The sequence below is a fragment of the Chlorocebus sabaeus genome, chromosome 16 (assembly GCF_047675955.1).
Source record: "Chlorocebus sabaeus isolate Y175 chromosome 16, mChlSab1.0.hap1, whole genome shotgun sequence".
Lineage (NCBI taxonomy): Eukaryota > Metazoa > Chordata > Mammalia > Primates > Cercopithecidae > Chlorocebus > Chlorocebus sabaeus.
In genome coordinates, this window is record NC_132919.1 from 71,505,733 (window position 1) to 71,645,505 (window position 139,773).

The window sequence follows — 139,773 nt, forward strand, 5'->3', positions numbered from 1 at the left end:
GCCTTGCAACCTCCGCCTCCTGAGTTCAAGCTAGTCTCCTGCCTCAGCCTCCCGAGTAGCTGGGATTACAGGAGCGCACCACCACGCCTGGCTAATTTTTGTATTTTTAGTAGAGACAGCGTTTCACCATGTTGGCCAGGCTGGTCTCGAACTTCTGACCTCAGGTGATCTGCCCGCCTCGGCCTCCCAAAGTGCTGGGATTACAAGCAAGCATGAGCCACTGTACCCAGCCACCCACATTTTCAAAGTCTCTCCAAAACAGCCCTGCTCCTGGCAGCACTGGGGGGTCATCCCCTCTCCCCTCCCTCAGCCCTTCCGCAGCCTCAAAGAAAACAGAATGGAGAACAGCAGACAGGTTGATTCATAGACTTTATCGGCTTCTTTTCCATCCAGCAGTTTCTGCAATGACAACCGCGCCTATACAATACACATGGTGCACTCTGTTAAAGCTGCAGGGCAAGGGGAGGGGGTTGGGGGGGTCCCTGGGCAGGCATCAAGGTTAGGGGTGAGCAGCAGCAAAGACTGGGCCAGTGTGTCCCAGTATTCGACCCAGAGGGTGGTGGCAGCTGGAGTTCCAAGGCTGCTGGAAGGGGTCAGGAGGAAGGCTGGGAAGCTGGGGGCTTCAGGGAGAGGAGAGTGCATCAGCAGTAGCAGGGAGGGGGCAGGGAACAGGAGGGGGCCCATGGGACACTGTCAGGGCAAGAGGGCATGGGGCACAGCGCCTGCCTATGTTCATAGAGGATTTTTGCCGCAGGAACAAGACAGATCACTGTATAAAAGGGTCTGTACAACATTACCTATGATACAATGTTCACATATGATACAAGGCTCTTTCCCTCTTTGAGTTTTAAAAAATAAATGTACAATTCCAGAACTTTGGGTAAAAAATATATACACCCTCATAGCAGGAACAGCAGCTGCTTTTGCTACTGCTATTGCTGCCTCTTCAAAAGGGAAAGAGGTGGTGCCAGAAAGAAGGGTGAGGCTGTGCCAGGAAACCTCACCCAGTAGCTGCCAGGAGCCCCTGCACCCGTCAGGCCTTGAGGCTGGTGATGGGAGGGAGGGGAGCAGAGGTAATAAAGGCCTTGCCAGAGTCCGGTGGCGCCTTTACAGTCTCCGCCATGCCCCTCCCCCACTTTGGGGCTGCCTGCCCCAGGTATAGGGATCCACCCCACCCCAGCTCTATGGGGAGGACAAAGGAGGAGTCAAGACAGGGAGAGGGACAGAGACCATGTTGTTGGTGTCAGACACATGAGTCAGAAGGGGGATGCCAACTCCCTCCTTAGCAGTTAGATACCCCAAAACGCAGGAATGTGGGCAGCAGACACCCCTAGCTCCTGATACTGCTCTACCCCAGCCCACTGCAAGGCAGGGGGAGGGTCCTCTAGGCAGCTGAGGCCTGTGTTTCCCTGAGCATCTTTTACCCTCTCATCAGAGTCCATTCCCGGACCTTCCAGAGGCCTGAGTGGGGGACTTGCAAGGGCTGATGGGTAACCCCTCCTACCTGCTGCCACTCCCTGCCCTGAAAAGCAGCTTGGCTCACCAGCCTGGGCATGCAGGGCAGCATGAGGAGCTGAGCAGGGAGTGTGGGGGTGGAGAAAGCACCCCGTACCATCCAGGGGCAGAGTAGACAAGGGTAGCACCAAACAGAAGGACCCCTCCCCAGTACACCCAACATCCGCCCTCAATTACCAGATGCACTCCTGCTCCCTAAAAGGAGACATACACACACACACACACACACACACACACACACACAGCAACATAATATTCCTTGGGGTCCCAGCCCTGACCAGGAAGAAGCTGGACAGGTGGTGGAGAAGGCTGCCAATCCCTCCCACAATCCCACTCTGCAAGACACAAGGGTGGGCGGCATTCTCTCCTGCTGGGAAGAGGAAGTTGGAAGCTCCATCCCCAGAACAGATCTTGATGGGAGGGATAGAGGAAGGAGCTTTCTGCCCCCTTTCTCAGAGGGGACAGGAACCAGCCAAGTGTAGTTTTGGCTTGAAGGAGCAATGGGGAGAGGACTTCAGCAGGATGAACAGACTTATGGGTCCAGGGGTAAATCCATCCAACTCTTTCCCGTGGAGCAGTAAGTTGCTCCACGGGAAAGATGTCAGATGTTGGTTGAGACATCGTGCAAAGTGCTTGAGTGCCAGGTGCCCAAGGATCTGGGGGGTCTGACTGGAGCCTCCACTCTCACTGACTATTCGCCTCCAGCTTATAGGAGAGCTCAAAGAGGAGGTTCTGGTTGTCGATGACCTGAAACTGGCGCACGTAGGCCTTGGTCTGCAGGTGATGGGGGGATGCCTCCATGTCCAAGCCTAGTGGGTAAAGAGGGAGAAGCAGTCAGGTTCCCAGCCTCCCTCTTTCCTCTACATACACACCGGGCAGAGGATCAGGCTGTGGACTGAGACAGATGTTGGGCAAGAAGGCCTCTGCAGAGGCAAGGAGAGAATGGGGAACCAGCAAGTGTATGGAAATACACATTTGGACAGGGAGTTCTGCCCTGAACCCTCCCATTCAGTCAAAGCTCTACCTGTACTGCTTTCAGTACCCTGGGTACTCACAAAGGGGCCGGCTCCGGTATTTGCGGATTGTTCTCACTTTTTCGGCCACTGAATGCTGGGAGATGACAAGGAATGAGCCCTGAAAGGGGCACAGAAAGAGGCTCCCCCTCTTACGCTCCCCCTCCGCCATTCTCCAACCCTGCTTTACTCCCTCCAGTCTCCAATTCTGGAGGGTCTCTGAAGGACCAAAGGAGTGGGTGTAACAGAGTGCCAGGTGAGGGGGAGGTGGAGTTGCCCCCAAGCTGCCTGTCAGCTCTGCCACCCGTGGGTGGGTTGCCACAGTGATGCCACCAGGGAGACAGTCAAGAGTCTGTTAGGCAAGCTGGGCACTTGGAGGAAGGCTGCTATTTTTGGGAGGTGATGAGAGAGGGAGAGGATGCAAGCCCCTCACTTGTGGGACTAGAGGTTTGCAGTGCCACTCACTCACCAGCTTCTCAATGTTCACCAAACCATCTACAAGGGTCTTACTCCCTTCGTGCAGAAAAGTCAGATCTAGGGGATGTGGAGAGAATCCAATGTGAGGAAAGGATAAGAGAGGAGGTCCAAAGGGGCCCCTGCACCTGAGGACCCCACTCTTCCCCAGAACCCACTCTGTCTGGAGTGGGGGGCTCTTCTCCAGGCGGATACTCAGGGCTGAGTCGAGAGGGGGCTGGAAGTCTGAAGCGGGATATAGGAGAAGGGAAGCATGGGTGGAAGCAGCACAGCTTGGGAGTTACTCTCTCACCTTTGAGGATCAGAGGCACGAAGGGAATCACAGGGGGCTTCATTTTGGAGATCACTTCTCGGTAGCTTTTGTGGTTCCTGCAGGGGTCCTAGTATTCCACAGGCGAGAGATCAAGGGATAGACTGGCCAATGCGTCCCAAAGATGTCCCCAGCTTCCTCCCTCACCCCCTGCCCTGTATACATTCCTCATCAGATAGGGGTACTGGGGACTTTCTACTGGTGTGGTGGGGAGGGGACTGACTACTCCCCCTTTACTTCAAGAAACACAGGGGCGCAATCCTTCCGCCCTCCCCCTCCAGCATGGTAAGGAGGGTGGGGGTCGCACACACGCCCTAAGCACCTTGAAAGGAAAGCTTGAGGAAGGGGGTTTATGGGAACAGAGGGTTTCTGGGCTCTAAGTCCAAGAGCAGAAGAAAGAGCCAAACCCACTCACCGTCAGGTTCTCAAATTTGCGGAACAAGTTCTTGAATTTCCCTGGCAGCTTCTGCAGAGTTTGAAGGGAGGAGAAGGGATATCAGAGTGGAGCTCCTTGGGTTACACGGGAGCCTCGGATTCATTCTCCCTGTTGGAGCGCAAAAGGGCCTGCATGGCTTGTAGGGGGCTGGGAAGCTGGTGGGTGGGGAAATAAGTCAGGCCTTGGCTAAGTCTAGAAGCTTGAAACAGCCCAGAGGAATTCATTATTCTGGGGAAGGGCAGGTCTCTCTTACGCAGGTGCTTTGTACGAAGATGGCCCCACTGACTATGGCTGAAAATCAGCCCAACTCCCACAGCCAAGTCGGCGACCTGACCTGGCCAAGGGCTGCCTGCTGCGACTCAGGCGGGATCCTGGCTTTTCACTCATTTGCACAAAGACAGGGTCCATTAGCCAAGCTGTGCGCCCTGGGGTTGCATATGCCAGAAGAGGGCGCCTCTCTCCAACTGGCACAAAGACTCCCACCAGGCCAGCGGCCGTCCCGAGAGGATGCAATTCGGGGAGCCCGGGATGCCCAGATCCCCAGGTAGGAACGGGAGGGGTCTCATCACCTCCCAGGTGAGTCGAAGGCGACTGACAGCAGCGTTGTCCAGCCCCATGACCAAGGCGTAGAAAGACAGCAGATCCTGGTTCTGCTTGCAGCTGCGGGGGTGGGAGGCGGGGTCAGGGGCGGGCGGCGGCGCGGGCCTTGGGCCTGGGCTCCCCCTCCCGCCGACGGCCGCACTCACAGGGCCGCGATCTTGATGAACTTCTTGAGCAGCTGCGCGCGCTTGCCCGGGGCCTCGCAGAGCAGCACTTCGGTGGCCACCCAGTGCGTGACCTCGCTGCAGCGCTGCAGCAGCAGCTCCAGGTTGGCCGTCTCCCGGCGGCCACGCTCCCCGTGGAACACGTAGTCCACGAACTCCAGCTGCACCCACGGCAGCGGAGAGGCGGCCAGGGCGCCCGGCAGTGAGGGGAGTGGGTGGGAAGATGGCAGTGCAAGGCGATGAGGAGCGAAAGGCAGGAGGGCGGGGGCGGAAGGGGTGGAAAATAGAAAAATAGAAGGGACAGGAGGCGGCAAAGATGCAGAAAAAGAAAACAACCAGCATTAATAATATTTCACCAGCTACTGAGCACTTACTAGGTGCCAGGCAAGCGCTCACGGCTGACATCCTCAAGACAACCATCTGCTAGGCATTATTGTCTCTGCCTTATTTTATTTCTTTAATAGTGAATATTTTAAAAACACAAATCCTGGGTCAGGTTCTGTGTAAGCAGCACTTGGGCCCTGAGCCACTCTGCTCTGAGGTCTCTCTCTTTGCGATTTTTTTTCAGATGGGGGAACAAAGAGAGGTTACGGCCATGCGTTGCCCAAGGGCTTGCTGCAAGTGAGCCTTGAACCAGGACGTTGTGCTGCGAACACCGTCTCCCAATGGCACATTTCTCCCTCCAGCCCCCCAGCACAGCGCCAGCCTCGGTCCCCACCTCGTGCACACATCGGAACAGCTCCCAGTGGAAAGCAGTTAGGTGGTTGGCAACGTCCTCAGGCTCCACTCGGTGGATCTCCGTGTCTCCAGGGGAGACCTGGATCTCCTCGGGGAGGGGCACCTGGTGGCAGGCAGGGGTATAGGAACTGGGTTCCTGGTGGCAGGGTGAGGGATTGCTCACAGCCCGCCTCAGCCCTCCATTCCAGCCAAGGCCTTGGGAAGTTCTTACCAGAGCCTCATAGCTGTCCCGAGTACAGGCAAACAGGTGGCTATTGATGCCCAGTGTGGTGAAAACACAGTCCTCAGTGGGCTGGAGAAGGACCTTCTCTGCAGGAGAAAGAGCTGCTCATCCTCAGCCCCTGCTGCCTGGACCCTCACACACACCCCACACTTGGCTCTGTCCTATCCAAAAACTCCTCACCCCACACCGACACATTGTAGACTATTGGAACTCATACTATCACCAGTTTATGCCATATTTATCTGGAATTGGTCAAATGATGATTTCTTTTACATTTATAACTTTTTCTACTCCCTTTCTTTCACAGCTTTTCTCTTACTCTGTTGTCCTTGTGACACTGGGAAGGCTGAAATTTTTTTTACCGTAGAGGAAAACAAAGCTTCAGCGACATTGCTGGCTTTCTGCCTTCCCACTCATCCTGTGTCTTTAGCCTGAGAAATGTGGCATCCTTACATACACCGGGAGGTTAAAGGACCAGAACACAATCCATAGGTGAGTGAGGGGCAGCATCCAGGTCAGAACCTGAGTCCTAGACCAGGGCATCCCCAACTTTTTTTTTTTCTTTTTTTGAGACAGGGTTTTGCTCTTGTTGCCCAGACTGGAGCACAGTGTCACGATCTCGGCTCAATGCAACCTCCGCCTCTGCGGTTCAAGTAATTCTCCTGCCTCAGCCTCCCAAGTAGCTGGGATTACAGCTGCACGCTACCATGCCCAGCTAGTGCCTCCCAAACTTTAGTAGGCATAGGAGTCTCCTAGGGGTCTTGTTCAAATGCTGATTTGAATAAGACCAGCAGGTCTGGGGTGGGGTCTCATATGCTGCATCTCTTTTAGAGACAGAGTCTTGTTATGTTGCCCAGGATGGAGCACAGTGCCTATTCACAGGTGCAATCATAATGTACTACCTTGGATTCCTGGGCTCAAGCAATCCTCCTGAGTAGCTGGGACTGCAGGTTTGCACCACTGCACCTAGCAAGATGTTGCATCCTAACAAGCTCCCAGGCAATGCACATGAGGCTTGTCCCAGGACCATACTTTGAGTAGCAAAGGCCTAGAATTCAGTCTCTTCCCCTCCCACAGGGCACTGAGCTTGTGAGTTTCTCCTCTCGGAGCATCAGCCCAGTTCTTCCTGACCCTCACCTCCTGAGGAGGCCACAGCTACCAGGATGAGAGAATCCTCACGCCCCGCGGGCTCCTCTGAATATTGAAGTTTCTCCGTCACCGAGCCCAGAATGTCCTGCACAGATGCTGAAAGGCGGCTGCGTATGGTCACATAAGAGTGGTCAGGCATGTATACGCGGCAGAAGACTGGACGGAAACAGGAAAATGGCTTTCAACAGAGGGCAGAGTGCAGAGTGGCAGCAGCTGGTACAGTTTCCTCCAGGGTGTTCCCCACCTCTGAAGAAGGTCCTGTGAAAGGGGCTGGTTCTACCACCCAGGGAGATACCACTGAGGGTGCCCAAGACCCAGAGACATGTCCCCCTGAACCACTCAGGACACCCCGCCCCTCCTAATGCCCACACTCACTCTCATCAGAGCCCCGGAAGGCCACGCGGGTCTGCAGACAGGAGTCTATCCGGCGGAAGTGGCGGAAGAGTGGCTTCACTTGCTTGCTGGGTGGCTGACTCTCCTCTGGAATCCTGGCATGGACACAGCTGGGCATCAGCACGCCCTGCCAGGCATATGGACAACCAACACCAAGCAGGCAACATCAAGCAAGAATATCAGAATTGGGTCAAGGATGTACCAGCAACAGTTTCAGAAGGTGGTTAAGGGGGTCAGAAGAGAGGACAATGAGCAGGATGGGATAATTGTCCAAGTAACCCTAATCAAATGCCACCTTTTCCATGAATTCTTCTCTGGTCCACCCCACCCACCAGGAAGGTCACTTTCTTGTCTCAACTACTATAGAACATTGGGATAATGTTTATGTTCACCTCTTATCTCTTCTATGAGATTGAGAGCTTTTGAGGACTGGGATTTGGTTCCTACTGAATATTTTTTCATCCTCCAGGGCCTAGCACACTGCTTGGCACATGGTAGGTAGCAGGTCATCAGCCATTTGCTGAATTTTGCTGAAAATAACTTCACAGTCTGGGAAGGAGATAGACAGGCATCCAGCTACTTCTAAAGCCAGGCAGGAGGCGTTGATGATGTAACAAAGGTACCAGGAGAGTTCTGCTGGTGTGGGGGAAGGAGAAAGCTATTCCTAAAAGGAAGATCTAGGAAGTTTTCATCAAGAAGATAGCATTTGACCTGGGCCTTGGAGGAGAGCAGGAAGAGAAGGAGGTGGAGGCCAGGTGCAGTGGCTCACGCCTATAATCCCAGCACTTTGGGAGGGATTGGGAGGCCGAGGTGGGCAGATCACTTGAGGCCAGGAGTTCAAGACCAGCCTGGCCAACATGGTGAAACCCTGTCTCTACTAAAAATATATAAATTAGCCAGGGCTTGGTGGTGTGCACCTGTAATCCCAGCTACTTGGGAGGCTGAGGCAGAAGAATCGCTTGAACTCGGGAGGCGGAGGTTGCAGTGAGCCGAGATCACACCATTGCACTCCAGCCTGGTGACAGAGCAAGACTCCATCTCAAAAAAAGAAAAAAAAAATGTCTGGGTGCAGAGGCTCACACCTGTAATCCCAGCACTTTGGGAGGCCAAGGCGGGTGGATCATGAGGTCAGGAGATCTAGACCATCCTGGCTAACACGGTGAAACCCCATCTCTACTAAAAAAAAAAATACAAAAAATTAGCCGGGCATGGGGGCCGGCGCCGTAGTCCCAGCTACTCAGGTGGTTGAGGCAGAAGAATGGTGTGAACCCAGGAGGCGGAGCTTGCAGTGAGCCGAGATTGCGCCACTGCACTCCAGGCTGGCCGACAGAGTAAGACTCCATCTCAGGAAAAAAAAAAAAAAAGAAAGAGAAGGGGGTGGGAGGAGGGCATTCTGGCATTCTGGAATGGACAATATAACGGACCGTGGGAAGTTGGAGAGTGCAGGAGTTGAGGTGTTATGGATGGATGGGATGCAGATGAGATGGGAAGGAACAGCAGAAGGCAGAAAGGGAAGGGTATCCAATGCTGGGATGTTTCACTTTCTCTTGGAAGCATGGGGAGCAGGGATGCCTTTGGAACAGGAGCATGAAAGATCTCTCTAGTGTCAAGCACAGAGAAGGGAGAGAAGGATGCTAGACCACAAGCTGAGGCCTCCCTAATTGTGCTGGGGACAGAGAAGAGAGAAACTAAAAGGGCAGAATGGATTGATGGATGGATGGATGGATGGATGGATGGATGGATGGATGGATGCAGTGGTGTCCTGAAGCTGGTTCACACTGGCTCACAAGAACATATTGTTAAGTTCTGGGGAATTTTGCCAACTGTTTTTTAAGGAGCCATTAAAATATAAATAAATAAATATATCTCCATATATAAATATATATGTTTTAAACTTATAGTCAGGCCAGGTATAGTGGCTCACACTTAGAATCCCAACACTTTGGAAGGCCGAGGTGGGAGGATTGCTGGAGCCCAGCCTGGACAACATAATGAAACCCTGTCTCTATTGAAAAATAATAATACAAATTAATAAATCATACATAAAATTTGTAATCAAATAAGTTATTATAAAAAAAGTAGTTTCCTTCCTGTTTCACTTTTTTTTTTTTTTTTTGAGATGGAGTCTCGCTCTGTCATCAGGCTGGCGTGCAGTGCCACAATCTCGGCTCACTCCTGGGTTCAAGCGATTCTCCTGCCTCAGCCTCCCAAGTAGCTGGGACTACAGGCGCATGCCACCATACCCAGCTAATTTTTGTATTTTTAGTAGAGACGGGGTTTCACCATGTTGGCCAGAATGGTCTTGATCTCTTGACTTCGTAATCTGCTCACCTCGGCCTCCCAAAGTGCTGGGATTACAGGGGTGAACCACCACACCCAGCCCACCCTTTTTTTTTTTTTTTTCTTGAGACGGAGTCCACTCTGTCACCCAGGTTGGAGTGCAGTGACGCAATCTCAGCTCACTGCAACCTCTGCCTCCCGGGTTCAAGACATTCTCCTGCCTCAGCCTCCTGAGTAGCTGGGACTACAGGCACATGCCACAGTGCCCGGCGAATTTTTCTATTTTTAGTAGAGACGGGGTTTCACCATGTTGGTCAGGCTGGTCTCAAACTCCTGACCTCATGATTCGCCCACCTCGGCCTCCCAAAGTGCTGGGATTACAGGCGTGAGCCACCGTACCTGGCATTTTTTTTTTTTTTTTTTTTAGAGATGGAGTCTTGCTCTGTCACCCAGGCTTGAGTGCAGTAAGGTGATCTCAGCTCACTGCAACCTCCGCCTCCTGGGTTCAAGCAATTCTTCTGCCTCAGCCTCCCGAGTAGCTGGGACTACAGGCGCGTGCTACCATGCCTGGCTAATTTTTGTATTTTCAGTAGAGACGGGGTTTCACCATATTGGCCGGGCTGCTCTGAAACTCCTGACCTCGTGTTCTGCCCGCCTCGGCGCCCGGCCCTATTTTTTTTTTTTTTTTTTTTTTGTAGTGAAGACAGGGTTTCACCATGTTAGCCAGGCTGGTCTTGAACCTTAAGTGATCCACCCGCCTTGGCCTCCCAAAGTGCTGGGAGGCGTGAGCCACCTTGCCCAGCCGTTTCACTACCTTTTACTGCATCTACTATATGGTGGAGATACTACATAATGGCCTGTGCTGCACGTCTCTTCCCAGCTCCTCCTTCAGTGCTGTCACGTTGGTAGCTTGAAATCAGCCATGGTGACAGAGTTTACACTGTAGGAATCAGCAAAAGCTACAAATCAGGGTTCTTTCTCCTGCAGCACTGATTGTTAAATATTTACCATTACACCACTAGATTATCAGACAAATGAATGGGAGAATGGACAAAAAAGTGACTGGAGACAGTGCTTTGTGCCACCCTCCTGTGAGAGAAAAGAGCTGAAATAAAACCATACTGGAAGCGGGGCACAGTGGCTCATACCGGTAATCCCAGCACTTTGGGAGGCTGAGGCGGGCAGATCACTTGAGGCCAAGAGTTCGAGACCAGCCTGGCCAACATGATGAAACTCATTCTACAAAAAGTACAAAAATTAGCCAGGCAGGGTGCACCCCTGTAATCCCAGCTACTCAGGAGGCTGAGGCATGAGAATCACTGGAACCCAGGAGGTAGAGGTTGCAGTGAGCCTAGATTGTGCCACTGCTCTTCAGTCTGGGCAACAGAGTGAGACTCTGTCTCAAAACAAACAAACAAGCAAATCCATATTGGAGCCAATAGGCCAGAGGCAGCCCCTGTAGTAGAGGAACGCAGGGAACCTCTTTCCTGTTCCCACCCCTGCCCCACTCCCCCTCACTTTAGTTCCACCGTCTCCACCAGCTGGTGCAGCCTCAGAGTGTCCTCTCGGAGGCCCTGGTAAAGGGACTCGTCCTTCATAATTAGCAGGTATAGATCCTGGAGAGAGGAGGACAAAGAAGGTGAAGGAAGGGGTCTCATCCCAAGGGCTACTCTCTGCAGGGGCCGGGCAAGGTCTCCATGCCTTTGAGCACAGCAGAGCCATATAAGCTAAAGCCCCCTGACATCTCTTCCTTCCAGGAACCCAGCATAAGCAGTACGGCTCCTTCACAGGGGCCCCCTTCCAGAGCTAATAGCCTGTTTACCCACCTTCTCTTCCCCCAGGCCCACCTTGATGATGTGGCCGGCCCCCTCTTCCTCTTGAAGCAGCCCCTGGTAGGTGTCCAAGAAATGGAGAAGCATGGCTAGACAGGCCTGCTTCCGGCCCAGCCCCTCAGGGCCCTCCATGCCTCCTGCCCGAACAAAGCTGACCCTTAAGTTAAGAAAAATCCCTAGGCAAACAGACCTGAGGAACTGAGAAGCAAGATGGGAGGCTAGGCTGGGTGCAGTGGCTCACGCCTATAATCCCAGCAGTTTGGGAGGCCGAGGCAGGCAGATCACCTGAGGTCAGGAGTTCGAGACTGGTCTGGCCAACATGGTGAAACCATGACTCTACTAAAAATACAAAAATTTGCCTGGCATGGTGGTGGGTGCCTGTAATCCCAGCTACTCCAGAGGCTGAGGCACAAGAATCGCTTGAACCCGGGAGGCAGAGGTTGCAGTGAGTCGAGATAGGGCCATTGCACTCCAGCCTGGGTGACAGAGGGAGACTCTGTGTCAAAAAAAAAAAAAAAAAAAAGGAAAAAAGCCCAGGCGCGGTGGCTCACACCTGCAATCCCAGCACTTTGCAAGGCTGAGGCAGGTGGATCACTTAAGGTCAGGAGTTTGAGACCATCCTGATCAACATGGTGAAACCTTGTCTCTACTAAAAATACAAAAATTAGCCGGGCATGGTGGCAGGCACCTGTAATCCCAGCTACTTGGAAGGCTGAGGCAGGAGAATCTCTTGAACCCAGAAGGCGGAGGTTGCAGTGAGCCAAGGTCACGCTATTGCATTCCAGCCTGGGCAATAAGAACAAAACTCCATCTCAAAAGAAAGAAAGAAAGGTGGGAGGCTAAATTGCCCCCAAATATTCTCTAGATTTGGGGCCAGAAAGAAAGGAGTTTCAGGGGTCCTGGAGCCAAGACCTCCTAATGCCCCAGCCTAGGCTTTTGCTTAGGGTAGATAGTGATGACCACTTGACCACATCCAGCTCCTGCAGGTTAGACAGGTTAGATTTTTCACTTGAGGATAACCTGCCCAGACCCTTCCAACCTCTGGCCAGCCCAGGGCCTGGAGCTCACAGTGTACCTAATAAAGGCCAGTGGTGTTTACCACAAACCTGACTATACCTCACTGGAAGGCCTGGTGTTTCTAAGACAGCTTGTTACTTTATTTGTTTGTTTAAGAGGGAGTCTCGTTCTGTTGCCCAGGCTGGAGTACAATGGCACGATCTCAGCTCACTGCAACCTCTGCCTCCTGGGTTCAAGCGATTTCTCCTGCCTCAGGCTCCCGAGTTGCTGAGACTACTAGGTGCCCACCACCAAGCCCGGCTAGTTCTTTGTATTTTAGTAGAGATGGAGTTTCACCTTGTTGGCCAGGCTGATCTCAAACTCCTGCCCTCAAGTGATCTACCCGCCTCAGCCTCTCAAAGTGCTGGGATCCAAAAGCATGAGCCACCGCACCTGGCCAAGAGCCTGTAACACTGTACTCAATGGTCTGACATTTACAATTAGGTCTTAAAATAACTCTGTGAGAGGCCCATGCTTACATGAGACCCTATGAATAGCCCATCCAGCGGCTCCTCTCTAGCAGACCCTACTGAAGCACAACCGTGGCCTGATGTTCACATCAGACCCCAGCATAACTCACTGGGCAACCAGATGTTTTAGAGCAATAATTCAGTGGGGATAGAGGCGCCCTTAGTAGAATAACAACACCTTGGCTGGGTGCAGTGGCTCACGCCTGTAAACCCAGCACTCTGAGAGGCCAAGGCAGACAAACCACTTAAGGTCAGGAGTTCGAGACCATCCTGGGCAACATGGTGAAACTCCGTCTCCACCAAAAAATACAAAAAGTAGCCAGGTGTGGTGGTGTGCGCCTGTAGTCCTCAGCTACAGGGGAGGCTGAGACAGGAGAATCACTTGAACCCAGGGGCAGAGGTTGCAGTGAGCCGAGATCACACCACTGTACTCCAGCTTGGATGACAGAGCAAGACTCCATCTCAAAATAAATAAATAAATAAATAAATAAATAAATAAATAAATAAATAACACCTTTCATTTGTACAGGGCTCTGCAGCCTCCAAAGCACTCCCACATCTGCTATCAGAGTGATCTTCATAGCAGCTCATAAATAGGCAGGGCAGGTGCTATTTACCTCCATTTTACAGAAGAGGTAACTGAGTCCCCACAAGGTTAGGTAATCTGTCCAAGTCACACAGCTGATGAGTAGAAAAGCTGGGACTGAAACCCAGGTATGTTTTCTTTTCTTTTCTTTCTTTTTTTTTGAGATGGAGTCTCACTCTGTTGCCCAGTCTGGAGTGCAGTCACGTGATCTCGGCTCACTGCAACCTCCGCCTCCTGGGTTTGAGTGATTCTCCTGCCTCAGCCTCCCAAGTAGCTGGGGTTACAGGTGTGTGGCACCATGCCTGGCTAATTTTTTGTATTTTTAATAGAGATGGGGTTTCACCATGTTGGCCCGGCTGGTCTCGATCTCCTGACCTCAGGTGATCCACCCACCTTGGCCTTCCAAAGTGCTGGGATTACAGGCGTGAGCCACCACACCCAGCCCCAGGTATGTTTCCTAGGGGAGAGTTTAGGCTCTGAGATTGCATGTGGGATGGAGGGAGTGGCTCCCTTCTGACCTCTCCTTTTACAAACTCCACAAAAGGATATTACTGGTGTAGCTCCTGCAGAAATTTCTCCGTCGGGAGGAAGAGAGAATGGGTAAGGACAATGTCATCCAGCAGGATATCTGTAAAGATCAGTGGGCACCACGGATGTCAGGAGGGCATTTCCAGAATGAAACTGGAAATGCAGTGCCTCCTTCTCTTGCCCCTGAGGGCAAGTTCTCTTTAGCCAGGCTGGAGCCCCAGCCACCTGCCCCGTCATGCTCTGCACACACGCACACACACATGTGTAAAGGTTCTGGGCAGCCGCTGCGGGGGTGGGTTTGGCAGCTGCCAAGGCAGCTGAAGGGAAGGGGGGGGCGTGCCTTTGATGGCCATGTGCACTTCTCTTCAGAGTATGTGGGAAGTTGGTCAGATAACACACCAAGCTTGAGTTCTGCCTGAAAAAAGAAGTAGCCCACAGAAGATTCTCTAGACAAAGAGTATTTCCAAACACAGAGGTTAGCATCAGTGGGGAGTGTGTGTGTGTGTGTGTGTGTGTGTGTGTGCACGCACGCGTATCCCTCTTCTCCTCCCCATTCCCTACGTAACAGCTTTGAGTTCTAACTAGGCAGGTGAGAACCAGCCTGACTGGAAGAGACTGCCATTGCTTTGATCCCAGAACCTTTAAATAGAAATCCTGTGTCCTTTAGGTGCCCAGAGACAGAAGGGTTAATGATGGAATGGTGAAGGGGAGCGGTTCCTCTCACCACCCCTTTCCCCTCCACACCCCCGTCTGGGCCTGGCTCAGCCAGTCAGCCGGGTACAAGGTCGCCCTGACTTGCAGCCAGCCCTGGGGTGGGGCAGGGCCGCCTGGCACACACAGACAGGCAAGGTGCAGGGAGGGAGCCAGGTGTCCTCACCAGGACAGGTTAGGGCCAGGTCCCCAGGCACGGTCCCAGGACAAAACCAAGGCTTCTGACCGCCTTTGGTTCACTATCCCCTGTGGTCAGTTCTAGCAACGATTTCATTTCGCAAATGTGAAACTGAGGCCCAGAGCTGGGAGGGACTTGCCTGGAGCTGGAATAAGAACCCTGAACCCGAGACAAGCAGAGTGTTAGGGTAAAACCTAGTGGTCAGAGGGGGCTGCTTGGACGTTGGAGAGGCTTTGGTAGGTTAAGAGTAACTTCTGTAAATTCTCTCCTCCCACACACCCTGGGAGGAGACCAGGATGACTTGAGAACATTGGTTTTATTGGAGAACATCAGAGTGGCAGGTTAAGCTGATTCTCATTCAGCCTGAGACTGGTTTGGAATTTCCCAAACTAGTTACTCTGGGAATCAAGGCTGCCAGATAACATGGGTGACATTTCAGGAGTCTTACCCCAAGAGAAATGAGCATAGCATGTGGCACCAGGCCCCTGTAAATGGGGAAAGACAGTTTCTCCCTTTTCCTCCCTGCCCAGCTACCCTGCTGTGTTCTTACAATGAGTCAGAGAGCCCCCAGCTCTGACCCCCAGCTTCAGGGATGGGGGTGAGGAAACAAGAGGCCTGACATCCTTCATAGACTTTATCTCACAGGATTCCTAAGCTGGAGCAAAGGAAGAGTAAGATGGGGCAGAGTGGAGGAGATGCTGATATGGGGGCCACAGCTGGGCATCTGCCTTTTCCAAGGCAGGCTCTGGGCCAATGTACAGCCTCCCTAGGGAATGTGTCATAGAGACACAGCGTGTGTGGTGTAGGCGGGAAGTTATGGTTAGGAGAGCTGTGTGTGTCTGATATTTTTCTAATTAAATCCAAAAGGTGTCAGCTCCCCAGGGCAACTACAGTCTGTGCCAAAGGAGAGGACCCAGGTCTTGAGAAGGATCTAGGAGAGTGGAGCCCCCTTCCACACATCTAGGTTGGGGTTCCTTGCCGAGGGCTGAGAGCAAGTGTGAAAGCCCTCAGCATTAGGGTCTCAGCCAGGGTTCCCAAACCTCAGACCCTCCTGGGCTTAGTGCAATGCCTAGAGCTAGACCTAGAGACCCCTAGGTCTTCTACCTCAGCCACTAACCAGCCATTTGGGGCCTTGGTTTCCTCAAAGGCCCCTTAGTAGGGGTGCTGAAAGGGAATGGTGAAATAGTATCATCATTTAGGGAATAAGCTTCTCAGGGTGTGGTGATTATGTTTTAAAGAGGCCGTGTGCCAGGTCCAGTGGCTCATGCCTGTAATCCCAGCATTTTGGGAGGCCGAGGTGGTAGGGGGGTGGGGGTGAATCACGAGGTCAGGAGTTCAAGACCAGCTTGGCCAAGTTGGTGAAACCCCATCTCTACTAAAACTACAAAAATTAGCCAGGCTGGTGGCTCATGCCTGTAATCCCAGCACTTTGGGAGGCTGAGGCAGGCAGATCACGAGGTTAGGAGATCGAGACCATCCTGGCTAACACAGTGAAACGCTGTCTCTACTAAAAATACAAAAATTAGCCAGACGTGGTGGCACGCGCCTGTAGTTCCAGCTACTCGGGAGACTGAGGCAGGAGAATCGCTTGAACCTGGGCGGTGGATGTTGCAGTGAGCTGAGATCGCACCACTGCACTCCAGCACTCCAGCCTGGGTGAGAGTGAGACTATGTCTCAAAAAAAAAAAAAAAAAAGCCGTGTGCTGAGGCCTGCCACCAAAAGGGAAGAGTGGAAGCTGGAGGCGCTTGGACACCCTGGATGCTCCAGGGCCCTGATGCCGACCCAGCCACCTCTCCCCTTCCAGACACCTTCTGAGTCTACCCCAAGAAGAACACTATCCCCCCACCAAACTGCTAAGGACAACGCATCCCTTTGCTGATGCCTAAAAGGCAGCTTGGGGCCTGTGCCTGTCTGGCACTTCCTCCTGGGGTGGGCCAGCCTGCGCTGTGCAGGCCTCTGAACAGTCAGGGACCCCAGGGTTTTCAGGGCTCAAGCACCTCTTGGGGGTGGCATGGCTGCGCTGGGCAGCTTCCATCTTAATGTGTCAGGCCCTAATTTGGAGCCACAGGAGGAGGTATTCAACATCAGGGACCCATGGGAGTCAGTGGCTACAATGCCCAGGGGAAAGGAAGGGTGACTGAAGGAGAGTAAGAGGCAAGAGGCTCAGGTGCTTCTCCAGATGGGGGTGAGGCTGCTGTAGGGAGGAAGGTGGGTACTGCCCTCCTCTTTTGCGGGAGGGTCTGTGCCTCCGCTAGGCCCCTAGCCGGCTTTCGCGGACCACTCAACCCCATAACCAGGCCCCAGCACGGCGCTACCCCCACGCTCCAAGGGCAAGGAAGAGGAGCCGGGACCAGCCCCTGCTCCGGGTGTTCGAGCCCACCGGCTCCTTACCTGAGGCGCCGCTGTCCCTGGTGGCCCCTCCAGCAAGCCGCTCCAGAACCCGGTTCAGAAGATGCTCTGGCCGCTCGGGGGCGCCCAGGGGGGCCCAGGGCGGCGAAGTCAAGGGCTCGCCCGGGGACAGCTCGTCAGATGAGTAGGAGGAAGGGGAGCGCAGGGGCCCCCCTCCCCCGAGTGGCCCGGGCCCTGGCACCTCCTCCAGCTGCAGCCAGCAGGGCCCCCCGCTGCCTGGCTCCTCAGCGACCCCCGCTGGCTCTCCCCCTTCCTCCTCAGGGGGCGGCTCCAGCCCCAGCTCGGCGGGGGGCTCCCGGAGGAAAGCGGGGAGCAGCAGGCGAGACACGCTCTGACGCCGCTGCAACGACCGCGGTCCCCCGGCTGGACAGCCGCCCCCGCCGGGTCCCCCACCCCCTCCAGGCCCACCGTAGCTCCCCGGACCCCCGCCGGGACCTCCCGCCACCGTTCGGCCCGCCAGCTGCGACGTCTGCTTCTTCAGAAATTTCTCCAGCGGCTTCATGCCCCCCCCGCCCCTCTCCTAGGGGCCGCCGGGGGACCCAGGTGTCCCAGGCGCGGGCGGGGGGGCGGGCGGGGACACGATGCTCAGAGCTGGAGGAGCAGAGGGCCGTGCCAGGAGCCGGACTAGGGGCCAGAGGTGCCGAGCCTCGCTGGCCAGAGTCCAGTGGCCAGTAGCCGGGGGAGGTGCCAGAAGGAAGGAGTGCCCGCTCTCAGCAACCCCCCATGCCGGCTGCAGCCGGCACGCGGCCCGAAGAGTGGGCAGGCTGTGGGGCCGGTGCCCCCGGCTCTGCGCTGCGGCGGCAGAGGCAGCGGGCGGAGCGCAAGGCTGAGAGGACGCGGCGGCGGCTGCGCTCCTGGCCGTGAGGAGGGGGAAGGTGGCAGAGCTGAGACCGCGCCCCCTCCTCCAGTCCCCGCCCAGTCCCCGCCCCTGCCCTTCCTGGGCCCGCCCCCGCGCCGCACGAGGCTTGAACTCGCGCGCTGGGGTTGACCACGAGGGAAACAGTAAGGGACTTGGGTTCTGAGCAGAAGAAATTAAGGGCAAAGGTAAGGCAGAGATTTACCAATGGGGAAGGATTCTTGGCTCAAGGGATAACCGGGTCTCAGCATCATTTCAAAGTCAGGACAGGTCTGTGACCTGGACACCTTGACTCAACTACCTGTGTACCCAAGTCAGGCCTATAGATTGCTGAACCCATGAGTGTGCACCTTTCCCATACTCACAGGAATATGTGGACTTTATCTTCCTTCTGTGAGAAGGGCTGGGAAGGCCTCTTGGGTGAATTAGCATTGCCACTGGAGGCGGTGCCCATCTGTCCTCTCTGGTAGGGCACCATAGGTGGTGTGGGCCTGGTCTGTGGGCAGGTACTGGCAGGCAGGTAGGAGCCAGGCAGGGAGCAGCAGGTTGTGGCAGGTCTAGCTGGGGTGAGGAGGGGATAATAGGCAGTGGGGAGGAGACCAGGAGTACAAGGGCACCTGGGCCCAGCTGGTAGCAGAAGGAAGCAGGGCCATGGAGATAGGTGACAAGCCCCAGAACTGCCAACTATCATTAAGCACAGAGCCCAAGTGTACATAGCCATGGAGTGGGAAAAGTGGTGCCAAATTAGCACTCCAAGTAATCCTTACTCCTGATGCCCACGCCAGGAGCATTCTGTCCTTAAGGATATGCTGCCCCAGAAGGGGGGGAGGGCAGCGTAAAGCCATGTTAAGTGTGAGAACATCCAGGTTAGACTTACTAGGCGCGGAGAGTGGCAGCAGGTTCCAGGTGGGTTGAGGCTCTCTAGACAATGCCCCACCCCTGTTTACCAAGCACCAACCAGGCAGGGACAGGAATGCTAATGGCTGGGAGTGGTAGTAAAACTGAACAGGGTGTGTACGACATACGTATCAATGTATGTGCATATCTGTTCCCATGTGTGCTAGAGCATGTGTTCACAGAAATAAAGCTTTGCACACCCATCTGTTTGTGGATTTGGAAACAGTAAAAAGACGACAGTGCACAATTTTGACTAACAAGCTGTATCAGAGGTCTGAGTATCAGCTTCCTGTGCTCCCCTTATTGGACACCCCAATATCCCCGGGCTTGAAAGGGGAAAGTGGCTGGAATGGGTTGGAGCTCCCCAGGTAGCATTTTATGAACTGAATAGGAAGAGGGAAGGGCTTCTCTCCCAGCACATGCCACAGTTACCAGATTAAGCCGGTTGCCTTGGTAACCTTCTCTCTGGGCAGGATTTGGGAATTGTTGGTTAGGAAGGGTGAATTGGGGAGTGTGAAGGGTGTGGGGGGTTGAAAAGAAAAGGGACTGAAAGACTTCTGGAAGCTAGAAGCTTGGGACACAGGACCCCAGCACTCCCCCAAATGCTCAAGGATATCAGGCAGAGACTAAGTTCAACATTTTGAATCAGTGAGAAGAGCCAGCATCAAGTCATGGTCCTCCTGGAGTGGCGGTGGTTTTCACCCTGACTACACACTGGAATCACAGGGAAGCTTCTCAGAAATATGGATGCCGACTGGGCGTGGTGGCTCACGCCTGTAATCTCAACACTTTGGGAAACTAAGGTGGGCAGATCACTTGAGGTCATGAGTTCAAGACCAGCCTGACCAACATGGTGAAACCCCATCTCTACTAAAAATACAAAAAGAAATTAGCCGGGCATGGTGGCACACACCTTTAATCCCAGCTACTCTAGAGGCTGAGGCAGAAGGATCGCTTGAACCTGGGAGGTGAAGGTTGCAGTGAGCTGTTATCATGCTACTGCACTCTAGTCTGGGTGAGAGACTCCATATTTAAAAAAAAATACTAGCCAGGCGCAGCGGCTCCCACCTATAATCCCAGCACTTTGGGAGGCTGAGAAGGTGCATCATGAGGTCAGGAGTTTGAGACCAGTCTGGCCAACATAGTGAAACCCTGTCTGTACTAAAACTACAAAAATTTGCTGGGCATGGTGGCGGGTGCCTGTAATCCCAGCTACTCAGGAGGCTGAGGCAGGAGAATCACTTGAACCCAGGAGGCAGAGGCTGCAATGAGCGGAGATCGTGCCACTGCACTCCAGCTTTGGCAATAAGAGCAAGACTGTCTCCAAAAAAAAAAAAAAAAAAAGGCACTGATGCCTAGGCCGTATCTCAGACCAATTAAATCAGATTTCTGAACCAGGGCCAAGGCTTATGGTATTTAAAAAGCTCCTCACATGACACAAATGGCCAGGATTGAAAATCACTGCCCTAGAGGGATAGTTCAACCCAAGTGGACTGCAGATACTGGGAGTTGACTTTGGAATTCCAAGTCTTTGGTGCTCCGAGTTGCCCACAAGTTTGCAGGCCTATGTGCTGACCCTGAAGGGGAAGAGGGTTGGCAGGGCATTTGCAGTCGCTTATGGAAGAAATAAAGAGGAAGGCAGGGTGGTATGAATAATAACTGAGATAGGGGCGAAAAAGCCTTGAGGGCCCAGCCCATGGGCTTCTACAAGGGGACTGGGCAGGGCCACCTAAGGCTATCTGTCTGCTGCTTACACACCCTCTTCTTTCTGACCACCCAGAGGCAGGATGGGAGGACAGAGAGAACCTGGGGGCTTTGCTGAGGGAGTTTCTTCTTGCAGAGCTGGTTACCAGGGCAACAGAGAGAGCACTAGGGTCTAACCGAAGGACTGGGGAAGCAAGAGGCAAGGGTAAAGGGGAAGCATCCAACACTCAAACCTCCTGCCAGTAACCCACCCCAAGGCTGGTTGGCATTTTTTGCATGACCCCGGGAGATCAGGCCTACAGTCACTCATCACACTGTGGGGAAGAGAAGCAAACTGACATGATTTAAAGAGGAGTTAGGGGCCCAGAGCGGTGGGTCACGCCTATAATCCCAGCACTTTGGGAGGCTGAGCTGAGCCAATCACCTGAGGCCAGGAATTTGAGACCAACCTGGCCAACATGGTGAAATCCCATCTCTACTAAAAATACAGAAAAAAAGTAGCCAGGCGTGGTGGCGGGCGCCTGTAATCCCAGCTACTTGGGAGGCTGAGACAAAATAATCACTTGAACCCGGGAGGCGGAGGCTGCAGTGAGCCAAGATCGTGACACTGCACTCCAGCCTGGGTGACAGAGCAAGACTCAGTATTAAAAAAAAAAAAAAAAGGAATTAGGGATGTGGGTCAGGAAAGTCACAGTACTCTGGCTGTGGCACCAGCACCAAGGGATGGGGAAGTCCCATCTGTCTTTATAAGATGTACAATAGTTGGGCACAGCAGCTCAAGCCTGTAATCCCAGCACTTTGGGAAGCCCAGACAGGAGGATCACTTGAGCCCAGGAATTCAATGACCCTGTCTCTACAAAAATAAAAATAAAAAAATTAGCTAGGTGTGGTGGTGCATGCTTGTGGTTCCAGCTACTTGAGAGGCTGAGGTGGATGGATTGCTTGAGCCCAGGTGGTCAAAGCTGCAGTGAGCCATGACTGTGCCATTGCACTCCAGTCTGGGCAATAGAGCAAGACCAAAAAAAAAAAAAAAGATGCAGTATGACATCCATGCCTCCAGTGTATGGATTTGTGAAACCCAACAAATGCTGCCAGCTCCATATGAAAATTGCTCTCCCATACCAGGGATAGCCTCTGTAGTAAACTTCCATCCCACCCAGAGGAAAAAGTCACTTCAAAGGTAGGAACTGCCCTCTAAGCATCAAAGGCCAAGTGGACTAGGTAAACTGAAACATGACCCACAGTTGATTTGTTTTTTGAAACCATGTGTCCAGGCAGGTCATATTATCTGTTAATTTCACTTTGGGATTAGTGTTGCAAAACATTTGTTATTAAGAAAGGAACATTGGGGCTGGGTGTGGTGGTTTGCACATGTAATCCCAGCACTCTAGGAGGCTAAGGCAGGAGGATCACTTGAACCTAGGCGTTCCAGACCAGCCTGGGTAACACAGGGAGACCTCGACTCTACTAAAAACAAACAAAAAAAATTAGCTGGGCGTGGTGGTGTGGGCCTGTAGTCACAGCTGTTTGGGAAGCTGTGGCAGGAGGATTGCTCAAACCTAGGAGCTCCAGGCTGCAGCTACCTGTGATCGTGCCACTGTATTCCAGCCTGGGTGACAGAGCAAGACTGTCTCAGGAAAAAAAAAAAAAAAAGAAAGTGACACTGGATCTGGTACGGTGGAGAGTCACTGGCAAGGACATTAAGAACACAGACTCAAACTTGGCCTTGGGAGGCCAAGGCAGGTGCATCACCTGAGGTCAGGAGTTCAACACCAGCCTGGCCAACATGGTAAAACCCCATTTCTACTAAAAATACAAAAAAAAAAAAAAAAAAAAAAAAAAAAATTCCCTTCCCCTTACCTCACCTGATCGTCTCGCTAAGACTGGTCCTTTATACTTTAGTGTCGGCATCTTTACTTTTCAAGAAAGCTAGCTACCTGTACTTCCCCCAGCCCAGGACTTGGTATAGTTATATTGACATCTGATGGCATATTACCTTGGGAAACTTACTTGCCAAACACAAAGGAAGCCATAAAGAATACTAGATGCTCATGTGAATAAGCAGCATCTCTCTACTTCTCTGTCCCTGACACTTCCAATCTAAGGGATGGCATGATATCCTGGTAATATATGTGGTTTAAAAAGATAACTGATGGGGAGTGCGACACATTTATGGCCTCAAAGGGGCTCCTCATCTCTCTGGGCTTCTGTTTCACAAGTCTGGGCTGACCTGAGTTGTGACCGTGACCCTGTTGGGGAATTAGGGAGTCTTCTTCCCTCCCTCCCAAATCAAGACTCATGCAAAACATTGGCAAGAGAGCCAAGTTTATAGTCTAAATTTTATTATCTCCAAGTCACAATGCTGATCACAAATGGGCACCCTTTAAAACAGTAACAAAAAACACCACCACACATGGAAAAATCCTTGCAACTAAACACAGTGGACCAACAGAGACAACTCTCACAGTGTCTTAAGGTCTGGGAATCTGGGCATGCTGCCCACAGGCTTGAGGAGACATCTTCAGGTTTAAGGCAAAGGGAACAGCCTACAAAAGGCACAACCACCAGCTACCCCTGGAAGAATCTCTTAGTTATTTCCTCCTTGGGGGTTACAGATTAAGTGCCCCTCCCCTCTCTCCATGCCACACCTGTGACTCGAGTGGTTAGGCCAGCTGCTAGAGGGAAGGAATAAAAACAGACAGTGACATTACCGGGGAGAGACACAGCCACCATCTTCGCCCTCAGGTTCTGTAGAAGGACAGGGACAGTGGCCAAGTTACCCCTGGCGGACAGAAGTACTGCAGTAATAGGAATCTCTTCCGCAGAGGCAGCAGAGAAGTGGTTTAGTGCCATGGATAGGGAGGAAAGATAGGAGCCCTTGCCCAGAAGGTGACTGGCTTCCTTAGGCCTTAAGCCCAGGTGTAGTATCTTCTGTTTGCAAGGACAAAAGTAGAATTCGGGGAAAATAAGGTAGTAACATCTAAAACACTTGTAGCAGGAAAGACGTGGAGAACAGCAATTGCAAAGGATGGGGCAGACTGCTTGCTGGATGATATTTGCCTTTAAAGAGATGCATTGGTCCACAGCAACTGGAAAGGGAGTGTAGCAAGAAGAATGGAAAGAAGAGAAGCAAGGCCCTCTAATTCCACTTACCTCAAAAGACTGCGCCCTGAGGACTATGTGAATACACACCCCTAAGGGCAAAGACTCTCACTCCACCATCCCTTTCTCACAAAAGCATCTGATTTGCCATCTCTCCCCACAGTAGGGTATTTGCCCTCAGCAGAGAACAGAAGTCCACCATAGTACAGGTACTGATGGATGCTCAGACTCCTAAAAACCTAAGTCAAAGAGAAGGACTCCTACCCACCTATTCTGAGCTTTTCTGCACAATAGGACCCTCTGTGCAGACAGCCATGCTTCCACAGGGTTAGAGTTAAGGGAATACAAGTATACAAGAGGATAACAAACGCCAACTAAAAGTGAAAGGCCAGGTCTTTTTAGCCTTGGTGAGGAAGGCTGGCTGATACATTCTCCATTATCTGGGACGCAGGGAAGAGTCAAAAGGGAATCCAGAGGGGCTAGCAAACCAGAAGAATGGACTTGTTTCATTTAAAGGCAGGGAGAGCAAGAAACAGAGACAAAGAGAAAAAACTAAAATAATATTAAGGATAAGAAGCCAGGCTTTAAAAATGAACATCTTAGAAAACAAAACAAACAGGAAGGAGCTTCCTTGAGAACAGAAGACACTTCAATTTCCCAGAAGTGAAGAACAGCAGAAGACATGGGCTTCTGGATCTAGACTCAGAAGCTTGGGGCTGTCTGGCTCTGCTCCCCCGAACACAGCCAACTCAAGTGAAGAGTGAAGATGGGACGAGGTCCACTTGTTTCTCCCTCTCTCCAGAGCCTGTCCTTAGAGGAAGGCAGGGGTCCTCCTCTTTCAGCTGTTTGCTGGTAGAAGCCATAACCTATATCTTTGAAGCCCTTCTGGTAGTAGATAGCCAGCTGTATTTCTCTTCTCTCCTGAGTTCTCACCTCTGCCGTTCTGACAGGGGTTAGAAAAAGGGAAGAACCACCAAAGTGTTAGTGGGCCTTCTGGGCATTTACAAGCTGTTTTCAAAAAGCCACATTTCTAAATAATGTGTATTAAGTAATGTCCTTAAAACAAAAGCAACAAAACTCCCAGTCTTTCTCCTCTATGATCTTTAGAACTGGTTTTTTCTGCTATAACATCTCAAATTTAGATTTCCCTTTTCCTTTACTGCCTTCCTGTATTTTTTCCTTGTAGGTTCTAAATTGAAAATTGTCACATAACAGTCGTTTCTACTTCAACCCTGCCCCATACACTTGCCACACAAACAAACTGGCAAATTTCAGGACTCCTTTAAGCCTCCTGAGATATCCCATGATTATTATAACTTAAAGCATTAATTAGAGGCCAGGCGGGGTGGCTCACGCCTGTAAGTCCAGCACTTTGGGAGGCCAAGGCAGGAGGATCACCTGAGGTCAGGAGTTCAAGATCAGCCTGGCCAATATGGTGAAACCCCATTTCTACTAAAAATACAAAAACTAGTCAGGTGTGGTCGTGCGTGCCTATAATCCTAGCTACTAAGGAGGCTGAGGCAAGAGCAATGCTTGAACTCAGGAGATGGAGGTTGCAGTGAGCTGAGATTGTGTCACTGCACTCCAGCCTGGGTAACGGACTGAGACTCCATCTCAAAAAAAAAAAAAAGCATTAATTAGTGATTTTTGTTTGTTAAGCAAGTGTAAGCATTAGTTTTAAGAATATTCACAGTAAGTTGTGCACTTACTTTTATATGATGTTAAGATTTAAAATATTCAGAAACTCATATTAACTGGAACCCCTGCTTACAACCTGAAATAATAAAGTTGGAATTTGTTATCAGGTCATACCAAAAAGACTGTTTTCCAGAGAAACACACCCAGAAAAATGAGGGAAATCCTCTGGGGAGAAGGAAAGCCCACTGATGGATCATGTGTATTAAGTATGGGAAGGAGCTCTCATACCTCAGGTGGAGGGGGCTTGATGGTGACTGGCTGGGGAGTCCTCCGTGGTGGGGAGGGCTTTGGTTGCACCTGCTGCTGGGCGGGGTTATAGTAGGTCACTCCTCCATATACCTGTGATGGGGCCTGGACCCCACAAGCCAGGAGAAGAAAAAGTTAGGAATGAATTCATCCAACCTATGATGAACAGGAAATATTATTCATCCACAAGAGTGCTGGGGAATTTATAATTTAAAAAATATCTGATCTGCCCACCCTTCAAAATAAAGTGACTATTCATTTTTGCCTTAATTCGTCATTATTTTGCTCTGGTTTTTATTTCTTCAAAGTACTGCCCAGCTTTCTCTAATTCCTAACATCAGCTGACAAATGGAAAAGGCTGAGTTCAGTAGCGACACTACAGATACTTGATTATGTCAATGTGGTGGAAGTTAAGCAGGACAGAGGTGGGGTGATAAGGAGTAGAATACAGCTTCTTTATGCGATAGAGTGAAAAGCAGGTATTGCCACCTATGATGTACCACAACACAGGAAAGAAACACCATTAAAGAAACTGAACGCTGGGTGCAGTGGCTCATGCCTGTAATCCCAGCACTTTCGGAGGCTGAGGCAGGTGGATCGGTTGAGGTCAGGAGTTTGAGACCAGCTTGGCCAACATGGTGAAACCCCATCTCTACTAGAAATACAAAAATTAGCCGGGCGTGGTGGCAGGCGCTGTAATCCCAGCTACTCGGGAGGCTGAGGCAGGAGAATCGCTTGAACCCAAGAGGTGGAGGTTGCAGTAAACTGAGATCATGCCACTGCACTACAGGCCTGGGCGACAGAGAAAAAAACTGAAAAGAATAAAGATGATGGGCATTACATAAGCTGCATTTCCAGCCCCTGACCACTAAGAGGCGTCTTAGCGTCACGTACAAATCAGTGGCACTGAAATGTTCTCTCAAATTCCTTTAGCCTTCTCCTCATACCACATTCCTGTCTGAATTAAAGAATATGTATCTAGAAAAACATGATCATTAGCCATCTCACCTGTGTATTAGGATACAGATGAGGTGGCGGTGGGGGAGGCAGTGCCCCTGGAGCATAAGGGTAACTGGGATTACCAAAGTTCATGACGCCTGGAGCAGAAAAGTAAGTAGGAGCAAGCAACTGCTGAGGTGGTGGCTGTCCTGGAGACATGGACACTGGTGGGGGATAGAGGCCTGGATTGGGCAGAGGAGCTGGTGTCTGGTGGGGATGTAAACCTGGATAAGGAGAAGAAAAAAACTGAAAAATAAAGTAACATCATTTTCATAGGATGGCCTGGCTGGACTGCTCAGTATAATCAGGCTCAGGATGGAAGTCCTCAGGATGGACACAAGAGGAATTTGTTGCCAATGCAGCCAGGACGGCCAGACTCCCAGGCTAGCAGCACAGAACTCAGGAGGATAGGGTTTGTGGTGCTCCCAACATATATCCTCAGGTACTGGAAGCATACAAGCAGAGACACTAAACTTACCTGGGTGGGGAAGGTGCATTTCTGGCTGCACAAGCATGCCCTGTGGAGGCAGTGGGGCAGGGCTGTCACCATGGGTATAGATTGGTCCCTGGAACTGCACTGTAAGATATCACATTGGGACTCTCATAAACCCTTACTCTTCACATCACATGGACAAGTCTCCTTGTTCCCCAAGCCCTTTAAAAGATGTTCTCAATATTCCATGCGAAGAAAACAGCAACCAGACAATGTTTGATAACCACTATGAGAGGTCAGAAGAGAAATTCAGGAGCCAGGAGCCTAGTGTCTTACTTCACTTCACACTGCCAAGAAAAGTACCCCAACAATAAGAAAAAACTCACGTGGATCATAGTAATGTCCCTCCATGATACTGATATGCACTGGAGGGGCGGGGGGCTCTGGCACAGGTCTTTGCCGCTGGGATGAATAGCGTTTGGCTCGACCACCCTGGACACCCTGAGACAAAGAAAGAGGCCTAAACGATAAGAATTCTAGAGGGCTCTCATGTCAAGTTCTACCTTCCTTTAGGTGTTGAAAAATAACTTGGTACATGGCAGGTGTTTAATGGGTATTTGCAAAGTGAGCTGAAAAATAATGAAAGATAACAAGATTTGAACCTAGGGCCAGGCGCGGTGGCTCACGCCTGTAATCCCAGCACTTTGGGAGGCCGAGTCAGGCAGATAATGAGGTCAGGAGATCAAGACCATCCTGGCTAACATGGTGAAACCCCGTCTCTACTAAAAATACAAAGAAATTAGCCGGGCGTGGTGGCGGGTGCCTGTAGTACCAGTTACTCAGCAGGCTGAGGCAGGGGAACGGCGAGAACCTGGGAGGCGGAGCTTGCAGTGAGCCGAGATCACGCCACTGCACTCCAGCCTGGGCCACAGAGCAAGACTCTGTCTCAGGAAAAAAAAAAAAAAAAAAAAAAAAAAGATTTGAACCTAAACCTTCTACATTTCTGAGATCCAAATTAAAATAAACATGGATAATCAATGGAAAAACTGACTTTATCTTAGCTGGGCGTGGTAGATCACGAGGTCAGGAGTTCCAGACCAGCCTGGTCAACATGGTGAAACCCTGTCTCTACTAAAAATACAAAAATTATCTGGGCATGATGGCACGTTCCTGTAATGCCAGCTACTTGGGAGGCTGAGGCAGGAGAATTGCTTGAACTGGGACCCGGGAGGCAGAGCTTGCAGTGAGCTGCGATCCCATCACTGCACTCTAGCCTAGGCAACGAACGACGTGAGACTCCATCTCCCAAAAAAAAAAAAAAAAGGCCGGGCGCGGTGGCTCAAGCCTGTAATCCCAGCACTTTGGGAGGCTGAGACGGGTGGATCACGAGGTCATGAGATCGAGACCATCCTGGCTAACTTGGTGAAACCCCGTCTCTACTAAAAAATACAAAAAACTAGCCGGGCGAGGTGGTGGGCGCCTGTAGTCCCAGCTACTCAGGAGGCTGAGGCAGGAGAATGGCATAAACCCGGGAGGCGGGAGCTTGCAGTGAGCTGAGATCCGGCCACTGCACTCCAGCCTGGGCGACAGAGCGAGACTCCGTCTCAAAAGAAAAAGAAAAACAAAACAAAACAAAACAAAACAAAACAAAACAAAACACCTTATCTTGTTTTAAACAATGAACAAGCTGTGTAACAGGCAGCTCCCTCCCCCATCTACCCTTTTCCCCTTCTGTACCATTTCTTCCATCCGGTTAAACTGAGGTGGAGGTCCTGCTCCCATGTGAATATGGTTGGGCATACCTGTAATACACCAAAAAAGTTACTTCTGCAGATCAGACATATGTGAGTGGGACTCAAAGATACTATCAAGAAACAGGTTTAAGTGTCAACATGAGGAGTGCCTTTTTTCTTTTAATTAATAAAATTCTCTATAAACTATCTCTGCTTTCTGTCTACACCAGCATTTAGAAATTTGTCCCCACTGTCTGCCATCTTAATATAGCAATAAAGCCCTTGAACATGAAAAATAAAATGACTTCAATAAAGAAAATCAAGTTCAAATTTTTCCTATCAAATTGTTCCCTACATAGAATCACTGGGAGATTATAATTAGCACATTACATTATCTGACATACTGAAAAATCTCAGCCCAAGAGTTTCTGAGCAACAGCCGGACAAGGGAGGGATGCTTTGTAAATCTACTTGATTACATCCCATTCACAGGGATCTAGGTTGGAAGTTTGAGAGGAGATTCTCCTCTGGCTAAAATGACTCAAGACAAAAAGGAATGTTCTAGAGATTGTCCTCCAATAGTAAGAAGGGCGCTATAACTCCAAATGAGGAGTTCCAATATTTAAGTTAGATTTCAGACTAAGGAAAGATCCTTCGATCTATCTGGGTGGAGAAAGACAAACCCGAACAGGCAAAATGGGTAATATGTAGGTCTTACTCTCTAAAACTATGCTGCCCAGTATGATATCCACTAGCCAAATGTGGACACTTAGGTTTCAATTAATTTTTTTTTTTTTTGAGACAGAGTCTCGCTCTGTCGCCCAGGCTGGAGTGCAGTGGCTCAATCTCGGCTCACTGCAAGCTCCGCCTCCCAGGTTTACACCATTCTCCTGCCTCAGCCTCCTGAGTAGCCGGGACTACAGGTGCCCGCCACCGCGCCCGGCTAGTTTTTTGTATTTTTTAGTAGAGACGGGGTTTCACCAAGTTAGCCAGGATGGTCTCGATCTCATGACCTCGTGATCCACCCATCTCGGCCTTCCAAAGTGCAGGGATTACAGGCTTGAGCCACCGCGCCCGGCCTCAATTAATTAAAAGTTCAATTCCAGCTGGGTGCAGTGGCACATGCTTATAATCCCAGCACTCTGGGATGGCAGAGGTAGGAGGACTGCTTGAGCCCAGGGGTTCAAGACCAGCCTGGAAAACACAATGAGAAAGAACCCCGTCTTTCCAAAAAATAAAAAAATCAGCCAGGTGTAATAATGTGTGCTCATGATCCTAGCTACTGAGGAGGCTGAGATGGGAGGATTGCTTGAGCCCTGGAGGCGGAGGTTGCAGTGAGCCAAGGTTACACTACTGTACTCCAGACTCCAGCCTGGGTGACAAAGTGGGACCCCATCTAAAACAAACAAACAAAAAAAACTATATCTATATAAACAATAACAACAACAACAAAAACACAAAAGTACAATAATTACAGAAAGTTCTATTGGGCAATCTGTCTCTAGAAGATTAAGGAAATAAGGGAAGCGTGCCTTTCAAAGATATTAGAGAAGATCTTGATCAAAATTCAACTGAATAAATTTTTGCCTTCAAATATTTAAACATTAGCTCAAATAATAACGTTGTCTTCTTCTACTTTTTGTGGAAAAGGATCCTGTACTCAGGAGGCTCAATGATGACCGGGCAGGTGCAGTGTCTTCCATCTGTAATCCCAGCGCTTTAGGAGGATCACTTGAGCCCAGGAGTTCAAGATCAGCCTGGGCAACACAGCGAGACCCCGTCACTACAAAAAAATTTTTAAAAATTAGCTGGGGCCAGGTGCAGTGGCTCACACCTGTAATCCCAGCACTTTGGGAGGCCGAGGTGGGTGGATCACTTAAGGTCAGGAGTTTGAGACCAGCCTGGCCAACATAATGAAACTCCATCTCTACGAAAAATACAAAAATTAGCCAGGTGTGGCAGTGTGAGCCTGTAATCCCAGTTACTCAAGAAGCTGAGGCAGGAGAATTGTTTGAGCCCCAGAGGCAGAGGTTGGAGTGAGCTGAGATCATACCACTGCACTCCAGTCTGGGCAACAGAGCAAGACTCTGTCACCAAAAAAAAAAAAAAGGGCCAGGCAGGGTGGCTGTGGCTCACCCCTGTAATCCCAGCACTTTGGGAAGCCAAGGTGGGTGGATCACGAGGTCAAGAGATCGAGACCATCCTGGCCAACATGGTGAAACCCTGTCTCTACTAAAAATACAAAAATTAGCCCAGTGTGGTGGTGCACGCCTGTACTCCCAGCTACTTGGGAGGCTGAGGCAGGAGAATCACTTGAACCCAGAGGTGGAGGTTACAGTGAGCCGAGATCGTGCCACTGCATCTAGCTTGGGCAACAGAGCGAGACTCCATCTCAAAACAAACAACAAAAATACAGAAACAAATAAATCTCAAAACAAATAAATAAATAATACAAAAAAAGGCCTGGCACAGTGGCTCACGCCTGTAATCCCAGCACTTTCAGAGGCTGAGGCGGGCGGATCACAAGGTCAAGAGATCGAGACCATCCTGGCTAACACGGCGAAGCTGGGAGGCGGAGGTTGCAGTGAGCCAAAATTGCGCCACTGAATTTAGCTTGGGCGAAAGAGTGAAACTCCGTCTCAAAAAAAAAAAAAAAGAGAAAAAGTAGACATTTGTCAGAAACATTCCCAAGACAGAAGTCCCATGCCCCAAACCTGATGATGCAAAGGGGAAAAAGCTAGCCACCAGTTCTATGACACCTACCTCGAAGTTCCCGTGGTTGCAGGAAAGAAGGCTGCCCCGGACTCCAATTCTGTTCTGCTATATTTAGTTGTGCCACATCTTGCTCAAGTCCACCTGTAGTAGAATCCACTGGAGCGTCCCAGTTCCCAGTCTTAGTAGGTGGAGTTGGGGTGGTTTCTGGGACTGGAGGTGCTGGGATCAGTCCTTCAGGAGGAGGGGGCACCTCCTCTGCAAGCTTGACTGCATCTCCAACTTTGGTTCGGGTTCTTCTTGCCCGGGAATAGGATTTCTTCTCAATGGGCCTGTCAGGGGCTGGTGGTGCAGTATCAGGAGCAGCAGCTGGTGTCTCTGAGGTTGCCTCTTCCTTCTCAGGACTGCCAAGCACTGGAACATCTGCTGCTTCTGGAGATGGATCCCTCACAGGAGTCTGCTCTAGGCGCCGTGACCGGTAACTAGTCTCATGCTTAACAGTCTCGCCAGACCGGCCACCATGCTGCCCCCCAGCTTCCATAGGCCTAAAACCAGCACGACCTTCCTTGAAGCCCCCAGATCGAGAATAATTCCTGGGTGCAGACATGCGGCCAGTACCTGCAGCATTTCTGTTAATAAATGTCCTTGGTGGTAGGGTACCCCCAAGACCCTGGTGGCGATGAGACTTGTTTAGCCGCTCACCATTCCAATTTGGATCTCTTTGTGGAGGACTCCCATATCTACAAAAAATGGAATGAAGAAACTGTAAAGAAATTAACAAAAGGAGGCTGGGCACGGTGGCTCAGGCCTGTAATCCCAGCACTTTGGGAGATCAAGAAAGACGAGCAGATCACTTGAGGCCAGGAGTTTGAGATCAGTCTGGCTAATACAGTGAAACCCCATTTCTACTAAAAATACAAAAATTAGCTGATCATGATGGTACATGCCTGTAATCCCAGCTACTGAGGAGGCTGAAGCAGGAGAATCACTCGAACCCGGGAGGTGGAGGTTGCAGTGAACCGAGAACATGCCACTGCACTCTTTATTTTGTCTCAAAATAAAGAAAGAAAGAAAGAAGGAAGGAGAGAAGAGGAAGAGAGAGAGAGAGAGAGAGACAGAAAGAAAGAAAGACAGAGAAAGAAAAGCAAAGCAAGAGAGTTCTTTCTTTTTTTTTTTTTTTTTTGAGACGGAGTCTTGCTCTGTTGCCCGGGCTGGAGTGCAGTGGCCGGATCTCAGCTCACTGCAAGCTCCGCCTCCCGGGTTTACGCCATTCTCCTGCCTCAGCCTCCCGAGTAGCGGGGACTACAGGCGCCCGCCACCTCGCCCGGCTAGTTTTTTGTGTTTTTAGTAGAGACGGGGTTTCACTGTGTTAGCCAGGATGGTCTCGATCTCCTGACCTCGTGATCCGCCCGTCTCGGCCTCCCAAAGTGCTGGGATTACAGGCTTGAGCCACCGCGCCCGGCCGCAAGAGAGTTCTTTCTAAAATATATCTATAGTCTATGGTCTATTTTTTTTTTTCTCCTTTTTTTTTAGAGACAGGGTCTCACTATGTTCCCCAGGCTAGTCCTGAACTCCTGGCCTCAAGCAATCCTCCTGCCTCAGCTTCCCAAAGTGCTGGGATTCCACGTGTAAGCCACCGTAAGCCACCATGCCTAGCCCAGTCTATGTTCTAAAATGCCTCACCGGGGTTTCCGGATTCTTCGGGGTTTGATGTCATCAGGATTGTGAGCTGAGCGAATGTCATAACCATAAAGAGCAATGAGCTCCTGTCGGGACTTTGGGGCCTGCTCATCTTCCCGGAACTTGTCATGCTCCCAGCGACCCTCATCCTTCCATAGCTTTCGCTGACGCCCCTTGGGTCTGGATAAAATGAAGGAAAAGTGTCTTGGGTCAGCAGAATTCTCCAAGTAGAGATGTTCATGAACAAAACGGGTCAGGCAGGGGGACAATAGGAACTTCACGTAGTCTCCTCATCATCCCAAAGAGATTATAAAAAACAGGCCTCCCCTAAGCAAGTGTGAATCACAGAACCTCAGAGCCTGCTGGGCTCAAATACAACAGACATAGAAATGAGAAAAGGACTTCATTTCATGCCATTCAGTACCTTTGAAAAACATCTCCTTTCTCCTAAAAGGCAGCCTATGCAAGTACTTCACTTCTCAGAGGCCTTACGCCTCAGATTAAGAAAAGAAAAAGCAGAATAATTAAGAGAAGATGAGTTCTGGAAACAGACTGCCCTAGGTCTGCATCTCAGCTGCCTCACCAAGAATTACCAAATATTCTAAGCCCACTTTCCTCATTTGTACAAGAAGGATAATCATAATACTTATCTTAAAATGCTGTAATAAATGAAATACAGGCAAAGCATTTAGCAAAGTACCTGGCCTACATGTCTAAAATACATGTTAGACAGCGGCAGCAGCAAGTGGCTTTTACCTGACTTCCTCCTCCTGAGTTTGCCCTCGAAGATCATGCTCAAAGAAGAGCCCTTTCCGAGGTATGTATGCTGGATTCTTCCGATCTTCATCATCATCCAAATGCTTAGGGCCCTTTTTACCCACTTTGTTCTCCACAGGCTCTGTGCTCTCCTAGAGGACAGATAAAGGGATCCTTACTCTTCCAGACTCAATAATCCCTATTCCAGCCTCTAAAATGGAGGACTGTGGAATGTACTGACCTGTCCGTCCCCACTTTGCCTCTCTCCAGTCACAGTGCCTTTGGTGTCAGGCTTTTCTTCTCCCTTCTCTTCTTTTGTTGAAGAATTAACAGCATCATTAGCTTCTGATTTCAGCTCCACTTTGGAGTTTTCCTCTTCACTGTATTCTCCTTCTTCACCCTGAAAAAAGTTTCCCTGTCAGCGATGCAGATAAGATCTGAACAGCATTTTAATTCCCACCTCGCCCCCCGTCCCAAGATGGAGTCTCTGTCACTCAGGCTGGAATGCAGTGGTGCAATCTCGGCTCACTGCAACCTCTGCCTCCCAGGGTCAAGCAATTCTCCTGCCTCAGCCTCCCAAGTAGCTGGGATTACAGGCACCCACCACCACGCCTGGCTAGTTTTTGTATGTTTAGTGGAGACTGGGTTTCACCATGTTGGCCAGGCTGGTCTCAAACTCCTGACTTCACGATCCGCCTGCCTTGGCCTCCTAAAGTGCTGGGTTTACAAGAGTGAGCCACCGTGCCCGGCTACATTTCAATTTTCTGCTCTTTAGGAATACATTTATTGATTAAATTTTTAGTACAACACAGAACTGAAAAGCAAACAAATCAATATTCTTACCCATATTTCCAGAAGATAAAGATCCTATTTTGGCTGGGCACGGTGGCTGATGCCTGTAATCCCAACACTTTGGGAGGCCGAGGCAGGCAGATCACCTGAGATCAGGAGTGCGAGACCAACCTGGTCAGCATGGCAAAACCCCACCTCTACTAGAAATACAAAAATAAGCCACACATGGTGGCAGGCACCTGTAATCCCAGCTACTTGGGAGGCTAAGGCAGGAAAATCATTTGAACCAGGGAGGCAGAGGTTGCAGTGAGCAGAGAATGCGCCACCGCACTTAAGCCTGGGCAACAGAGTAAGGCTCTGTTGCAAAAAATAATAATAATTTAAAAAACGCTATTTTTAAAAATCACATTAAAAAAATACACACATACACACATATATATCCACATAGGTTTTCCTGGAACACATGCAAGAATTATTAAAAGTGGCAGGCTGGGCACAGTGGCTTACACCTATAATCCCAGCACTTTGGGAGGCTGAGGCGGGAGGATCACTTGAGGTCAGGAGTTCGAGACCAGCCTGGTCAACATGGCAAAACCCTGTCTCTACTAAAAATACAAAAATTACCCGGGAGGCGGGAGGCTGCAGTGAGCCAAGATTGTGCCACTGCATTCCAGCCTGGGTGACAAGAGCAAAACTCCGTCTCAAAAAAACAAAACAGGCCGGGCATGGTGGCTCACACCTGTAACCCCAGCACTTTGGGAGGCCGAGGTGGGCAGATCACAAGGTCAGGAGATCGAGACCATGGTGAAACCCCATCTCGACTAAAAATACAAAAAATTAGCCGGGCGCAGAGGCGGGTGCCTGTAGTCCCAGCTACTCAGGAGGCTGAGGCAGGAGAATGGCGAGAACCCGGGAGGCGGAGCTTGTAGTGAGCCGAGATTGTGCCACTGCACTCCAGCCTGGGCAACAGAGCAAGACTCTGTCTCCAAAAAAAACAAACAAACAAACAAAAACCAGCTGCAGCCTCTAACGGGCCCAGAGGATAAGAATGGAAGGGAGACTTACTATACAATATCTAACATATAAGAGGAGCTTAATCTTTTTGATAATTTCTTTCTCCATGAATTATCTTTTTTGAGACAAGGTCTTGCTCTGTTGCCCAGGAGTGCAGTGGCACAATTATGGCTTACTGCAATCTCAATCTCCTGGGCTCAAGTGATGTTCCCACCTCAGCCTCCGAAGTAGCTGCGACTACAGGCACATGCCACTACACCCGGCTGATTTTTTTTATTTTTATTTTTAGTAGAGACGAGGTCTCACTACGTTGCCTAGGCAGTTCTTGAACTCCTGAGCTCAAGCAATCCTCCTCCCTTGGCCTCCCAAAGTGCTGTTGATTACAGGCATGAACACTGTACCTGACCTATGAATTGTCTCTTAAATATGCAGTGCGTTAATAACTATACTTTGTCTTAAGTTGTGAACTCTCCCATCTCAAAATGGCTTACAGCAGAAATTCCCAACCTTTTTGATTATGTGGACCCCTTTTTAAGATCTAAAAGTTTTCATGGATCCCCATGAGATATTTCACTGAGAAAACATGCAATGACAAACAACTACCAGGCTGGATGTAGTGGTTCACGCCTGTAATCCCAACACTCTGGGAGGCCGAGGCAGGTGGATCACTCGAGATCAGGAGTTTGAGACCAGCCTGGTCAACATGGTGAAACCTTGTCTCTACTAAAAATACAAAAATTAGCCAGACATGGTGGCATGAACCTGTAATCCCAGCTATTTGGGAGGCTAAGGCAAGAGTATTGCTTAAACCCAGGAGGTGGAGGTTGCAGTGAGCCAAGATAGCACCACTGCATACCAGCCTGGGCGAAAGAGTGAGACCCTGTCAAAAAAAAAATTCGCCAGGAGTGGTGGCGTGCGTCTGTAGTCCCAGTAACTTGGGAGGCTGAGGTGTGAGATCATTTCAGCCCAGGAGGTAGAGGTTGCAGTGAGCCATAATTGTGCCACTGCACTCCAGCCTGAGCAACAGGGCGAGACCCTGTCTCCAAGAAAAGAAAACCAACCAAACAAAAAAACCAAAGCACAACAAATTGATGTGTGCCTGTAGTCCCAGCTACTCGGAAGGCTGAGGGAGGAGAATCACTTTAACCTGGGAGGCAGAGGTTGCAGCGAACCAAGATCGCCCCACTGCACTCCAGCCTGTACAACAGAGACTGTCTCAAAAACAAACAAAAAACAACAAACTGTTATACATTCAGTAACACTTTAAGTTTACATTTTATTAACTTACATATATTCAAAAATAGTAATATATAAGGGGGGAGATGTATATTTTAGTCTATAGATAACGAGAACTGAATGAGTAGATGTGCAAACTCTTTTTTGAGACAGGGTCTCACTCTGTCGCCCAGGCTGGAGTGCAGTGGCGTGATCTCAACTGACTATAGCCTTGACCTCCTGGGCTCAAGTAATCCTCCCACCTCAGCCCCCACAAGTAGCTGGGACTACAGATGTACACCACCATGCCCAACTAATTTTTGTATTTTTTTGTAGAGACAAAGAGTTTCACCACATTACCCAGGCTGGTCTCAAACTTCTGAGCTCAAGCGAACCTCCTGCCTCAGCCTCCCAAAGTGCTAGGATTACAGGCATGAGCCACTGTGCCCAACCAGATGTGCAAACTCTTGATAATGACTCCATGATTTCCCAATGCACTGTTATCCTCAAGTTGGAAAATAGTAGCTTACATTTTTTGATGCCTATGAGTACTAGTTTTCTGCAGCAGGAAATTCCTGCAGTCAGAAACTATCCAGAATCACATAATTACAAAAATTTGACCTAAAAAACCTTAGAGGACAACTTGTACAACCATCGCATTTCACAAACAAAAAAAATTAGTCCAAGTGCTCTCTATTTCCTTTTTACTGTCTTCTTCCCTCTTTTACCACATCAAGATTGGGTAACACTGTTCATGACAGAGAAAGTGCTGGGTCTACACACAAAGGATCATTAGGCCATTAGAAAGGGCCAGGAAATGGATGTGTGGCTAGTTCTAGGTAGGAAAAGGCAGCAGCTAAGGCTCATGACAAGGGAACTGGCTTTAGAGTAGGGTTACTCTTCTCTCCTTGTCCTCCCCAGACTTGGACCTAAGGAGGCAGAGCTATGGCTAGAGAGGCCTACGAGAACACAGAGAAACGGTTTCAAGGAAAGGTGGTGGTGTCCTCATTGATGGGTTACATCTGAAACCTGGTAGATGTATGTATACTGGTCTCTCACTCTCCTACTGGGTCTGATACTTGACCTGAACCAGACTGCCCTGTCACTCAAGACTCAGGTTGGCCCCAATAATCTGGTCAAAGAGGCTCAATGTGGGATTCCTGAATTCCTGATTGAGAAGCTCTCAAACTCTATGTTTCTGCCATCTTTTCAAATACAGCTGAGTCAGCCTGATTGGCCCAGACAAGCCAATTAATCCCTCTTCCTCGTTTTTCCCTGCTCAGCATCTGGGTATAGTTGACCCTGGAACAAGGGGTTTGAACCACTCAGGTCCACTTCTATGCAAATTTTTTTCAATAAAAGTTACAGCAAGTAATGCCTGCCTCTCCTTCCACTGCCTCTGTCACCCAAGGCAGCAAGATCAACCCCTCCTCTTCTGAAGTCTACTCAACACAAAGATGAAGACCTTTATGATGATCCACTTCCACTGAATATGTTTCCTTAATAGTGAATATGATTTCTTAATAACATTTTCTTTTCTCTAGCTTACTTATTGTAAGAGTACAGTACACAACAGACATACAAAATACGTATTCACTGACTGTTTATGTTATTGGTAAGGCTTCCAGTTGACTTAGTAGTTGGGGGGAGTCGAAAATTATACTTGGAATTCTTACTGCACAGGGATATGTGTCCTTTATATTTTATTTATTATTTATTTATTTTGGAGACAGAGTCTTGCTCTGTCGCCCAGGCTGGAGTGCAATGGCACGATCTCAGCTCACTGCAACCTCCACCTCCCGGGTTCAAGCAATTCTTATGCCTCAGCCTCCTGAGTAGCGGGGACTACAGGTGTGTGCCACCACTCCTGGCCAATTTTTGTAGTTTAGTAGAGACAGGGTTTCACCATGTTGCCCAGGCTGGTCTCAAAGTCCCAAGCTCAGGCAAGCCACCCACCTTGGCCTCCTGAGGTGCTGGGATTACAGACGTGAGCCACCACACCCAGCCCCCTTTTATTTTTTTTTAACAGATGGGGTCTCACTGTATCACTCAGGGTAGAGTGTAGTGGTGTGATCAAGGCTTGCAGCAGCCGCAAACACCTGGGCTTGAGTGATCCTTCTGCCTCAGCCTTCTGAGTAGCTGGGACTACAGGCATGTGCCATCATGCCCAGCTAATTTTTGTCCTTTTTTTTTTTTGTAGAGACAGGGTCTTGCTTTCTTTTCCAGGCTAGTCTCAAACTCTTGGACTCAAGTGATCCTCCTGCCTTGGCCCCCTAAAGTGCTTGGATTAGAAGCATGAGCAACTGTACCCAGACAGGATAGGCACTCTTAACTCCCATGTTGTTCAACTATTTTTGCCTTGAGTATTTTGGGTTAGGATTCCCAGAAGGGTAACCGAATAGAGGGAGACTGTTTGACTATATCCACACTATCAGAATCAAGCCTTTACCTATAGCTTTTTAACAACCAAGCACCACTGATTCTTCCCATTTTCCTTAATTACATGAAGACCCTCCTCAAGACTGGGATGGGTAGGTGGCAATCATTCAGTTCTTTCCTTGATTCTATGTTCCCTGAAGATTTTCAAGCAGAAATTACAGTAACTTGGTGCATGTGATTTTAATTCTCCACCTCCCTACACACACATACTGACTTAATTCAAATACCTTTAAATAGCATTATCACATGATTAATAAGGAAACCTTGTTTTATGCTCCACCCTCTGATCTGTGGTAGGATGTCAAATGAGGCAACTTTATTTTGAGTGAAAAACTAATTTTGTTTCCAGGGCAGAACAGATACAAATAGCATAGTGCTGAGGAGGCTCCAAATTAGTCAAAGCTTAGTCTAACTGAAGCCAAGGTGCTACCACACGGTCACACTGCTTTGGCAAAGGGATGTCATCAAAACTCTTTTCCAGAGAAGACAAACTCCCCTACATCACCCACCACTTCAGTGTACTCTTTCCAATTCTTACTAGCTCTACCCTGAAGGAACTGCTTCCTTTGAAACATTCTAATACAGAAGTTTTAGCTTATTCTTCCACTTCCCACATATTTCAGACTAAGAGATGGGGTTGGTATCCTTATTCTAAATGTCTCTTCCAGATCTAACTCTTGTAGCCTCATTTTAACAAACCCTGGCTCCTCCGAGGCCACAGGCCTACCTGTCGCTGACTAGAAGACTTTAGCACTGAGGTCAGTCTTCACCTACACATCAGCCATCCATTTCCATGGCTGTACTCCAAACCAGTTTTACCTAGAACTGCTATGCTTTATTATACGTAAAACTGCTCCACTTTCAAAACCTTAAATATAATTAGCTGAGCATGGTGGCTCATGCCTGTAATCCCAGCTCCCTGGGAGGCTGAGGCAGGAAAATCGCTTGAACCCGGGAGACGGAGGTTGCAGTGAGCCAAGAAAGCACCACTGCACTCCAGCCTGGGTGACAGAATAAAACTCCACCTCAAAAAAACAAAACAAAACAAAACCTTACGTATAAATACCCCAGTCCTTGACCAAAATCGTCACATGCAAAAGAATGAAGTTAGACCCTTACTTTACCCCACATATAAAAACTAATTCAAAATGAATCAAATACCTAAATTTAAGAGTTGAAACTATAAAACTCTTAGAAGAAAACATAGGAGTAAATACTCATGACTCTCAATGATTCTTAGATACCTAACACCAAAAGCATCTGCAACAAAAGGAAAAACATAAAACAGGCTTCATTAAAAATCTTTGTGCTTGAAAGAACACTATAAAGAAAGTGAACAATCCAGAGAAAGGGAACACATATTTTCAAATCATATCTGATAAGGGACTTACATCTAGAATACAGAATATATAGAGAACTCTTAAATCTCAATTAAAAAAAAAAAAAAGGGCCAGGCATGGTGGCTCACGCCTGTAATCCCAGCACTTTGGAAGGCCGAGGCGGGCAGATCACCTGAAGCTGGGAGTTCAAGACCAGCCTGACCAACATGGAGAAACCCTATCTCTACTAAAAATACAAAAAAAATCATCCTCATGCCTGTAATCCCAGCACTTTGGGAGGCCGAAGTGGGTGGATCACAAGGTCAGGAGATCGAGACCACGGTGAAACCCTGCCTCTACTAAAAATACAAAAAATTAGCTGGGCACGGTGGCAGGCGCCTGTAGTCCCAGCTACTCAGGAGGCTAAGGCAGGAGAATGGCGTGAACCCAGGAGGCGGAGCTTGCAGTGAGCGGAGATCACGCCAGATCGCGCCTGGGGGACAGAGCGAGACTCCATCTCAAAAGAAAAAAAAAAAAAAAAATTATCCAAGTCTGGTGGCGCCTACTTGCGAGGCAGAGGTTGCGGTGAGCCGAGATCACGCCATTGCACTCCAGCCTGGGCAACAAGAGTGAAACGTGAACACTCCAGCCTGGGCAACAAGAGTGAAACGTGAAACTCCGTCTCAAAAAAAAAAAAAAAAAAAAAAGGCCAGGCGCGGTGGCTCACACCTGTAATCTAGCACTTTGGGAGGCCGAGGTGGGCAGATCACCTGAGGTCAGGAGTTCAAGACGAGCCTGGCCAACATGGCAAAACCTCGTGTCTACTAAAAATACAAAAATTAGCTGGGCGTGGTGGTGCACACCTGTAATCTCAGCTACTTGGGGCAACGGTTGAGTGTGGTGGCTGACGCCTATAGTCCCAACTACTGAGGAGGCTGAGGTGGGAAGACTGCGTGAGCCCAGGAGTTTGAGACCACTCTGGATAATACAGCAAGACCTTGTCTCTAAAAATATAAAAATAATTAAAAATAAATTTTAAAAAAATGGCCTAGGTATCTGAATAGTCATTTCTCTCAGGAAGACACAAAAATGGCCAATAAGCACTAGAAAAAAACACTCAGCATCATTAGTCATCAGGGAAATGCAAATCAAAATAAGAGAATATCTCATACCTAATAGGATACCTAGAATCAAATCGGCTCACTCCAACCCCTACCTCCCAGGTTCAAGTGATTCTTATGCCTCAGCCTCCTGAGTAGCAGGGATTACAGGTGCATGCCACAATGCCTGGCTAATTTTTGCATTTTTAGCAGAGATGGGGTTTCGCCATGTTGGCAAGGCTGGTCTCGAACTCCTGATCTCAAATGATCCATCTGACTCTGCCTCTCAAAGTGCTGGGATTATAGGCATGAGCCACCGTGCCCCACAAAAAAAAGTTTTAGACAGATCTCTCTATGTTGCCCAAGCTTGTCTCGAACTCCTGGGCCCAAGAAATCCTCCTGCCACAGCCTCCTGAGTAGCTGAGAGTACAGGCATGCACCTGGGTAAATAACACAAGTGCTGTTAAGGATATGGAGAAACTGGAACCCTCATATACTGCTGTTAGTCATGTAAAATGGTGCAGCACCTTGGAAACAGTAGGGTGGTTCTAGTTCCTCAAATGATTAGAGTTACCACATGACTCAGCAATTCCATTCCTAGGTACACAGTCAAAGAGAAGTGAAAACATATGTCCCCACAAAAATGTGTACACTAATGTTTGTAGACGAATTATTCATAATCAAAAGATGGAAATAAGATATGGAAATAACTCGTGGCTGTTGATGGGTGAATGGATAAAGAAAATGTGGAACACATAAATAATGGCATATAATTCTGTCCTAAAAAAGGAAATTTTGCCATTTGTGACAACAAATGGATGAACCTAGAGAGAACTATGCTAAGTAAAATAAACTAGACACAGAAAGATAACCATCACATGCTCTCAAGTCAAACTCATAGAAACAGAGTAGGAAGGGGGTGTCTGGGGCTTAAGGGTAGGGAAAATAAGAAGATCATGGTAAAAGGATATAAAATTTCAGTTTTAAGTTCTGGAGACCTAATGTACAGTATGGTAACCACAGTTAATAATAACGTACTGGCCAGGCATGGTGGCTCACACCTGTAATCCCAGCACTTTGGGAGGCCAAGGTAGGCAGATCATGAGGTCAGGAGTTCGAGACCAGCCTGGCCAACATGGTGAAACCCTGTCTCTCCAAAAATACAAAAATTGGCTGGGCGTGGTGGCGGGCGCCTGTAATCCCAGCTACTCAGGAGGCTGATGCAGGAGAATTGCTTGAACCTGGGAGGCAGGGGTTACAGTAAGCCAAGACTGCACCACCGCACTCAAAGCAAGACTCCGTCTAAAATAATAATAATAATAATAATAATGTACCGTATACTTGGCCAGGCATGGTGACTCATGCCTGTAATCCTAATACTTTGGGAAGCTGAGGCTAGAAGATTGCTTGAAGCTGAGTTCAGGACCAGCCTGGGCAATACAGCGATTCTTTGCCTCTACAAAAAATTTCAAAATTAGCTGGGTGAGGCCGGGCACGGTGGCTCACACCTGTAATCCCAGCACTTTAGGAGGCCGAGGCGGGCGGATCACAAAGTCAGGAGATAGAGACCATCCTGGCTAACACAGTGTAACCCCGTCTCTACTAAAAATCCAAAAAATTAGCCAGGCGTGGTGGCGGGCGCCTGTAGTCCCAGTTACTCGGGAGGCGTGAACCCAGGAGGCAGAGCTTGCAGTGAGCTGAGATCGCAACACTGCACTCCAGCCTGGGCGACAGAGCAAGACTCCATCTCAAAAAAAAAAAAAAAAAAAAAAAAAATTAGCTGGGCATGGTAGTGCACGCCTGTAGTCCCAGCTATTGAGGAGGCTGAGATGGGAGGATCGCTTAAGCCCAGGAGTTTCAGGTTGCAGTGAGCTGTAACTGCATCACTGAATTCCAGCTTGGGTGACAAAGGTTCTGTCTCTTTTTAAACTATGTAAAATAAAAATAAATAACATATTGTAAACTTGAAATGTGCTGAAAGAGTAGCTCTCCAGCGTTCTCATCACACACATACAAAAAGGTTAATTATGTGAAGTGACAGACACGTTAATTAGCTTAACTGTGGTACTCCAAAAGGTACACATGTATCAAGACACCACACTGTATGTGTTAAATGTATACAATTTTTATTTGTGAGTTATACCTCAATAAAGCTGGGGTGGGGAGGAAGAAAGAAGGAATGAAGTACTGACACATGCTACAAGTCAGATGAAAACACCAGACTGAAAGAGGACAGACACATAAATCTACATATTACATAATTCCATTCATATGAAAGGCCAGAACAGGAAAATCAACAGAGACAGAAAGTAGATTTGCGGTTGCTTAAGGCTACAGGAAGAATGGGATAACTGGGTTTCTTCCTTTTTTTTTTTTTTTTGAGATGAGGGTCTTACTCTGTTACTCAAGCTGGAGTGCAGTGGTGTGATCACAGCTCCCTGCAGCCTTGACCTCCTGGGCGCAAACAATTCTCCTGCCTCAGCTTGCCAGGTAGCTGGGACCACAGGTGCATGCCACCACACCTGGCTAAATTTTTTATTTTTTTATAGAGATAAGGTCTTACGGGCCAGGCGTGGTGACTTATGCCTGTAATCCCAGAACTTTGGGAAGCTGAGGGCAAGCAGATCACTTGAGGCTAGGAGTTTGAGACCAGACCGGCGAAAATGACGAAATTCCATCTCTACTAAAAATACTAAAAATTAGCCTGGCATATGGCATATGCCTGTAGCCCCAGCTACCTGGGAAGCTGACCAACGAGAATCACTTGAAGCCCAGAGGCTCAAGTTGCAGTGAGCCAAGATTCTGCCACTGCACTCCAGACTGGGTGACAGAGCAAGACTCTGTCTCAAAAATAAACAAACAAACAAATAAATAAAAAGAGGTTGGCCGGGCGCGGTGGCTCAAGCCTGTAATCCCAGCACTTTGGGAGGCCGAGACGGGCGGATCACGAGGTCAGGAGATCGAGACCATCCTGGCTAACACGGCGAAACCCCGTCTCTACCAAAAAAAAATACAAAAAACTAGCTGGGCGAGGTGGCGGGCGCCTGTCGTCCCAGCTACGCGGGAGGCTGAGGCAGGAGAATGGCGTGAACCCAGGCGGAGCTTGCAGTGAGCTGAGATTCGGCCACTGCACTCCAGTCTGGGCAACAGAGCGAGACTCCGTCTCAAAAAAAAAAAAAAAAAAAAAAAAAAGAGGTAAGGTCTCACTACATTGCCCAGGCCGGTCTCGAACTCCTGGGCCAACCATTCCTCCTGCCTCAGCCTAAGTAGCTGAGTACAGGCACGCACCTGGCTAAATTATGCACTTTATAAATAAATGAACTGTACATTATGTGAATTGTATCTCAATAAAGCAATATTTTTTTTTTTTTTTTTTTTTTTTTGGAGAAGGAGTCTCGCCCTGTCGCCCAGGCTGGAGTGTAGTGGCGCCATCTTGGTTCACTGTAAGCTCCGCCTCCCGGGTTCACACCATACTCCTACCTCAGCCTCCCAAGTAGCTGGGACTACACGCGCCCGCCACCACGCCCTGCTAATTTTTTTGTATTTTTAGTAGAGATGGGGTTTCACCATGTTAACCAGGATAATCTCGATCTCCTGACCTCGTGACTCACCCACCTTAGCCTCCCAAAGTGCTGGGATTACAGGCATGAGCCACAGCACCTAGTCACAATAAATCAGTTTTTTAAAAAATGCCTCTTATTCCTAGTTGTTTCCTAACTCTCTCGTCTCTAATTTCTTAATATGTCCATTACCTTGATCCTTCCAACTTCTGCCTATCTATCAGTCCTTTCTCACATTCACTTTCTTCTCTCTCTAGACTCCATAGTTCATTCATTTCAATCACTACTAGTAATATCCCAATTCTCCTGCCACTCTCATATGCCTGGAACTGGATCAATTCAAATGTCTGCTTTCTCCAGGCCTACAACAGACTACTCCATTGCCAAAGGGGGTTAAACACACACGCACGCACGCACGCACACGCATGCACACACACACTCTTTTTGAAGATGTCATTCGTTTTTTTCGAGAGTCTCACATTGTTACCCAGGCTGGAGTGCAGTGGTGCAATCATAGCTTGCTGTGGCCTCAACCTCCCAGGCTCAAGGGATCCTCCCACTCCAAGCTCCCCAGTAGCTGGGATATAGGCACACATCGCTGCACCAGGCTAATTTTTGGTAGAGAGAGGGTCTCACTTTATTGCCCAGATTGGTCTCAAACTCCTGGGCTCAAGCAATCCTCCTGCCTTGGCCTCCCAAAGTGCTTGGATTACAGGTGTGGGTCACAGTGCCTGGCTTGCTCTATCCTTCTGTTTCACAAAAACAAAGCACAGAAGGGAATGCTAACTTCCTTTGCACATACCTTTCCTTCCCACTTTTAATTACAATGGAAGATACTTCTCTTGTCTGGTTCCTACATCTTCTCACGTACTCAGTGAAGAATACCAGTGCTTACTTAATATTGTTATCTATTCCCTCTTTTGTTACCCCCCTCCTTTTTTTTTTTTTTTGAGATGGAGTCTCACACTGTCACCCAGGCTCGAGTGCCCGCCACCACGCCTGGCTAATTTTTTTGTATTTTTAGTAGAGACGGGGTTTCACCATGTTAGCCAAGATGGTCTCAATCTCCTGACCTCATGCCTCGGCCTCCCAAAGTACTGGGATTACAGGTGTGAGCCACCGCACCCGGCTTTTCCCTCCTTTCTAATCTTCCTTTGCACATACCTTTCCTTCCCACTTCTCTGTAATTACAATGGAAGATGCTTGTCTTGTCTGGTTCCTACTTCTTCTCATATATTCAGTCAAAAATACCAGTACTCAATATTATTATCTATTCCCTCTCTTTTTTCCCCCCTTTATCTTTTCTTCAATCTTTGACCATATTTGAGACTCTCCTAACTTTTTAAAAAGCAACTAAATCACCTCTTGATCTCAAAGCAACCTTTCCAACTACCATCTCTTTAGCCTTCCCTCAGTCAACTTTCTTTAACAAGTTTTTTTTGGCCAGGCACAGTGGCATGAACCTATTGTCTCAGCTATTCAGGAGGCTGATGGCTGATGTCAGAGGATTGTAAGTTCAAGTTCAAGCCCAGCTTGAGCAAAATAAGGAGACCCATTTCCAAAAAAAAAAAAAAAGAATTCTTGGAAGACTCTCAGAAAATGGCAGTGGCACAGTTTTATCTGTCTTCAAATCTCCACATGGAATGAGAGCTCTGGACAGCAAAACCAAGATCCAAACCAAACCTTGGTCAGGCACAGTGGCTCACGCCCGTAATCTCAACACTTTGGGAAGCCGAGGTGGGTGGATCACCTGAAGTCAGGAGTTCGAAACCAGCCTGGCCAACATGATAAAACCACGTCTCTACTAAAAATACAAAAATTAGTCAGGCATAGTGGCACGCACCTGTAATCCCAGCTACGTAGGAGGCTGAGATATGAGAATAGCTTGAACCTGGGAGGCAAAGACTGCAGTGAGCCATTGCATTCCAGCCTGGGCGACAGCAAGACTCTGTCTCAAAAAATAAAAAAGAAACCAAAACCTTCAGACAACACTGCAACAAGCTAAGTTACCAGGTATCCCCCAAGACCCAAAATGTAAGTGCATAACAAAGCACCAACAGCTATAGGACCTGTACAGTATTGGTGTCCACGCGGGAGAAAGCAGAGAAAGCAAATGGACCTGAGAACAGGAGAACACTGAAATAATCAACAGGTAATCAAGGGAAAGTACAACTGTGAAAACTGAGAACTGTACTTAAAACTAGTAAGGGGGCCAGGCGTGGTGTCTCATGCCTGTAATCCCATCACTTTGGGAGGCTGAGGTGGGTAAATCATGAGGTCAAAGTTCGAGACCATTCTGGCCAACATGGTGAAACCCCATCTCTACTAAAACGAAACAAAAATTAGCTGGGTGTGGTGGCATGTGCCTACAATCCCAGCTACTTGGGAGGCTGAGGCAGGAGAATCACTTGAACCCGGGAGGTGGAGGTTGCAGTCAGCAGAGATCACGCCACTGAACTCCAGTCTCATGACAGAACTCCAGTCTGGCGTCTAAAAAAACAAAACAAAACAAAACAAAAAAAACTAGCAAGGGTTCTACCAAGGGACTGTAAGAGCCCTGTGGTCAAAAGGTCTGGCTGGGCCGGGCACGGTGGCTCAAGCCTGTAATCCCAGCACTTTGGGAGGCCGAGACGGGCGGATCACAAGGTCAGGAGATCGAGACCATCCTGGCTAACCTGGTGAAACCTCGTCTCTACTAAAAAATACAAAAAACTAGCCAGGCAAGGTGGCGGGCGCCTGTAGTCCCAGCTACTCAGGAGGCTGAGGCAGGAGAATAGCATAAACCCGGGAGGCGGAGGTTGCAGTGAGCTGAGATCTGGCCACTGCACTCCAGTCTGGGCGACAGAGCGAGACTCCGTCTCAAAAATAAATAAATAAATAAATAAAAAATAAATAAATAAAAAAAGGTCTGGCTGGACACGGTGGTTCACACCTGTAATCCCAGCACTTTGGGAGGCTGAGGTGGGTGGATCATCTGAGTCAGGAGTTTGAGACCAGCCAGGAAAACATGGTGAAACCTCATCTCTACTAAAAATACAAAAATTAACCGGGCATGGTGGCACACGAGGACCCAGCTACTGGGGAGGCTAAGGCAGGAAAATCGCTTAAACCTAGGAGACAAAGGTTGCGGTGAGCTGAGATTGCGCCACTGCACTCCAGCCTGGGCAACACAGTGAGACTCCATCTCAAAAAAAAAAAAAAAAAAGGTCTGAAGGGATGAAGCTGACCTGGCTGCCAGGGCTCCTTTCTGGGACAGAGCCCTACACTGTCCTAGAAGGGAGTTCCTAGAAGAGAAACTGTTGAGAGCAGAACCAAATTCAGTAGGACAGGGATGGTCCAGAACAAGCTGGGAAAGGGAACAAAAGCAACAAACCTCAGAAAGCAAGTCACCATATTTCTCACCACCACAGAAAAACAACAGAAGAAGGAGCTCTGTGAAGTTAGCAGAAGTTACTCTAAATCATGCTTCCTTCTAAAAGACCAGGAAAATTAACGTTACATAAAAATGAACAGAAAATATAGAAGTTAAATCTCATATAAAGTTATAGTAAGAAAAAACAGCATTCCTACAGACAATGAAAGCATGCCAGAAAGATATCCACGTATTATATCAAAATCGCAACTTCTATTTCAAAATGAGCTAAAAAGACATTAAGAAAATCATATAAGGCATGAAAGAATATCAATCAGAATTGGAAAAACTCAAAAATGAAATGAAAACTCAGAAAGGTATGAGCAATTAAGAATCAAAAGCTATTTACCAGATATCACCACCTGAAAGTCCCACACCTTCTCAATCTCAAAACATCCAAAACCTAACCCACCACTGTCCTTCCAGAATTCTTCTCCTGCTGTCCCTTCCTTAACAGTTCATCAACCTGCACATTCCTTTGACTCCTTTTTCTTTTTCTGAGTCAGGGTCTCACTTTGTTGTCCAGGCTGGAGTGCTGTGGAGTGATCACAGTTCTACAGCTCTGACCTCCCTGGGCTTAGATGATCCTCCTGCCTGAACCTCCTCAGTAGCTGGGACTACAGGCCTGCGCCAGCAAGACTGGATAATTTTTTTTCCTACTTTTCTTTTGTAGAGATGGGATTTTTCCACGTTGCTCAGGTGGGTCTCAGGCTCCTAGGCTCAAGCAATCTACCTGCCTCAGCCTCCCAACGTGCTGTGATTATAGGCATGAGCCATGGTGCCTGGCCTCCTTTGACTCCTTAATTCAGGTTCCACATTCAATCAACGAAGGGGTTGTTAGTAACACTAGAATCTCTCTCTCATCTGTCCACATCTTGCCATTCCCACAAGTATGAACCTTCTTTGGGACACCATCGTCATGCTCCTTGGACTATCCTAACAACCTCTAAACAACTCTTCTGCCTCTAGTCTTCCTCTGTGCCTCACCCGCAATTCATCCTTCACATTTAAGCCTTCAATGGTACTTCTTTCCTTGCCATTAGGATAACATCCGAACTCCTTTACATATAGAATGGTAAGCTGTTATAAATTCACAATCCCCAAAACTCAATGAACACTCCATACTACCTGTCAGTTTTTCCAGCATTTCCAATCTCTAGTGACTACAGACAGTCCTGATGTATGATGGTTCAACTTATAATTCTGACTTTATGGTGATGTGAAAGCCATAAACATTCAGTAGAAACTGTACTTCTCAGCTGGGTGCAGTGGCTCACCACACATGTAATTCCAGAACTTTGGGAGGCTAAGGTGGGAGGATCCCTTGAGCCCAGGAGTTCAAGACCAGCCTGGACAACATAGAGAGACCCCATCTCTATTTAAAATATTTTTTAAAAAATAAAAAAGATGGCCAGATGCAGTGGCTCATGCCTGTCATCCCAGCACTTTGGGAGGCTAAGGAGGGCAGATTATGAGGTCAGGCAATCGAGACCATCCTTGCAAACACGGTGAAACCCTGTCTCTACTAAAAATACAAAAAAATCAGCCAGACGTGGTGCAGGCGCTTGTAGTCCCAGCTACTCGGGAGGCTGAGGCAGAAGAATGGCTTGAACTCAGGGGGCGGAGCTTGCAGTGAGCGGAGATTGCGCCATTTCACTTCAGCCTGGGCAACAGAGCAAGACTCCGTCTCAAAAAAAAAAAAAAAAGGAAAAGGCCAGGCGTGGTGGCTCACGCCTGTAATCCCAGCACTGTGGGAGGCCGAGGCAGGTGGATCATGAGGTCAGCAGATCGAGACCATCCTGGCTAACACGGTGAAACCCCATCTCTACTAAAAATACAAAAAAATTAGCCGGATATGGTGGCGGATACCTGTAGTCCCAGCTACTCGGGAGGCTGTTGCACAAGAATCGCTTGAACCCGGGCGGCGGAGGTTGCAGTAAGCTGAGATCACGCCACTGCAGACAGAGTAAGACAGAGTGAGACTCTGTCTCAAAGAAAAAGAAAAAAAAAAGGAAATCATACTCCTTGAGATGCTAGATAGCAACAGAGAGCTGCTGCTCCAAGTTAGCCAAGAAGTTGTCTTGAACTTCTGAACTTACGATGGGTTTACCAGGATGGGATATAACTATACCATGAATCAAAAAGCAGCTGTACTGCAAATATTCCCCATCCCAAAACCACTTGTAACTCTGAATTCTGTCCACTTCTATTTTCAATATCACAACTCTACTCCATGCCACACTAAGTACTTAAGTAGACACCTACAACGGCTTTCTTAACTAGCTTTTCTGTCTCTGATCTTGTTCCTCTTCATTGCAGACAAAATAACTGCTGTAAAAGAATCCTCAAATTTTACAGTACAGAGCACCAACCTGGGATATTCTTTAATACATAAATATCTGAGTCCCCAATGCCCCTCCCAAGAGTCTGTTTCAGTAGAGAATGGCCAATTGGATTTTGTGATGCAAGTGTTCTCTGGATCTGAAAAATACTTCTTTAAAATTTAAATCAGACAAAGCATAGTGGCTCATGCTTGTAATCCCAGCACTCTGAAAGACCAAGACAGGTGTATCACTTGAGGTCAGGAGTTCGAGACCAGCCTGGCCAACACGGTGAAACCTCATCTCTACTAAAAATTAGAAAAAAAATTAGCTGGGTGTGGTGGCGTACATCTGTAGTCCCAGCTACCTGGCTACCTGGGAGGCTGAGGCAGGAGAATCGCTTGTACCTGGGAGGTGGAGGCTGCAGCGAGCCGAGATCGTACCACTGCACTCCAGCCTGGGCATGTGACAGGGTGAGACTCCATCTCAGGGAAAAAAAAAAAAAAAAGGAAATAAAAATTTAAAAAAATAAAGAAATCCAATCACATCACCTTTTTTTTTTTTTTTGAGACAGGGTCTTAGTCTGTTGCCCAGGCTGGAGTGCAGGGGTACAGTCTTGATTCACTGCAACCTCCACCTCCCAGGCTCAAGCAATCGTCCCACCTCACCAATTGGTGTCCCCTGCTCACCAATTTGTCTTTATTTCTAATACCTATCCTGTACCAACAATGCTCCAGTCACACCTAACTACTCCCAAGTTCCCAAACGTTATTTTCTCTATCTGGGCTTTCTCTCTTTTTAAAAAAAATTTTGGGCCAGGTGCAGTAGCTCATGTCTGTAATCCCAGCACTTTGGGAGGCCCAGGTGGATGGATCACAAGGTCAAGAGATGGAGACCATCCTAGCCAACATGGTGGAACCCTATCTCTGCTAAAAATACAAAAATTAGCTGAGTGTGGTGGCGCACACCTGTAGTCCCAGCTACTCGGGACGCTGAGGCAGGAGAATCACTTGAACCCAGGAGGCGGAGGCTCTAGTGAGCCGAGATTGTACCACTGCACTCCAGCCTGGCTACAGAGCGAGACTCCATCTAAAAAAAAAAAGAAAAAAAAATTGGGGGGCATGGTGACTCATGCCTGTAATCCCAGCACCTTGGGAGGCCAAGGCGGGTGGGTCACCTGAGGTCAGGAGTTCAAGACCAGCCTGACCAACATGGTGAAACCCCGTCTCTCCTAAAAACACAAAAATCAGGCGGGCGTGGTGGCATGCACCTATAATCCCAGCTACTTGGGAGACTGAGGCAGGAGAATGGCTTGAACCTGGGAGGCAGAGGTTGCAGTGAGCTGAGATCAAGCCATTGCACTCCAATCTGGGCAAGAGAGTGACACTCTGTCTCAAAAAAGAAAAAAAATTTAATTTTTATATAGGCATGCCGGCTCATGCTTGTAATCTCAGCACTTTGGGAGGTCAAGGTAGGAGGACTGTTTGAACCCAGCAATTGGGGGCTGTAATGAGCTGTGATCCCACAACTGCACTCCAGCCTGGGTGACTGGGCAACAGAGTGATACCCTGCTTTTTTTTTTTAAAAAAAAAAAAAAAAAGAGGGCTGGGCACAGTGGCTCATACCTATAATCCTGGTACTTTGGGAAGCTGATGCAGGCAGATCACCCGAGGTCGAGTTCATGACCAGCCTGGCCAACATGGTAAAACCCCGTCTCTACTACAAATACAAAAGTTAGCCGGGTGTGGTGGCGTGCACCTGTAATCCCAGCTACTCAGGAGGCTGAGACAGGAAAATTGCTTGAACCTGGGAGGCGGAGGTTGCAGTGAGCCAAGATCACGCCACTGCACTCCTGTCTGGGTTACAGAGCAAGACTCCATCTCAAACAAAAAAAGAAAAGAAAGTTTTTAATTTTTGTGAGTACATAGAAGGTATATATATTTATGCAGTACATGAGATTTTTTTTTTTGAGACAGAGTTTCGCTCTTGTTGCCCAGGCTGGAGCGCAATGGCACGATCTTAGCTCACTGCAACCTCCACCTCTTGGGTTCAAGTAATTCTCCTGCCTCAGCCTCCTGGGTCACTGGGATTACAGGCGCCCACCACCACGCCTAGCTAATTTTTCTTATTTTCAGTAGAGATAGGGTTTTGCCATGTTGGCCAGGCTGGTCTTGAACTCCTGACCGCAGGTGATCCACCCACCTCGGCCTCCCAAAGTGCTGGGATTACAGGTGTGAGCCACTGCGCCCGGCCCATGAGATATTTTTATATAGGTATACAATGTGTAATAATCATGTTAAGGGTAAACGGGGTACGGATCACCTCAAGCAGTTATCCTTTGTTACAAACAATTCAGTTACATTCTTTTATTGACACTTATTTTTTTTTGAGATGGAGTCTTGCCCTGTCACCAGCCTGGAGCACAGTGGCGTGATCTCGGCTCACTGCAACCTCTGCCTCCCAGATTCAAGCGATTCTCCTGCCTCAGCCTCCTGAGTAGCTGGGACCATAGGCGTGGGCCACCACACCCTGGCTAATTTTTGTATTTTTGGTAGAGATAGGATTTCACCATGTTGGCCAGGGTGGTCTCGATCTCTTGACTTCGTGATCCACCCACCTCGGCCTCCCAAAGTGCTGGGATTAGAGGCTTGAGCCACCACGCCCAGCCAATAGTTATTTTTAAATATACAGTAAGTTACTGTTGACTGTAGTCACCATGTTGCAAATATGAAATTCTAGATCTAGATCATTCTTATTTTTTAAATTTTTTTGAGACAGAGTCTTGCTCTGTTGCCCGGGCTGGATTACAGTGGTGTTGATTATGGCTCCCTGCCACCTCCACTTCCCAGGCTCAAGGGATTCTCCTGCCTCAGCCACTTGAGTAGTTGGAATTACGGGCATGCGTGACCACGACCTGCTAATTTTTGTATTTTTAGTAGAGATGGAGTTTTGCCAAGTTGGCCAGGCTGGTCTTGACCTCCTGGCCTCAAGTGACTGGCCCACCTTGGCCTCCCACAGTGCTGGGATTACAGGTGTGAGCCATTGCGCTGGGTTTAGATCTTATTCATCCCAAGTATTATTACTTTTTTGTACCCCTATGGGTTTTTTTTTTTTTCCAGACGGAGTCTCGCTCTGTCACCCAGGCTGGAGTACAGTGGTGCGATCTCAGCTCATTGCAAGCTCCGCCTTCCGGGTTCACGCCTCTCTTGCCTCAGCCTCCAGAGTAGGTGGGACTACCAGGCGCCTGCCACCATGCTTGGCTAATTTTTTGTATTTTTAGTAGAGACAGGGTTTCACCGTGTTAGCCAGGATGGTCTCGATCTCCTCACCTTGTGATACGCCCGCCTTGGCCTCCCAAAGTGCTGGGATCACAGGCGTGAGCCACAGTGCCCGGCCTTTTTTTTTTTATGTATTTACTTTTTAAGACAGTCTCACTCCATCACCCACGTAGGAGTGCAGTGGCATGATTTCAGCTCACTGCCACCCCCATCTCCTGGGATCAAACAATTTTCGTGTCTCAGCCTCCCAAGTAGCTGGAATTACAGGCATACATCACCATACCCAGCTAATTTTTGTTATTTTTTAGTAGAGATGGGTTTTCACCATGTTGGCCAGGCTGGTCTCAAACTCCTGGTCTCAAGTGATCCGCCTGCCTCAGTCTTCCAAAGTGCTGGGATTACAGGCATGAGCCACTGCTCCTGGCCCCTATGGGCTTTCTTGACTGTTGTTCCCTCTGCCTAGAACACATTCTACCCAGTCAACTCTTAATCTTTCCTGACTGACTAAGATGGATTCAGTGCCCAGCTGTAACACCCTACTTAGCCCTATCCCAGCGCTATCCTCTATCAGCAAGTGGTACAATTGCTTGAATGTTTGTCTGACTTCCTTATTAAGTTGTAAGATCTCTAAAGATAGGAATTTTGTTATAGTGTTCACTGTTCCATCTTCAAGGGCTTAATAGATTCTAAGATGTAGTAACGGTTCTAAAAATTTATAGACAAAATCTTTGATTCACTATCCAATTCCCCCTGTATATAATCCCATTAGCAGAACTCAGGACTCCACTCAACAACCCAGAAAACAAACATTTATTCTGATGGACTCTCTAGTAGTTTATCCAAAAGACAGGAAACTCTCCTAGAAACAAAGAAATCCCCACCTATAAAATGATGGATGCTCTTGGCACAAAACATTCAGAATCCTACCCTTTCAAAGTCTTCAGATAGATTTGGAAAAAAAACATCCACGAAAAAAATATCCAACTGGCTGGCTTCTCAACCTACACTGCATAAAACAAACTGTCAAACATCTTTCAGAGGACTTCAAGATGTACTCATTCTCTTATTTAGAACCTCATATTCTTCAGACAGGAAGTCAACTAACAGTATAACACCTGTGGCTTGAGACGGCATGCCCCAAGTTTTCCCTAGGTCTAAAGAGAACAAGACATTCTGTAACACTTTCTCAGAAGCATAAATGAAGAATACACAAGAGGATAAATACACAGGAGGATAAACACGGAGGTCATGGGACGTTTGCAACGAAGGTGTGTACACGTTTCTAAAAGCATTTCTGATCTGTACCATAGGAAAAAACCTGTCATACTCACTTCTGAGTCTTCTGCACTTTCATAATCCGAGAGAACAGCTGAAATAAAACAGAAATATGTGGAAAAACAGAAACCCAGAAACATTTTTTGGCTGCTTATTATAGGTCAGACTAAGAGTCTCATTTAATTCTGACATCAACCTACAACGTGGATAAAATTATAGTCTCCACTTACAGAAGGAGAAACAGACTCAGAGAGTAACTTGCACACGACTACACTGATAAAACCTATGCTCTTAAGCACTATGCTACAAAAAGCCACTCTGTGGCCCTAAATCCGTGTGTGAGAATGTCGACAGTTGGAAATAGATTTTCTGAGTTTATGTTAAAAAAAAAACTCTTGTCCTAATGGGTAAAAGATGCTACTCACCATCACCTTCAATGCCATCTTCACTCTCCTGAAGGAAAGTAGAAGACATGGGTTAGTTCTGTGATTTCCAGAGGTGGGGAGCCCAATAAAGAAATGTGGGTGAAGAGCTGAAGACTGAGCACAAAATGGTCGGAGAGGGAGACAAGTAGTAGCCAAGGCAGGTCCGGTCTTTAATAAGCAGTAGCCAAGGCAGGTCTGGTCTCCTTCCCTCCAAACCCGATTTCTGAATAAACATCCGCTTTCCATCCCCAGTGGCTCTGCCATCCTCCCAGAAACCCCCAATCCTTCTTCCCTTAGAACTCCGGATGCAAACTCGCATTGGGATAACTCCCCTTTTCTCGTAAAAACAAACAAAAAAAAGTCCCAGTATCTACTATCAACTCCCAGACACCCAGCATCACCTACACCCCGCCCCCGGCCGGCTCGCCGCCCGGTCCCCACCCCACCCCGCCCCGCCTGCGCGCACTCACACACTCCGACTCCTCAGCGCTCTTGGCGCCCCCGCTCTCCACCCGCCGCAAATGAAGGGCCCCGCTTCGGCCTCCGCGCTGTGAAGGCAGAGAGCCGCTGCCGCCGCCTCCGGCGCTACCGCTGCAGCTCCCGCCGCCCCGCAACGGGGAGCCGCCGCTGTCTGAGCCCGAAGCACCAGATTCCTCGTCCTCGGTGTCTTGCGAAGCGCGCTGCCGCCGCCGGTCCGCCATCTTACGGAGAACGGCCACCGCCGGCGAGCTACTTACGCACCTCGCCCGTCCCAGAGGCTGCTGGGAGGCTCGATAGCTACTCCCGGCGTGCTGCGCGTGCGGCGCTCGGCCATCCCGCTTGGGGTGGGCGGGACACGGGGCGGGGCCTTGGCCTGCGGCACGTTTGCGGCCGAACCGGATTACGTCTATCGGTGATGTAAGGGGGCGTGGCGCGGCTTCTGACTTCTCTTAGGCAGGCCTAGGGCGAGGGGAATTGAGACTTCAGCTGCCTCCCGGGTTCCTGGCCCGGCCATCTTGGGCTTCCCGAGTGGAAGGCATCGACCTGTCACAGCTTCACTGCAACACTGGGGCTGTTTCATGGTTTTCTGTTTCCGTTTCTCAGTTCTACCTACGTTTGAAGCAGGTCAATTTACTGCATTCCTTTGCTTGGTAATATCACGAATCAAGGTAAATCTTAAAAGCCGTAGTGCTGCGTCAGATTTGCTACACCAGCCCGGTTTTTAAGATAACGGGCGAAAGAGAAACCAATTGTCTGCAGTGAAGCCAGAGGACTTCTTGTTGCAGCGTTTTCTCTGTGTTCTCATTTCCTCTTCACGTTTCTTCCCACCCCAGCCATCACCTGTCCCAAAGTGCAGGCTGGTATGATGCCAGTGTTAATCGGTTTGGTTTGGTTTGGTTTTGAGGCAGGGTCTCTTGCGCAGGCTGGAGTGCAGTGGCACGATCACGGCTCACTGCAGCTTTGACCTCCCGGGCACAGGTGACCTCCCTGCTTCAGCGTTCTTCGTAGTTGGGACAACCGTCACACACTACCACACCCGGCTAATTTTTCTATTTTTTGTAGAGATTGGGGGTCTCGCTATTGCTCAGGCTTGTCTCCTGGCTGGGCTCAAGCGATCCTCTCGTCTCAGCCTCCCGAAGTGCTGGGATTACAGGCATGAGCTACTGCCCTTGTGAGGATTTTAAAACCTATTTAAAAATAAATGGTCAGTAGAAACGGATGTTGATTCAAAATCCTGACATTATTTCCTTCTTAAGGTTTATGGAAATCCTTTGATTTTGGCAAGGCATTTGTCACCAATGAAAAGAATCAGTGTATTTTCTTTGTACCATTATAAGGATATACAAAGTGCATGAGCTAAGTTTTTAGTGTATCTACAGGAGTGCACGCTAATAATGTATGTATCAAACAAAGGCCACTATGGCATAGGATTCTTTCCTGAGTAAAAAAAAAAAATTTTTTTTTTTTTTTTTGAGACGGAGTCTCACTCTGCCGCCCAGGCTGGAGTGCAGTGGCGCGATCTCGCCTCTCTGCAAGCTCCGCCTCCCGGGTTCACGCCATTCTGCCTCAGCCTCCCGAGTAGCTGGGACTACAGGCGCCCGCCACCACGCCCGGCTAATTTTTTGTATTTTTAGTAGAGACGGAGTTTCACCGTGTTAGCCAGGATGGCGTCGATCTCCTGACCTCATGATCCGCCCGCCTCGGCCTCCCAAAGTGCTGGGATTACAGGAGTGAGCCACCACGTGCAGCCTTTCCTGAGTAGAATTTTTATAAATAACATGGTTAAGGATCCTGATGTTTATCAAATTTATAGACAACATGAAACTGGAAGTAATTATGAATGCCTTCAGAGATTAAATGAAAATTCAAGGCCGGTTGCGGTGGCTCATGCCTGTAATCCCAGCACTTTGGGAGGCCAAGGCGGGCGGATCATGAGGTCAGGAGATCGAGACCATCCTGGCTAACACGGTGAAACCCCGTCTCTACTAAAAAATACAAAAAACTAGTGGCCGGGCGCGGTGGCTCAAGCCTGTAATCCCAGCACTTTGGGAGGCCGAGACGGGCGGATCACGAGGTCAGGAGATTGAGACCATCCTGGCTGACATGGTGAAACGCCGTCTCTACTAAAAATACAAAAAACTAGCCGGGCGAGGTGGCAGGCGCCTGTGGTCCCAGCTACTCGGGAGGCTGAGGCAGGAGAATGGCGTGAACCTGGGAGGCAGAGCTTGCAGTGAGCTGAGATCCGGCCACTGCACTCCAGCCTGGGCGACAGAGCGAGACTCCGTCTCAAAAAAAAAAAAAAAAAAAAAAAAAATACAAAAAACTAGCCGGGCGAGGTGGCGGGCGCCTGTAGTCCCAGGTACTTGGGAGGCTGAGGCAGAGTGGCGTGAACCCGGGAGGCGGAGCTTGCAGTGAGCCGAGATGGAGCCACTGCACTCCAGCCTGGGCGACAGCGAGACTCCGTCTCAAAAAAAAAATTCAAACAATCTCAGCTAATTAGACAAGTGGCCAAACGTAAGGACTTGTAAGTCCAGCTCCAAAAGCCAACTGCCTGAGTTCAAAATGGAGGATATATGATTTAATAAGTGTTAAAAGACCTGGAGGATCTTATCGATCATAAGCTAAACTGGTGCAAATAAGGCTGCCAAGTTTAGTGTCTAAATAAGGAAAGTGATAGTCTGCCACTTTGTCCTTCAGTTGTTTGGTCTGGGTCCAATTTATTTATTTATTTATATATATATATATATATATATTTTTTTTTTTTTTTTTTTTTTTTTTTGAGACAGTCTCGCTCTGTCGCCCAAGTTGGAGTGCAGTGACCGGATCTCAGCTCACTGCAAGCTCCGCCTCCCGGGTTTACGCCATTCTCCTGCCTCGGCCTCCCAAGTAGCTGGGACTACAGGCACCCGCCACCTCGCCCGGCTAGTTTTTTGTATTTTTTAGTAGAGACGGGGTTTCACCGTGTTAGCCAGGATGATCTCGATCTCCTGACCTCGTGATCCGCCCGTCTCGGCCTCCCAAAGTGCTGGGATTAGAGGCTTGAGCCACCATGCCCGGCCGGTTTTTTGTTTTTTGTTTTTTTTTTGAGATAGTCTCGCTCTGTCACCCATGCTTGGAGTGCTTTGGCGCGATCTCCGCTCACTGCAAGCTCCACCCCCCGGGTTTCATGCCATTCTGCTGCCTCAGCCTTCCGAGTAGCTGGGACTACCAGCGCCCACCCACCACGCCCGGCTAATTTTTTTGTATTTTTAGTGGAGACGGGGTTTCACCGTGTTAGCCAGGATGGTCTGGATCTCCTGACCTCGTGATCCGCCCACCTCGGCCTCCCAAAGTGCTGGGATTACAGGTGTGAGCCACCTTGCCCGGCCTCGAGCCACAGCAATCTTTAACTAGGGACTATGAAGAAAAGGAGGGATTGATCTTTTTTTCATTATCCTAGAAGGCAAAGCAAAAACCAATGGGTTTAAGTTACAAGAAGTTAGATTTTTGTCAACAAGCAAGAATTTTCAAACACTTAGGGAGAAAAATGTAATGTAAAAAACAAAGTGTTGAAGCAGAAGCTGGAATTTGCTCATCTGGAATGTTATCAAGGGTAAATCATGTATCAGGGGTCACACTAGATGACCTCTAAGGTGTTTCCAACTATAAGATTTTGTTAACTTAGACACCAGGGACCAAGTATCCTATAATCTCGTTTCTGAAGTTGCTAATTATACTTTTCTTTTTTTGAGTTGGAGTCTCCCTCTGTCACCCAGGCTGGAGTGCAATGGCATGATCTCGTTTCACCGCAACCTCTGCCCCTCCTGGGTTCAAGCGATTCTCATGCCTCAGCCTCCCAAGTTCCTGGGATTACAGGTGCCTGCCACCACACCTGGCTAATTTATTGTATTTTTAGTAGAGACAGGGTTTCACCATGTTGGCCAGGCTGGTTTCGAACTTCTGACCTCAGGTGATCTACCCGCCTCAGCCTCCCAAAGTGCTGGGGTTACAAATGTGAGCCACCATGCCCAGCCCCCCCCTTTTTTTTTTTGACCAGCCCTTTTTTTTTTTTTTTTTTTTTTTTTTTTTGAGATGGAGTCTTGCTGTCGCCCAGGCTGGAGTGCAGTAGGTTGATCTTGGCTTACTGCAACTTCCACTTCCCAGGTTCAAGAGATTTTCCTGCCTCAGCCTCCCAAGTAACTAGGATAACAGGTGCATGCCACCACACCTGGATAATTTTTGTATTTTTAGTAGATGAGGTTTTACCATGTTTTACTGTGTTGGCCAGGCTGGTCTTGAACCTCTGACCACAAGTGATCTGCCCACCTCAGCCTCCAAAGTGCTGGGATTACAGGCGTGAGCCACTGCGCCCAGCCAAGTTGCTGATTATACTTAAGGAAGCACACTGGACAATTGAGAAGGATGATACATACATTCTACTTATATACAAATGAAAGTGAGTATCTTATATAAAGGGGAAAATAATGTGTTATTCTTTTTTATTGTGGAAATGGATTTCTTTTTCCAATGTTTTAAATATACAAGCAGAATTGTTTAATGTTTGCCAATACATATAATAAATTGAAGCAGAAGTTCAAAAATTAACAGCCACAATAGTTTATTTACAATTGAACTCTTTATAAGATATTTACAAGACAACCAATTTTACACATCAGAAATGGTATCAAAAGTTATGAATTACAACACAGACAACAATATGAAATGGGCATAAAACAAAGCTGAAGTAGACAGACAAGCAATTTTTTTTTTAATTTATTAACACTAGCTTAAACTTTGTTAAAGAAAAACAAACAACTGTGTTTTAGGAGAACTGCAGGGCCTTCAGTTGAAGATTGAATTCACAGTGTTGTATCCCATGTAGGGAAAAATAAGACTAATTTTCCCCCCACACTCTAACACACTGTAATTTTGCACTTGGAACTTTGCTAATCTATTCTCCAACCTCCTTCTCAACAAAGTCAAATCAAAGGAGAATTAACCTAGAAGAGGGGACAATAAAATAAGAGGTCCTCAAGGAGAGGGAGAACCAAGGAAATAGAATCTACTTAAGTCTGGCCAAATAGCACCTCGTGGATTCTTCTCAGTCTACTTCAAGTCAGAAACTGGGGAGTCCCCTGGGTAGGGCACAAACATAATGGTTAAATTTGCTAACTTATATCCAAAATTAGGAATCTGACACATGCTGAAATCAAGAAGAAACTGAGAGGGATCAAAGAACAAAGTTAAGAGACACTGATTGCGTCTTCTTTTTGGACACGTTATGAAGAAATATAACATAGGTAAGAGTAAGAAAAACTGAACATCCTGCCACATTAAAATGATGGAGAACAAAGAAAATCTGGCCCAGTTTTTCTAGAAATCTCCTCCTTAAGGTGTGAGATGAGAGCCCCTAGTGGAATTAAGTCCTATTTCTCTCTACATCCTTGCTGCAATGAAGTTTACAGCAGGTTCCCTTATAGAGAGCCCACTCTCCTAAGCAGATGGAGTTACAAATGAAAACCCATAGCCACACACACACACACACAAGGAGAAATAAGAGCAGCAAGATCATCCAAGAATACTACATGTGCTGCCAGAATAATTCCTTTAAAAGTCAAATCCAGGAAGCACAGATCAACATCTCACAAAAAGCTTTAGCAGTGGGAGGCCCCTGAGGAACTTTTCTTCTCTTCCCACAATGGTATCCCATTCTCTCTCGTGCTCCACTGATGGGCCAGCCACACACCCTACATACCTTGGCTTCTCCTCTAAAAGTGCTAATAATCTGGGGACATATTCTCTTTAAGGATAAAAGCCCCTACCTTCTAGGAGATTAGACCCCTACTTGTTTTCACACAATAGTCCTGAAGACTAAAGAAAGGCAATTCCTATATATTTGAGACCAGAGGTCTTGGCTCTATTTTCCTTTCAGATAGTTAATAGGGATCTTACACTGAGACCAAAGTGGCCTGGGAGTGCTATCCTGATATTTTAACAAAACGGGGGAGGGGAGAGGACCAAGATGTTACACATACAAATCTTATTTTTACAAAGTGAATGGAGAAGCTCATTAGGTACATCTGTTTGTTTCAAGATGTAGACATTTGCCAGCCAAAGGAAGCACCTATTTCCACACTCTCCCTCTACCCTCCCTAAGTCTCTATCCCACCACCAAGAGCCCAGCTAAAAGGATGAAGCCCAATGAAGGAATACTTGAGAAGTGATGTGATACAAGGACATCTATACAGGTTTTGGCATGCCATCCCAAATGCTAACTGCTTTTGTTTACAGCTGTAACTTGTTCTGAAACTAACCATCCCCACTTTCTTTTCCAAATATTTTGTTTTTTGAGGGGTAAAGAAATTCAGTTACCCATTAACTGAGAAAACAATCACAGCCAAACATCCCTTTCCACATGACTGTATCACAGAATAGTTTTAAGAGAACAACTATCTTCACAGTTATCTACCAACTCTCCAATGTCTTTTATACTCTGTGAAGATGGCTTGCTTCATCGCTTCACTTGTCATTCCTCATCTGGTCCTGAAGCTCATGGTGAGGTTGTTTGTTTTGTTTTAGGGTTAAAAATCACTATACCCACTATAAGGAGGGTGTACCAGGGTGAGAAGAGTGCCATGCAGGCACAGTTCTAAAGGAAGGGGTTGCTTCATCTTCCACATGTCTAATGAAGAGAGCCCTTTTACCCCTTTAACATAGGCAAATGTATAGAAACAGACCCCTGAAACTTCTGAATCTGCCAGTCTATAGCTTTAGCTTGAGAGCCCATTTCCCAAAAAAGGGAAAAGAAATCCCAATCACCCTCCATAACTCACAAATAGCCGAATGGAAGAGTTTTTGTGAAATCAGAGTGATGACAAAGTCAAGGGAGTATGAAAGGGTATTATCAGCGAGTGATAACATATGTGAGGACAAAGGTCACATATACAGGTCTCTGCCACTCTCTGGAATGGCATGCTACAACTATCTGAAGACAAGGTTCTTGCCAGCACAGCTATTTCCTACACGTCCGGTGAGGTGTTTGCTTCTTCTGGATCTCCAACCTGCATCGGCTACGCTCATCCAACCAGGGTAGCTCAAAATTCCTGGCAAAAGAGGATGAAGAAATCAACTTGCAAGACTAGAAGGGATTCAGTGTGGACATGATAGCAACTACAAAAATGTCACTATGTCCCTTACCACTCCTATCTCTGACTAGTTTGGAGTGTCTTTCCTGCCTCAAAGCCAGAACAACTGTGTACCATTAAAGTGATGGAATCATCTACTTCTATCTCAAAAAGCAATCCTTCTAATTATTGGCTTGGGAATCTTACTACAAAAGCTCGTTGCCCAGGTAGCCTCATTTCTGTCAAAGACCCATGGCTATCCCTAAGCCACCTGGTTCCACGTCATATCTAGGCTTCCATGAAGTCTGAGAGGGATGTGTAGGTTACCTGGAAGGGGAGGAAAAAAACGTATACTTACTGTGGAGTTAATTTTGGTAATGGTCGTCCAAATGCTACAACAGGCAAGAAGGGGGTAATCATCAAACTTTCAACTATGGGAGAAAGTCAAACAGGAGCTTATTAGTAATATAGATGGGAAATGTCTAGAAGTTATATCTGCTCCAAAATACACTTCATTCATTCAGAGCAAGTTGTACTCTGGAGCCTTGCACCCTCCTCCTTCTTTGAAAAACCTATTCTTTTAGATGGACACAACTTACCATCATCTGGCTCAGGGAAAAATGAGGTAACCTCAGGCTCAGATTCCTGAATTCCTTTCTTTTTATACATTCTGAGCTGCAGTCGCTGTAAAATTCTTTGTTCCCTGATCCTCTGAATATCCCATCTGGGAAAAACAAACCAAACAAAACAAACAAACCCAACATTACTGTTTACCCAAAACCTGCTCTATAAAAACAACTCACACAATCCAGATGGTAGGAAGACTCCTGCTGACTCCTCTAGACAGGGTAAAGAGAAATGCCTGCCTGGTTAAAGGAGTGCTGTTTTAAGCCTACTGTCTAGATCATGTGTTGGTGTTCCACAGAAAGTAGAACTGAGGAAGGTCATACACAAAAAGAGGCCAAACATGTTTTCCTACAACAACTACCATTTCCAACTAAGATATTCAACCAACTGGGAAGCCAGTAATGTAAGAGTGTTAAGTGCTCCAAGATTCTCCACAGCATGAAAGAGGGAGGTCAGGTTCCCTGATCCTCTGTCCTAGGTCCTAGGGCTCAGTTGTTTCCGAGATGGGCATCTCTGGCCTCACCTTTTCCTTCTCTTCTCATCCAGCTCCAGTTTTGCATGCCGCTTCGAAAACACACTGTCATCCAGGTTCTGTGTAAAGAAAAGCAGCTGATAAGCTATTTATCACCATGTATTACTTACACACATATACTAATTTCCAGCTTCCAGGAATGTAAAATCTTTCACCTTCCGGTTCTACCTGAGTCTGTGGGTTCCATGGATAGTATGGGAACCTCCTGGTAACAGAATCAACAAAACACATACTCCTTTCCCCATCCACACCCTTTTAGAATCTCCAAATTTCAAAATCATTTCCTAACTTTCCAAGGTAAACACCACATCAAACTAAAACCCCCAGACTGCCATAAACTCTCCTCACCTCTATACTTTGTAGGAATCTGACCTTAAAATAATCAAAACTTTAAGAGTCAAATGAGCTTAGAATATACAATTTTATGGCTGAGGGGTACATGCTTTTTTTTTTTTTTTTTTGGTGATGGAGTCTCACTCTGTCACCCACGCTGGAGTGCAGTGGTGCGACCTTGGCTCACTGCAACCTCCACCTCCCAGGTTCAAGCAATTCTCCCTGTCTCAGCTTCCCAAGTAGCTGGGATTACAGGCGTGCACCACAAAGCCTGGCTAATTTTTGTATTTTTAGTAGAGACAGGGTTTCGCCACATTGGCCAGGCTGATCTCTAACTCCTGACCTCAGGTGATCCACCTGCCTCAGCCTCCCAAAGTGCTGGGATTATAGGCATGAGCCACCGCGCCCAGCCCTGACTTTTCTACTCAGCATAAAATCTATTTTGGGCTGGGTGCGGTGGCTCAAGCCTGTAATCCCAGCACTTTGGGAGGCCGAGACGGGCAGATCACAAGGTCAGGAGATCGAGACCATCCTGGTTAACCCTGTGAAACCCCGTCTCTACTAAAAAATACAAAAAACTAGCTGGGCGAGGTGGCGGGCGCCTATAGTCCCAGCTACGCGAGAGGCTGAGGCAGGAGAATGGTGTGAACCCGAAAGGCAGAACTTGCAGTGAGCTGAGATCCGGCCACTGTACTCCAGTTTGGGCGACAGAGCGAGACTCCGTCTCAAAAAAAAAAAAAAAAAATCTATTTTGAACACTACCTAGCTATTTATTTTTTAATCAATCACTTAACTACTCTGGACCTGTTTTTTCATCTATAAAATGAAGGAGCTGGACCAGATAATTTCTCAAGTTTCTGTCTGGCCTTAAAATTCTATTTAATTCATCCATAGTACTATGACATTTTCAAGTTATACCCTCATGTTCTATTTAATCTCTTACTCTCTTCAATTGACTGCTCTTGGTTACCTACCTCCAAAAGGTCTGAAGGATTTGGGTCCCTTAGAGGCTCTACTGAGTGGTCCCTCCAAGAAGGAACTGAAAAAAAAAAAAGAGAGAAAAAGAAAGGGAGGAGGGGTGGAACCACCCTTAAATCTAAAGTCGCACAACTATTCACTAGGATAAGAGGTCTCTCCCCAGATGAGACAAAGTTACCAAGTGATAGGAATCCATTCTATGGCCTCCCTGAAGCCATATTCAGTGTCCTTGCTATGGTATAAAAAAACCTAAAATGCCATTGCAGTCTGCCAAACTCAGAATCACAAAAACCCTAAATCAATACCTGACAATTCATATAATGGATGCTATAGCAGTTCCTGAAAAACAACTGAAATTTGTTGTCATTTTGAAGTCTATAGTAGTGTAATCAATCATACACCAAGAAATCTCACTCTCCCACATCCAGTGGATGGGGAATGCAGCTCCCAACCATCCACCATCCCACCAACCCCCACCCCAGGCCCAGCCAGCACAATTCCTATTCTACTCACCAGCCAAGACTGAAGTTTCTCCTGCAACACTTGATGGCATCAGACACCCTAAATAATGCAGGAAAGAAGAATAATCTCAGTGTAAAAAGAAAAAAAGCCCATACCCCAAATGGAGGAAAGGATCATCACTGAAGTTCTCACTAGGAAGCCATTTTGTTTTTTGAGTTGTTCTTTTGAGAATTTCTCTCTGGGGGAGGGGAAGAGGGAACAACAGACAAAAGAAAAGAAAATAAGCCCACCACTTTTTTTTTTTACACTGAGACGACTTCTTTTCTTCATTATTTAGGGTGGTTTCCCTGCAACAGTTGATGGCCAAGGATATCAAACCTTAAACTCAGAACATGGCAGGTGAGTAAAAGTTGACCCTATTTTTCAAATAAAAGATCAGTGTTCTCAAAACTTACATATGTAGTCTTCTTAAACAGCTCCCTCCTCCCTCCAAACAAACTACCTTGCTGGTCCAGCCTGAACAACATGCACAAAAACTTTGGCTCCCCTAGAACAAGCCATTGAGCCTTCCTCTTGAGATAGGGGCATCAAGAATAAGGATTCACATGTTTATTCACAACTCAGGTTCCTCAAGGGGCTGGGATCTCCCCAATCAGATTCCTTTGTTTCACTATGCCCACAATCTCAGAGGTGTTTGAAATTGTCTGTACTAGGGAAGACAGGATTTTCAAAAATAGCCAGTCACACAGAACAGCTCTGGACCAAGCCATTACCCAATCCCGGATGGGAAGTTGCTTCACGTTTCTCTTAAGTTGTTACGCAGCATTGCCATGGCAGCAAAAAAGGTTAACCATTAAGGAAGAACCTGTTCAACTGACTGAACCAACAAAAATCTGAACCTAGATCAGGATCCTGATCTAATGTACTCAAGTGTGAGGCCTAATAGAGGTTAGATCATTAAGATGACTAATCTAGCTTTCCCACTTAATTTTGTCACCAAAACAGCCAAACAAAGCCTGGAGAACGCTCTTGTCTCACTGGAATGGATTTCTATCCCCATCCTGCTAGGCAAGACACAGTGGTAGAAACTTGGGACTGCGGCTCTATCCTAGAAGGCCTCCCCAACCATTACCCCAGAGTAACCGCAGTGACTGACATAGACTAATATTACATGATTGAAGGCACATTCCAGTTACTGGTTGATGTAGAAGATAGGGGAGCATCTCTGTGTGGAAGCCATAAAGGAAAAAAAAGGGAATGAAGACCAAGGTCCCACACCCCACACCCTCCCCAAGCAGCTCAGATATCCCAAGATAGTCCTTATTGTTTGAAAAATAGTTTGTAGACCATTTTATTTAAATATATGAACAACCAATGGGCTACTGCAATCCAAGTAAACTCTTCACATTTTAGAACCTTTGTGAAGTATAGTAAGATAAAGTAAGACTGTTGGTCTTTGGCAGATTCCTCCTGCCCCCCAGACAGGGACATAGATATACAGATAAATGTTTATATAGTTAAAGAGCGGAGGCCCAGGTGAAAATTCCCCACCCCAAGCTGGCTCCCCAACCCAAAAATTACCATTGGCCCCTGAGAACACCCAAAGACCACCCTCCCAGATTTCACACAATATCAATTGCAGGAACAGTCGTGCATGGCAAAGTATAGTTCTATGCATTTCACAGCACAGAAAACCCTTCTTTCAGAGGGCATGCAAGTTGCCGGAGATTACACCCCCAAGTCTGGTGCTCTTGTGATGAGCAACTTACTGGCAAACACATCTCCCAGTGTTGTAAGCAGGCAAATACATTGAGCACATTTTGCTGTAATTCCATCTATTTGCAATGCCTGCACAGTGTCTGTCTCTGGCTGTTAACTTACTCATTCTTGACAGAACTCTGCTTTATTGATTGCACTTTTTTAAAAATGCCAAAGGCATTTTCACACTTGTTAGCTTGACCGCCACCACTAGGGTATAAGAGCAAGTGTTCTCTATGCCTTACTTGCTACAGTCTCCTCCTTCTTTGGAGAGGATTCCCGTAATGGTAACGGTGATGGGGGAGGCTGGTGCCAACGACACAAATACATTTCTGTGGTGGAAAGGTACGGCAAATCTTCTATCTCACTTGAGAAGGCTTTCTCCTTGGGATGGGTGCTGGGTCCCTTTTGGGGAGTGGAGAGTCTTGGTGGGGTGTCCACTGAAGACCGGGGCTTTTCTGGGGTTTCTTGGCTCCTCAATTCACGTTTACAAACAGTTTCAGATAAGGAACCACAGGGTTCCTCTTTAATAGGAGAGTGCTTAGGAGTTTTTGTTTTGACTTTTGAAAATTCAGGAGCCAGCTTTTTAACAGGAGTCTTTCTTTCTGTACTTCCAAATGGGGATTTCCTATTAGATAGGGAAGAAAACATTATAAAATATATTGACACTTGAATAAAATCTAATTTGAATACATTCTGGAGCAAAAGAATAAACTGGTTATTTTGCCCCAAAATGACAAGTATTCAGGTACCTAAATGTCTGGTGTTCATTTGGCAGTCATGAGCAGGAACAGCCCAGGCTTAGCAGTATATAAAATAGGCCATTAGTAAATTTTGTTTTGTTTTGTTTTTTGAGACGGAGTCTTGCTCTGTCACCCAGGCTGGAGTGCAGTGGCATGATCTCGGCTCACTGCAATCTCTGCCTCCCAGGTTCAAGCAATTCTCCTATCTCAGCCTTCCGAGTGGCTGGGATTACAGGCATACACCACCATGCCTGGTTAATTTTTTTTGTATTTTTAGTAAAGGTAGGGTTTCACCATATTGGTCAGGCTGGTCTCAAACACCTGGCCTCAGGTGATCCACCCACCTAGGCCTCCCAAAGTGCCAGGATTACCGGCATGAGCCACCGCACCTGGCCAGTAAACGTTTGTTGAATAAGGAGTTTTCATGCTTAAGAATATTCAAGGTCCACCAGGTGCAGTGGCTCACGCCTGTAATCCCAGCACTTTGGAAGGCCGATGTGGGCGGACCACTTGAGGTCAGCAGTTCAAGACCAGCCTGGTCAACATGGTGAAACCCTGTCTCTACTAAAAAAAATACAAAAATTAGTTGGGCGTGGTGGCACATGCCTGTAATCCTAGCTACTTGGGAGGCTGAGGCAGGAGAATTGCTTAACTCTGGGAGGCAGGGGTTGCAGTGAGCTGAGATCACGCCACTGCACTCCAGCCTGGGCGACAGAGTGAGACTCCGTCTCAAGGAAAAAAAAAAAAGAATAATATTCAAGGTCCTTTAGCCAACATCATTAGGTACCACTATAACCCACTACATTAGGTGCACCTATTTCCTGTAACCCAGAGATCAGTCTCTTTCCTTTTCCCCCCAACCCTGTACCACATTAATTATAACTTTTATTTCCTTTTTCTCGCTGTCTGCTGGCATTCTCTAGCCTCTTTCTTCCTCCCTTCTTCCCCTACCACATCTCAAGGAAGTCATCTCCTTTCCTCTTTACCAACCTAAATTTTATACTCCTTTTTTTTTGTTTTTTTTTTGAGACGGAGTCTCGCTCTGTCACCCAGGCTGCAGTGCAGTGACCGGATGGCCACTCACTGCAAGCTCCGCCTCCTGGGTTTACACCATTCTCCTGCCTCAGCCTCCTAAGTAGCTGGGACTACAGGCGCCCGCTACCTTGCCCGGCTAGTTTTTTGTATTTTTCAGTAGAGACGGGGTTTCACCGTGTTAGCCAGGATGGTCTCGATCTCCTGACCTCGTGATCCACCCGTCTCGGCCTCCCAAAGTGCTGGGATTACAGGCTTGAGCCACCGCGCCCGGCCCCCTTTTTTTTTTTTGAGACGGAGTCTCACCCTGCTGCCCAGGCTGGAGTGCAGTGGCGCGATCTCGGCTCGGTGCAACCTCCATCTCCTGGGTTCAAATGATTCTCCTGCCTCAGCCTCCCGAGTAGCTGGGACTACAGGTATGTGCCACCACACCCAGCTAATTTTTTTATTTTTCGTAGAGACAGGGTTTCACCATGTTAGCCAGGATGGTCTCAATCTCCTGACCTCGTGATCCACCTGCCTTGGCCCTCCCAAAGTGCTGGGATTACAGGTGTGAGCCACCGTGCCCGGCTATACTTCTTTTTCAAGACTGATTTCCTACTTAAAGTTTCACAATTCTAACCCAGAATAATTTTTAATATCCCTGCATCTTACAAAACTTAGTTTAATGTCTGTAATCCCAGCTCTCTGGGAGGCCGAGGTGGGAGGATCACTTGAGCCCAGGAGTTCGAGATCAGCCTGGGAAACAAAGTGAGAGCCTGTCTCTATAAAAAAATTTAAAAAGTTAGCCAAGCATGGTGGTGAGTGCCTATGGTCCTAGCTACATGGGAGGCTGAAGTAGGAGGACCACTTGAGCTCAAGAGGTGGAAGATGAAGTGAGCCATGTTGGCAACACTTGCACCCCAGCCTGGGTGACAGAACAAACAAACAAACAAAAAACCTTAGTTTATATCAGGTGTTGTACATCTACATATTTTACTGCATTTGAATTCTGAGTTTTCAAAATGTATGCCCATCCTTACAGTTGGGCTAATTTCTCTGAGTCCAAGGACAGTTCCATTTTACCTTTTTTTAAAAACTGAAACAGGGTATCACTCTGTCACCCAGGCTGGAGTGCAGTGTGCAGTGGTGCAATAACAGCTCACTGTAGCCTCAACCTCCCAGGCTCACGGCCTCAACCTCCTGAGTAGCTGGGACTACAGGTGCATACCTCCAGGCCCGGCTAATTTTTGGATTTTTTGTAAAAATGAGGTCTCACTATGTTGCCCAGGCTGGTCTCAAACTCCTAGGCGCAAGTGATCCCTCCCTCCCCACCTTGCCCTCTCAAAGGGATTACAGGCATGGGCCACCACTCCTGGCCTCTATTTTACTTTTCTATGTCTACCAGTGCACAACACAATGAAGGAATTTAACACTTCCTAACTTGAAGTGAATTGCTATAGTTTTAAGAAACTCAGCTGTCACACTTGTTGCCCATTCTTTTTATGATGTAAGCTGCATTCAATAATTATTACTGTGACCAAAATACTCCTAAGCAGACTTTTACAGTCCGCATAAGAATGTTTCAAGATAGTTTCTCAGCCCAGAATACTTAAAAAAATTTTTTTTTGATGGAGTCTCGTTCTGTTGCCAGGCTGGAGTGCAGTGGCGCAATCTCGGCTCACTGTAAGGTCCGCCTCCCGGGTTCAAGTGATTCTCCTGCCTCAGCCTCCCGAGTAGCTAGGACTACAGGCACCCGCCACCACGCCTGGCTAATTTTTTGTATTTTCAGTAGAGATGGGGTTTCACCATGGTGGCCAGGATGGTCTCAATCTCCTGACCTCATGATCCATCCACCTCGGCCTCCCAAAGTGCTGGGATTACAGGTGTGAACCACCACACCCGGCCCTCAGCAAAGAAGACTTCTAAAGCAAGTTATGATTGCTATAAAACCAATTCATAAATCCCAATAATCCCCTACTCTCAATCACTAGTAACAAGTGTCCTCATCAAACAAAGTTATCAGCACACCTTTTATGTCCCTTTCCACTCCGCCCACATGAGAAAGGCTTGGGAGGCAGAGTCTGGGATGTCTCAGAAAGCTCCGGCTGGCACTCCAGTTTAATTTTCTCAGATAGCTCTGTTTCCTCTCTCTCTTCAGTTTCATAGCCCTGAAACAGCTTGTGCCTTTCTTTCTCGTTATCCTTCTTTACCAGCTGCATCCGCCTTTCCATACGTTCAATCCGAGCAAGGAGCTAAAAGAGAGAGTAGCAAAATGCAGACTTAACACATAAAAAATTAAACACACAGATACTTAGCCCCATTTAGGAATCATATAGTCTTCTGCCTCTATGGACCACATCAACTCAACTTTTTAAATAGGCAGACATTAATTTGAACAGTTTCCCTTAAACAAAAAAGAGAAGACAAGGTATACTGTTTAATTTTAAAGGCCAAACTAGATGGGAAGAGGCATGGGGGAATTTGTAGTTCATTCTTCTGTAAGGAGATCCTCTCCACCGGGAGGGACCATAACATGCCTTTTAATGGCATGGTCTCTGCTACTGCTATCCTTGTGGTTCCAAGTTGGTTTGGGAGTTTCCAGAATTAATTGTATACATATTCTTTTTTTTTTTTTTTGAGATGGAGTTTTGCTCTTGTCACCCAGGCTGAAGTGCAATGGCTCACTGCAACCTCCACCCCCGTGTTCAAGCAATTCCCCTGCCTCAGCCTCCCGAGTAGCTGGTATTTCAGGCGCCCACCACCACACCGGGTAATTTTTGTATTTTTAGTAGAGACAGGGTTTCACCATGTTCGTCAGGATGGTCTGTATCTCTTGACCTCGTGATCCACCCGCCTAGGCCTCCCAAAGTGCTGGGATTACAGGCTTGAGCCACCATGCCCAGCCTACATGTTCTTTTAAGAGGCCCTAAGATTGTCCAAATTCTATCCTCTCTACTTCTACCCCAAAACTCTATGCACAACAGAAAAGTGCAAACAGTACATTGAGAAGGAATTAAGAGCTCATACAGTGCTACCAGGAATGGCAGTGTTACCTGAAAGGGGTATGTGTGGGAGGGGGTACTTTTAAAACAACGAACATTTCATTTGGAAAACAGAAATCAGTACCCATAAATTCCAACCATCATGACATATACACATTGCTTTGTATTTGAGGTAACACAAAAAATTATGCCTATTCATCTAAATATTTATTAAAATCAAAGTTCCTTTAGTTTTAATTAAAAGGACTAAAAATCTAAACAGAAAATGGAAGTCTATTATCATTGAAAACTTCGTGTTAGTTTAGTTTTGAGAAAAGGTGTTGTGCTACTTATACTCTACTACAAGAATTTTATCTGGGTTAGACAGTGATATTAATGCTGCCTTCATTACATTCATTGCATAGATTTCAGACAAGGCCAAACAACAACTGGAATAAGTGAAACAAGCTTAAGCAACATTAAAATTGCAATACACAACAGAAGCAGTGAGTACCAAGTTCTGACACTCTATCCTTAACTCACCCCACTTTTCCTGACTAGGAAAGCCTGCAAAGGGGCCATTACCTCAGGAACTGAGCAGAAACCTCCACAATCAGCAGAGAACCCCCCATCAGCCATACTCTCATTTCATCTCCTTGTATATGTTTTGATTCACAGCCCTTAACCACCGTTTGTGGGTGACATTTCCCTGATTTTTTCTCCTTCACTGGTCCTTGTCTTCCCACTCCCCCCCATAGAAGGATATGATGTGTTGTAATTACGGTACCATCACACCCCTAGACTGCAGTACAGTCTGAGCAGTGCCACCTCCATGTTGAGTAACTTCCACAAATCAACACCATGAGATATTTTAATGAGACCTGCCCCAGCTCCCAATCCACCTTGCAGAATGCATTCTCCAATAAAACAGCCACCCGATGCAATTCATTTGGAAAGCAAACAAAATGAATAGCCAGCCGCCTGCTCCCTTGCTCAGCTCTTAGCGCACACGACGCCAGAAAGAGGAGAGAGGGAGAGATGAGGACGGCGGGGAGGGAGGGAGAGAGAGAGAGAGACAGAGAGAGAGAGAAAGAGGGAGAGAGAGAGAGAGGGAGGGAGAGAGGGAAAGAGATTGCTGCAGCCTGAACACAACAATTGTAGAAACCATGTTTATTTTTAGGCAGCTGTAAGGTATGCTAGCACAGTAATACCCCCCACCCCAGATTCCCTCATATCTGAAGGAATATGTTTTAACGCGGAGGTGCCCTTAACTACTGCTGCAGTAAAAACAAGCCTGTGTCGTCCAAGCTACTCAGAAGTAAAGAAATAATAAACGACTTTCCTACTCCCTAAGATTCTAAAATAAGGATGGGGAGGTCTATTTAATACATTTAATAAGCTTACTTTCCCCTGATGCCCTAAAATCTTCCAGCTTCAAACACCATGCTTATACAAGGGACCTGGTCAGTGGGTCATGTATTAGAACTCAGGTTCCTATTAAAAGCTGTCTGAAATCAAAGGCAGTGCTTCTCTTAATATCATTTAAGAAAACTAAAATAGGATTCCATATAAATCACCTCTACCCCTGTGCCCACTAAAAGGCCTACTGCCCTCCTATCTAAAGATGCTGCAGCAGTGGTGAGAGCAACAGCTGCTTGCTACAACCCTCTCCTCCACCGTGCATTTCTAACGCAATAGCTCTTTAATTTAACCCTTCCATAAGGCCACAACACCTATACCCCACCCTTTCATTTTTAACCCCTCACAGATCAGGTCTTTTCCCACTAAACATCTTTCCCACACGTCTGGGGCTGTCATTTTAAATTAACCCTTTAGCACCTGAAACCCCTCCCCTTCCCCCTGGGAGGTTGCCCTTTAACCCTTCCCTCCAACCCAACGTGTCTGTGAGCCTGACTCTCAGAGACCCAGAGCTTAAGATACTCCTTTGCCGGTGGCCAACCTCCTTTACCCTTAACCCGGGGGTGCCTTAACCTCCTACAGCACCCCTTCCCCCGAGCATGCGCACAACTCGCTCCTCGGCCCGAATGTAGATTAACCCCTCCCGTACCGTGTCTCTCTCTGACTTCAGCTCCTCGATCTCCTTTTCCTTGGCCTGCAGCTGCTGCTGCTGCTGTTCGATGAGGTCCAATTGCAGCAGAAGGATCTGTTTGAGGCAGGCGGCCTGACTGGAAGCTCCCGAGCCGCCACCACCCCCGAGAGGGCTCTTCCTCATACTCTTCCATCTGCCCTCGCTGGCCGCCAGGGTCCCGGCGGTGGCGGTGGGCGCGAGGGGTGGCGGCCCGGGCAGAGGTAGTGGTGGGGGTCCCGCCGGGTCCGAGGCGGTGGCAGCGGGGGAGGCCGCCCCACCCTTGTCCCCAGCCCAGGGCGTAGGCTCTTTGGCCGCCGCCACGAGAGAGCCCGTCTGAATGGGCAGCACCGCCTGATACTTGGGCCGGGGGCTGCAGCCGGCTGCGGCGGGCTCCCCCCCAATGCCGGCTTGCTTGGTGGCCGGGGGCGGACAGGGCAAGGGCACCGAACCGCCCCAGCTCTCTTCCTGCTGCCCGGGGGCCGCCCCGGCCGGGAGTAACAAGCCCCGGCCCTTGCCGCCGCAGCCGGCCGGGGAAGGCGCGGGGCTCCCGCCCTGGGAGGAGGCCAGCGGGGGCCCCGGCTCCTTGAGCTTACGGTGCCGGGGGAGGAAGTGGGCTTCAGCCGCCCCGGGCTCGTCCTCGGGCCCGCCCAGCGCCGCAGCCCGCTCGTAGTCCAGTCGCTGCTCAGGGTTGCCGCCGGCAGGGGCCGCGGCCGCCTTGAACACCGCGGATCTCATGGTCATAGTGGTCCGGAGCAGCGCCGGGCACCGAGGCGGAGGAGGGGGTGGGGAAGGGGCGAGGTGCGGGGGGTCGAGGACTAAGAGGGGGAGGGGAGTTTGGCGGGCTCGCCTCAGCAGCGCGGCAGCAGGCCTTCGCTAGCGCGGCTCCTCCGGGGCCCGGGCGCCATCCCGCCGGCGTGCGGAGACGTGGAGGCCGCGGCTGAGGCCCGCCGCCGGCCCATGGGGGCCTCGCCGCCGCCTCTGCTGCCGCCGCCGCCGCCGCCTTCGCCTCAGAGGCAGGAGCTCGCACCCAGCCGCCCCCGAGCTCATCCCCGGAGCTCGCTTCGGCCCCCCCTGGCCCGGCCGGGCCCGCCTCGTCTCCCCACCCCGCACCCCCCCTTCCCCGCCCCGGCCCCCCGCCCCGGAGCTCGCCTCAGCCGCCCCGAGCCTCCATTTCCACCCCCCTCCTCCTCAGGAGGGGGTGGAGGGCTGGGTCCGCCCAAAGCCCTCCTACTCCGGGAGAGGGGGTCTGTCGCCTCCCCCGGGGGTCTCCGCGGCTCAGGGTCCCCCTCCCCCACAGTCACCCCCGGCGCCTCAGCGTTTCCCTTTAAAAAAACGGAGCCGCTCGTAGCCGCCACCGCCGCAGCCGCCGCCGACCGGAGAACGCATGCGCGGGGAGGGGAGCGGGCGGGAGTGCACCGGGAGCCGAGAGGAGGGAGGCGGGCCGCGCTATTGTGAAAGGGGCCGCCGCCGCCTCGAGGGGGGCAGGGAGGGAACCGCGGGGGCCGGGGGCCGGCGAGGGGAGGCCGGGGCTGAGGGGCGAGGACCGAGGAGCGCGCGGAGGAGCGGGGTGAAGGTGGGCTGCCGAGGGAGGGGTGAGCTGAGGGAGGGTCAGGAGACGGAAGAAGGGCGAGGGCGGCGGCGGGGAGAAGGGGAAAGCGGAGGCTCCCCGGGAAAAAGAAGCGCGAGAGAATGGAGTTGAGAGGAAGGAGGGTGCAGGCGGCCTATGTGTAGCCTACATGGGAGCACCCGGAGCGCTTCACGTCCCCGGCCTGCTCCGGGCGGCCCCTTCCCCGGGCACCTTGGCAAGGCGCCTGGCCCACACCGGAGGGGCCCCGCGGCCTCGCACGCCTCCTGGACCAGTCAGGATCCAGGCTCCTCTTGGAGCCCGCGGGTGTTTCATGGGGGTAGAAGTCTAACCCCTCCACCCCGTCTCCTCCCCAGCAGTCCCACGCGGGTATGGGAGATAATGAAGTTCTTTGTCTCTAAGGGATTCAAACCAGAAACGCAGGGACCTCTGGTTCCCAGAGGGAGGAAAATCCATGATGTCTGCTGCCCAGGGAGCTATTGCCACCGCCTCCTTGGGATGAAGTATTGCCAGCTACCAACAGTTCCTTCCCAACGGCCATCTTCCAGCCTTCTTAAACGACTCCTAGCATCTTCGGGAGGCTCCTGAAGGACTGAAGCAAAGGAAATTTCTGAAGGGATTTAGTCCTTGAAAGGGATAGGGATACTTAAGGTGTTCTATGTTGAGCGCTTCTTCCTCTCTCTCCAGCTTCATGTATGTGCGTCTTTATGTGCAAGCAATTGAGCTAACAAGTCCTCAGAATTCCTCGTGAAAAAAACTTTGTTTTTTTTGTTTTGAAACGGAGTCTCACCCTGTCGCCCAGGCTGGAGTGCAATGGTGCAGTCTCGGCTCACCGAAACCTCCGCCTCCCTGCTTCAAGCGATTCTCCTGCCTCAGCCTCCCGTGACTGTGAGATTACAGTCACGCGCTACCACGCCCAGCTGATTTAGTATTTTTAGTAGAGACAGGCTTTCTCCTTGGTCAGGCTGGTCTTGAACTCCCGACTTCAGGTGATCTGCCCGCCTGGGACTCCCAAAGTGGTGGGATTACAGGCGTGAGACACCGTGCCCAGCCCTGAAATAATAGTCTTAATTGCTTGTTTTTCTTTTCTGTCTGAGGTGTGCTTTTTAGAATCTCTATGGAGGTGGAGAAGACTGACATTCTCTGGCCTGATGTGAAAACCTCTCATTAAAACTGTGTCTGTGGCCGGGCGCGGTGGCTCGCGCCTGTAATCCCAGCACTTTGGGAGGCCGAGGCGGGCGGATCACGAGGTCAGGACATCGAGACCATCCTATCTAACATGGTGAAACCCCGTCTTTACTAAAAATACAAAAAAATTAGCCGGGCGTGGTGGCGGGCGCCTGTAGTCCCAGCTACTGGGGAGGCTGAGGCAGGAGAATGGTGTGAACCCGGGAGGCGGAGCTTGCAGTGAGCCGAGATCGCACCACCGCACTCCAGCCTAGGCAACAGAGTGAGACTCTGTCTCAAAACAAAAAAAAAATTGTCTGTGCTTTGTGGGCCCGAAGCATGAAACACTGGAAATTTTAAACAAATGGGTGTGAATGTGTTACGAAGCCAAGAGAGCCCAGCCCTCTTTCAACAGACTGTATGGCCTCCGATCAGCAAGGGAAGTATTGAGCTTAGGGACACCAACTAATGGAGTGGACAGGGATGACATGGCACAAAGAATGTGGTGATTTCTTTCCATGTCAAGGCTTTCCTTTTTTTTTTTTTTTTTTTTTTTTGAGACAGAATCTCGCTCTGTTGCCCAGGCTGGAGTGCAGTGGCCAGATCTCGGCCCACTGCAACCTCCGCCTCCTGGGTTCACGCCATTCTCTTGCCTCAGCCTCCCAAGTAGCTGGGACTACAGGCGCCCGCCACCTCGCCCAGCTAGTTTTTTGTATTTTTTAGTAGAGACGGGGGTTTCACCAGGTTAGCCAGGATGGTCTCGATCTCCTGACCTCGTGATCCACCCGTCTCGGCCTCCCAAAGTGCTGGGATTATAGGATTGAGCCACTGCGCCCGGCCAATCAAGGCTTTCTTGTGTGTTAGTGGCACTGGGTCTCGCTGTGTCCCCAAGGCTAGAGTACAGTGGCACAATTACGGTTCACTGCAGCCTCAACCTCCTGGGACAAAGTGATCCTCCCACCTCAGTCTCCTGAGTAGCTGGGACAACATGCTTGGGCTGCCACACCTGGCTAACTTTTTATTTTTTTTTATTTTTTTTATTTTTTGGAGACGGAGTCTCGCTCTGTCGCCCAGGTTGGAGTGCAGTGGCGTGATCTCGGCTCACTGCAAGCTCCGCCCCCCGGGTTCACGCCATTCTCCTGCCTCAGCCTCCCGAGTAGCTGGGACTACAGGCGCCGCCACCTCACCACCTCGCCCGGCTAGTTTTTTGTATTTTTTAGTAGAGACGGGGTTTCACCGTGTTAGTTAGCCAGGATGGTCTCGATCTCCTGACCTCGTGATCCACCCGTCTCGGCCTCCCAAAGTGCTGGGATTACAGGCTTGCGCCACCGCGCCCGGCCTAACTTTTTATTTTTTGTAGAGATGGAGTCTCCTTTGTTGCCCAGGCTGGTATTGAACTCGCTCAAGCGATCCTCCCAGCTGGGCTTCCCAAAGTGCTGGGATTATAGGAGTGAGCCACTGTGCCCAGCCCTCAGTGTCAAGACTTTCTGTACTATCTCTATGCTGACAGCTCCCTAATGAATGTTTCTTTCTGGACTCATCTCTTAACTCCAGAATCATATATCCAACTGTCTAGTATACATACCCAGTTGGATGTCTAATAGGTATTTCCTTTTTTTTGAGACAGAGTCTTGCTCTGTCACTCAGGCTGGAGTGCTGGAGTGCAGTGGCACAATCTCTGCTCACTGCAAGCTCTGCATCCCGGGTTCATGCCATTCTCCTGCCTCAGCCTCCCGAGTAGCTGGGACTACAGGCACCCGCCACTACACCCAGCTAATTTTTTGTATTTTTTAGTAGAGACGGAGTTTCAATGTGTTAGCCAGGATGGTCTCGATCCCCTGACCTTGTGATCCGCCTGCCTCGGCCTCCCAAAGTGCTGGGATTACAGGCGTGAACCACCGCGCCCAGCCTAGGTATTTGAAACTTACATCTAAAAATCAAGCTACCGAATTCCCACCACCCAAATAACACTTCTACAGTCTTCCTCTTTTTTTTTTTTTTTGAGACGGAATCTTGCTCTGTTGTCCAGGCTGGAGTGCAGTGGCTCAATCTTGGCCCATTGCAACCTCTCCACCTCCTGGGTTCAAGCGATTCTCCTGCCTCAGCCCCCTGAGTAGCTGGGATTACAGGTGTGCACCACCATGCCTGGCTAATTTTTGTACTTTTAGTTGAGACGAGGATTTCACCATGTTGGTCAGGCTGGTCTCAGACTCCTGACCTAGTGATCCGCTCACCTCGGCCTCCCAAAGTTGGGATTACACGCGTGAGCCACCGAACCCAGCCCAGTCTTCCTCTCTTTGTCACCGCATATCTAATTAGTCAGCCAATCCTATTGCCTTTCAAAATTTATGTCCAAGTCTGGACGTGATGGCTCACGCCTGTAATCCCAGCACTTTGGGAGACCGAGGTGGGCGGATCACGAGGTCAAGAGATCTAGACCCTCCTGGCTAACACAGTGAAACCCCATCGCTACTAAAAAAAAAAAAATACAGCTGGGCTCGGTGGCTCACGCCTGTAATCCCAGCACTTTGGGAGGCCGAGGCGGGCGGATCACGAGGTCAGGAGATTGAGACCATCCTGGCTAACATGGTGAAACCCTGTCTCTACCGAAAACACAAAAAATTAGCCAGGTGTGGTGGCAGGCGCCTGTGGTCCCAGCTACTCGGGAGACTGAGGCAGGAGAATGGCATGAACCCGGGAGCGAGACTCCGTCCCAAAAAAAAAAAAAAACAAACAAATTAGCTGGGCATAGTGATGGGTGCCTGTAGTCCCAGTTACTTGGGAGGCTGAGGCAGAAGAATGTGGTGAACCCGGGAGGCAGAGCTTGCAGTGAGCCGAGATCACGCCACTGCACTCCAGCCTGGGTGACAGAGGGAGACTCCATCTCAAAAAAAAAAAAAAAAAAAAGTGTGTGTGTGTGTGTGTGTGTGTATATATATATATATATATATGTATGTATGTTAGTCCAAAATCCCACACTTTCTCAACACCACCACAACTTCCACCTTGGCCTTTGCCACACAATCCTATCTGACTTGTTTTAATTACAGTAACCTTGTTAATTGGTCTCTCAGTTTCAACCTTTGCCTTCCATCACTTAAGTCTACTCAGCAGCCACAGTGGTCCTGGTAAAATAGGAGTGAGATCACGATCTTTCTCCACTCAGAACCCTCTCATGGCTTACCATCTCACTTGGAGTAAAAGTAAAATAATAAGGCTTGTAGGATCTGGCTCCCTGGTACTGCTCTCTGACTTTAGCTCCTACTGTTATTCACTCTTTCCTGTTGGCCTTCAGGCCCTTGAAGTTGCTGCTCCCTCTACCTAGATCCCTCCTCCTTCACATGTCCGTATGACTTCCTCCCTCACCTCCTTCAGCTCTTTAATGTCAACTGAGACCTTTGGCCCCCCTATGTATACACAGTCTTCTCCAAACTGCCTCTTCCCTTTTTTTGCTTAATTTTTCTCCTTAGCATGTATTACCTCTAATTTACCTTATTACCTTATCCTCCCCCACTGCAATGTGAACTTCATGGTTTTGGGGGGTTTGTTTGTATTTTGAGACAGAGTCTCACTCTTACCCAGGCTGGAATGCAGTGGTGCAATCTCGGCTCACCCCAACTTCTGCCTCCCAGGTTCAAGCAACTCTCCTGCCTCGGCTGCCTGAGTAACAGGTGTGCACCACCACGCCTGGCTAATTTTTGTGTTTTTAGTTGAGACGGGGTTTCGCCATGTTGACCAGGCTGGTGTCAAACTCTTGACCTCAAGAGATCCACCTGCCTCAGCCTCCCAAACTGCTGGGATTATAAGTGTGAGCCACAGCGCCCGGCTGCTTCATGTTTTGTTACTGCCGTATCCTCAGCACCTAGAACCATACCTGCCACAAAGTAGGCATTTATTAAATACTGGTTAAATGAGTAAATGAGCTGTTTAGATATATTAAGAGAAATCATCTATCTACCTTTGACCTTTAGCTTGACTGAGGGTGGTAGTTTTATTAAAAAATAGGGCTGGGTGTGGTGGCTCATGCCTGTAATCTCAACACTTGGGGAGTCCAAGGCAGGAGGATCACTTGAAGCCAGGAGTTTGGGACCAGCCTGGACAACATAGTGAGACCCTGTCTCTACAAGAAATTTAAAAATTATGTCTGGGCGTGGTGACTCACACCTGTAATCCTAGCACTTTGGGAGGCCGAGGCAGGCAGATCACTTGAGGTCAGGAGTTTGAGTCCAGCCTGGCCAACATGGTGAAACCCCTGGTCTCTCCTAAAAATCCAAAAATTAGAGTAGGAGACCGTGTGGCCTAATAGATAAGGGATCTGACTTTGGATCAGAAGATTGAGGGTTTGAGTCCCTTTGTGGTCATAAAAAGGGTGACCTTTTTTGGCCGGGTGCGGTGGCTCATGCCTGTAATCCCAGCACTTTAGGAGGCTGAGGCGGGCGGATCACCTGAAGTCAGGAGTTTGAGACCAGCCTGGCCAACGTGACGAAACCCCTTCTCTGCTAAAAATGCAAAAATTAGCCTGGCATGGTGGTGGATGCCTGTAATCCAGCTATTCGGGAGGCTGAGGCAGGAGAATCGCTTGAACCTGGGAGACAGAGGTTGCAGTGAGTCGAGATAGTGCCATTGCGCTCCCACCTGGGCGACAGAGGAAGACTCCCATCTCAAAAAAAAAAAAAAAAAAAAGCCAGATGTGGTGGCCTACACCTGTAATCTCGGCTACTCGGGATGCTGAGACAGGAGAATCACTTGAACCCGGGAAGTGGAGGTTGCAGTGAGCCAAGATCAAGCCACTGCACTCCAGCCTGGGTAACAGAGTGAGGCTCTGTCTCAAAAAAAAAAAAAAAAATTAGCCGAGCGTCGTGGTGCATGCCTGTAGGCCTAGCTACTTGGGAGGCTAAGGCGGGAGGACTGTTTGAGCCCAAGAGGCTGAGGTTATAGTGACCTATGATCACACTACTGAAGTCCAGCCTGGTTGATAGAGCAAGACTGTCTCTAAAAAAATAGTGAAACCTAGAGAAGAATAAATTTGTCTAGGAACAAATTTGAACATACCATCTGGAAGGAATTAAGGAGGAAGTGACAACTGAGGTGGGCCTTGAAGGTTGAGATCACAGGACATTTCAGGCAGAGGTAAGAACATTGCAGCTGGGCACCGTGGCTCACATCTGTAATCCCAGCACTTTAGGAGGCCAAGGCGGGCAGATCATGAGGTCAGGAGATTGAAACCATCCTAGCTAACACAGTGAAATCCTATCTCTACTAAAAACACAAAAAATTACCTGGGTTTGGTGGCGGGCGCCTGTAGTCCCAGCTACTTGGGAGGCTGAGGCAGGAGAATCACTTGAACCCAGGAGTCAGGGGTTGTGGTGAGCCTAGATCGTGCCATTGCACTCTAGCCTGGGCAACAAGAGCGAAACTTCGTCTCAATAAAAAATAAAATAAAAATTAGCTGGGCGCGGCGGCGTGTGCCTGTCTCCTACTAAGGAGGCTGAGGCAGGACAGGAGAATCGCTTGAACCCAGAAGACGGAGGTTGCAGTGCCGAGATCAAACCGCTGCACTCTAGCCTGGGTGACAAGAGCGCAACTCTGTTTCCAAAAAAAAAAAAAGGGGTGTAATTGTAGAAAATGGGAGAAGTTCGTTCGTTGGAGTGTAGTTCTGGATAGTGGGGGATGAAGGGGATAAAACAGATTGAGGCCAGATTATGAAGGTCTGAAGGCCCAATTAAGGAATGTATAATTTATCAGCTTTGGTGAAACATCAGAGGATTTCCACCAAAGCATAGAATGATTAGATTTGTGTATCTGAAAGCTAACTTCAATATTTGTGTCTCTGTACCAAAAACTGGAGGCCAACTTGAAGGCTGTTAGTGCAGGTGTGAGATGATGAGTAGTTAAGATACTGATGGTATGGGGATATAGAGGGAATGACAACTTTACTCAGCTGTTAAGAGCAAAGTTTCTGGTGTGAAACTGCAAACAGCAATCACAGTTCTTCCGTTTAGTGGTTGTGTATTATTTAACCTCTACCTCAGGTTGCTTATCTGTAAAATGACTATACTAATACCTTACTTCACAGGGTTATTGTGAGGATTAAATGAGATAATCCATGTAAAATGTTTATCATAGCATGTGGCACCTAGTAATGCTTGATAATGTAGTTATCACATTATTACTAATTTGCAGCATTTGTTGATCAATTGAAAGGGGGGTGAGGGAGAAGGAGGGCTTCACTATCAAATTTCTAAGACTAACTAGATGGCAATTCCATGAATAAATTACCTGTTTTCTTCCTCGCTAGCCCAACTGTGGTTCCATGCCAGCACCTTCAGTATCACCTGGAAACTTGTTAGATATGCAAATTCTTGGCTTCCCACCCTAGACCTAATGAATAAGAAACTGTGGGGTGAGATGCAGCAAGTGATGTTTTAACAAGCCCTCCAGGTGATTCTGATGTACTTCAAGTTTCAGAACCACTACTTGGGACTCTACAACTGGGGTTGGCTGACTTTTTTTTTTTAAACGGGGTCTGGCTGTGTTGCCCAGGCTGGAGTCCAGTAGCTCTTCACAGTCATTATCATACTGAACTGTAGCCTCGAACTCCCAGGCTCAAGTGATACTCCTGCCCCAGCCTCCTGAGTCACTGGGACTACAGGTATGCACCACCATGCCTGGCTAATTTTTACATTTTGTAGACATGGGGCTTCACCATGTTGCCCAGGCTGGTCTCAAACTCCTGGGCTCAAGTGATCCATCCACCTTGGCCTCCCAAAGTGCTGGGACTACAGGCATGAGCCACTGTGCCTGGTCCCAACTTTTTTTTTTTCTCCTGGAAACTTTACAGCTCTGAAATCCAAAGTCTAGGATTTCACTGCTCTAGACCAAGTAAACATGCTTTTCCCCACCAAAACCAAGGCTGGAATTTTTGGATTGGAGGTCTGATCTTGATCTCAATACATAGGATGACCTGGCTAAACCACCAGAAAACTGAAACCTGAGAAGAGAAGGTCTTCTACGAAGGAAAAGGAATTCTTGCTTCCAAACCATTAGGTTTTAAACTGTGGTAATCCTTGAACTAAGAAATATAAAGAAGGGAACTCTCAACAGCCAAGATGGGCAAAGTGGAGTTGCCAGCTGTGAGGGAGCCTAGGAAAACTGTGTTTAGGACCATAAATCAAGTCCTTAAGTCTTTTTTTTTTTTTTCCTTTCTTGGTTTTTTTTTTTTTTTTTTTTTTTTTTTTGAGACGAAACCGTGTTCTGTCACCCAGGTTGGAGTGCAGTGGTGCAATCTCGGCTTACTGCAACCTCCACCTCCCGGGTTCAAGCAATTCTTTTCTGCCTCAGCCTCCCGAGTAGCTGGGATTACAGGCGTCCGCCACCATGCCCAGCTAGTTTTTGTATTTTTAGTAGAGACGGGGTTTCACCATGTTGGCCAGGCTGGTCTTAAACTCCTGACCTCAGGTGATCCACCCACCTCAGCCTCCCAAAGTGCTGGGATTACAGTCACCATGTCCGATTGAGCCACTGTGTCAGGCCTCCCTAAACAATTCTGTCCCTAATGAGATAATGACCATTCTTTTTGCCTTCTGGCTAAGGGTATGGAAAGAGTTAAAGCCAATACTTTCACCATCCCTCTAAGGATTACAGAATGGCAGAATTCCATTTCTAGGACCTACATTCTTTGAAGGGAATGCCTATGTTGTGGAAAGAGGATGCAGGAAGCCTTTTCACTTGACTGGGCTTGGTTTTCCCAGACCAAAAAATAAAATGGAAATAAATCATCTTTAAGGTCCCTTGCAACTTTATGACTGTATAAAGCTACGTTTTTCAGCTAACAGCAGGGCAGAACTAGGTAGTAAAAAGAGGAGACTTGTTTTGGCCACTCCCCAGGGAAAGAGGACTCATCTGGGCAGTTTCCTGAAGCTCTCAGAAAGGTGGAGACTGGAGTTGCGTGGCTGGTATTAGCCCAGTCCTGTGGCACCGGAAGCACACCACGGTTAGAGAGACCACCTCTGCCTTCTCTGGGAGGACAGGGGATGGGAAACAAGCGTGGAGCCATAGAGGCTTCCCGCTCTGCAGCCCGGCCAGGCTCAGCTCTTTCTGGCAGAAACCATGCCCTGCGTTACAGGCTTCCTCGAGCAGGATGCTAGTGTGCTGCTCTCCTGCTCCCCTCTGCGGGGGCCTCTCAGAGGGTAGGACACACCCTCCTTCCCGCCCCCACCCCCGCATTAAAAATCACAACTCAAATTTGGGTATTTTTCTCCCTCTGCTAGCCCCGCCAAAACTTTCAGCGTGTTCCGCCCACTCCACGTGGACCTCCCTTCCCTGTCCCAGCAGCCCCTGCGAGAACCCTCACCCCCAACATGTGACCAATTGTTATGTTTCCTTCCTGGAACTCTCTTTCAGCTGGCACCAGCTAACGACTGAACAAAAGTGCCCCCTTCAGGGTGAATGTGGGGCAGCAGCTTGAGGGGAGGAAAGCTGATGAGGGCTCAAGTACAATAGGGGAATGCAGCTGCCTCTGCTTAAAATGATTTCGTATCTACATAGCTCCCTGGCTAATAACTAAGGATTACACAATCAAACGATGAGACAAATGCAAGAGAAGGATGTCATCAAATAAAACTACTTCGGGGTGGAGTTGGATAAAGTTTTAATTTCCAGCTGCAAAGTTGGTTACCTCTACTCCAACTCCATTTCCCCTAGAGTTCTTCATGATGTTGGCAGAGCACTCAGATCCTCCCATTCCAGACAAGAGCCAAGAATGCCCTAATTATGGGCTGGGTGATGGGAACGGGGCCTCCTCTGGGTGGGTGAGCTGCTTTTTGCTCACTACCACCACCCCCTTTCCCAGCAACACTCTAGTTGTCTCTTTATGAACTCTGACTTCTCAAGCTGACAGTTTCCAAAATGGAATTTCTCCCTCTCAGCACTGGGGAACATTTTCCCTGGATGGGAAGAGCCCTAGGAGATCATGTTGGAGGAAGGAGGAGAAGGGTGGGGCAGCAAAAATCAGTCCAGTGGGAAGCCTTGGTACATGGAACAAGGGGGCTAACCAGGGAAAGTTAGAAAATAGGTCAAAGGAAGTCACGCAGAGGGAACTAGTTTCCTTGGAAAAAAAATTCTAAGCTTTGTCCATTTCTCACCTCACTCCTATCCCTTACAGGAGATGTGGGATTGGGGGATTGGGTAGGGAACTGGGGGTGAGGGAACGTTCAAAGTTGGAGGCTGACTTGGGGAGGAGTTGTGGGCAAGGCTCAGAGAAGGAAGAGTAGGACTAAGTAGTGCAGGTAGGGAGGGGTAAATTTAAAATCGGAATTACTGTGGGGCCATTTCTCCCTCCAGGGTCACAGGGGTCATGAATAGTCGATGGTCCAGAAGCTACAAGCCTGGGAGCCCTAGGAAGGGGATCTCATTGTAGCCAGGAAGCACACTACCCAGGGGCATGTTAAACAGTAATTTGTGGAAGACAATGGAAGGAGTCCTGGGGCACCTATTTCTCTCTCTCTCTCTCTCTCTCTCTCTCTCTCTCTCTCTCTCTCTGTGTGTGTGTGTGTGTGTGTGTGTTAATTTCAACTTTTATTTTAGATTCAGGAGGTACATATGCAGGTTGGTTACAAGGGTATATTGTGTAATGGTGAAGTTTGGGTTATGATTGAACCTGTCACCCAGGTAGTGAGCATAGTACCCAATAGGTAGTTTTTCAGTCCTTGGTGGGGCACCTGTTTTCAAGGGAAACAGCCCAAAAGTGATCAAACTAGAATGTTGAGGACTCTAGCCAGGACATTTGCTCTCCTATAACTCAGCATCTGTCAGCGCTCCCATTACCAGGTGCTATTTCCAGAGTCCTGGGCTTAGGGAGAGGGAAAGGGATGGGCGGAGGTGGAGAGGCAGAGGGAGACCTGATGGGCTCCTCCCCCAGCACAACTGCAATTCCAGCTTTTAGCCACTCAGGGGCTCCCAAGCTCAACCACAGCCCCAGAGTAAGGAGGGAGATTGAGTTAACAAGCCTCCAGAGGACACCTTGGGCCATCAGGGATGACCCTGAGTAGAGGGGTGACCCAGGAGTCATTTGCTTTGAAGTTGCAAGCCTGTCACAAGCCAATGAGAAGGCCTCCAGCCTCAACCTTTCTCTCTAAAAGGCACTGAGAACTCACTCCCCACCTCCTACCCTTACCCACTTCTCTGTGGTCATTTCCTCCCCCGTGTGTTTCCTTCCCCTCCCCCATCCTCATGGTGGGAACCATCCCCCAGCCTGTCAGAGTCCTGAGGAATGTTTTTGCCTTGGCTGGGCGCCACGCTGTGAACTTCCTGGGCTTTGGGATGGGGCTTGGCCAAGGGGAAGCCCTTTGGACCCAAGAGCCACTCAGTTCTGCACGGCCTGCCGGCTTTCTCTGCCTCTCTGCTAAGCAAAAGGCTCATCCATCACTTTGTGTCACCACTGCCTCATTTCCTCCCCCCACAATAGGATTTCCTTGCCAGGGCAAATCACACAATCTGGAAGCAGTGGTCATCCTAAACACTGCTGGCTTATAGTGGGAGAGAGGGAAAGCACCTATTTCAGAAGCTGCCTTCTCTGTTCCAGAGGGCCAGTAGCTGGAAGGAGGGATTCAGTTGCCAGGGTCCTGAGGTAAGGACTTTGTAAATGGTAATTAATATTGGGGGTTCCTTCTGGATCCTTCTCAGAATCCTTGAGTCTAAAGAGGTACAGGGTCTCTATATAGTTAAGCCTGGGAGTAAGTGGATTTCTCCATATCTGACCTTTACACAGCCTTCGTTTCCTGAAATAAATCAGCTGAAATCTGAACTCACTCTTCCACATCATCTTTCCAGTTCCCTGCAGCAGACAGTGTAGGTTCAGCAAGAACACGGAGCGGGCAGAAACCACTCCCAAATCTCATTAATAGAGACTGGGCCTGTCAGGGACCACCGGCTCCTCTCCCGGGGGTCACTGCTCAGGTGTTTTTGCATTTCGGAGATGGGAGTCTTCTGAGCTCTAGTCCACAAAAAGCCCTAAAATGACAAAGTGAGAACATAGTCCTGGGGCATCCCCTGCCTCAGGGCCCAGTCCCTCAATGCCACTTTTGCAGCCTGTCTGCCTGATGTCATCATCTGTAGACCTGTGCCAGATTCCCAGGTTCCTATCTTGAAACCTCAGCCCCCGCACCCAGGGCCTAGGGGAGAGCCAATGTAGGTCACTGCAGCTGAGCCTGCAGGGCTGTCTGCTCCTTGAGCCCAGAGCCTTTCAGGCACAGAGAGAAAGCCTTGCAGAGAAGCAAAAGAAAGGGCTCTGTGAGAATCAGAGAAAAGCTTATTCCTCAAAAAATGAAGCAGGGAGAGGCCAGGAGTCAGCTGCTCAGACTGAAACAGTAACAGGAGTTCTGTTCCTGAGAACTGCCTGTGATGGAGAGAAGGCTTGAAGAGAGGGGCTGGGCATCGCTCCCATCCCCCCCATCTCCTAACCCCCATTTGCCTGTGTAAGGGAACCCTCTGGATCTGGTGTCCGTCCCTCATTCTCTTACTCTCTTTCCAGGCTCAGGTTTCATTCTCAGGAGCTTTTGTGATTTGCCTTAGGGATCCTTTGTTTCCTCTGGCCACAGTTTCTGGGTCTCAGGAAGGTGGAGTAGGCCAGGGATGACCCCGCCCTCCCCTATTGAAAGACTTTTCCTGCTTGTTATCTGCTAAACTCATTTTACCCAGGGAACTTCCAACCTTCTGGGACTTCATTCCTTGCCTTGGTCTCCCTACCCTGGCATCCAGGATCTCAAGGAGTGAGTGTTTGTGTGTGCCTGTGTGCGTGGTCCTCATATTCTTTTAGTTACTCATGGAAGTCAAGAGCCTATGGTTGTAACTAACTTGGGGTCCCCATGGCCAGCAAAATAGATAAAGGCTTAACTTCTACCTCCAGCCTCAAAACAATTTAAGCCACAATCATTTGTTCTAATAGGAGCCTTGGGACAGGAAGTAGATAAGATGGACAAAGGATAAACAAATAAAATTCTAACCTTTTATTTCTTTCATTCTTCCCTCACCCAGTACCTTCCACTCCTCTTTGAGATCTCAGCTATTCATTAGCCTACTACTGTTGTATCATTTGCCTGCATTTCCAGAATCTGCACACAGGAGGCACTCAATAAATGCTTTTCACGCTGAATCAGACGAAATCTGAATATGCCCTATGGCTGGACTTTGAAATGAAGCAGCACAAAGGGGGAAGGTAGACATGCCCCCCCAATTTTTTTTTTTTTTTTTTTTTTTTTTTTTTTGAGACAGGATCTCACTGTCGCCCACGCTGGAGTGCAGTGTGCGATCTTGGCTCACGGTAACCTCCACCTCCCAGTTCAAGGAATTCTCCTGCCTCAGCCTCCTGAGTAGCTGGGATTACAGGCACACACCACACCCGGCTAATTTTTGTATTTTTTTGTGGACACGGGGTTTCACCATGTTGATCAGGCTGGTCTCCAACGCCTGGCCTCAAGTGATCCACCCACCTCAGCCTCCCAAAGTGCTGGGATTACAGGGATGAGCCACCACGCCCAGCTGACATGTCCCCAGATCTTGGGCTAGATTCTCCTAGAGGACTGATTGCTAGGGACCAAAGACCTAGAGCAGTGGGTCTCAGGCTTCCCAGAATCCCGAGGGCCTTATTAAACTCAGAATGCTGGGCTTTGCTCCCAGAGCTCCTGATTCAATCAACCTGGAATGCGGCCTGGGAATTTGCATTTCTAACATGTTCCCCAGGTGACCCCGATCCCTCTGCTTATCTTGAGAACCACTCTCTCAGAGAACCCCAGCCCTTCACCCCAATGTTTACCATGAGGACCTGACTGGTTCCTTTTTTTTTTTTTTTTTGAGACAGGGCCTCGCTCTGTCGCCCAGGCTAGAGTGCAGTGGCGTGATCTCAGCTCACTACAACCTCTGCCTCCCGGGTTCAAGCGATTCTCATGCCTCAGCCTCCCAGGTAGCTGGGATTATAGGCACTCGCCGCCACGCCTGGCTAATTTTTTTGTATTTTTAGTAGAGACAGGGTTTCACCATGTTGGCCAGGCTGGTCTCGAACTCCTGATCTCAAATGATTCGCCCACCTTGGCCTCCCAAAGTGCTGGGATTACATGGTTCCAATTTTATATAGGAGGAAAGAATTGGTACCACCCTAACCAGTACAGACATCTTAGAAAGGGTAAGGGCAAGCATAAGTCGGTCTCTGATTATCTCTTCTGTCTCTTTTTAAATAGTCCACTGATTCCATCCTTATTGAAAGTCACTTCCCCAAAACATGTTTTGCAGCAGCAACAGGAGCACTAGGAATTTCCTGTGACGAGGCAGCGCCAGCGCTGGGGAGGGGTGGAGGCAGTGCTGAGCGAGCGCCTTCCCTTGGCTCGGGCAGGGCCACGTGCCCCACCCCCTCGCTTGCACATGTCTCCACCGCCACCGCCGCAGCAGCCGGGCTGTTTATGAGCGAGTTGTTGTGGTAGAAATGGAGCAGGCTGCACATGCCCGGGCCATGTGACCCCGGCAGCCCGCGTGAGCCTCGAGCCGGCACAAACACACTGGGCCCCTTCCTCCATGGGCCAAAGAAACCGGAGGCAAGATGAGGAAGGAGGGAAAGCGCGCGGGGCTCCCTTCTTGTCTCCTTGCGCTTTATCTTGCTTCGGTCTCCTTTTGTCTCTCCTGAGCCACCAGGGGAGCAAACACCCAGAAAAGAAACATGGTCTCCCCAAGCATATTTTCCTCCCAGGCAGCCCCTTGGTGTTTTCACAACCCAGAACCCTAAGCCTCAAAAGAACAAAGGACCTTCCCAAGCCAAGAACACAGAACAGCCCACCCCAGCCCTCATGGTGATGTGCTGATGTCAGCCCAGAGCCAAGAGTTGGCTTCCCTGTAGCCCGGGCTCCCCAAATGAGGCTACCCTGTCCCCTCTTTCTAGGAAGGAGGATGCCACACACACACGCAAGTGCCCACTCCAGGATTAGAACAAGGACAGTTCAGGGATTTGTGTGTTTGGGGACATGAAGCAAAGGTTCTGCAACAGTGTTCTGTGAGGTTAGTGGGCCGGAAAGGGAAAGTCCCTCTGCTGCTTGGGGATGGGGAAGAGCAGAGGGCTGGAGGAAGTCTAGAAGGGCTTTCCCACTAACCCCTGTGCAGCTGGAGAACAAATGGGAGTGCAAAAGGCAAATTCAGCCTCCATCCCTCACTGAAGTGTCCCCTTCCATCTGCCTGGCCCTCTAAACCCCACTGGGCCTTCTCTGGGCACTCTAACCACAGACCCCCGCTTCTGGCCCTCTGCTCCTGCCCCCTACTCGTGACCCCATTTCTAAGCCGCAGTGCCTCTTGCTGGGATATGAGACTATGCTAGAGTCAGGGGGACAGTAGGTTAGCAGGAACAAGCAAATGAAATGAGCACGACCCACATTTCCTCATCGCACCAAAACTTCGCAGATCCTGCATTGCAGAGCTAGCGCTTTTTTTTTTTTTTTTTTTTTTTTTTTTTTAATCTCTGCTGGGCCCCTACACACGTCTGCATTTTTGCAACCAGCACAGATTTTTTTTTTCAGGGTGCAAACTGCGCATTCTAATGAGCCAAAGCTCCTTCCTGCGGCATTGAAAATCTCTTTGGCAAATTGCTTCTTCCCCACTCGCCCTCCCCCCAATTTAGAAGAGGAGGAGGGATCCCAAATTTGTGAAGACGCATCCTCTCTCTCTCCTTCTCCTGCCCCCCCTCCCCCAAGATACCGCAGTCTTTCCAGCCCAACTAACAGCTGCAGACCAGGGGAGAGGAGTGGGAGGAGGGAAAGTAAGCCTTGTTCCTTCTTTCCACTCAGGCTGAGCTGGCGGGGCGGGGGTTGCTTTTTTCCCTGGGCAGCCCATTGCAACCCCCCTTTCCTCCCCATCCCAGCCAGTGTTTATGTAAGCCTCCCAGAAACTACACAAGGCCCCTAATGCCTGCCCAGGCCGCAGCTCCTCCGAGGTCCATCCTGCTCACGAGGACTGTCATGAGCCTCTGGCCTCCCCAGGCAGCTGCATGGCGATTTGCAGAGACCCAAAGAATGGAGAGACACCGGATAAGCAAAGGGTTTGAGATGGAGCTTGGGATAAAGCGTGGAGATGGAAGCTGATGCAGAGCACCCCCTCTCCCTTGCCCCCGCCTCCCCCACATTCTCCTTGCATCTGAGTTCTACAGAGGCTCAAGGGCAGCCAATGGGCAGGTGCAGGGGCCTGGAAGATGACACCACAGTGGCTCCAGCAGCATGGCAAAGATTGGACAGGAGGCCTTAGCATAGCATGTACTGGATGCCAGAAAAAGGGTCATCTGGGGCTTAGTCTCCACTGCCAAGGACAATCCATGCCTCCTCCAGGATCCTGTGATGTGGGTGAGATCCTGGGCTCAGAGAGGGGGCACCCTCCTTCAGGTTCTTCAAAGCATCTGCTGAAGAAGCATTGGTGTAGGACAGTGGTTTTTGGAAGGGCTGGTTTTAGAGGTACATGTTCCTCAAAGCAGGTAAATGGGGAAGTGGGATGCTGTTTCCTTAAGGCTTTGGGCACAACTTTTGTCGGTCCTTGGTGGCCTTCCACACACTCCCTCAACCAATCTTCTTAATACAGCCCCTGGAAGGAAGCACCATGGGACTTTAGAGGGCCCTGACCTAACTTGCCCCACTCTCTTCACCACCAGCAGCAGACCCCAAATCCCGAGGGTTTGGGTCGAGAACAGAGTTCAGATGCCTGCTTCTGTTAGTCTCCTCTGTAGCAGTCTGTGGTTTGTGCACCCTATTCCTGCCCCTTCTACTTTTAGAACCAGATGAGGGAAATGTAGGACGGGGAGTGGGAAGAGTTTAGGGGAAGAGGAAATGTGCCTGGGGTTAAAAGAGAGATTTTGGAAAGCCAAGGTACTCCCCGGGACAGGAACAAGGGGGTGCTTCATGCTTCTGTTCTTGGTGATATATCCCACTTCCAAACATCACCATTGCTTGGGAAACACCAGGATGAATTTGCTGCTCAGACATTCCCCTAGGGTGGCAGTAATCTCTCTCTCTAGGAGGGGCAGTCTTGCTAGTAGAAAGAGTTTTATCTTCAGGACTGGGATTGAATCCCCAGCATTGCCATTTTCATTGTGACACTGACAGTGGTAGTTCCAAGAGATAGCTGGAGGGGGCTTTAGCCCCCCCCCAATAATTTCCATCAGCGCTATCATTCTTTGATGTGACATCTTTTCAGTCTTAAGTGCTATGCAAATTACAACTTCCAGACTAATCACTTAGACCTTCTGGCACCCTGGGCAAGTTCATAAACTTCTCTAAGTCTCAGTTTCCCCATCTCTAAAATAAGAATGAGATCTACAGCATAGGGTTGTTGTGAATATTAAATGAGATAATGTGTATAAAGCACTTTGCACAGTGCCTGGCATACGGTTGGTACTTAATACATATTTATGGTTTCCTTTCCTTGGAAAAAGCAGTAGTGAGGTAAAGATAGAATCTGAGGCAAAACACATCCATGGAACCCAGCCCTGGCTCGTGCCTCGCCCTTTCTTTCTCCATCCCCCTCCCCCCACCACACAGAGAAGCAAGTTAGCTCAGACTCTGTCCTTCCTATGGCATGTTCTTAAAGTTCTCCCCAAAACATCCAGGCTTTGGGTGGGGTAGAGAAAGACAGCTGACCTTTTAGAGACAAGGAAAAGGATTTAGGAGGGCAGGGAGTGAGCCTTTCCCAGGCACATGGTTGGTTCCCTGATTCAGGGGCATCCCCAGCATTTCTATACCAGGTTTGCATCACCTGGGCAGACAGGTTTCTACTCTGGGCAATGGTTCCTTGGTGAGAAAGGAGGGGGATGGGAAGGCACCTACAGAAGCCTGACCTGTTTCCAGCAAGGATCCACCCTCAGTCAGTCAGTCAGTCAGTCAAGCAGTTGGCCCAAGATTTAGGCCACCCAGAATTTGCACTGGGTGTTGCCCTGTTACCCAGAACAACCTTCTGACAGGGAGAAGAGATCTCAGATCAAACATGCACACCCATACACACTCACAGCATTCATACTTACACACATGCAGTCTCACTCACAGTCATACAATCACACACACACGCACAAATACATAACTGACCAGAGCTTAGTGTTCTCAATACCTTTCCTTCTTCTCCTCTGTGTCTGCTGTCCTCTGAAGTCCAAAGAAATCAAGGAAAATTAAAGACATATTTGGAAACACACAGGCAGGATCCAACACAGCCCTTAATGGGAAGGTTCGTCCCCAGAATCCCAGACTCGGGAATCCAAGTGGAAGTGTATGCAGAACCAGGGCAGTGCCTTGCTGTACCAGATTGTGAATATGCTATTCTACCTGGATCCAATCTGAGTACTGTTTATGAAGAGTTCAGTCCTTTCTTGAGTTGAACTGGGCTATGGGAGAAATGGTGTGTGTGTGTGTGTGTGTGTGTGTGTGTGTGTGTGTGTAAGTGAACAGCAGGCCGGGCGTGGTGGCTTACGCCTGTAATCCCAGCACTTTGGGAGGCTGAGGCAGGTGGATCACCTGAGGTCAGGAGTTCGAGACTAGCCTGACTAATATGGTGAAACCCCATCTCTACTAAAAATATTTTAAAAATAGCCAGGCGTTGTGGCATGTGCCTGTAGTCCCAGCAACTTGGGACACTGAGACAGGAGAATGGCTTGAACCCAGAAGGTGGAGGTTGCAGTGAGCCACTGCACTCCAGCCTCGGTGATAGAGTGGGACTGTCTCAAAAAAAAAAAAAAAAAAAAAAAAAAAGAAGTGAACAGCAACGTCCAGCTGGAGGGGCAGGGGAGAAGGTTGTGTTGAGATGCACCTGTTGTCTTAAGGTCTTACGGTCAAGGTTGAGGTCAAAGAGAAGCCAAGATTCTACTCCGGATCCCCCAGAACCAGACAACCCAGCCTTTCCCCCCTCCCTTTGGTGGCTTTGGGTCACATAGTTTCTGCCCTTCTCCCAGCAGCTGCTGACAGAGAAAGAAGCAGGCACAGACTGACTAGAAGCTTCTGGAGCCAAGGGAGAACACTGCCTTTTCATTCTGTATTCCTCTCACCAGCTGTAGAAGACACCTGAATTACTTGTCAGGGAAAAAAGGAGGGGCCCTTTAAGAAATGCAAAGGAAGGAGCAGGGGGTAACCCCTCTCCTGTGCCCCCTCCCTCCCAGCCTCTGCCTTCACACCACACACAGACTGCAGAACCACCCAGGTTTTGCCAAGAGGAGTGTCAGGCTGACTGAATTTCAGCTCTCTCTATCTCTGCTCCCTCCTCCTTCTCACTGGTTGCAGCGGGGAAGGAGTCTTGACCCACCCCGGCTCCCCCTCCTAGAGGAACAAACACCCAGCAAGTATACAGGGGGTAGGCAGGACCACCACAGCAGCAATAGAGCTGTGGGCCTTGGGGAGGACCCAGGGCAAGTAAAGGGAGGGTGCTAGTGGTGGTGCTGGGCTGTGGGGAGCTAGATGCACGCCAGGGGTCCTGATTTTGAGTCCAGTCCTGACAGACACCTGGGCTCTGGCCCTGGCGCTGACTTGGAGTCAAGGTGACAGACAGCAGGCAGGAGCAGGACATGGCAACTTACCTCCTAGCTTTTCCTCCAGAGCCCAGAGGGCAGAGGGAGAGGGGGTGGAGGCTGAGCTCAGAACCAAGTTTTCCTGAAAAGCCTCTTTCCTTGTTTGTTTTAGCCCCTCCCAGTCTCTCCCACGCTCTGCTGCAGCTTCCCAACTCTGGGCCAAAGGGCCAGAGAGGAGCCCACTGCCCTCTCTCCCCACTTTTCTTGGGAGCAGGGGAACAAAGCTAAAGCCTAGCCCATTCTAGGAAGCTCATCTTCTACAAGGAGTCACAGGGTGAGTGGTCAAGCTCCTGCGGTCAAACTCACTGTCCTCACTACCCTGTTTACTCCTGTATCCATATTCTTCATCTTTTTTTTTTTTTTTTTTTTTTTTGAGACGGAATTTCGGTCTTGTTGCCCAGGCTGGAGTGCATTGGCGCAATCTCAGCTCACTGCAACCTCCGCCTCCCAGGTTCAAGCGATTCTCCTGCCTCAGCCTCCCGAGTAGCTGGGACTACAGGCATGCACCACCAAGCCCAGCTAATTTTTGTATTTCTAGTAGAGACAGGGTTTCTCCATGTTGGCCAGGCTGGTCTCAAACTCCTGACTTCGGGTGACCCACCCGCCTCGGCCTCCCAAAGTGCTGGGATTACAGGCGTGAGCCACCACTGCACTTGACTTTTTTTTTTTTTTGAGATGGACTTTCTTTTTTTTTTTTTTTTTTTTTTTTTTTTTGAGGCGGAGTCTCGCTCTGTGGCCCAGGCTGGAGTGCAGTGGCGGGATCTCAGCTCACTGCAAGCTCCGCCTCCCAGGTTTACGCCATTCTCCCGCCTCAGACTCCCGAGTAGCTGGGACTACAGGCGCCCGCCACCTCGCCCGGCTAGATTTTTGTATTTTTTAGTAGAGACGGGGTTTCACCGTGTTAGCCAGGATGGTTTTGATCTCCTGACCTCGTGATCCGCCCGTCTCGGCCTCCCAAAGTGCTGGGATTACAGGCTTGAGCCACCGCGCCCGGCCTTGAGATGGACTTTCACTCTGTTGCCCAGGTTGGAGTGCAGTGGCACGATCTCAGCCCTCTGCAACCTCCATCTCCTGGGTTCAAGTGATTCTCCTGCCTCAGCCTCCCAAGTAGCTGGGATTATAGGCGCCCGCCACCAGGCCCGGCTAGTATTTTTGTATTTTTAGTAGAGATGGGGTTTCACCGTGTTGGCCAGGCTGGTCTCAAACTCCTGACCTCAGGTGATCTGCCCACTTCAGCCTCCCAAAATCCTGGGATTATAGGTGTGAGCCACTACCCCTGGCCTCCCATATTCTTTTTCTCTACCTTTTTGGTGACTTTCATGTTTCCCAGGCATCCATCGATACCATCCCAGGGGCTGCCTGTGGAGAAGGACTTTCTATATGAAGAAAACCCTCCCTAGAAGCACTGGGCCTGGGGAGGAAGTTAGCAGGAGCAGCAGGTGGCTTAGGCTCCCTCTTCCTTCACTGCCTGAAGAAGTTTCCATCCGCTCCATGTCCCAAGCCCTCTAACATGATAGATCTCCTCTACTTGAGATCTGTTATTACTCATGGGACAGCTGCTCTGAAGGGAAATGCCGGTTGTTGTGTGTTTTTTTTTTTTTGGTTTTGTTTTGTTTTGTTTTGAGACGGAGTCTCACTCTGTCCCCCAGGCTGGAGTGCAATGGAGTGCAATGGCAATCTCGTCTCACTGCAACCTCTGCCTCCCGGGTTCTAGGGATTCTCCTGCCTCAGCCTCCTGACTAGCTGGGATTACAGGTGCCTACCACCACATCTGCCTAATTTTTGTATTTTTAGTAGAGACGGAGTTTCACCATGTTGGTCAGGCTGGTTTTGAACTCCTGACCTCAAGTGATCCACCCGCCTCAGCCTCCCAAAGTGCTGCGATTACAGCCATAAGCCACCACGCCCAGCAATGCTGGCTGTTTCTAACCCCTGTTCAGTATTTCACTTGTTCATCTACCACCTCCCTGTTGGGGGTGGGCAGATGAAACTAGCAATGGACATCTGACCTTGGGCCAGTCACTTCTCCTAAGCCTCCTGTTCCCCAATAGTAAAAAGAGGGAGGCTTAAGATGATCTACATGTTCCCCTCTGAGTAGTAATCTTCTGTGGAATTCATATTCTACCCTCCAGCACCGAGGGGCAGGGGTGTCACTCTGCCCCTACCCCCTGCCTCACATCTTGCTCATTACTTTAGGATCTCAAAGCACTTTCACTATTAGTTCCCCTCTGTTGTCCTTTTTATTTCCCAGACAAAGGGAAATGACTCACCCCAAAGTCAACTGGAGTGGGTGGAATGGTGTCATACAAGCAAACAGGGAGTCCCTACAGACATCCCTACCTCTGTGGCAACTCCTTCCCCTGGAGGTGTTCTCTCTAGGACGAGTAGAAGGGAAAGGGGGTCACATTTCCTTTCCTTCTCTGGACTTTGCCCCTAAGCAGAGGGCAACCTAAGCTCCTGACTCCAGGGAAATCTCCCTCCCTGGCTTGTCTCTCTCCCGGTCACCAGTAACCTCAGGACGAGGTCAGTCCCGCAATCACGTGAAGCCCTCACGTTTGCAAGGTTTGCAGAAAGGGCCTCTTAGCTTTGATCTCCCAGAGAGCAGCCAAGCTTGCCAGTCCCTCCCCAGAAATTCACATGCCCCTGCCATACAGGCTTTCTAAACACGCCACCCTGACTCTTCAGCGCACCCCACCCCACTCTCAGCTCCTCCCAGGTCCCGGTAAGCGCTTTGCCAGGCAGAAAGAGGAAAGGCACGCAGTCCGCCCACTTTGTCAGTGGACTACAAATCCCGACAGTCTCGTTGTTGCGCAGGCGCACAGAGCTCAACGTGCCGGCTGTTGGAAAAGTGTGTCACTGGGGCACGAGGCGCTCCCTGGGATCACATGGTACCTGCTCCAGTGCCGCGTGCGGCCCGGGAACCCTGGGCTGCTGGCGCCTGCGCAGAGCCCTCTGTCCCAGGGAAAGGCTCGGGCAAAAGGCGGCTGAGATTGGCAGAGTGAAATATTACTGCCGAGGGAACGTAGCAGGGCACACGTCTCGCCTCTTTGCGACTCGGTGCCCCGTTTCTCCCCATCACCTACTTACTTCCTGGTTGCAACCTCTCTCTCTCTCTGGGACTTGTGCACTGGGAGCTCCAGATTCGCTACCCCGCAGCGCTGCGGAGCCGGCAGGCAGAGGCACCCCGTACACTGCAGAGACCCGACGCTCCTTGCTACCTTATAGCCAGAATTACTGCAGGCTAATTCCCCCTACACACTCTCTTTGCTCTTCCCATGCAAAGCAGAACTCCGTTGCCTCAACGTCCAACCCTTCTGCAGGGCTGCAGTCCGGCCACCCCAAGACCTTGCTGCAGGGTGCTTCGGATCCTGATCGTGAGTCGCGGGGTCCTCTCCCCGCTCTTAGCCAGTGCCCAGGGGGCAACAGCGGCGATCGCAACCTCTAGTTTGAGTCAAGGTCCAGTTTGAATGACCGCTCTCAGCCGGTGAAGACATGACGACCCTGGACTCCAACAACAACACAGGTACTGAGATTCCTTTACTATCATCTTTTTCCTGTCACTGTATTCCCACCTCCATCTACGCCTTATAACAAGAGGAACTTTGTAAGGGACCGGGGAGTCCCTTGGCCCGGAGATTTGGTAACATGCTGCGGGGCTTTAATGTGGGATTTCCAGAGTGACTTGTTCGGGCTGGTAATGCTCTCAGAAACGCCCCATCACCACCCCTCAGAGTCCCAAAGCTCCCTTGAGCCTTGAATCCCGGGGCGGGTGGAAATGGAGAGGAGGTATGGGTGGTGAAGCGAAAAATTTAGGGGGACTGGGAGCTTTGGAACAGTGCCCCGAAACGGCCCCGTCTGTCCACTACCTGCAGCTGTGGTATGCCTGGCCTCAGAAAACGGACCTCCTCCCCTCCTGTCTTCCCCCTCCTCTAGTTCCTGCAGGCGCGAGGGAATCTGAGAAGCAGTGGCTCGGGGCTCAGGGAAGGAGGGGCTGGGAGAGTCGTTCGGATCTCACTGGGGAATCCTCAGTGACAGGAGGGAGCGACACTTGAGGAGTCCAGAGCGTGGTGCCCGGCCCGAGGGAGGGCACCTACAGGGCCCCGGCCACCAGGAGGGCTCACATGGCTCTAGAGCCGGGCCCACGTGCTGCGTTTGTTTTCATTCAGCAGAAGCCGTGGCCGCCACCCCATTGGTTGTTGCCTCCCGGCCTCGTTACATAATGAGCTCCGCCCCCCCAGTCGCCCCGGCAACGCGTGTTCCCTTCTCTCCTCCCCTAGGTTGTCCTGGTCCTGCTAGCGTTCGGGGTCCAGCCCACGACCCGGTCGCCGGGGAGAGGTGGGGAGGAGGTGGGGCTACTGCTCTCGATTGACGGGAAGCAAGGAGGGCGGGGCCTCGAGTTCCGGGGTTCCTCGTTGGGGAGCCACGTGCGAGAGGCACACGTGGAGCGGGGACGTGAGGCCGGCTGAGGGCCCAGCTCCCGCCCTGCCCCGCCCCGCCGAGATCTGGGTGAAGCTGGGCTGACTCACCGCCCCCGCCTGCCTCCTTTTCCGGTCCGCCTGCCCGGCCCCCTCCTCCTCATCACCAAAACAAAGTAACATGGAGCCATATCTGACCTCTCATGGCCTTCTGTTTTACATTCCCTAAAGAGACCTCACCCCTAACCACCCTTCTCACTCCTTTCGCCTTCACTCTTATTTTGCACCTACTTCACTGCACTTCATTTAGACTCAGCTTCCCCACATTCCAAATTCTCTGTTCTCCAAGCTTCTTTTTCCTTAGTTCTGCGAGCACTGTCTTACCCCCATCTCCACCAAACAAGCTGCAGTGTGCCTACAAAGGGCTCCCCAAAACAACTGCACCGCACACTCATAGCTGAAATGGTATTGTCCTTTTTTCTCATGAAAAGGAAAACTGAGACCCAAAGAGGGGAGTTGATGTCCTCTAGGTCACAAAATAAGTTGGTAGCGATGGGTCTAGACCTGGACCTAGACACTTTTGAGTGTGCTCCTCACTTCCACGTTGGAAGCCTCTGCATGAAGGTCTCACTCTCTTTTTGGGGATGGGTGGATGGGTGAACTAGGTCAACTTCATTTACCGCCACCTAATGATTCCATCCCCCACCTCAGCCCTGAAACCGTGGGAGCTGATCTGTTGTGCAACTATTTTCCAAGGAGCTGGGTTCACCCTGACCAACCTTGAGCTATTTTTGGGCCGCCCTGCCCAGTTTAGTGTGTGTCAGTGGGTGAGCAAGACATGTGCCTCTGCAGACACAGTGGCATGGCATGTGTCAGCTCACACGTGTCCTGGGATCCTCCCTTCTCCCACCCCGCCTGTGGCAGGCCAGTCTAGGTGCTTGGCAGAGGTGTGGCAGGCAGGTCACCTTTTTCTCCTGCTAATACCACGGGAGCACAGCCACCTCATTGGCAATGTAACCAGAGGGTCAAAGTCCCTGAGTGGCCAGAGAGCCAAGGTCATTGTTACCAGGCTGAGATCTGAAGGGGGAATTTTAGAGCCCTAGGCTGGACAGTTTGTACTTCCGCCTCCTGCAAGTCACACCGCGAAGTCCTTTCTGGACACAGAGATAAGAGTCCACTGTGGCTCACTCTCTTAGAGGCCAGGGGAACCAGGCCGGCAGATTCCTTCCCTTCAGTTCCTTCAGAGAATGCATCTCCCAGACTGGGGGGAATGTGATTGTCTTACTTTTGTAAGATCTGCATTCTCTTTACTTTAGCTAGCTATCTCTCCATGGTCCATGGTTTCATTCCTGGAATGGTCTCAGTATTAAAATCAGCAGCTGGGTTTTTGTTTTTGGAGGACTGGGCACTTTGAATGGCGCTCAGCTGCCCATCCCCCAATCTTCAATTGACAACTAAGTCATTAGTTGCAGTCGATATTCCCAAGGAAGGCATATAGGGAAGGGGGCACATACGCGAGATGCCACAGGGGTCACGCCTCACATTCAAAGCAGAAGCTGAACGTGTCCTGCAAAGGGTTGTGGGTGTTGCTTGGCCATGCCATGTCTACTGTGTGTTGGGGAATTGCTTATTAACTCCAAGATTAGGGGCTCCACATGGTGAACTGAGTGGCCAGCAGTGTTTTGGGCAGACAGGTGGCGATGAGCACAGTGGCACCCTAGGTCCAGAGACATGGCGGCTGACACCCCCTTCCCTTTTGTTCTCCCTCCAGGTGGCGTCATCACCTACATTGGCTCCAGTGGCTCCTCCCCGAGCCGCACCAGCCCTGAATCCCTCTATAGTGACAACTCCAATGGCAGCTTCCAGTCACTGACCCAAGGCTGTCCCACGTACTTCCCACCGTCCCCCACTGGCTCCCTCACTCAAGACCCAGCTCGCTCCTTTGGGAACATTGCAGCCAGCCTGAGTGATGATGGCTCCCCTTCTTCCTCATCTTCCTCATCGTCATCCTCCTCTTTCTATAATGGGAGCCCCCCAGGGAGTCTACAAGTGGCCATGGAGGACAGCAGCCGAGTGTCCCCCAGCAAGAGCAGCAGCAACATCACCAGTGAGTACTTTTCCAGCTGATTCGGGGGAAGGGAAGCAGGCCAGGGCCAGATTGGGAATGGGTTTTTATATGACACCAGTCTCGCCAGGGCCTATTCTGGCTTCAGGGATTTCTCCTAGAGTGGCACCAGCCCCTTTTCAGCCCAGTCTTGTCACTCCAGTGCCCCTCAACACTGGAGTTCCTCCTTAGCTTTTCCCTCCCCGGACCTCCAGCCCAGAAAGCCTTCCACACCTCTGGCCACTCAGCCTGGCCTCTCCTGCTCACCTGCTGCCCGTCTCTTTCACAGAGCTGAATGGCATGGTGTTACTGTGTAAAGTGTGTGGGGACGTTGCCTCGGGCTTCCACTATGGCGTGCACGCTTGTGAGGGCTGCAAGGTGAGGCGGACTAGGGGTAAGGGCAGGGGCAGGTGGTCCCCTCCCCCTGGACACAGAGGCCCAGCCATGACGGAGGTGGTCACTAACCGCCCCTGCCCTCCAGGGCTTTTTCCGTCGGAGCATCCAGCAGAACATCCAGTACAAAAGGTGTCTGAAGAATGAGAATTGCTCCATCGTCCGCATCAATCGCAACCGCTGCCAGCAATGTCGCTTCAAGAAGTGTCTCTCCGTGGGCATGTCTCGAGACGGTGAGGCAGCATCCCCACATCCTCCCCCTTTCTTCCGCCCAAAGTTTCTGAATTAATGTTTCCCTTTAAAAAAGTCACAAATGGAGACACATCATACTGTGAGTCACATTTGCACAGGGGATGTCCATCCTTCGTCTGCTTGGGTCAACATACACTTCTATCCCGTTGGTCCCTCGGGTCACCTCCTACCAACAATCCCTCCTAGGGAAACCCCCTTGATGGGTGTGGCCTTGCTGGTTTTAGTTTTGATGTGAAACCCCAAGCCTTCAGAGCCTTGCCCTTTCAGGAGGAAGGAAGGAAGAGAAGCACGTGAGTGTGGCTGAGAACTTCCTGACGCTGTTCTCATCCTGTTGCAGCTGTGCGTTTTGGGCGCATCCCCAAACGAGAGAAGCAGCGGATGCTTGCTGAGATGCAGAGTGCCATGAACCTGGCCAACAACCAGTTGAGCAGCCAGTGCCCGCTGGAGACTTCACCCACCCAGCACCCCACCCCAGGCTCCATGGGCCCCTCGCCACCCCCTGCTCCGGTCCCCTCACCCCTGGTGGGCTTCTCCCAGTTCCCACAACAGCTGACGCCTCCCAGATCCCCAAGCCCCGAGCCCACAGTGGAGGATGTGATATCCCAGGTGGCCCGGGCCCATCGAGAGATCTTCACCTACGCCCATGACAAGCTGGGCAGCTCACCTGGCAACTTCAATGCCAACCATGCATCAGGTAGCCCTCCAGCCACCACCCCGCATCGCTGGGAAAATCAGGGCTGCCCACCTGCCCCCAATGACAACAACACCTTGGCTGCCCAGCGTCATAACGAGGCCCTAAATGGTCTGCGCCAGGCCCCCTCCTCCTATCCTCCCACCTGGCCTCCTGGCCCTGCACACCACAGCTGCCACCAGTCCAACAGCAACGGGCACCGTCTATGCCCCACCCACGTGTATGCAGCCCCAGAAGGCAAGGCACCTGCCAACAATCCCCGGCAGGGTAACTCCAAGAATGTTCTGCTGGTAAGGGCATGGGGGCGGGCGGGTGCGTTAAGAAGGTCGGGGGGGCTTGGCAGAATGGACTTAGTGTAGGGCAGCTGGGGGCTCCTGGAGGCTGAAAGTGGGGATAGCCTCTTCCCGGGAGAGAATGTCTTGCCTTGCTGTCTGGGCTCTGCCTGGGAATCCCTGATCTCCACCTGGCACCTAATTGCTACTTTATCTGAAAGACCCATCCTCCAGGGCCACAGCCCCTAGCCCAGGCAGAATCTGGGGTCCAGCTCTGCTTGGGGCGTCCATCTGACCCAGCCTGGCTGACACTCCCATCCCTCAATCCTTTCCTACCCCAGGCATGTCCTATGAACATGTACCCGCATGGACGCAGTGGACGAACGGTACAGGAGATCTGGGAAGATTTCTCCATGAGCTTCACGCCCGCTGTGCGGGAGGTGGTAGAGTTTGCCAAGCACATCCCGGGCTTCCGTGACCTTTCTCAGCATGACCAAGTCACCCTGCTTAAGGCTGGCACTTTTGAGGTGAGTGACCGTTTATGCTTCCTGGTTTTTTTTGTTTGTTTTTTTGAGACGGAGTTTCGCTCGTTGTCCAGGCTGGAGTGGAATGGTGCGACCTCCACTCACTGCAACCTCCAACTCCTGGGTTCAAGCGATTCTCCTACCTCAGCCTCCCGAGTAGCTGGGATTACAGATGCCCGCCACCACACTTGGCTAATTTTTATATTTTTAGTAGAGACCGGGTTTCGCCATGTTGGCCAGGCTGGTCTCGAACTCCTGACCCCAGGTGATCCGCCCGCCTTGGACTTCCAAAGTACTGGGATTACAGGCGTGAGCCACTGTACCCAGCCACTTCCTGTTTTGACCTTGGGAAGGATCCAGCAGAAGGCCTTGGTGTCTGGGGTGGGCAGGACCTCTGAAAGGTTTTAGGACCCAGTATCTTTGTCCTTATAGCCTCTGATTGGTGGAAGGGGCTGAGCTGCTCCTGTTGCTGTCACTGGATGGCTGGGACTTCTGTCATCTCAGCTGGAATTTAATTACAACCCATTACACTGAAATAATGCCTTGGGTACACTGCTGCCCCCATTCTAGACAAGAGCAGGTTAACTTTGGTGAATGCCTTGCCCAAGGTCACAGATAATAACAAAGCTGACACTCAGATTCAGGCTTATTGGATCCTAAAGCCATCCTTCCACCTGGGCTCCCTCATTGCCCATTCAGAAACAACCCCCGCTCTACTGAGAAATCGAAGGCAGCACCACTAAACCTTTTGGCAAACTACAGGGGCGATTTGGTCAGTGCTCCTCCCACCCCACCCAGGTTGACTGTTCCCACTCCCCCTCTAGGTGCTGATGGTGCGCTTTGCATCATTGTTCAACGTGAAGGACCAGACGGTGATGTTCCTAAGCCGCACCACCTACAGCCTGCAGGAGCTTGGTGCCATGGGCATGGGAGACCTGCTCAATGCCATGTTCGACTTCAGCGAGAAGCTCAACTCCCTGGCGCTTACCGAGGAGGAGCTGGGCCTCTTCACCGCGGTGGTGCTTGTCTCTGCAGGTAGGTCAGGCTCTCGCCTGACCCGGGGGAGGAGGCAGACGCAGTTCAATTCAACACACCTTTTATGGAGTACCTACTCTATGCCAGGCCCTGCACTGGGCACTGGGGATACAGACATGATTCAGACACAGTCTAGCTTGGGAAACAGACTCATGCCCGACTAATTATAAAACAGTGAGATAAGTGTCACAGTAGAAGCATGAACCAAGGAAGCACAGACAACTATTTCTGCCTGGGGGAGCTGGGGAAGGAGGTGACACTTGAGTTGGGGCCTCAAAGGACAAGTAAGATGTTGCCAGGCAGAGAAAGGGGGAAGGGCATCCCAGGCAGAGGGAACTACACAGCAAAAAGCAAGGGAGCCTGGCCACATTCGGCCTGTTGAGGAAGGGAAGGTGGTCTTACAGGATGGGAGGCGACCAGCCCTGCTGAGCCCACGCTCCCAGCTTTCAGGCATCTGCTCTCGGGGCAGAGGCCTGTGAGAAGGTATGGCACTCCTTCTCCTTACCCATCGGCCCTCGGGGGGGCTTCAGGGAGAGGCTGCATTGCCTGCCAGGTCCTCGCAGACCTCCGGTTCCTCGTCAGAGGAGCTCGGGGAGTCCGCCTCACTGCTGTCGTCTTCCCCACAGACCGCTCGGGCATGGAGAATTCCGCTTCGGTGGAGCAGCTCCAGGAGACGCTGCTGCGGGCTCTTCGGGCTCTGGTGCTGAAGAACCGGCCCTTGGAGACTTCCCGCTTCACCAAGCTGCTGCTCAAGCTGCCGGACCTGCGGACCCTGAACAACATGCATTCCGAGAAGCTGCTGTCCTTCCGGGTGGACGCCCAGTGACCCGCCCGGCCGGCCTTCTGCCGCTGCCCCCTTGTACAGAATCGAACTCTGCACTTCTCTCTCCTTTACGAGACGAAAAGGAAAAGCAAACCAGAATCTTATTTATATTGTTATAAAATATTCCAAGATGAGCCTCTGGCCCCCTGAGCCTTCTTGTAAATACCTGCCTCCCTCCCCCATCACCGAACTTCCCCTCCTCCCCTATTTAAACCACTCTCTCTCCCCCACAGCCCTCCCCTGGCCCCCTGATTTGTTCTGTTCCTGTCTCAAATCCAAGAGTTCACAGCTGAGCTGGCTTCTGTGGTGTGTGCTCGTTTGGGGGGTGGGGTGGAAATACTGCCAAGGCTGGGGGGGCCACCTCTCCATCTGGTCAGTTTGTGGGGTGGGTACTCTGCCAGCAGATGGGAGGATATAGGGAAACAGCACACAAGTCTAAGGGGGGTGCCCAAGGGGGTTATTTTCATCATATATTTATTACATAAATATATAGTAAAATAGACGAGCAACAATTACCATAAAAATATCTTTCTTTAAAATCCTGACCCAAAACACAACGGGGTGAAAAATCGCACATAACAGACATACTGATTGTCAATGTGGGGCAGGAGTAGGAGCCCCTCAAGTCACCCCTGCCGGTCCCACCCCTCCCTGGGGAAGAGACCTACCTCCTTCCCTGTGTCTGGCCACAACTCCCCTCCCCCCAGCCCAGCACCAGCTTCTCATACATTCAGTAGCGCCTCTGGGCAGTGTCCCCCTCCCCGCTGCCCAGGAGTTCCCAGGGCAGGAGTTACTGTCCTCCTTATGGACGGTGTCTCTGTCACACGCCCTGCCCTCTCCCAGCTCTGCAGACCCGCCACCAGGAGAAGGGGTAGGGGCTCCTCCCCCACCCTCCCCAAGTCTGAGCAGGGAGGAGGCTGGATGAGGTATGTGTGTTATGAGTGATGGGAGGGGCAATACTGAGATGGAGAGGCGGGTGGTAGGGGCGGGGTAGTGGTCATGGCTCTGGCACCCCCTTGTCCTGGCCTGGCCCCCTCGTCCTATTCCCAGCAACCCGTCCTCCCACCGATACTGCACCTGCTGCTCCACCCTGCCTGCCCTAGTGCCCCGGGCCAATACTGGGGGAGGCATGCTGAGCACCCACATCAAGGCCATCCCCCTCATTAGCACCAATGGCCCCCAGGAGAGGGCCCTGTCCCCCACTTCCACAGCAGGGACTGGGACAGCTGCCGCTCTAGAGCAGGTGCGTGGCACTCCTGAGTCGCCCTGGCTCCTCCCCTACCATGTGTACTCACTCACACATTCACGCAGAGGAACACACACATACACCCCACATCACCGAGGGGGAGGGGAATCACAGCTCATATGATTGGGGAGGGTGGGGGAGTCCCAAGTGCCTATAAGAGGCCAAGGCTCTTCAAGGCCTTTTCTCTGCCGTGTCCATGGCTGAGAATGGGGATGGAGGGGTTGGGGTGGGGATGGAGGGATGGGGAAGACAGCAGACAGGTCAGGAATTCCACTGGGCCCCCAGGCGTGGGAGGAAGGTACAAGAGGGCCTACCCATGGAACTGGAGTAATACAGGAATCAGTACTCCAGGAGAGAGAGAGAGGATAGAGACAAAGACAGCGCAGGCAGCCCGAGGCCCCAGCAGGGTGGGACAGGAACATGCACAGGTGACAGTGGGTGCTCCTCCAGGCCCTCCAGCCCTGTTGGAACACCTGACCGATGGGGAAAGGACAGTGCCCTAACGGGCAGCATAGCATTGCCTTCCCATGTCCATGTGTGCATGTCCGTGTGTGTGTGTGTGTGTGTGTGTGTGTGTGTGTGTAGGGGGCTGTGGCAGGCTGAGAGTCAGGGTGGGGTGGCAGGTTCCCCACTGCTTAAGACATTTTTGCCCCAATAGTGCAAAGCGCAGGAAGCCCTGGCACCCCTCCCCCCACCCCTGCCCCAATCCCCATGGCTTCCGGGGGCATCTGTGTCCACCCATCCATCCCTGCCGACATGCAGCCCTGAGCCCAGCGCCCTCTGGTCTGCTCTGTCCCACCTCCACCTCCTGCTCCCATGGGAGGACCACCTCCTCTCTCCCTCTCTCCCCTGAGGAGTGGGCGGCAGCCACAGGGAGGGGGAGGAGGGCAGCTCACCCAAGTGCAGACCAACAGAGAACCCTCACCAGGAGGGCGAGAGGGGCTCAAGCCAAAGTCCCTGAATTAGAGAAAAGAAGAGGGGAAGGGGTCCTGGGGCAGAGGGGCAGCTGGCTAAAAGAGCTTTAAAGAAAAAGGAGCACCGACCACCCCCTCCCATGGGGCCCCAACTAAGTGTCACTTATCTAAACACCCCCATTCCGATGCCTGCCCGCCCAGAGTTAGTGCAGTGAGTAGGAGCAGGGGAGAGGGCAGAGGTTAGAGAGAGCCCAGAAGACAGATGGGAAACAGGGAAACAGAGTGCTAAAAGGGTGGAGGGTTCTGGGAGATGCTCACGCACAGCCCTCCTGCCCTCCCCCCCACCACCCAATGCAGCAGCATCCGGTTTCTAGCTAATACTGCAGGATATGAGGAGGGTAGGAGCTGGAGCCACAGTTTTTCCTGGGTGGGTGCCAAGGTGTGGAAGGAGGAGGTGGATGGGGAGAGGCCCCTAGGGCTGGGCACTTAAAGGGGAGCTGTGTGGGCAGCAGGGCAGGCTGGTGAGGGGCCAGCTGGCATCCAGCGTGAGAGGTAGATGGAACTCAGCGGGCACGAGTGGCAGAAAGCAGAGGACATACTAGGGTTGGGGGGTGCCAAAGGGGCACAGAGGGTGGGGTACGGCAAGGGGGGTGGCCAGGACCCTGTTGTGTTAACTCACAGCTCTGATCGGCAGCCCTACCCTTGGGGCTCTGGTGTGGGGGCATTCCTCTCTGATGTGGGGGAAGGAGGGCAGCTCACAAAGTGCATGGGGTGGTAAAGGGGGGGGTCTCTCCCCTCTGGTCAGCCTCAGTTAATAACTTAATATCATCTCTCTCTATCGCTCACTCTCTCTTTTTCGTAGTTTTCTCTCTGTCTAGTTTTTCTTCATTTGTCTTCTCCCCTTGCTTGGTTTCCAAAGTGCAGTTAGAATGACTATAAATTTTAACCTCCAGGGGAGGAGCCAAGCCAAGCGGTTCTTTGCACCCAGGCATCTGGGGAAGTAGAGAGGCCCTCAGCCTGGAGGGGAGACCTAGGCCAAGGAACTGGGTGGGGGCTCTCTCTTGTGTGTGTAGGGGGTGAGTTGAGGGCACCTTCCCCCAGCCCACATTCCTCCTTCCCCTACAGTCAAGGTGGCTTGTCTCCTCTCAGTCCTCCCACCCTTCCCCTACCTTCTGAGAGGACGGGGTCCTGGGAACTGCAGGACACGGCTCCCCCAGCCTCCCACACTGTCCTTTCCATAGCAAGTTCATTTGTTTGCCCTGTCCCAGGGCTGGAGGTCTGAGGAGGGACCTGGGCAGTGCGGGTGTGTGTGTGGGAGCTGAATCTATCCAAGGACGAGAGGAAGGAGAGAAGGGGTGTGGGGGGGTCTCCCTCAGCCCCCAGCTCTGCCCCTTCTCTCCAGGCTCCTCCCCACCAGCTCCGCACACCCTCTGGCCGCCTGAGGCTTTAGACTTCCTGATCCTCAAAGACCTCGAGGAAGAGTGGGGGGAAGAGTTCGGTGGGGCACTCGACTTTCATGTGGAGGAAGCGGCTGGCGTGGCAGGCCCCGATCATGCGGAGGTCAGTCACCTTCATCAGCAGCTTGGGCCAGAAGTGCGGAATGTTGTGTTTGCGGTGGTTGACGTAGTGCTCGAACGCCAGCAGGTACGCCTCCTGACTCTTCTCGATCTTGTCCACACACAGCAGGCCCGAGCGGTCTGTGGGAGAAGAGGGGCGTGAGGGGTGTGGGGCTGGCCAAAGGCCTGGAGATGGGGAGGGTGAGGTGTGGCCGGCGGAGGGGAAGAAAGGACTAGAGGGGAGATAGAAGCAGAGAGGATGGGGGAGGGGAGGGGAGAAGCTCCCCCTGAGGGACATGGGCAGGAGAAGTGCAGGCAGAGGGAGGCAGCTGGGAAGTGGAGAGGGGCAGGGGGTACTGGGGGGATGGGGCAACGCAAGGAGGACAGAGGGACAGGCCGGGGGCTGGGGTAGAGAGAGGAGCCTTGGAGAGGGGAGGACTGGGGTTGGTGGTTAGAGAGGCCGGTGCCGATGGGGGTAGGGAGGGGACTGAGGGGTAAGAGATGGGACTGGGGGACAGAGGAGGGATGGGGGATGGAAGGTGGTTGAGAACAAAGTGGGGAGTGGGGAACAAAGGGGAATGCGAGTGACAGAGGATGGGGGCAGAGAGGAGGAAGAAAGCAAAGACAGGAAAATGCACAGAACGGGGATGGGGCGGCAAGGGGAACAAGTGAGAAGTAGGTGGGTGACAGAGCAAGGGACAGGGGACAGGGGATGGCCTAGGTGACAGAGAGGTAGCCCGGAAGAAGATTCAGGAGGGAGTTGAACAACAGGCCCAGGGTCCAGCCAATCTCTGGGACCCCTGGAAGCTTCTGAGCCCTCCCGGCCAATCAGCAGGTACCTGTTGACATTAGCAGCACAGCCTGCAGCAGAGCCACTTCCGTGTCATCCAGGTTAAAGGCAGAGAGTGACTTGCCCAGTTCAAAGATGGCGTCGGAGACTACGCCCAGGCCGCCATTCTTGAGCTGCTCCCGCTTGACAGCCATCTCCCCACTCAGCGTCAGGGTGTCACTCTCAGGGTCGTAGCGGACAGCCGCCCGCAGGGACATGATCTCCATGCAGCACCCCTTCAGGAGGATGATCTGGTCTTCGCAAGGCAGCTGTGGAGAGGCAGGGCCACAGGAGCACTCAGCATACCCCTCCCCGTGTCCTTGAGTCTCCCCTAGAATGTCCTCCGGGAGCAGTGAGGCAGGCGAGGCCTCCATGGACTCTGAACGGCTGACCTTGTGTTGGGCCACATGCATGCCCTATTTCATTTAAGCCTCACAATTATGCCTGTGAGACCCAGCATGGTGGCTCATGACTATAATGCCAGCACTTTGGGAGGCCAAGGTGGGCGGCTCACTTGAGGTCAGGAGTTCGAGACCAGCCTGGCCAACATACATGGTGAAACTCCATCTCTACTAAAAATACAAAATTAGTTGGGCATGGTGGCACACGCCTGCAGTCCCAGCTACTCGAGAGGCTAAGGCAGGAGAATTGCTTGAACTCAGGAGGTGGAGGTTGCAGTGAGTGCAAATCATGTCACTGCACTCCAGCCTGGGCGATGGAACAAGACTCCGTCTCAAAAAAGAAAAAAAAAATTATGCCTGTGAGTTAGTGCCCATCATTATCCCCAGCCCACTCCAGATGAGAACACTGAGGCACAGGGGATGGAGGTAACTCGCCCCAGGTCACATGGCTAGTAGGGCAGCCTGTCTCCAGCACTAGTGTTCTGGAAAATGAGAACTTTCAGGCTGCCTGGAGTTGGGTGGCCGCACAGACTTGAGGGATGAGGGGCTTCGGAGGGGAGCACTTGGAGCTGGCTGACTTCTTAGAGCAGTTAGACCTTGGTGTGTCTGTGTGCTGGGTGTGTATGTGTCTGTGTGTATCTGTATACGTGTGTCTGTGTGCTGTGTGTGTGCTAGGAAGGTGTGTCTGTGTATGTATTTGCATGTTTCTGTACTAGGTGTGTGTGTGTGTGTACATATCTGTGTCTGTATGCTATGTGCGTGTCTCTGTGTGTGTGGGGGGGGTGTGAATGTGCCTGTGTACTAGGTGTGTGTGTGTCTATATGTGTGTGTGTGTGCTGGGTGTATGTGTGTCTATGTGTCTGTGCTAGGGGTGTGTGTGCGCGCGCTAGGTGTGTGTCTGTGTCTGTGTGCTAGGTGTGTATCTGTGTATGTGTTTATGTGTATGCCTATATGCTGTGTGTGTCTGTATGTGTGTGTCTGTATCTATGTGTGTGTCTGTGTGCTAGGTTGTGTGTGTGCCTGTGTGCTGGGTGTGTGTGCTAGGTGTATATGTGTGTGTGTCTGTGTGAGCAGAGGATAGACCAGAGCCAGAGCTCCAAGTCAGTTAATAACAATGGTAACAGCTAGGTGTATGTGTGTGTGTGTGTGTGCACGCGCTAGATGTGTGTGTCTGTATGTGTCTCTGTGTGTGTTTATGTATCTGTGTGTCTGTTTGCTAGGTGTGTGTGTGTGTGCCTGTGTGCTGGGTGTGTGTGTCTGTGTGCTAGGTGTAATATGTCTGTGTGTGTCGATGTATCTGTGTGTGTGTGTGCTAGGTGTGTGTGTGTGCGCGCCTGTGTGCTGGGTATGTGTGTCTGTGTATGTATCTGTGTGCTAGGTATGTGTCTGTGTATGTGTCTACATGTGTGCCTGTGTGCTGGGTGTATATGTGTGTGTGTCTGTGTATGTATCTGTGTGCTAAGTGTCTATGTGTCTTCATATGTGCCTGTGTGCTGGGTGTATGCATATATGTGTATGTCTGTGTATGTATCTGTGTGCTAGGTGTGTGTGTATGTATCTGCATGTGTGCCTGAGTGCAGGGTGTATGTGCATATGTGTGTGTCTGTGTATGTATCTGTGATAGATGTGTGTGTCTGTGTATGTATCTGCATGTGTGCCTGAGTGCTGGGTGTATGTGTATATGTGTGTGTTTGTGTGTCTGTGTATGTATCTGTGATAGATGTGTGTGTCTGTGTATGTATCTGCATGTGTGCCTGAGTGCTGGGTGTATGTGTATATGTGTGTGTTTGTGTCTGTGTATGTATCTGTGATAGATGTGTGTGTCTGTGTATGTATCTGCATGTGTGCCTGAGTGCTGGGTGTATGTGTATATGTGTGTGTTTGTGTGTCTGTGTATGTATCTGTGATAGATGTGTGTGTCTGTGTATGTATCTGCATGTGTCCCTGAGTGCTGGGTGTATGTGTATATGTGTGTGTCTGTTTGTGTATGTATCTGTGTGCTAGGTGTGTGTGTCTATGTATGTGTCTGCACGTGTGCCTGAGTGCTGGGTGTATGTGTATATGTGTGTGTCTGTGTATCTGTGTGCTAGGTGTGTGTGTCTGTGTATGTATCCGCACGTGTGCCTGAGTGCTGGGTGTATGTGTATATGTGTGTGTCTGTGTATCTGTGTGCTAGGTGTGTGTGTCTGTGTATGTATCCGCACGTGTGCCTGAGTGCTGGGTGTATGTGTATATGTGTGTATATGTGTGTGTGTGTATGTATCTGTGTGCTAGGTGTGTGTGTCTGTGTATGTGTCTGCATGTGTGCCTGTGTGCTGAGTGTGTACTGACCTACAGGAATTGCTCCTTGTCCAGAGAGCCTCAGATGAGCCTGTGCTGGGTGACTGGGGGAGAAGATTTCCCTCCAGCACAGCACCACGTCTCTCCTCCCTTCTGCCACTCACCTCGGAGAACATGGGCAGTTTTTTGGCAAAGTCCACCACACGGGTGATGGCCGGGGTGATGATCTTGGTAAACTCGCTGAAGGCTTCCAGATCCACCTTGTCTCCGTCCGGCATGGAGACGATGGGTGACTGGCCAATGTCATCGGGCTAGAGAGAAAGACAGGGGTCAGGTGGGGCCGCAGACCCCTTTCAGCCTCTCACTGTGGCTGCCTGCCCACCAGGGGGAGCTCCAAGGCAGCTTGGGGAAGAAGGGCCACAAGTGCCTGAGTCCCAGCCCCAAAGCTTTTCCTTCACCTTGAGCAGAGGATAGACCAGAGCCAGAGTCAGCTAATAATAACAATGGTAACAACAGTAGTAGCAGCTATAATGACTAAATACTTAATATATGATCAGGCATCAGGCTACATGTTTTACATGTCTTTTTTTTTTTTTTTTTTTTTTCTGAGACGGAGTCTCGCTCTGTCGCCCAGGCTGGAGTGCAGTGGCAGGATCTCAGCTCACTGCAAGCTCCACCTCCCGGGTTCACGCCATTCTCCTGCCTCAGCCTCCCAAGTAGCTGGGACTACAGGCGCCCGCCACCTCGCCCGGCTAGTTTTTTGTATTTTTTAGTAGAGACGGGGTTTCACCATGTTAGCCAGGATGGTCTTGATCTCCTGACTTCCTGATCCGCCCGTCTCGGCCTCCCAAAAGTGCTGGGATTACAGGCTTGAGCCACCACGCCCGGCCTTACATGTCTTATTTCATCCTGACCGTAATCCTAAAAGGAATAATTATAATAATCACCATTTCACAGATGTGGAAACTGAGGCACAGGGCAGCTAAGTAATAAGGTTAAAGTCATATGACCAGCAAGTGGTAGTACCAGGGTTTGAACTTGGGCAGTCTGACTGCTGACTGTTACACATCTGCTTGGAATCAGAGCCCGTGCCCTTAACAGTGCACTGTGCCGCCCTCTGGCATGCTCCACCATGAACCAGGAGCTGGTTTTCTGCCTTCCTTCACCACACAGAGTCAACTGTCCATCTCCTCCCAAATCGACCACTTTTTTTTTGAGAGAGGGTCTTGCTCTGTTGCCTGGGCTGGAGTGCAGTGGTATAATCATGGCTTACTGCAGCCTCGACCTCCTGGGCTTAGAGGACCCTCCTGCCTCAGCCTCCCGAGTACCTGGGACCACAGGCACACACCACCATGCCCAGCTAATTTTAAAATTATCTGTAGAGAGGCTGAGCACAGTAGTTCACACCTGTAATCCCAGCACTTTGGGAGGCCGAGGCAGGCAGATTACCTGAGGTTGGGAGTTCCAGACAAGCCTGACCAACATAGAGAAACACCGTCTCTACTAAAAATACAAAATTAGCCAGGCATGGTGGCGCATGCCTGTAATCCCATATTTGGGAAGTTGAGGCAGAAGAATCGCTTGAAGCTGGGAGGTAGAGGTTGCGGCAAACCAAGACTGCGCCACTGCACTTCAGCCTGGGCAACAAGAGCAAAACTCCATCTCAAAAAAAAAAAAAAAAAAAATTATTCGTAGAGGCTAGGCATGGTGGCTCATACCTTGTAATCTCAGCACTTTGGGAGGCCAAGGCAGGCGGATCACTTGAGATCAGGAGTTCAAGACCGGCCTGGCCAACATGGTGAAACCCTGTCTCTACTAAAAATACAAAAATTAGCCAGACATGGTGGCGGCTGCCTGTAATCCCAGCTACTCAGGAGACTGAGGTGGGAGAATTGCTTGAACCCAGGAAGCAGAGGTTGCGGTGAGCCGAGATCATGCCACTGCACTCTAGCCTGGGTGAGAGTGAGACTCCGTACCAAAAAAAAAAAAATTATTCATAGAGGTGGGATCTCTGTATGTTACCCAGACAAACTCCTGGGCTCAAGCGATCCTCCCACCTTGGTCTCACAAATTGCTGGGATTACAGGCCTGAGCCATTGCATCTGGTCCTGAACTAATCATTTACTTAGCAACTAGCTTGACTAGGGCCTAACACAATGCCTGGCACCCAGCAGGCACTCAAAAATACTGTGACATAACTGTATCCTTACCCTCTCCTCTCAGTCACTAGGGGCAGGAAAAAGAAGCAAGGTCACCCTTGCTCCCTGGAAATTCAATGAGGAAGGCAAGGCCCTGTCCTCATGGAGCTCCCAATTGGATGGAGTAGACAGGGTGCAGACAGCAAGGACATAAACGCAAGTGTATAAAATCTGGACAGCAAAAGTGTGAAGAGTATGTATTTTGGGTTGGATTACACTATGAAGACTTCCTGGAGGAGACAGGACTCTGAGCTCACTCTCCTCTCCCTGCCACCTGGCTGCTGCTCTCCCCATGCCCCCTTTCTCCTTACCAGGAATTTCCGCCTCTGTTTCCAATGGCTGCCCTGGGCATTGGTGCTGCGATGGGCCTCTGTGGCAATGTGGATCAGATCCCACTCTTCAGGAGTGGGTTCTGGTCGCTGCTGCAGTGATCGGATCATCTCCTCCTTCCGCCGCCGCTCTCGGTTCTGCTCAATCAGCTTACGCTTGGCCACCCGCTTCGAGTCATCTAGAACCACTGTCAACAGAGAGGCACAAGGTCCGATGCATGGCACCCTCCATCCCCTTTCCATAATGCTCCCGGAAACTACTCTTCCTAGAGTACAGGTTAGGGAAACCGAGGGCCATGGAGGCTAAGTGACTTCCCAAATCACCTGGCAGTTGGGCAGCACAACCTGGATCATGATTAATCCCCGGGACCATGTCAATAACAGTTTGGGCTGATCCAGAAGAATATCATGTTCTGGTCTACCGGGTTATGGTGATGGTGGTTACTCCAATCCCCAGCCAATGGAAAATGCCCTGGCTCATCTAGAAGTGGGGTGCCTTCGCTGGGAGTCAGGAACAATGCGCTAGAGTGGGTGCCCAGGAGCTCTTTCTACCAAACAACTCCTCTAAGGCCCTCGAGTGTTGTAAGGCAGGTAGGCACTGGGGCCCACACAGGGATCCTGTTTCCTTTGACGCAGGAAGAAGGGCAGCAGGGACCAAGACACTGAACCTTCTGCCCTCAGCCTGACCTAGACTGGATTGCCACTCTGCCCTGTGGGCCCTGAGGGCACGCTGGAAGGGAGCTGCCCTCCTGGAACTCATCCCCACCCCAGGCCACCTGGCTCTATTCCTCCCACCCGGGCCCCTTACAGTCCATGGCCATGCCCACAGCGATGCACTTCTTGAAGCGGCACAGCTGGCACTGATTTCGGGTGATCTTGTCAATGACACAGCAGCTGTCATATTTGCAGGAATAAGTGGGATGGAGGTTCTTCTGGATTGTGCGGCGAAAGAAGCCCTGGGGTAGGGGGAGATGGAGCAGGCTGTGATCATGACATGGCTTCCCCTTCCTGAACCAACCATGCAGTTTACTGGGGGTCAGGGGTGGAGAGCAAGGAAGGTAAGATCAGTGACGGGACCTGGCATCCTCCTGACACCACAAGTCCAAGATTACTGGGCTTGAGGACCTGAGAAATACATGCCCTCAGCCCCAGGCTGCTGAGGGGTTGGGGGTGCCTGGGTAGTGTTCGTGGCAGAGGTAGGAATGATGACTAGAACAGGCAGCTTTGAACTGGGGATAATGTGAGGCCTTAAGGAATAGCAGCTTTGGAAATCCAAGTCGCGGGGCTCGATGGCTCATGCCTGTAATCCTAACACTTTGGGAGGCCGAGGCGGGCAGATCAACTGAGGTCGGGAGTTGGAGACCAGCCTGACCAACATGGAGCAATCCCATCTCTATTAAAAATACAAAATTAGCTGGGCATGAGGCCGGATGCTGTGGCTTATGCCTGTAATCCCAGCACTTTGGGAGGCTGAGGTGGGTGGATCACAAGGTCAGGAGTTCAAGACCACCCTGGCCAACATGGTGAAACCCCATCTCTACTAAAAATACAAAAATTAGCTGGGCATGGTGGTGTGCGTCTGTAATCCCAGCTACTCAGGAGGCTGAGGCAGAGAATTGCTTGAACCTGGGAGGCAGAGGTTGCAGTGAGCCGAGATTACGCCACTACACTCCAGCCTGGGCGACAGAATGAAACTCCGTCTAAAAAAAAAAAAAAAAGGCTAGGCACGGTGGCTCACGCCTGTAATCCCAGCACTTTGGGAGGCCGAGGCAGGTGGATCACGAGGTCAGGAGATTGAGACCACCCTGGCTAACATGGTGAAACCCCATCTCTACTAAAAATACAAAAAATTAGCCGGGCGTGGTGGCGAGCGCCTGTAGTCCCAGGTACTCGGAGGCTGAGGCAGGAGAATGGCATGAACCCAGGAGGTGTAGCTTGCAGTGAGCCGAGACCGCGCTACTACACTCCAGCATGGGCGACAAGGCGAGACTCCATCTCAAAAAAAAAGAAAAAATTAGCCAGGCGTGGTGGCACATGCCTGTAATCCCAGCTACTCGGGAGGCTGAGGCAGGAGAATTGCTTTACCCGGGAAGAGGAGGTTGTGGTGAGCCAAGATTGTGCCATTGCACTCCAGTCTGGGCAACGAAACTCTGTCTCAAAAAAAAAAAAAATGGAAATCCAATCCAAGTAAAACCTCATTTTCCATCGTGCTAAATGACTCTAAAAACAACACTGACCCAAAAACCATTCTCATATATGTTGCCTGTTGTCCATGCAGGTGGAATTCATAAAACAGGGGAACCAAAAAAGTCAAGGAAAGGGACTGAATATGAACTCCAGTAGGGGAAGAGAAAAATTTCAATTCTCTACATTGGGATTCACTTTTATTTTTTTAATTTAAATTTTTTTTTTTTTTTTTTTTTTTTTGAGACGAAGTCTCACTCTGTCACCCAGGCTGGAGTGCAGTGGCACGATCTTGGCTCACTGCAACCTCCACCTCCCAGGTTCAAGCAATTCTCCTGCCTCAGCCTCCCAAATAGCTGGGATTATAGACGCCTGCCACCACTCCTGACTAATTTTTGTATTTTTAGAGATGGGGTTTCACCATGTTGGCCAGTCTGGTCTTGAACTCCTGACCTCAGGCGATCCACCCACTTCAGCCTGCCAAAGTGCTGGGATTACAGGCGTGAGCCACTGTGCCCAGCCCCACCTTTATTTTAAAGGAAACACTTCAAAAATCAAGATGATTCCAATAATATGAAGAATTAATATTTTTTTCACGTTTACAATGTGTCAATCACTTAGTAAAGATAAGCCTTGCTGGCCAGGCACAATGACTCACACCTGTAATCCCAGCATTTTGGGAAGCTGAGGCAGGCAGATCACTTGAAGCCAGGAGTTCAAGATCAAGACCAGCCTGTCCAACATAGTGAGACTCCATCTCTACTAAAAATACAAAAATTGGCCAGGGTTTGTGAGGTGCACCTATAGTCCCAGTTATTCTGGAAGCTGAGGTGGGAAGATTGCTTAGGATTGCTTGAGCCCAGGAGGTCAAGGCTGCAGTAAGCTATGATTGCACCACTGCACTCCAACCTGGGTGACAAGAGACCCCATTTCAAAAAAAAAAAAAACAAAACAAGAAAACCTGCAAAAGATAAGCCTTGTCTTTCATGGAACATCACTCTGAACCCTCTGGACAACCCTATGAGGTAGGAACTGTTACTGCCTCCACTTTGCAGACAAGGAAACTGAAGGTTAGCGAGATGAAGCAATTTGCCCAAAGTCATGTGGCCAGTGGGTAGCAGAGTCAGAACTGAGCCTCAGGTATGGGACACCAAGGTCTGAGCTCTCAGATTCCAGGAGGCATTAAAATCACCAAAGGCAGCCGAGCATGTTGGCTCATGCCTGTAATCCCAGCACTTTGGTTTGGAGGCTGAGGTGGGTGGATCACAAGGTCAGGAGTTCGAGACCAGCGTGGCCAACATTGTGAAACCTCGTCTCTACTAAAAGTGAAAAAATTAGCCAGGTGTGGTGGCAGGCGCCTGTAATCCCAGATACTCAGGAGGCTGAGGCAGGAGAAGTGCTTGAACCTGGGAGGCAGAGGTTGCAGTGAGCTGAGATCACGCCACTGCACTCCAGCCTGGGTGACAGAGCAAAACTCGGTCTTGAAAAAAAAAAAAAAAAATCACCAAAAGCACCTACCAAAGATGCAGATTCCTGGGTCTTACCCCAGAACTACAAAATCAAACTCTCCAAGGGTGGGGCCAAGGCATCTCTGTCTTTTCAGGGTGCTTCCCTGGGACTCAGATGTCCATGAGAGTAAAAGATCCTCTCTCTATGCTACACTGTATTGCTTCCAGGATTGTATTGCCACTGCTAGGGAACTCTAAATCCCTCATGGTCTTGGTTTGGTTGACACCAAGAAACAGAGAGAAACTTCAAGCCTTAACCTTTTTTTCCTTTTTTATTTGAGACAGGGTCTTGTTCTGTCACCCAGGGTAGAGTGCAATGGTGTAATCACAGCTCACAGCAGCTTGGACCTCCTGGCCTCAAGTGATCCTCCTACCTCAGCTGCCTGAGTAGCTGGGACCACAGGTGTGTGTGCACCACCATGCCTGGCTGCTTTTAACATTTTTTTGTAGGGACAGGGTCTCACTATGTTGCCCAGGCTGTTCTTAAACTCCTGGGCTCAAGCAATCCTCCCGCCTTGCCTCCTAAAGTGTTGGGATTACAGGCGTGAGCTACCATACCCGGCCTTTAACATATAAATAATTCTGTTTCTTTTCTCTTTTTTTTTTAATTTTGGGACAGAGTATCGCTCTGTCACCCACGTTGGAGTGCAGTGATGCAATCTCCGCTCTCACTGCAAGCTCCATTTCCCTGGTTCAAGAGATTCTCCTGCCTCAGCCTCCCAAGTAGCTGGGATTACAGGCATGCATCACTACACCCAGCTAATTTTTGTATTTTTAGTAGAGACAGGGTTTTACCATGTTGGCCAGGCTGGTCTCAAATTCCTGACCTTACTCATTCATTCATTTGCTCATTCATAACCCCTTCTCTGTCACTCACAGGAAAATTGCCGAACCTATCTGAGTTTCAGTTTCTTCATCTATAAAATGGGGATAATCATTTTATCTACCTGACGGCACTGTTGGGAGAATTAAATCAGATAATTCACTTGAAGTGTTGAAAACAATGCAACCTCAGGTGATCTGCCTGCCTTGGACTCCCAAAGTGCTGGGATTTAAATAATTCTGTTTCTTGGAAGGCCTTGAATTTTTAGGAGGTGATCCTGGAAAGGCTATCCAGGCTGAAATGATCAAAGTGAAATCTAATTAGGCCTCTCAAGCACTTTAGGAGGCAGAGGTAGGCAGATCACCTGAGGTCAGGAGTTCGAGACCAGCCTGGCCAACATGGTGAAACTCTATCTCTACTAAAAATACAAAAATTAGCCGGGTTTAGTGGCGGGTGCCTGTAATCCCAGCTACCCAGGCTGAGGCAGGGAAAACTGCTTGAACCCCGGAGGCAGAGGTTGCAGTGAGCCAAGATTGCACCACTGCACTCTAGCCTGGGCAACAGAGCAAGACTCCGTCTCAAAGAAACAAAACAAAACAAAACAGTTAGGCCTCCCAAAGTCTATGACCTTGTTGTCCCCTCTGCCAGGAAGAACCTGCTGTCTTCTTATCCTCTGTGCTCCCAGCTCCCACTACACCCCCAGCACTGGCTCTTGCTCTTTCAGGTGCATTGGAAACACTCCAGGATTCTGTTAAAAGGAAGATCCCTGGGCTCCACAAAAGGGCTCTGAGGGAGTAGGGTTAAGATGAAGCCTGGACAGGCCGGGTGCGGTGGCTCATGCCTGTAATCCCAGCACTTTGGGAGGCCAAGGCAGGCGAATCACGAGGTCAAGGGATCGAGACCGTCCTGGCCAAAATGGTGAAACCCCATCTCTATTAAAAATATAAAAATTAGGCCGGGTGCGGTGGCTCAAGCCTGTAATCCCAGCACTTTGGGAGGCCGAGACAGGCGGATCACAAGGTCAGGAGATCGAGACCATCCTGGCTAACCCGGTGAAACCTCGTCTCTACTAAAAAATACAAAAAACTAGCCGGGAGAGGTGGCGGGCACCTGTAGTCCCAGCTACTCGGAAGGCTGAGGCAGGAGAATGGCGTGAACCCGGGAGGCGGAGCTTGCAGTGAGCTGAGATCTGGCCACTGCACTCCAGCCTGGGCGACAGAGCCAGACTCCGTCTCAAAAAAAAAAAAAAAAAATATATATATATATATATATATATATATACACACACACACACACATATATATATATACACACACACACACATATATATATATATATATATATAAAAAAAAAAATTAGCCAGGCATGGTGGTGGGCACCTGTAGTCCCAGCTACTCAGGAGGCTGAGGCAGGAGAATCGCTTGAACCTGGGAGGTGGAGGCTGCAGTGAGCCGAGATCATGCCATTGTACTCCAGCCTGGGCAACAGAGCAAGATGCCGTCTCAAAAAAAAAAAAAAAAAAAAAAAAGATGAAGCCTGGGAATCTGCATTTTAACTAGTAGGGCAGATGGTCCACGAACCACATTTTGAATAACACTGATGTTTGCTGATGTTTGTCTCAAGTTGTGTCTCTCTCTGACAGGCTGTGAGCAGCTTGAGGGCAGGGTATGTACTACACTCTCACACCTAATAATATACTGAATGAATGGGTGATGGCTGGCATTTTTTATTAAATGCTTCTTATGGGCGTGGCACTGTTTTATTTTTTATATTTTGTTATTTTATTTTGAGACAGAATCTTGCTCTGTCACCAGAGCAAGTGGTGCAGTGGCACCACCACCGTTCAATGCAGCCCTGACTTTCTGGGTTCAAGCAGTCCTCCCACCTCAGCCTCCTGAGCAGCTGGGACCACAGGCATGTGGCACCACACCCAGCTAACTTCTTTAATTTTGGAGAGTCAGGGTCTCACTGTGTTGGCCAGGCTGGTCTCAAACTCGGGGGATCAAGGGATGCTCCCACCTTGGCCTCCCTCCCAAAGGGCTGGGATTTTAGGCATGAGACACAGCACCCGGTGGCACTGTTTTCAACACTTCAGGTGAATTATTTCATTCTCCCAACAATGCTATAAGGTAGAGAGAATGATTATCCCCATTTTATAGATGAAGAAACTGAAACTAAAGCTCAAAGAAGTTAGGCAATTTTCCTGTGAGTGGCAGAGGAGGAATTATGAATGAGCAAATGAATGAATAAGAGAAGAGAAAATAGCTAGGCACGGTGGCTCACTCCTGTAATCCCAGCACTTTGGGAGGCCGAGACGGGTGGATCACCTGAGGTCAGGAGTTTGAGACCAGCCTGGCTAACACTGTTGGTGAAACCCCATCTCTACTAAAAATACAAAAAAATTAGCTGGGTGTGGTGGTACATGCCTATAATCCCAGCTGCTCGGGAGGCCAAGGTAGGGGAATTGCTTGAACCCAAAGGCGGAGATTGCAGTGAGCCGAGATCGCGCCACTGCACTCCAGCCTGGGCAACGAGAATGAGACTCTGTCTCAGAAAAAAAAAAAAAAAAAAAAAGTGATGACCTAACAGGTGGGCTTTAGGTGACACAGGGAGTAAGATGGGGGCTCAGGTGGCAGGGGAGGGGCAGGAGGTAGCTTCCATACCTTGCAGCCCTCACAAGTGATACAGCGGTAGTGATAACCAGTTGCTTTGTCCCCACACACGACACACTGCTCGTCTTTGTCCAGGTAACTAGGGATATACCCTGGGAGGAAGGAAAGGATGAGGAAGGCAGGCATGGCTTGAAGTCCCAGCAGAGGGGCTCTCACACTTTTCCCCATCCCTCAACTTTTTGTTTCTGGCCCCTCTCCTAGCCCAGTCTCCCTGGTAGAATCCTAGAGAGATGGGAGGTGAACCTGTCCATCCTCTGCCCTAAGAGTATGAAGAATCTCAGTTCTTCTGACTGCCCACTCAGGGCTTTCTTCTTGCTCTATCTACAAGGCAGAGGATGGTGGAGAGGGAAAAATAAATCTCAGCAGCTCACTGGGGATAACACAGCCCCTCAGTCCTTCAGCTCAGGCCCTGATTCTGGTGGGGCCTCAGATGAAAGTATTAGCGGGAGGGAAGAGGCCTTCCTGACCTAATCCACCCTCAAAAGCTGGGCACATCCATCATCACCTTTCTCAGCCCCGGACAAGTCCATCCCAAGCCCTCTAGGAAGTTCCCCCCAGGGAACACAGGAACTACCTTTCCACGTCCAGGTCCGGAGGGAGCCCTGGCTGGGTTTGGTGGGGTCGGGGACGTGGAGAAGGGGCACGCACAGCCAGCCTCACCTGACATGCTGGTTTTCAGGGAACATTGGCCGTTCTTTCTTTTTCGCTTTCCATCTGGTGACCTGGCACTGGATGGGGGCAAAGTGGGCAGAATCACAGAGCAGTCTTCGGGTGGCCCCTTTCTCATCCGAGAGGCTTATACAATCCCCCCCAGGCCTGATTCTTTCCATTTTGTGTCCTCATTCTACCTCCCACCCCCAGGGTCAGCTGACAATGCTTAAAAGGGTCCAGCTATCTGGAATTTGCAGGGGAGAGAGATAAGGGGCTTGGCTGTGGCACAAGCATATTCTAGAGCCCCAACACACACACATTCACCCACCAGAAGACCTGAAGCACCCACAATCCGCAGGACATCCTTATCTTTCAGTACACAACAAATACGCTGGAAGAATTCTCAGGATATGCTTAAAGCTATGTAACCTTTAGAACACACACATACATATGCAACATAACACTGGCGCAGATGAATAACCATGCAGCTTTCACTACAAACCCACGGATGGTGAGTATGTCACCAGGGCTGACATATCTGTGAAATTTTCAGGGCATTCTTAAATGTGCTATACAACCTCTAGGATATGGCCTGGTGTTACACAACACTCTGCACAGGCACCTCACAAAACCACCCTCATCCCGCCAGTGTGCACGTGTTGCTTGAGCTCCAGGTCATACACACATGCTAAATAACCCACAGCAATGGAAAACACTAGAGTCACCCCCTGCACAGCCTCCATTTAACAGAGCAGCAAACTGAGACCCTACGTGTGCCTGGTGACACCAAGAGCTGAAGTCAGAGCCAGGACTGAGCCCCTCTGTGCAAGGTATTATTAGCAACCCTCAGCCACTGCACATATATGTTGCCAGGCTCTCCACATACATGTTACATAACCTCAGTGCACACAGGTTACATAAACCCTCTACATGCATGCAAGGATTGTATAAGCTCCCGCACCCACCCTGTGTGTGGCATGTTGCAGGCCCCTTCCTCCTGGAGCCGGATGCAGCTCCCAACACACTGACACAGTGACCTTGGCCAGGGTCACAGTCACAGACAGTTCTGTGCTCCACGCCCCCTGGGGATTACTCCCATCTACTTCCTACGAGGCTGAAAGGTCAGGTCTCCCTCACGCCTTCCAGAAGGTTGGGTGCAGGGGAACTCAGGCCACCTAGGTCCCAGTTGAGCTGGCAGCTTCACGAGTTACCACCAGACTCACAGCCTCTGAGTGCAGTCCTAGAGATAGCCACAAGGTGGCGCATAGACATGGGGGAGGGGAAGGCAATGGGGGAGGGGCTGCAGTCTTAGGGGACTAAGAACTGGCATTCCTGCCTTTCTCCAAGCCTTAGGAGCAGACTCTTGCAGACCCACAGAAGCCTAAGCTGGGAGACACAGGGGCTGCAAGTGACAGCCACACAGCTACAGGCCAGATCGTCCTCAGAGTCCTTCCTGGGGTGAGGCTTTGGGGAAGGGGGGCTATCCCATGCCCTGCCCAGCTGTGAGTTCCATCTACTTCCTCTACCCTCCAGGGACCCAGTTGTGGGCCTTAGGGCTTTGCCTGGCCAGGCCTCTGGCTTCCTGGCTCGGGATCTGATCTCCTAGGAAACAGTCAGCCACACTGCTCCCCGGAGCACCCCTACCCCCACCCTCTCCTTGGCCATAGGCACAGGCTGTACCCAGCTCCCAGGGCACCGTGCCAACTGGGACAAAGCTCTGTGCCACTTGGAGCTGATGGAAAAGGCAGAGACCCTCTGGGCTCCTCCAGGGCAATGCAGATCATAGGTAACCATCCCTTGGTGTATGTGCAAGGCTGACAACTCACCCACGTGGAAGCAAAACCGTCATGGTTTTGCACTTTCTGGGAGGAGCCCCATCGCAGTGCCCGCCCTTGACCATGAACAAGGAAGAGCTTGTGGGGCTCCCAATAGATTCCAAATATAAGCGTGGGCTGTGACCAATAGTTACTGGTGCATGTGCCCTGAAATGTCATACTATGTGAACCACAGCCTGTGGAAAACGCACTTGTGGTCAGATAGTAAATGGGCTGGCAGGGAGGGGAGGAAAATGGCAAGGCTGTTTGGATCCCACATGCTCAAGGTGAAGGCAGCAATGGTGGAGGGGACGTTGGGGGCATCTGAGACTGCCCAGCACTGTCTAGGGAAGGGCCCCTTATGTGCTCCCTGTAATTTGCTCTGTATCACTCCGACTTCAAAATGAGCATCTCTCAATCCAAGTGCCTGTCACACCTGAACTTGACCTCATCTGCCAGACAGAGGTAGGCAGAAGGCTTGCTGGCCTCATGTCCATCCCACAGAGGAGCTTAACGGCGGTGCCTAAAGGACAGCTCAGCCAGGTGCCCATGCCTGCTGCTTAGGAGCTGGCATGACCTAGTTGCTGAACCCATTACCTGTTCTCCTCTGGGTCCGACCCACACTCCACCTTGCTTGGCTTCTGTTCCATTCACTTCAATTCCATCCAGGATGCCCTCCAGCACGCCAAGAGACTGGGGTGGGCACACTGGCCCCCCCGGCACGCCCACAGGCCACCCACCCCCTGCCACCCAGGCCCTAGGGCACAGCACCCATGATACCCGCCTCAACACTTGGCCTTTCACACCATGCCCTGCGCCCCCAGGGGGGCGGGCGGTGGGAGGGGCCAGGGAGTGGCAGGTGGGAGGGCTGGGGCAAGCTGGGTCTGTGGGTCCCGGGCTGTGGGCTGGGTGAGTAGCTTCGGAGTCTTGTCCTGTCCAGAGATCCCTGTGGGCAGAAGAGAGAGGCAGTGGTAAGAAGGTGTCACGGTGGGAAGGTGGGTAGGATCCCTCTGGTGGTAACATTTGGGGCTTTGAGGACCCATAACAAGATAGCAGGGGGCAGGAAGGGCAAGCGTAGAGAGGGGACCAGGATAATCCCTTAGATCACAGGTACAGCAGGCGAGATCGGAGATCCTCCTCCTAAGCCCCAGACATGGGAAGGAATGGAGGGAGAGAATGAGATCACTCACGTACTAGGTAATATGTCTCAGTCTTCATATTCAGACAAATGCCTGGCCCTTAATGAGCATCTATTAAACACTAGCTATTGTTACCACCCCTCTAGACAAGTTTTCCTGAAATTCCTCTGTATTATAGGGCCAAGAGGGGACCAGAGGCAAGCAGTTTTCAGCACAGGCAGGGTGGGACATAGAGTGGCACGCAGTGAGCGTGAATGCCCATCTTTGTGCCTTAATAGAGAGAAATGTTGAAAACTGTGGGGAACTGACCTGCCATGCTGCCGGCCAAGTTCTGATCCCCAGCTCTGGCCCCTCAGGGACTCCAGAGCTTCCCACACAAGCTCTTGAATCCCACTTCCCAGGCCGAGGACCAGACTTCTCAGTTGGTTTAGCTGAGCTGCTATCAACCAGGATGGCAAGGGAGAAAGGAAAGGAAACTAACACATGTTAACTGCAGAGATAATCTGTGCCCTCCAGAGTGGGAAGGAGAACTTCACAGATGAGGAAACTGAGTCTCAGACAGTTTGATCATTCACTCAAGTTCACACAGCTAGTAAGCAGGTGGCTGTCAGATAAGCCTCATGGCCTGGCCCAAATGCTAGCCTTGTTCTGCTACCTGGAGTCCAGGGCAGTGCCAAGCTGGGCCCACCATTCCCACGTCCCACGGCATTGCACCTCTGACCCTGGGCTGCAGACCTGTGGCTTACTGTCTGTGTGCATACAGGCAGGTGTGGCAGGTAGGAGGGGGACAAAGGGTACAGCTCCCTGACATATGACCTCAACCTCTGTCACGTGGCTGCTGCATATGAGACCTCACCCCTAGGCCCCCTGGCCCCAACCCCAGGAGCTGATAAGGAGCCAGGGTGGGAAGAGAGGCGGGGAGATAAGTCAGCAGATTGGGCAGGGCCAGCAGCACGATGGGGCCTCTGCACCCAGGCAAGCCGGTGGTGTGGACAGCATGGGCATTGCACAGAAAAGTGGTCTGTTCTGCCTCTGATACCCACCCCAGACCAGGACTGGGCACGGGGGGCTGGACAGGAGACTGGGGTGGGGGGGCGTGAGCAGGGAGCCTTAGCCCAGGGAGCCATCAAGAAAGTAGGTCAAGTTTTTCTTGGCTTGTGGAGAAATTCCTGTTATAAATTTATAATGGCGTAGCCAGCCCTAAGGGGTGGAGGTTGGGGAGGAGAAGGAGTGGGTGGGGAAGCCCAGGGGCTGGGCACTGGAGCCTAATGCTCTCAGCCAGACAGTGAGGGGCAGGGGGCGAGGGCCGCTGCAGGGGTTGGGCTGGACAATAGAGGACGATCTTCTGACTCCACATCCAGCGAGGCTGCCTGCATATGTCTGTCTGTCTGTCTGTGTCTGAATGTCTCTCTCTCTCTGGGTCTGGGTGTCTCTGTCTCCCCCCCAGGCTGTGCCTCGGTGCTTGGCACACCCTGGCTGTGGTGCTGCCCCCGCCTGTCTCCTGCCCGCCTGGCACACTGCCACCACTTGTTTACAGAAGCTGGAAAAATCCACTCGCCAGCCGGAGGCCCAAGCGCCCCCGGGGAGGGGAGGAGGCAGGCACAGGAGTGGGCATGCTGAGAGAGGGGCAGCCCCGGGTAGCAGGCCCTGGGGGTAGCCAAGGAGGACCAGTGTGTGCAGGAATGAGCATTGGCTGCTGTGGGCTGGGCTGGGCAGGGAACACCAGCAGCAACCACATGGCATGGGCAGCTCCTGCTCCAGGCCAGGGCTCCTGAGGGCCCCCTCCCCCAGGCCCCTGCCACTTACCAGTTGCTACATTGCAGAACTGGGGCAGTGCCAACCTAAGCCACCATGTTTATTTCCCCTTCCCTCTCTCCTGCCCAGCCTTAACTCCAAATGTGTCTGCGTACTGCCAAGGGCCTGCACGTGCCCGCTGGGGGGAGGGGCGGGCTTGCTTTCTGCCCCACCCCTCTGTGGAACTGAATGGTGCCCTGGTGCTGGTCAGTGCGGCCCAGGCTACAGTCAGCCCCTGGTAGTGGGCAGAGGAGCAAGGTGCTGTCCTTGCTGCCTCGGGCACCCTCACTGGGTACCCAGCAAGAGGCTGGAACCCCTGGGGACTCCTTGGCATCTCTCCAGGGACACACTTGGGCCTTTGGGGTGATACAGAGGCAAGGCAGAGGGCCCAGCATGCGGGAAGACACACATCGGGGAGACACACACCACGTGAGGCTGTGTTAGCAGTGGGCAGAAAAAGGTCAGCGGGTAAGGGGCATGGGGCAGGGGTACCCACAATGAAGGGCAGCCTCTCTCCCCTCCTCCAGAGTCCAGCTTAACTCCTCAAACTCCTTCCCGGCACCTCCTCTGCAGAGGTGAGGGAGGCCCCACCCCAAGGAGGCTGAGGGGGCGGAGCTATGGGGTTCTGTGCCCAGGCTGGACAGCAGGACAGCAAGACCCACCTGTCGGCTGGCCTGGCCACCCACACCCTCCTTGTGAGATGAGAGCTGCTGGGTGGCAGTGTAGGCAAAGTGCCCGCGGAGGGGGAAGCATTTCATTAAGCTTAAGTGCTTCTGCCATGGGGGGACAGGGACACAGGGCCAATGCGGCATCCACAGGCGCCCCGCCAGGTTCCCACTGCCGGGCCGTCCCACTCTGCAGTCCTGTGGATCTGAGGACACCCCCAAAGGACTCCTGGAGCTGCCAGAGGGGAGTTTCTGTCCCCAGGATCTAACCCCAACACTATCCGCATTAACCCTCCTGCGTATCTGCTCTGGGCTTTGGCCCCACCTTTCTGGGGCCCCTGAACTTTGTCCTTAGTGCTCTGAAGAAAGCCCAGCCCTCCTTGCCAGCTACAGGGACAGTACATGCAGGGTGGCTTAGAAAAGGGTAGAAAGACGAGAGGAGGGGTAAAAAGGCTGATGGGGGAAAGAGGGAAGAAGGGAGGAGGGGGAAGAACAAAGAAATGGGACAGGGCTGGGGTAGAGCTAGGGGTGACAAGGCAATAGAGGGAGAGGAAGAAAGGGGAGCCAGAGATGGGGGATGGGGAAAAGGGATGAGGTAGAAAGGAGGACAGATAAAGGGAGGAGAGACACATGAAGGAGGGGAGACAAAGAGAGAAAGGTAACAAAGAAAGATGGGTGGGGGGGCTTCGTACCCTAAGTCCCACCCCATGCAGGCTGGGGGGAGGGGGGCGTAGGAATGGTTTCCACGGTGACAGCTGGTTGTTGGTGGCCTGGCATGTGGGCTATTAATAGTGCTGTGGGTAGGTTCACACCTCCCTCTCCCCTTCCCCTCTGCCTGCTGCTAGGGTGGGGGGAGATCCCTCCCCCACCACCCACTCCTGATCACCCAGCCTCCCACCATGGGAGCCAGGAACAGCGATGCTGAGGGGCCAGGGTGGCCGCTGTGGCCCAGACACATAAATGGGCATGCATGGGCACAGACATCTGTGGGTAGCACTGCCCCCCATGCCAACATGGGCACCACGGGCAGCCACCCACACCAAGGGTCCCTGGGAGTCTGTGGTGGTGGCAGTGCTGCAGCAGCGACATGTGCCCCCACGATGAGGGGCAGAGGCCTCTCTAGGACTGAGACTCCCTCTCCTTTCCCATACCCCCTGTTCTGTTCTCAGGTATGGATTGAGCAGGGCTGCCCCACCCAACTCTCTGTTATCCTAGTGCCAGGAAGGAGAGGAGGAGTGAAGGCGGGAAGGAAGGTACTATTTGGCAGGTGTGATGTGGCAGAGGAGTACACACAGACTCAGGGCCCCAGCCTGGCAGGCATGGGGGAGACGGGAGGAGGGGAGGCAGCACCCCTTGGTGAGCTCTCACTGGGCCCCCAGGAGACAGGTCTGGAGCTGGGGGGCAGTGACTCATCACCTAGCCACTGTGGGACCTTACAGGCTAGAGAATGGGAGATGGGGTGGGGATCCTCATAAGGGGGAGATTGGTTACTTAAACAAAGGATCCTCCCCACCCCACCCCAAAAGAATATAACAGGAAACCCCCCCTGCAGGTCAGAGACAGAAAGACATAAACAGCAGCCTTGACTTGGGCCAGATGCCCAGTATTAACATCAAAGACTGTGCTTCCCACCCGGCTCCCCCACAGCCTCACCCACCTGCTGCTCTCCTCTCCCTCCTCCTGCCTGGACCAGCTCCAGCCAGGCATCAAGGTGGGTGCCCAGGTCTGGAGGTCTCCTCCCAGGTCACATCCATCCCCCATGACCACTGGTGGGTGGTCACGCCCACACCCATACTGGAGAACTCAGCCCCTCCTTATCAGCCCACAGAACTTCACGCCCCCCAGCCCAATTCCCCTCAGGAGCGGAGGCAGGAGATCCAAGTAGCCAAGAAAGCAGAAGCAGGAGCACCCCCAAGCTGGGCAAGGCACATTCTCCCCACCCTCCCCCAGCAGCCAGTGGGTAATTGGAGCTGGGAGCTGGGGCAGCTGAATGCTGGAGGCATGAATGTCACGGGGCCAAGGCACTTGCTGCAGATGGCACCATGGGCACAAGGCTTGGGGTCCTCCCTCCTCACTCCCTCGTCTAAGGCAGTAGAGGAAGTTGCCTGCAAGCCTTGAGGAGCATGGCCCAGGAGGGGAGGGAATGGTGGAGAGGGCAAGAAAGGCAGGGATGTTCTCCCAGGCACCCCAGAGGCAGGAGCTAGCCCCTACCCAAGCAGAACTGGCAGAGACAGAGAGAGAGAGACAGAGACAGAGATAGAGAGACAGGGAGAGAAATCGAGGAGGGAGGGAATAGGAAGGAGGGAGGAAGGGGGAGGGAAGAGAGAAAGATTGAGTGTGTGTGTGTGAGAGAGAGAGGGAGGGAGAGAAGGAGGGAGAGAGGGGGGAGGGGGAAAGAGAGGGACAGGGAAGAGGAAGGGAGGGAGGGAGGGAGGGAGAGAGAGAGGGAGGGGGAGAGAGAGAGAGGGAGAGGGAGGGAGAGAGTGCGCGCGTGAATGCAGCTGAGTCTCCGGCACACACACGGACACGTGCAGACACACACACTCACCCCGCATGCGCAGAGCCACAGGGCTCTGGGTACCGTTCCAGGAGATATTCAGAGCCCTCCCCAGCCCACACATGCACAAAAACACTCTCACATGGATGCGTGCACAACACACCCACTCACTGATGTGTACAAAAATGCCGAAAGACACCAAAGCCTTGGTTCCCCTGTTCCCCCACCCCCTTGCCTGGTAAAAGAGAAAAAGAAACAGGCAGCTGGGGCTCTGGGAGCCAAGAGCAGATCTCTTCCTTAGAAGAGGAAGAGAGAAGGAGGAGGAGGTGGGCCAGGGGCTTGGTTCAATCATTCTGCTCTTGGCCACTGCTGAGGGGCATGGCTGTGCCTTTGGTACCAACCTTTAACGCCCACCCCCAAAACAGGGAAGCAAGGATAGTATTTCCTGCGCACCAGTAACACCCATCTTGCTTCCCTTGTCTACCAAGCAAACTTCTGACCCTCCCTCTGGACCACTCACACAATGGCACACCAGAGTGAGGTCCCTATGACCCCAGCTTTGGCCTGCCAAATGACACTAAGGTGCAGCCACATGTGCCCCCACCACACACCAGCCCCAGATGCTTCAGTGAGAGACTGAGAACTGTCTCTGGTTCCAGGCAGCATATGTATGCCCCACCCTGGCATGTGCCAGGCTCTGGGAAGAAAGGAGAATCCACAGGCATTGCTCACCATGCCAGGATGCAACATGGATTGAACACAGGGGTCATCCCACCTTGTGTTATTTGCTCTCACCCTGAGTGAGACAGGAACCATTGTCTCTAGATAATGAAAACCTAGGCCCAAAGTCATACAACTAGTGAACGTCAAAAGCCAGGCCTCCCAACTCCCAGTCAGTGATATTCCCACCATGGTCATGCTTGCCTCCCTCCCCAAGAGACACAGAAGTTCTCCAAAGTCCCCTAGACACCTTTGCAGCAATGAGAACTAAAGTTGGGTTTTTTTTTGAGAGGATATGTGTGTGGGGGGGGTCTCACTCTGTTGTTCAGGCTAGAGTTCAGTGGCACAATCACAGCTCACCGCAGCCTCAACCTTCCAGGCTTAAGTGATCCTCCGGCCTCAGCCTCCCAAGTAGCTGGTAACACAGGCATGCGCCACCACGCCTGGCTAATTTTTAAGTTTTTTTAGAGATGGGGGTCTCACTATGTTGATCAGGCTGATCATGAACTACTGGCCTCAAGTGATCCTCCTGCCTTGGTCTCCCAAAATATTGGGATTACAGGCATGAGCCACTGCACCCGGCCGAGAACTAGAGTTGAGATTGGTTCCCACTCCAAAGGCTTCCCGTCACCCCTACAGGGTATCCTCCCATTGTCCTTGCTTCACCTTGAAGGGCAGGGCTAAATAAAAGGGGTTTGGATGGGGGATCCTGATCACCAGACTCACAAAGGGAAAGAGGCAACCTAGGACAGATGCTGCATCTCAAAGTGCTGTGCCCACCACACTGGTCCTTACTCAGTGCCTCAGTTTCTCTCTGCCACCACCTTTCACACTAAGTACCACTCCATGGGGGTGGAGGGGAATCTGGCGCCTATCAGCCACGGCTGGGTCCTGGTTGACCAATGCTGGGCTCCCAGGAGGGAGGAAGGGCACTGCCTCCTCTTCGAGTCCACACATGAGAAAGAGAGGGGACAGCTTTCCCTGTTCTCTCTCTCCCACCCCCAGAGCTCAGACTCTGAACAGAGATGCAGTGATGCCCAGAGATTTATGCAGGTGCCCCTAGCTGGTGGGGCGTGTCCCAGGCTGAGGGGCCAAGTGCTCCTTGTCAGCTGAAGGGCGAGGGTGAAAGGAAGGTGGGGCAGAGGGGCCTGCCTTGGGCTCTTTCCCATACACTCATTCCAGGTTGCAAAAATTTGTCTGGGAGGAAAAGATTACATGAGGGTGAGAAGGCTGGAAATTGGAGACCCACTGCCCCAGGCCCCAGTCTCACTGATGTCTAGGAGATCCAATTCTCCACCAAGCTACTGTAAGAAATCTGGGAGACCCCAGGCCCACAGCTTCCTTCATCCATCACAATTGCTCACATATACAGTTTGTTATGAACTAGGCACTTTTAAAAACATTTTTTCCTCAAAAAAGCTAAATGAGGTAGATATGATCATCCCCAATTTACAGATAAGGCAACGGGGAAGTTATATCACTTGCTCAAAGTCACACAACCAGCGAGTGACAGAGCTGGGATTCAGACCCAGGCAGTCCAGGTCAATCATGACCATCATCATCGTCATCATCATCCCTGCTCTTAGCTGTGATGGCATATCACCTGCTTGAGAAATAATGCCTTGTTCTTTCTTTTTTCTTTTCTTTTTTTTTTTTTTTTGAGACGGAGTCTCACTCTGTTGCCCAGGCTGTAGTACGGTGGTACAATCTCAGCTCACTGCAACCTCCACCTCCCGGGTTCAAGCAATTCTCCTGCCTCAGTCTCCTGAGTAGCTGGGATTACAGGAGCCCACCACCATGCCCAACTAATTTTGTATTTTTAGTAGAGATGGGGTTTTCACCATCTTGGTCAGGCTGGTCTTGAACTCCTGACCTCAGGTGATCCGCCTGCCTTGGCCTCCCAGTGTGCTGGGATTACAGGTGTGAGCCACTGTGCCCAGCCCAATGCCTTGTTCTTTCATCCAGCTGTATGTTCCCTGAGAGCAAGCCTCAGTCCTTCCCCTCTGTAGCTGCCCTGTGGGTGCCTCCACCTCCAAATAGGCCAAGGCTAGAGGGGGGCATGGTGAGAAGTGCTTGGTGCCCCTGGGCTCTGTGTGTCCTACCCCAGTTCCCCCTCCTCAAATTCCCTCTCCGGAAGAGGTACCCCTTCTAGGCTGGAACCTGCACTCATGGGTGGGAGGGCCTCGCTTAGCACACACTTAGTCTGGGCAGCTGTGCCCTCAGAACCAGGCCCTGAGGCTGGGCAAAGAGGACACAGCTGTTGGGTATCTCTGAGGTGGGCCTCAGCTGCCAGGGGTGTGGAGAAAGGCCATTGTGAGCCCTGCAGTGGACCCAACTCAGCAGGGTCCTGCCAGCTCCCCCACTGCCCATGGGGGCGGTTCTTTTCCAGCTTGGGCCAGTGTTGGGGGCTTGCTTAAGAGCTGCTAGCTGGCTGCAGCCTGCACCCTGAGGGTGCCCACAGAACTGGTGTCTCCAGACATGCAGGCCCGAGGGGTCGGCATGGGCAGTGGCTGACCCCCCCTCTCTTCCCCCATTCCCAGCCCCTAAAACTTGCTGGCCACAGCTGCAGCACTAAGGAAGTGCAGGAAGTCCTGAGCAGCCAGCTGAGCCCCCCGCCCCCCACCCCAACCTCAAGCTGACCCCAGAGGCTGCTCAGGGGGGGCCGAGGGGCGGAGCTTGGGTATTAACAACTGGAAAAGTATGAAGAACATTGCTGCCAGTCCCCAGCTCTGAGACAAGGACAGGGGTAGACGGGGGGTAGCGACAGGGTGAGAGAGAGTTACAGACTGGCAGAGAAAAAAGGAGAGAGGGAGGGAGAATCAGACACTGCAAGACAGAACAACAGAAAGAGAGACAGCGTTAGAGAGAAATTCCAAGTCAAAAATACACATCACTCATACAGACACTCACTAGCCGATGGCCTCTTAAGGAAAGCTTCCAAGTTTGGACAGGAGGGTCCAGGTGGGAAAAAGGGCCAGACTCAAGGTGGGACACAGGAACTCAGCTGGGGGTGACTGACTGTTCCCAGGAAAGGCCCAGGCAAATGACTCAGAGCAGGGGCAGTTAGACACCCCAGAGCTTTTAGGGTAGGGAGAAGAGCAGCTCTCCCCTCCCCCAGCAGTCAAGAGAATCCCAGTTTCTAGAAGTCACTGGATACTGCTTTGAGCCCATGACTCGGCCCTCTGGAACCCCCCTGAACCCACTGTCTTTGCTCTTGTTTCTCTGTCCCTCTAAAAGAAAGAAAGAAAAAAAAGAAAAAAAAAAAGCCCATTCCCGCACAGTGGCTGAGCCTAGAGAAAAAAGGGAGGAGGAAGCTGAAGGGGAAAAGTCTGTGATTGTGTGCATCTAAGTGTGTGCTTGGCTGCACAGGCTCCAGTTGTGTGCATCTGGGGTTGTGTGGACACGACTGTTGGTGTGGACCTGCAACTGTGGGGACCTGGGCCTCATGAACTCGTTCTGTACCTTAGTTCAGGGGACCATGTGCAAATGAGTGCACCTGTGTCTGCAGGTTCCACAGTCAATCAACTCACAAGTATTTACAGAGCAGCCCTTGTGCTAGGCTCTGGGTGGCATCCAGAGCTCTTTAAGTGATTCTCCCAGGTCTCTAAGAGCTCACTGTCTAGTAGGGTGGTATCTCAAGCGATAGAGACCAAGAACATGTCATTAGGAATGCAGGCTTTGCACCATTACGCAGGAACACCTTTTCATACAGCCAAATTTAATATTCTTGGGAGCAAGGGTTTTGTTGCCTGCTGAACCTCAGAGTTCCACAGTAAGAGTCCAGGAAAATACTTGTTGCTAAGTTGTGTATACATGTGTTCATGTGTAACTGTGTTTGCATGTGACTGAGTGATAGCGACTGTCACGGCAAGCAATGATGTCTGTGTGACTGGGCTCATGCGAGCACGTGTGTGCCTGTGAGTGACAGGGTCTTTTGTAATTGTGCGGCTGTGTGCAATTGCTCTGTGTGCATGCATGCATGTGACAGTGACTTTTTATGTGTGGGTGACAGCAACTCCTCCTTGCCCCAGTGTGTGACAGCATCTCCGTGTGACCCTGTGTGTGGGTGGGTATGTGCATGGGTCGGTCCCCATGCTCTTGGTCTCCCGTGGGTATATCCCACCCCTCTGAGCTCCACGGTGCAGCAGCAACCTGCCTCTTCCCTTGTCCCCATGTGGGTGTGTCCAGTAGCTCCTGTCCTTGAGTCCGCCTGGGTGTCCCTGGGTGTGCATGTGGCTGTCTGTGTGGACATATCTCTGTGTCTGCATGTCACTTTTGCTTCCCCCCCCTCATTTTGGACAACAGCCCCCTTCATCCCCTCCCCCTCCTGGAGCCAAAGGCAGCACTGAGGGGCAGGCTCCCACCTCACTGTCTTTCCTTCTGTGTCCCCCACCCCCACCCCTGGAACGGTGGTTCTTTCAATTGCCCCTGTCATCCCCCAGGCCTTTCTTTCACGCTGGACAAGGGAGGGCCCCACATGCAGAAGGGGCACCAGAGACACGTTGCAAGAGGAGGGAAACAAGGTGGGGTACACAAACAGGTCCATTTCTCCCTGTCCTCCCCAGCCAGCAACTCTCCTAATCATCTAGGCACCATCAAGTACACCCCCTCCACACACACATTCCCCCCAACAGCCGCGTTTTTGCAATTAGGAGTGTTGCAACCAGACAGCCATGCTCAACTGGGAGGCGGGTGAAGCGAGGGGGGGAACTTCCCTCTCCCAGGACCCGTGCAAGCCCACCACCGCCACCGCACTCATACTGCCCTCCGCAGCTGGAGGCAGCTTTGCAAAGGCCACTCGGCCTCAGAGGCTAGGGGTGGGGGCTGGGGGGGGCAGGCCTCCGGCGCACCGTAAACAAACCGCGGCGCGGCGGGCGGGGGGAGCTCCGGCGGCCGGCAACGGGGCCCGGCCCGGGAATGCGCAGCAGACTGGCCGGACAGAGGCCGGGCGGGCCCTCGAGGGGGAGGCTCGGACGCCATCTCCGCCTGCGAACCCCGGGGCCCACCGACCTCCTACAACACCTCCCTTCCCCAGGGCGTCAGTTGACGCTCCCGGGCTCGTGACAGGGTCACTGGGGTGCCGGGAAAGGCTGAGGCTGGCAGCGGCCACCCCCTGGGCGCCCCCAGCCCGCCTGGGAGCTGGCCACTGAGCCCCGCGGCTTTGCATAATCAATCGCAAGGCATTTGCATATTAATGCCCTCGCTCCCTCCTCCTTACCTCGGCGTGGCGCGCTGGACCGGGCTGGGCAGCGACGCGGGGGTCTCAGCGCCCCGTGCTGGGGGCGTCCATGGGGGGCCGGTGGGGCCCGGGCCGCCCGCCTCCTGCGCCCGGGTGTGAGTGCGAGTGAGCGCGGGGGGGGCGGGGGGCGAGTGTGGCGGCCCCGCGGCTCCTCCGGCAGAGGCGGCGGCCGCTCTGGCTCCTCCCTCCCCCGCCCCGCTCCGGCTGGGGCTCGGGCTCGGCGCGCCCGGCCGGCTCGCGGCTGCTCCCTGCAGGCCGCTTCGCCGCCGCCCGCCCCCGCCCCCGCCCCCCGCCCCCTGCCGCGCCCCGGGACCCCCGCCAGAGGCCCGGCCGCCCCTCGGCCGCTTCTGCCCCGCCCCGCTCTGACTCGCCCTCCCCCGCCCGGGCGGCTCCCGCAGGAGTGGGTACTTGGTGACATATTTTGGAAAAGATGTCATTAAAAAATAGCCTTTGCTTGCCGGGAGAATTGGGGGGTTTTCGGGTGTGCACCGTGGGGGTGGAGGAGGAAGTATCGACTAGCCACCTGCACCTTATACATCGGGGAGAAAGTCTAAACACCAAACGCTTGCAGGTGTAGAGTTTGTTTGGGTGTTCGGGTCCCTTCTCCGCCAGTAACTCACTGTGTGACCTTGACAAATCGCCACTGCTGTCGGGGGCAGAGCTTCCTCAAGCTTCAGGTGCGAAGGCTGGGCAGGTGACCCCTGATGTCCTTTTAACTTCAATCATCTTACGTTTTTAATCCTTGTGGGGGCTCATTCCCCGTTACCTCCCTCCCCTCTCATTTCTAACATCAATACCGATCCACTGCCTCCCCTTTCCAACGTCACCCTTCTCCATATAGGCTCTTTCTATTCTCTGTCACCAGCCATTTCCCCAACAATCTGCTCCCTCTCCTGCACTAGGGAGGGGACAAGAGCTGCCATACCCCCTCAATTCCTAGCTCCCCGGTGGTGGTATTTCCCCCCATGTTTGCTCCCACGAAAATCCAAATGGTACCAGAGTCAACCTAAGGAAGACGGTGGGCTGCGTACAAATGGACCCCCTAACCCAACCCAAAGGAGAGGTCTCCACCATGCCAGCCCCACCCCCAGCACACACATACACACACCACACACCTGCATTCATGGACATAAAACCAACCCAGTGACGCCAGAGCACCTTTCATCTCAGGATCTCCTAGCGCCAGGCTGAGCCCTAATTACCCCAGCACCCCCCTGGCCCCGCCGGTTCCCCTGCTGTCATTAGCCCAGTTTTACCAGCGGGGGCCACAGCCTTCCCACGGCTCTCAGGGTGGGGCTCTGGCTACACAGTCTGCTCTTGGGGAGGGGTGCATATGTGTATGTGAGTGTGTGTGTGTTA

General features: G+C 50.7%; 5 protein-coding genes across 6 annotated transcripts; 1 reads left to right on the plus strand and 4 right to left on the minus strand.

Moving 5' to 3' along the window:
• Positions 1–356: 356 nt before the first annotated feature.
• On the minus strand, positions 357–17,928 carry RAPGEFL1 (Rap guanine nucleotide exchange factor like 1). The gene is made up of 15 exons (XM_073005337.1): positions 17,049–17,928; positions 13,792–13,867; positions 11,143–11,284; positions 10,814–10,911; positions 6,998–7,110; positions 6,611–6,778; positions 5,462–5,559; positions 5,231–5,353; positions 4,495–4,673; positions 4,318–4,408; positions 3,728–3,778; positions 3,295–3,382; positions 2,998–3,062; positions 2,571–2,625; positions 357–2,324 (listed from the first exon to the last, which is right to left on the minus strand). Exons 1-15 carry the CDS (start codon positions 17,566–17,568, stop codon positions 2,200–2,202), a joined length of 1,992 nt encoding a protein of 663 aa, XP_072861438.1. The 5' UTR covers positions 17,569–17,928; the 3' UTR covers positions 357–2,199.
• A 4,916-nt stretch (positions 17,929–22,844) lies between these two features.
• CASC3 (CASC3 exon junction complex subunit) lies at positions 22,845–56,804 on the minus strand. The gene is made up of 14 exons (XM_008012802.3): positions 56,503–56,804; positions 56,033–56,060; positions 55,664–55,701; positions 34,124–34,282; positions 33,883–34,034; positions 33,130–33,306; positions 31,498–32,186; positions 28,739–28,803; positions 27,388–27,502; positions 27,047–27,145; positions 26,578–26,792; positions 25,552–25,674; positions 25,335–25,399; positions 22,845–24,568 (listed from the first exon to the last, which is right to left on the minus strand). Exons 1-13 carry the CDS (start codon positions 56,731–56,733, stop codon positions 25,376–25,378), a joined length of 2,115 nt encoding a protein of 704 aa, XP_008010993.3. The 5' UTR covers positions 56,734–56,804; the 3' UTR covers positions 22,845–24,568; positions 25,335–25,375.
• Positions 56,805–61,084: 4,280 nt separating this feature from the next.
• Positions 61,085–77,099, minus strand: MSL1 (MSL complex subunit 1). 2 transcript variants are annotated; one of them, XM_008012803.3, is made up of 9 exons: positions 75,112–77,099; positions 72,091–72,314; positions 68,551–68,933; positions 66,599–66,646; positions 66,082–66,146; positions 64,766–64,833; positions 64,215–64,339; positions 63,974–64,046; positions 61,085–63,594 (listed from the first exon to the last, which is right to left on the minus strand). In XM_008012803.3, the coding sequence occupies exons 1-9, from the start codon at positions 75,871–75,873 to the stop codon at positions 63,504–63,506; spliced, it is 1,839 nt and encodes a 612-aa protein (XP_008010994.1). In that variant the 5' UTR covers positions 75,874–77,099; the 3' UTR covers positions 61,085–63,503. The 2 variants fall into 2 exon arrangements, with proteins under 2 accessions (XP_008010994.1, XP_008010995.1); XM_008012804.3 differs by lacking the exon at positions 66,599–66,646.
• Positions 77,100–99,328: 22,229 nt separating this feature from the next.
• Positions 99,329–107,248, plus strand: NR1D1 (nuclear receptor subfamily 1 group D member 1). The gene is made up of 8 exons (XM_008012808.3): positions 99,329–99,969; positions 102,633–102,968; positions 103,255–103,343; positions 103,447–103,591; positions 103,948–104,591; positions 104,915–105,100; positions 105,922–106,132; positions 106,759–107,248. Exons 1-8 carry the CDS (start codon positions 99,939–99,941, stop codon positions 106,956–106,958), a joined length of 1,842 nt encoding a protein of 613 aa, XP_008010999.3. The 5' UTR covers positions 99,329–99,938; the 3' UTR covers positions 106,959–107,248.
• Positions 107,249–107,467: 219 nt separating this feature from the next.
• THRA (thyroid hormone receptor alpha) lies at positions 107,468–138,599 on the minus strand. The gene is made up of 9 exons (XM_008012807.3): positions 138,394–138,599; positions 126,958–127,306; positions 124,556–124,623; positions 123,887–123,987; positions 117,517–117,664; positions 116,691–116,896; positions 114,346–114,492; positions 111,511–111,769; positions 107,468–110,812 (listed from the first exon to the last, which is right to left on the minus strand). The coding sequence occupies exons 2-9, from the start codon at positions 127,008–127,010 to the stop codon at positions 110,562–110,564; spliced, it is 1,233 nt and encodes a 410-aa protein (XP_008010998.1). The 5' UTR covers positions 127,011–127,306; positions 138,394–138,599; the 3' UTR covers positions 107,468–110,561.
• Between the last annotated feature and the right edge of the window lie 1,174 nt (positions 138,600–139,773).

What these genes read in the sequence shown, in the direction of transcription:
- RAPGEFL1 (XM_073005337.1), bottom strand. Translation starts at nt 17,568, where the DNA reads ATGAAGCCGCTGGAGAAATTTCTGAAGAAGCAGACGTCGCAGCTGGCG. An exon ending in TTTCTGCAGGAGCTACACCA is followed by an intron (nt 11,285 to 13,791) that starts GTAATATCCTTT and finishes TCTTAACTTAAG; the next exon opens with GGTCAGCTTTGTTCGGGCAG. An exon ending in AGCTGTGGCCTCCTCAGGAG is followed by an intron (nt 5,560 to 6,610) that starts GTGAGGGTCAGG and finishes TTTCTCCTGCAG; the next exon opens with AGAAGGTCCTTCTCCAGCCC.
- CASC3 (XM_008012802.3), bottom strand. Translation starts at nt 56,733, where the DNA reads ATGGCGGACCGGCGGCGGCAGCGCGCTTCGCAAGACACCGAGGACGAG. An exon ending in AGATGGCATTGAAGGTGATG is followed by an intron (nt 55,702 to 56,032) that starts GTGAGTAGCATC and finishes GTTTTATTTCAG; the next exon opens with CTGTTCTCTCGGATTATGAA. An exon ending in ATCTGTATCCTAATACACAG is followed by an intron (nt 25,675 to 26,577) that starts GTGAGATGGCTA and finishes TGTGGGGTCCAG; the next exon opens with GCCCCATCACAGGTATATGG.
- MSL1 (XM_008012803.3), bottom strand. Translation starts at nt 75,873, where the DNA reads ATGACCATGAGATCCGCGGTGTTCAAGGCGGCCGCGGCCCCTGCCGGC. An exon ending in TGAAGTCAGAGAGAGACACG is followed by an intron (nt 72,315 to 75,111) that starts GTACGGGAGGGG and finishes TCTCTCTTTTAG; the next exon opens with CTCCTTGCTCGGATTGAACG. An exon ending in ATCCTTCAGACCTTTTGGAG is followed by an intron (nt 64,834 to 66,081) that starts GTAGGTAACCAA and finishes TTCTTTACACAG; the next exon opens with AACCTGGATGACAGTGTGTT.
- NR1D1 (XM_008012808.3), top strand. Translation starts at nt 99,939, where the DNA reads ATGACGACCCTGGACTCCAACAACAACACAG. An exon ending in TTAAGGCTGGCACTTTTGAG is followed by an intron (nt 105,101 to 105,921) that starts GTGAGTGACCGT and finishes CTCCCCCTCTAG; the next exon opens with GTGCTGATGGTGCGCTTTGC. An exon ending in GGTGGTGCTTGTCTCTGCAG is followed by an intron (nt 106,133 to 106,758) that starts GTAGGTCAGGCT and finishes TCTTCCCCACAG; the next exon opens with ACCGCTCGGGCATGGAGAAT.
- THRA (XM_008012807.3), bottom strand. Translation starts at nt 127,010, where the DNA reads ATGGAACAGAAGCCAAGCAAGGTGGAGTGTGGGTCGGACCCAGAGGAG. An exon ending in CCTGAAAACCAGCATGTCAG is followed by an intron (nt 123,988 to 124,555) that starts GTGAGGCTGGCT and finishes CCTTCCTCCCAG; the next exon opens with GGTATATCCCTAGTTACCTG. An exon ending in AACAGAGGCGGAAATTCCTG is followed by an intron (nt 114,493 to 116,690) that starts GTAAGGAGAAAG and finishes CTTTCTCTCTAG; the next exon opens with CCCGATGACATTGGCCAGTC.